General features: G+C 42.7%; 3 protein-coding genes and 1 long non-coding RNA gene across 10 annotated transcripts; all 4 read right to left on the bottom strand.

Annotated features, from left to right (window-relative positions):
* Positions 1–25,334: 25,334 nt before the first annotated feature.
* LOC134863834 (uncharacterized) lies at positions 25,335–26,093 on the bottom strand. The gene is made up of 2 exons (XR_010165722.1): positions 25,811–26,093; positions 25,335–25,524 (listed from the first exon to the last, which is right to left on the bottom strand). It is a non-coding gene; the product is annotated as an uncharacterized LOC134863834 (long non-coding RNA).
* A 566-nt stretch (positions 26,094–26,659) lies between these two features.
* Positions 26,660–42,677, bottom strand: LOC134863563 (retinoblastoma-like protein 2). Of its 6 annotated transcripts, none has more exons than XM_063882131.1 (12): positions 42,520–42,677; positions 33,256–33,372; positions 32,494–32,597; positions 32,190–32,293; positions 31,887–32,024; positions 31,281–31,445; positions 30,986–31,168; positions 30,353–30,529; positions 30,085–30,156; positions 29,871–29,931; positions 29,098–29,258; positions 26,660–27,947 (listed from the first exon to the last, which is right to left on the bottom strand). In XM_063882131.1, exons 2-12 carry the CDS (start codon positions 33,327–33,329, stop codon positions 27,717–27,719), a joined length of 1,470 nt encoding a protein of 489 aa, XP_063738201.1. In that variant the 5' UTR covers positions 33,330–33,372; positions 42,520–42,677; the 3' UTR covers positions 26,660–27,716. The 6 variants fall into 6 exon arrangements, with proteins under 6 accessions (XP_063738201.1, XP_063738203.1, XP_063738202.1 ...); XM_063882133.1 differs by having other exon boundaries at positions 32,948–33,372; positions 42,520–42,661; XM_063882132.1 differs by lacking the exon at positions 42,520–42,677 and adding an exon at positions 42,020–42,190.
* Positions 42,678–43,396: 719 nt separating this feature from the next.
* Positions 43,397–112,499, bottom strand: chd9 (chromodomain helicase DNA binding protein 9). Its single transcript, XM_063881053.1, is given in 40 exon segments — positions 43,397–47,025; positions 47,442–47,546; positions 47,745–47,782; positions 47,785–47,893; positions 48,706–48,936; positions 49,055–49,203; positions 49,531–49,708; positions 50,540–50,770; positions 50,901–51,070; positions 51,284–52,135; positions 52,948–53,153; positions 53,238–53,484; positions 54,259–54,307; positions 54,495–54,552; positions 54,668–54,785; positions 55,913–56,016; positions 56,638–56,727; positions 60,229–60,388; positions 60,498–60,697; positions 60,867–61,066; positions 61,208–61,318; positions 61,484–61,675; positions 62,806–62,988; positions 63,511–63,706; positions 65,452–65,662; positions 66,103–66,358; positions 67,548–67,691; positions 67,833–68,009; positions 70,106–70,349; positions 72,551–72,672; positions 73,562–73,699; positions 73,950–74,036; positions 74,446–74,563; positions 75,118–75,173; positions 75,282–75,350; positions 75,964–76,110; positions 79,273–79,378; positions 90,295–90,701; positions 107,249–108,858; positions 112,341–112,499. Coding segments are annotated over 40 exon segments (9,147 nt in total). The 5' UTR covers positions 112,492–112,499; the 3' UTR covers positions 43,397–46,098.
* A 1,834-nt stretch (positions 112,500–114,333) lies between these two features.
* Positions 114,334–121,221, bottom strand: aktip (akt interacting protein). Of its 2 annotated transcripts, none has more exons than XM_063882313.1 (10): positions 121,068–121,221; positions 119,728–119,872; positions 118,372–118,580; positions 118,096–118,160; positions 117,851–117,951; positions 117,467–117,555; positions 116,932–117,030; positions 116,437–116,544; positions 116,228–116,288; positions 114,334–115,763 (listed from the first exon to the last, which is right to left on the bottom strand). In XM_063882313.1, the coding sequence occupies exons 2-10, from the start codon at positions 119,773–119,775 to the stop codon at positions 115,656–115,658; spliced, it is 888 nt and encodes a 295-aa protein (XP_063738383.1). In that variant the 5' UTR covers positions 119,776–119,872; positions 121,068–121,221; the 3' UTR covers positions 114,334–115,655. The 2 variants fall into 2 exon arrangements, with proteins under 2 accessions (XP_063738383.1, XP_063738384.1); XM_063882314.1 differs by having other exon boundaries at positions 119,728–119,851; positions 121,068–121,214.
* Positions 121,222–121,896: the final 675 nt, after the last annotated feature.

The following is a 121,896-nucleotide window of genomic DNA, read 5'->3' on the forward strand; positions in this document are numbered from 1 at the left end:
CAGTGTTTCTTCAGTGTTTTCATTAGCAAGGTCCCCTCCTGTATTTGTCAACTGCAGTGAAAGGCCAGAGACACAACAGAATCTGGGTCACGCTTTTAATCGTTTTCATGCTATCTCTACTGCTCGCCGAGGTGTTTGTCTCCCATTAGCCGAGGAGAGACTTTCCCACACTGGGGGTTTCTGGAGCAGCTGGTACACCCCTGCAGTCCTGTGAGCGGAGGGGGAATGAAGCTGCAGGTTTCGTTTCCAAGCATTCCTCGTTTCCCACCTGCATATGGACGCAGCAGGATTTTATTTTTCTTGAGAAATCATAACAAGATCCAGATGAAGAGAGGTGCAAATTAATGTGCATAGAAAGAGTCAGGTGTCGTGCACAAACACACTCGGTGTCAGTAAACGTGCATACCTTGAATGCTAGGCTGCATAGTGATTTGAAATGTAATCTCAATCGCAATATGGGCTTGTGCAATACTCAAATCTGAGGAAGTCCAATGTTTGACACATGCAAAATGTGTGTAAATATTATTCTGAATTGTGGTGTTGCAGATTGTCTCTACTTCTACAGACTTAAGGAATTTCCTTTGTCTGCTACAGATCCTTTTAAGAAAGATCACCCCACGAACGCTCAATAATGACACAGATATGATGCATCCTTCAGGTATTATGGTCAATTGCAATATCAAATCGTGCAACCCTATAAAATATTAGTCAGTAGCAAAACTCAAGACGATAACAATTGTTAATAAAACTCTTTTATCGAAAGCAACTTACTTTCACTTCAATGCCGTAGACGTGCCTGCAGCACCATTTGGGGTTAAGTTTAGGGCTAGGGGCTATGACTTAAAAACTCATATCATGGTATCTTTCCAAATTGTAACGGTCTCACAGTATTTATTGATTTTTAAATGATTGCAAATGTGTTTACAATTATACTGTTTTGCCTCACAAAGAAACACCTGACTAGTGGTGGCACTCAGAATCAGAATGCATGAAATAACTGTAAAATGATAAACGTCTTACTGTGCAAACTTTGCATACAACATAACAACAAAAGCACGATTTGAAAATGCTACAAATCCCTCCTTCCCTGAAACTGAGTGTGCATATATAAATACTTATTTTTGATTCCTGATTGACCCTCAAACTTAAAGTCGAGGTACACTACACAAACAGTATTCCATCCATCCATCTTCTCCCGCTTTTCCGTCAGGGTCGCGGAGGTAACAGCTCCAGCAGAGAGCCCCAAACTTTCCTTTCCCTGGCCACATCAACCAGCTCTGACTGGGGGATTCCAAGACGCTCCCAGGCCAGCAAATAGATATAATCCCTCGCCCTGGTCCTAGGTCTACCCTGGAACACTTCCCTAGGGAGGCGCCCAGGTGGCATCCTCACTAGGTACCCGAACCACCTCAACTGGCTCCTTTCAACGCGAAGGAGCAGCGGTTCTACTCCGAGTCCCTCCCGGATGACTGAACTTCTCACCTTATCCCTAAGGGAGATGCCAGCCACCCTGCGGAGAAATCCCATTTCGGCCGCTTGTATCCGCGATCTCGTTCTTTCGGTCATGACCCAACAAACAATATTCAAGTATTCAAACTAATAAAACCAGTCTCATTTTCTTCAGTGTCCATCTTTACCTTCACCTTCACATCTTATGCTACTGCACTTGGCACCGTACCCCAGCATGCATTTGAGCGCCATTCGCCAGTTTTTCCAACAGTAAATTCATATCATACGGTATAAAGTTCACGGTATTCACAGGTCACCATCAGAAGTAAAATCGTAACGGAAACTACGCCGGTAAAATATGCCTGTAGAAAATGGGTTCTGCCACAATAGGATTGCAAAGTAGTGAAGATAGTCAGAGTAGCCTCGCTTGCTATGTTAACATCACCTGTCTAATGCCAGAGACACTTTCATAACAACGTTGTGATGCCATGTACTTACAGGCATTAGTAAAAGCCCTATTCCATTACACACATCCTGCTTTGTACCTTTATCAGCCTCCAATGCTCTCCCCTGCTCATCACAACACTGCAGATACGTCATCATCACAAATGGTGACCTCTAATTAAACTATGAAGAGTAACTTGGAGGAGGAACCGCCTCCCTCACTTCATCTGCGTGCTATAGAGAGAGAGAATTAAGTTACTGTCAGCAGTTTAATGAGCCTCTCACCTATTGTTTCCAGCGCTGTTCTGTGGAGCCGCATCTCCGCTCCTCGCTCTCCACAAAAATGACTGTAGATAGATACTGCTCTCAGCTTGTAAGTTGCAGTGATTAGCAGCTGTGATTTAAGCTCTTTTTTAATTAACCTTGTTCTTTAATTCCATCCCCCACTAATTTACGTGAGAGACAATGGAGTCTCTGCACCGAATCTTCATGGCAGTCTATTCTTAGACGGGCTGATAGAGATATGGTGCACCTCACAGTGTGCACATTAACCAAGTCAATATGAAATAAATGGGGAAGATCATCTTTAATCATTTATCTCACTAAATGGGAGTGAATCTATTGTCTCTTTACAGTTGATTTATATGCTGACACTGGGTTTCTCTTTACGCTGGGACTTTTTCCCTCTGTGTGCAGCATTAACAATAATATACAACTGTAGTTAGCTATGTTCATATAGAGACTACACCAGAAATGGGGCGAAGCCTGCGAGCTAGTTCAGGCAGTCAACTCGAGCACCAATGATACATTCGCTCATAACGCCCCTCGTCACTCTTGCAACCAACCAAACATAGTCTCCTAAATCTGGCGCTCTAGTTAAGCTGTTGGGTCCGCCTACCTCTGCCTCGCTAATGCTGCTGCCGCCACTAGTGTTTCCACGCTGCTAATGCATTCACCTTACTGCTGCGGCGTTCCCGCTGGTGATGCTCGCCTGCCCGACCACCACCCCAGCTTCAACCTGTAGTTATCTAATCATCGCTCAATGTTCTATGTTGTATGTGGAGTGATGAGGCTCGAGCCTAGACGCCAAACTCAAACTATATACTGCTTCTAATAAACATGTTAATGAAACACGTGAGTTGTCTGACTGAACTATCAAAGTATTTATTCTTTGTTTAAGAATGTTAAAACAACCTACTGCAAGAGGTCACATCTCGCCATCAGTCATGTCTCGTAGTATTGCTCCACTGTTCAATTGCCACGATAGATATTTTACAGCTGGAGTGTGTGACGTTGGGTTGTGATTTTCATTATTTTTCTACCAAACTTGCGCTTTCTTTTAAACCTGAAGGAAACGCTGCATTAATGCAATGTCTGCACTTAAAAAGAGCGGGAAAAATGTAGTTTTCTGAGAAGGGTTATGCAACTGTGTACTCAGAAAGTCCCAATAATTCATGAATAGGGTTGAATATAACGTCATAAACATAACACAATGTTGTGAATATAGAACTCAACAATAGAAGTCAATCAGGTTTATTGACATTTACTTAAGTGGTTTAGTAACGTGCAGTCTGTCAGTTAAAAAAAATCATATCTTTTGCTGCACCATTTGGTTGAAAGGCAGAAACATGGATGACGAGCTAAACACCAATACCATGCAGTCGCTATTTGTTCACGAGGAGCTGTGCTCAATGATAGTGGACTGCATAGCTAGAGGCAGGGCATCAGAATCAGGTCAGTGTGTTTACTGATCAGCCCTGATTCTCCACAGAGAGACAGGGGGCTAACAGTGCAGCAGTGTGGAGACTGTTGTAGAGAGACCTGTTGTCAGAAGCATCATTTCCAAATGCAATAAGTCAGAAAAGTTGCATTCATGAATAAAAGGGGCAATATTGTAAGTATTGATGATGTGCTTTAGTATGAGTTGTGCTCTATAGCTTTAGTGTTGGTGCTTTAGGCTACTAACCATCTGTCCGGTCCTTTACTAATCCTCTTGTCCACATGTAAATACATCACTCAAACATTATGCAGTGCAAACTACATGGTTATGCACTGTGGCTGCCCAGCCTGCTTCGCTTGATTGACTGTAAATATAGACAAAGTATAAGGAAATATATTGCATTTCTTGTCCTTATTCGCCCTGAGCCATCTTGTTACATATGGCACATGCTGGAGTTCTGTTATTTATCCTTAAATATACACTTACTGTACTCTTTCACATAATAAGAAACAGTAGGAAGCTCGTTTAAAGTATCAACAGTTTGATGCCTCTACAGTTCCCATAATAGCAGAGACACTAAATAAACATGTCATGTAAAATGTAATATCTGGATAACCAAACATCTGGTTGCAAATGAGTTAGTTAAACCCCGTCTTGTAACTCATGACTAAAGACAGATTTAAATGTTTTCAATTCAAATTCGTATTTTTTTTTTAGCACAGACTTCAATATGCATGTTGAAGACCACCTTTCTGAAGATTGATTCAGTCTTGCAGCAACACCCACCCGCCTTTCAGCCGCATTATTCACTCACTCTGATTGTTCCATGCTGGTCGTAAAGAGGTCCCTCCCTAACTGGATTTTAATGAGATCGGGGCGCAAATTCAAGGTCCTCATTGTGTGCGAAAATGCATTGTAGACTTTAGTAAAATCTTATAGGAGTCTTTGTCTGAGTGAGCCGAATGGAGTTTGTATTTTACGAATATTTCATTTCATGTGACTGTTCCCCCGTTGAATCTATACGTGGGAGAAGATTAAAGGGAATTTATTAACAGAGCATACAGATCTCACCTTTTTTTTATAGTTTCTCCCACAACAACAACAGTGGATTCTTCTTTCCATCCTCTTTCTTACATTGAAATTGCATGATGAAGAGACGGTTCTGTATCCAGAAAGGGAGCGATCACCGCACGCAATAACTGTTTAGTGCACATGTGGTAATAATATATTGCTTTGTATGATATATAATATGGTTAACAAGATAGACTTGGTAAGATCTTGAATTTATTTTATATTTGATTGTTTTGCACCATGAAAAAAGACACAAACACAACAGAGAACAAATGCTGAACAGTGCAGGAAGGAGCAAATAGTAATGGGTTTGCGGGCGCCTTTGCAATTCTGTCCATTTTTCAACTCAAGGATATTACAATAGCATTGCTGGGTTAACTATTGAATTTATTAGAGAGATTATTTTTTACTGCTTTAAATAATAATTGTTGTCAAACACCTGCTGTGTCACAAGAAGCATGTGTAGTGTGAAACACCAACGTAATCACTCCTCTAGGTGAGGAGAGGTGTGACACATCTGCAGGGTAACGGTTTAAAATTATACATTTTTCTTTAAGCTCCATTTAGGGATTAGTTTGCACTTTAACAGCCCTACCTGGTACAATAGTTTGCATAAACCTATTATCTGAAGGTGGTGTGTGTGTGTGTGTGTGTGTGTGTGTGTGAGAGTGTGTGAGAGAGTGCATCAGCTCTGCAAGAAGGTGCTGATTATTCCTATTAGAATCGTGTTGTGTTTCAGGCCCAGTAACAGCAGTGTCATCTGCCAATGTTATTTCATGCTCGGTTGGGTGTGAATCAATTTCATTCCGGGGAACAATTACTGAAGATTGCAGATTTCTTTTTTTTCTTCCATCCTTGGAAACATAACATTTGAATCAAATCACTGTGCGCTACTTAACATACAGTGCCAGGTTTAAAACGCATCATGCTGTAGAATATGACGTCCATGACAGACTGTTTTTTAGCAGAAAGCACTATCTTTAACTTGATTTAAAACCACATATTCCTCCTGGTTTTTGCTCCTCTTTTCTCCGGGTCGATAAATACCTCACATGCCCTCTGTGAACTTTGACTCAGAGCGTTTACATTGTTGGGGAAGGGTAGTCAAACACTACCCGGGATGGATGGGAGATAAAGCCACACACGCTCTCCCATTACTCACGTCAAAGAATGTCGGACAGCGATCCTGGATTTCAGGAGCCTATAGGTGGGCCGACACTGACAGTTATTTCTGGCCTCAGATTTGGACAGAGGCAGACTGGAAGTGGGGAGGGCTTTGCAGAGGAGGCCATGCTTCAACAGTTAAAGAGGCTGATCAGTTTGAGGTTGTGCAGCTTTCACTAACATGGAGGTGTCATTCAAGCCTGGCTAACTGGAGGAAAGGGTCCATCCATGGATCACTAAACAACACAGACAGACAGGCCCTCCCCAATTAGAACTGGCTGCACTGTATCCGCCCCGTCTTCCTCCGGCTTTTAGTTAGACATGGATGGGTACAGGCCTACTGTCAAGGGTTAAGGTGAAGGTGGATATCATAACACTGGCAAAGCTTTAAGGACAGGAAGTTATTTTTGAAGTAAGTTTGAGTAAAATGCTTTGTGAGACTTTTAAAGAATGGATTTTTTAAATGTTTTATGTATAATAAATGCTGCTTTATAATGGCATGGAGTAAAATGGTGTTACATTATACAGTTGTAAGGAGTTTATAATTGTTACTCTTCCCTAGAAAGATTATCTGTTGAAGCATCATGTGTTTTCACAGAGGAACACCTAGGAGTGCTCACAGCATGCACAGATTTCCTCCTTTCATGCCTTGCAAGCCACTCATCTCTTTCTTGTCCATCTCACACAGATTCACATATCCCTGCTTCAAAAAGCCGGGTTTTTTAACTCGGCTTTTTTGCAATATCAAATTGACAAAAAGCTTTTTCTGCAAAATGGCACAAGAGCATAAAAAGCACACAAATAGTTGAGGAACAAGAATCGATGGATTTGCTTTTTGCGGCGCATTGTACGGCACATCAACCTTCCACCCACACTTTGCAGATCTGAACAGACTCTAGCTTGTTGTTCTTCGTGTTGCCACAGCAATATTTCTATTTACCCTGTGAGACAGCTATACAAATAGATGAAGTGCAACAACATGACATTTTCTGTACTTCAATTACTTTGCGGGGCTGGGCCACGTGGGTTAAAAGCCAACAAACCATAACTTTCCCTGACATTTCCTCCCCCCACAGTGACCGTTGATGGATTCTCCCTGACAAAGCATTCATTATCGCGGAGAACAGAGAGTGCACTAAAATCTCTTCTCTTTTCTTCTCCCCTCCATCCTCTGCCTCCCTGTCCAAATCGAGATGAACTCAGGAGCAGAATGGGCTGCGCACTCACCGGCAGAAAGTGGGAAAAACCGTTTAAATCGCTGCAGGATATTCACTGGCAATCAGAAAGTATATCCTTATTGCAGGCCCGTCATTATGGTGCAGTGGGCAGAGGGGCATATCAAATGGAAACAACTGTTCTGTGCCAGCTCAGATTTGATCCTGCTACAATGAGAGGGGCTGCTATGGAAATGAGCTATGATGGCATGCCATTGAAGATTAGCTCCCTTTTATCATTTATCTCGGAATCCAATGCACTGAGGCTCAGCGGTGCAAGATGCATCGAGTCTGCATACGTGGCAGGCTAGCCCCAACTCACCAAACATATAATATACGAACAGTTCAATACCTGAAACAGTTTGAGCAAATAAGTGTTGAGATGCAAATATTAGCTCTGGGTCAAAACTAAAACATGCTATATGTTTGTTAACGGTAATTAATAGGCAAGAACGCATAAGTGAACAATTTACATGCCAGAGTTGGTGTCTTAATCACATCCCTCTTGCATGGATTCAAACACACGCACGCATGCACGCACACACACACACACACACGCAAGTCTTCCACCCACAGGCAGAGGACTGATTGTCTGATAGCATTAGCATTCCTGTCTAACCCTGATAGAAGCAACACAGGAGTCAGGCTCACTTCAAGAGGTTCACATCACAGACAGAAACACATCCATTCACCGTGGACAGCCTAATAAATAAAAGAGTAACCCTGTGGCAGTAACAAGCCTATAAAGTATAGCTATGTTTTACAAGTGAATGAGACGGACGGCCGAGGAAAGATGGTTACCTTGCGCGAGTCGGGCGCTCTGTACTTTACAAGGCTGAGAGGAGTGTGTGTGACTCTATCCCGCTGCTGCAGATTGACTCTGCTTCATCATGATATGAAAATCTCAGAGTGTCACAGCGTGAGTTATCGTGTTTACACCGTGGACATGATAAACTGCGCATCTCCTTTGGGGATATGCGTTTTACTCAATATGAATTGGAGTAGATGTACATCGCAGATTGATAAACACATTCAACACACACATATTTAGATGTTGTGTGAAGGGTGTAAAGCAATATGTTTTTTTATGGTCCCAGTGGATATACATTTGATTTCAAGTATTGGCTCCAATGGAGACCCAAAGCTACTAATGAAATGGTGATTTTTTTTTTGTGGATGCATAGGAGATTGGGTTGATTGTGTTTATTTTAGTCAATAAAATGTGAGAAAATAATGAAAAATATCCAACGAAATGTGTAATATTTAAGTTGCATCTTTAATTAGACCAACATATGTGTAGTTTACTTTCATAGAACATAACATCAGCAGGATTTAGCTAAACTCTAACCCCAAATTGATTGGCCAGGACCCCTTTTTAGTGTCATGTGACATTGTTGCCTGATTGGTTGCTGTTTGACGTGCAGTTTGAAGGGTTTAACAGGCTCTCAGACAACGGGAGGGATTTCAGGAAGGTCATAAATGTTATACGATTGTCTTAGTTTAAGCAGTTCAATGTTTGACTGTCCCACATGGTTGCTCTCAAATGATACATTAGAAACTGTAGTAACTTGATTCAACACTTCCTTTTTAATGTTGTTTATCAAACAGCGGTCTATAGACTGCTGTGGTATAAACAAAAGCTTGCAACTTTGCTGCAAAAAAAACTACGTGTGCATTTTCAAACCACAATCTGTTGCTTTTTCTTCTCAGTTTTCAAAGCTCTCCCTTCCTCCTTTTTGTGGAGAGCTCAGCAATGATCAGTGTGAGCAGCTACATTGTGGCTTGACAGTTAATCCATACAATGCGTGCTCAAAAGTTGCAGGTTTGTGCCACGCAGAAAACCTGATTAAGTCATGTAAACACCAATAATAACACACAGTAAAATGGTTCATTAAAATAAACGACAAAAAGATTAATTGGTTATCACAATTAAATACTTTTCCATATCTGTTAATTAACTAACGGATGCATTTACTAATTGTGCAAAACAGATCAGTCCCAGCCACATTGCTACATATCTCCTTTGTTTATTTGTTAAGAGAAGCATCTGTTGTAGAAAATGTGCTTTATATAAATATAGCATTTTCGTATTATATACCTCTAGCAGATCAGAGTATTTTATTGCCACAACAGAGACGTATGATGTGCACCCAGAGAATGACTAAAGAGAAGTGGACAGAGGACAGCAGAGATGCCACAGGGCTTCAGTCGGTCTGTCATTGCACATCCACGCCTGCTGGACAGAGTGCAGCTGAATAAAATGACCCCATGTCGGCTCCAACATATGCACGTCAAATACTGGATCAAAAACATGCCTGGTGGACACAGGCTTTTATATTTACACAGCATCTGTTTAACAAGGAGAAACCAAAGGCCAACCAATCAGAGTGAGCTAGCTCAGCGGCCTCAATTACAGGGAAGGTCTGAGCAGCCAAACAGCGGCCTCATCATGTCTGATGCGGTCCACAGAGACTGCAATCAGCAGCACAACACAAATATAAACACATTAGCTTTAATTAGATTGTGGCCTGCACTTTGACTCCATCAAATCTAATACATATTATACTGGATGTAATCCAGCTGGTTGCTATGGTAGTGTGGCCTCTGCAGTGGAGACTCTGTGCTGTGATTGCTTTAACAGGAGATCTAGATGAGGCTGAGCGAGTCTCCGGTCTGTGAGAGTGAGTGTGCATGTGCAGGTTGGTAACGGTGCATTTACCGTGGCTGTGCATGCATGCAAGGGCGGTCATTCACACAGGATATTTTAATAATGTTTCCTAAAGGGAAACTGCACCAATGTTAAGCCTTTTGAGAGCAGAATTAAGAGATAACAATGTCTCCTCTTGTAAACTATTTATGGTTAATCATTTTGTGCTCAAATAATTGAATCGTCAACACATTGGTTGTATAGATATACAAATACAATACCCTCTACTTACTCTTACCCACTTACTCCACACACAAACGTTCATACCAGGATCTCTTTCTTATATATATATAAAATGAGATATACTTTATTAATCCCATACTGGGACAATCATTTCATTGCAGCAGCATGTAAAACAAGTATTGCACATAATTACAAATTAAAATGACTAGAAAATAAACAATATAAACATCTCAAAATAGAAGATGAAACAGAAGTAAAAGAGTGAAAAAATATGTGAACTATCTGACCAATAAAATACTATGACCGGCTAACACAATATAAAAGTGGGATATTATTTACACGTAGTATTACAATGACATATTAAAATATAACTGTATATGCAAGCATTCTTCTTATTGTTTTTTTGATTTGCTTTATTGTTTAAAGTCTTACACAGTATTTGTATTACCATAACTAGACTGTAGCTACCGTGCATGTGACAATGAATTTCATTTACGTGTCGTAGATATGTGCATATATATTAGTTTGCATATCGCTTGGTCTTTATTCATTTTCTTGCAATCATTATTTTTCTGTTCACCACATGATTATGTCTTCAGAGAGGAAAGCAAGACAACCATATTACAGGGGATCTTATTTTTAATGGATTGTATGACGACAGAAAAGTCCCGCCTCCAAAGCCTGGTGACTGAGAAGGGGCCTTGGTTTTGAGTCGGGATGGGTGGGTTGCCGATATTACCGCAGAAACAAGGACAAAAGATGTTACTGGGAAACACTGCAAATATCTGTGAGAGTTTATTTCAAGGAGGGTTTACAGACTGACAGAATGTGTGTGTGGTTAGGGGGGGGGGGTTGCTGTTTGTATAATCGCACCGCCGTGCACAAATGTGTCAGTGTGACCGTGTGTCACAGGCAGCATATGCTCCCCAGCAGCCCTTCCTTTTGAGGGAGGCTGAGCCGTGGCACCCAGCAGGAGTCTCCCTGACATGATCCAGGAGGACAACATGGAGCGAGGTCCCGGGGGCCACTGAGCTCCGCCTGGGGCCTCCAGAAGGTTGCAGATCTGTTTGTTTCCTTATACTGTCTTGTTTGCTCAATGCCTGTGTGAGCATGCAGACAGGACTGCAACATATGAACGCACATATGGACACACGAGTGCATTCCTACAGATTAGTCGGTAATAAGCTGCAACAAATGTCAATGTTCGTTATTGAGTTAGCTGAAATTACAGAGGAAAGAGACCTGTCAGAGCTGGCCAGATCCCAAAGTGAGATACATCTTAAAAATGTCCAAAATGTAATAAAAAATAAAGAGAAAAAGCTTCATCTTGAGAGACTGACATCAGCATATGCCATGTCTACATAAAACATAACAGAAAGATCTAAATGATACTATAAACCCTGTTTATTCCTCATATGAGGAATTTACCTTGGTATATTGTTGTATATATTGTTTATATATACAAGGAACATGAATGTATAGTAAAGGCAAAATAGAAATATGAGAGAATAATGTGCAATAAACCTGAATGAAAAACCTTGAGGCTGTGATAATTAATAGTTTGGTGCAGAAATGTGCAACACTGTCAGAGCATGGTTCTCAGTACAAAGCATAAAAAGCAGATCCAATGTGGGGAGACAAAGCTCAAGAAATGTGAGTTAATGTTACGCACATTGACACCTAAGTAGATGTTGAGGTAGCTTGTTAAAGTGCAAGTGGGCGGACATCAAAGTACTTTTTCAAATACAGTTTTTTTCTTGGTTTTCTTTTGATTTGCTAAATTATATTCAGGTTAAGGTTAGCTCTAACATTATAATATATGGGTAATCTTATCTGATAACTCAGGCATTTAAAATAAATGACACGCACATAACAGACAGAAACATTGAACAGAGAGATAATATGTGAAATTGAACACAATGGTAGTCGGCCTTCTTCCCCATATCTTGCGTCCTCCATTGTTAACTTCTCATGACACCGGGCAGTCAGACGGCTCCAGATGTAGCTCTGCTGACACGGACCAGCGTCTCTGCAGTCCCCATTAAAACAGAAGAGCCCTGCAGACATCTCAGTCCCCTCTGTCCACAATTTATTAAGACACCTCGGGCCGCCCTGTCCAAAGCTCTGGTCATTTCTCTTATCCATAAGGACCTCAGGGAAAAATATGTGTCATTTTTTAAAGCTCCTAGTCTGTGACTGCATTATGAGGCCCTCGTAGTATCCACAACTCAGGATTGCTTACTTGGGGGTTTAATGCAATGAGGATTTAGTCCTTTCAATTCTTTCAAAAGAATTCAATGCTTTCATCAGACAAACCAGATTACGAGCTGTTTATACTGTCGAACAAGAGCTGTCCAATATGTAGAAGATTATATAGAGTATTTTTTATCTACATTTGTACGATTTTTAAAAAGCAATCATTGAAACGTTCACAAAACATGTACACAATGATGATTTTGATTAATCTAATCCGTTCTGTAAGGTTTGTTTATTTATATATTAACACACAATAAGAAGACAAAAGAAAGAAAAACTATAATTCAACAGATTCATAAAAACCATGCATAAAAAGAAGAGTTTTAAATCAACACTGTAAAGACACTAGGTGCTGCAAGAAGTGTACGGATAAAACAAGTGAAATGTAAAATAAGTGTTTTTAGCCTTGACTTAAAAGAACTCAGCGTTGGTGAAGTTTGTTCCATTTGTGCGGTGCGTAAAAACTATGGATTCATTATTAAGTGGACAAAGGTAAATAAAAGCCAAGCTTTAACAAGCGGGTAAATTCTGATATTACATCGTTTTACCATAATGCAGAATTAGAAACCTTTGAAGACACTATATAATATGACATCGGGAATCTATGCCAATATATATTCTCATAAATACAATATCATATCAGATTTTATCATTCTTATTTACAAATCTGAAAAGGTAAGACAACAAACTTATACCGGAGAAATATTCAATTTACACAAATGGTCTTCATAGATGTTACCGTCCTTTTGAAATAAATTACATTGATTGGATTTTTTAGCTGTTAACCGAACTGTTTCCCCATAGACTAGCTTTTCTTAAGTACAACTTGTTCCACAGGGAAGTTATAGCTTTTAAACTAGCTTCCCCAGCACTGCAAGGACTGAGCCGGCGCAGAGATCACCCTGAAATGTCCCGGCCGCAGCCTCAGCAGATCTCTGGCCAACGGACACTATGAATGACGTGCGGGGCCTTGCTGCTGTAATGTGCAAACATCACTGTTTAAACTGTTAGAGGCTTTGGCCGAGCACTATAGGCTCTCCGCCTCTCCAAACTTGGAGAGCAGCACCCAAAGCTGTGTGCAGTTACACGTTTCTAATCCTGTAATTACTGGCCCATCAGCGCCTAGTAAAACCATAATTGGAAGCAGCTGTCTATTTGTTTTGTCTTTTCCTCTCCCAATCTGCACCGTGACCAATTTGACATTTGCAAACGCATCTCTGGACCTCATATACGTTTTTGTTTTTTTTAACAAGTGGGGACAAATGTGGTCCAGATTACATTTGTCCAGAACCCCGAGCCAGGGAGGGAGTTAGCAGCGTGGCAACCGTGTCTCAAATATCCCATGATTCCACTGGGCTCAATGCTTGGCTAAGTATGAGTCAGAGATGAGGTCCAGCTGTACTGCGAGCCAAACAGACCTAGCTGTAAGAAAAAAAACAAAAAACTGAAATTGATGATCAGACAAACAGACGGGCTCACGGGCATGCTTTAAGGGAGATATAAAGGTCACTAAGAAAACAAACTGACAGTACACAACAAGACAGGAAAGTAAAAGAGAAGTCTGGCAGAGAGAGATTGGAGTTTATTTATGCAAACATTTCCCAGAGGCAGCGGCTCTCAAGGCAACGAGAAGCACATTGTTTACTCCCTGCCTTTACTGTTAGACTGCCTTCATTTAGTCTATGTTTTATTAACCAGTGCACGCCTGCAAACCCTCAACTATTGCAACCACAAAGACATCGCTGTAGTTTATTCATTTCTACGTTAGACATGTAACCCAACTCGACCTTTGCACTGTTTTTCAGTACATTTCTCAAATGTACGTTTATTATTTATGGCCTTTTGTTAATGCCTTGTAAATTAAACTAACTAAAATACCTAATCATTTGCGTGTTATTGCAGAAAATACTTATTAGTACCGCAAATGACACTGTGTGACTCCTTCCCTGGGCTTAGATAAGTGTTGTGTGTTTGATATTGCAGAAAATATGTTCCACACAGTCACATTTGCGTTGTGTTTCCCTCGTGAAGGTCATTGTTTGCGTTCCTCTCTCTCTGTATACATTACATTTCACAGTCTATCGCTTCATTCTCATCTAATGACTTGCAGGCTCCACTGTCTGATTTGCCAGAAATGAAAGCAGACATGACAGACTAAGTGACTTCAATTCTGCTCCAAAGCACAACTACATGCCGTTAGTGGAGAAACACACAGCAGATAAACAGCAAATAAAGAAGCAGGCAGAACTATCACAGAATACAATCATGATGCAATAAAGCTGCACAACAACAGAAAACGCATGATTAAAGTTGTTTATGGAATCTAAATAAAAGCAGTTATTGTGTTTTTTGAGAAGTGCTTTTATAAAATTGCATTTTCAAATGCATTTTGTGAAGGACTGTACATCATGAAAAAGCTGTGCAATGATACCTCTTCCAAATGAGCTTTGAATGCAAGTGTTTTCATTGAACTGTAGGAGAAAACACAATGCCACACGTTATGTTTGTAATGCTTTTCAATGCATCTGTGATAACCTTTGTGTTGAAAATATTATATGTAAGTGTTTACAGAAAGTGTCCTCATTACATTAACCTTTGATATCTGCAGAGACACCAAACTAATACATAGATAGATCATGATCAAATAGAAACAAATGTAAAACTGAGTTTCCTTGACACATTTCAGAGGTTTTTCTAGAAAAATACAGTATGAGGGCAATAGGTGAGAGCATTGCTGACGTCACTTCCGGCCCAAAGTATGGCCTCGCCCACTTTTCAGTGAAAATGATGCATTAGAGTGAAGCTGAAAACAATAGCGTCTTCATGTCGTAAAGCTGCTGAGTCATATATTGCACCTCAAACAACAAATACATCCAGAGTTCTTTTACTTCCTCTCCAGAAAAAAGGAGAGTAAAAGAAAGGATCTAATTCAGAAATCTCAATTTCAGTGTCAGCCTGCTGCCTGCCAGTCCTCCCCTGGCAGACCCACCGGACCTCCATCCCCTACTTATTCTCCATTTAAAAAAAAAAGCCTTGAACTTAAGCCATGATACGATAGTGTTGCGATTCTACAATATGCTCAGTATTGTGATGCGATATATTGTGATATGGCGCATTTCTGTATCGATTATTTCCCCCACCCCTAATAACCAGCAACATGAAGACAAAGAAACCAGCAGCAAAACAGAATGAAGAAGAACCTGAGGATGAAACCCTCTTTATTGTCACATACATGCACACATTTAACCCATCCTAGTACTAGGAGCAGTGGGCAGCTATTGTGCAGCGCCCGGGGAGCAATGGGGAGGGGGGATTGGAGGTGTCCGGTGCCTTGCTCAAGGGCACCACAGCAGGGCCCAGGAGGTGAACTGGGACCTCTCCAAGTAGCAGTCCACTTTCCACATTTCAAATCTGTTTGGAGACTTGAACCGGCGACCCTACGATTCCCAGTCCAAGCCCCTACTGACTGAGCCACTGCTGGAATAGATTACATGTTGTTGTTGTTGTTGTTGTTGTTGTTATTTGTCAGCTCAGTATCAGCAGTCCCCACATCTGTACACTGCAGCAGAAACTGTACGTAGGTTTTTAGTATATCCACATTTATTGTAAATAGTGTTGTATTTCTGAACATATCTCCTGTGTGCAACTGTGTCTGTAAAAAAATGTCAGAATTCTTAGAATTTCTGAACATTTCTGAAAATTCTAAATTTTAATAGAAGCAAAATATCCCAATACTATGCTGTATTGATCATTTCCCCCACCCTACTGCTTATGTGAAACACTGATGTAAGATAAGTGTATTACTTTATCATGCTATAGAGCTTGCAAGCTTTCCTAACGGTATTTCATACTGTACGTTTTCATTGCTTCAGGGATCATATTGGAAATGCTACAAATGTTGTAGCAACACAGGATAATTTAATAGGTTTCTGACTGCCAATCCCCAGGAGCCGCCATGAGACAGGGTAAAAGAAAAAAGGGCAGCAGCTATTCTAATGTGCGCTTGGCTCTCTTCCTTGACTCGGCTGCAACTAGCACTGATAGGAATGATGGTTTTTATATGTATCGCTCTCTGAGTGGCGGCAGATGTTCCGCATTCTCCGGCAGCACTCCGTTCCAGGGGGAAATCAGGGAAAACTACGGACTATAAAATTAAACCACTGACACTTCACCGGCCCTGAAACCAAATAGGGCCCGCAGCATCGGCAAGCTGGAGCGAATCCATCATTTCCCATTTTAAGAGGGTTCCATCTGTGCTAACTTTCATTAACACTGGCTGTGTCGACAGTGAACTGCTTTACGTATAATAGATAAACACGATGCTACTTATTCACCAGGGCCCGTTGTGTTTGATATCACAGGAAAACACACAGTGTGTAGGATGAAGAAAAACCCCATACGGGTTCAGAGCTGACATTTCATTGTGTACAGAGCAGGGATAATTATGTACTAGGTTTGCCACAGTTATCCATCAAAACATCTCTGTCCAAAATGATTGCGCTCCAGCTTGAATCAGATATTTCTGGCTCCTAATGGTACAGATGGATGAAATGATTTCCTACATGACTCATTTGAGTTGGATAATAAGCCCACGTCCCAGAAATGATTGTAGGTCTTTGTAACAGGATCCAAAAAAAGGTACCATGTTTGATCTTTGTTTTGCAGGTTTGGTTTGTGAAATGCAACAAAATAGACTCTAACATCATTTACCGTGTTGTAGAAATTCAAAAACAAATGCTCATCCACTGAACATGCGGAAGTTTACCTTCATTGCATGAAATCAATGATAAACTATAGTAAGCAAAACTAAGGATGCAAATGTTGTTGTTTTTCATAATGAGCTGTTTTTACATTTCAATAACTGTATCCACATCACTGCTTTGTGTTTTGAGTCCTCACATCAGTGAGCCTCCGCCAGTAGCCAGTGACACCCAGTTGAACCCGGATAAGGGGATTAAACCTCGGGCATTATTGAAATAGTAAAGATCAAAAGAGGACCAGCAATGGTCAGACTGTTCGCGCAGGTAGACCGGTGGAACAAAGCCTTTTTAATTACCCTTTTAATTGCCCCTTTAACAGTATGAATTACCATTTTAATGATGGGTGTGTAATTAGAGTGGAAAAGGCTATGAGAGCTGCAGGCTGCTAATAATGCCTCTCAGCTCAGAGATCACAGCAACAGGAGACAAGAGCAGCTGCACCTGAGCACCGACACACACTGCACCACTCAGCCAACAGATGCTACACATACACACAGGGACGTCCTGCACACACACACACACACACACACACACACACACACACACACACACACACACACACACACACACACACACACACAAAGATTTAGCAGTCACTGGAGTGAACAATTGGTGGACGTCCAGAAACCGAGACACCGTGACACAAACAATTTTCATACACAAATGCACATGCACAGCCAAGTCTGCTCAAAAAGCCTGATTATATCATTAAACTGGTCATTAACGCCATTAAGCATTAACATTAATGGGAGATAATATCATCAGTCACCGCTGTGTGTTGGAACTCAGACATGCTCATTTTCTTTGTTCACATAACTATGTTAGCAACAACATAAAAGTCCTTCTATAAATACAGATATACACATGCCAATGGAGAGCTTACACACACACACACACACACACACACACACACACACACAAACACCCTGTTATATTGTTCCAAGCACACAGCCTATCAGTGTCACAGCCTCACAGAGGATAGCGTTGAGGACCTTGGCAATTACACCATTTACAACAGGCTCCCTTAACAGCTCCCATGTAGAGATTGAAGGATGGTAAAGGATGAGAGTAGTTTGGCTAAAGGCTTTCCAGCTAATTAAAAGTCCAACGCAGCCGCCAAATGACCATTAGGATTCATTTTGCTTGTATGCAAAAAAGGCAGAGATGTATATCTCATCAGGAAATGGGCGCAAGATGAAAGCGGGCCACATGAAATGTGCCACTGCTGTGTGCCAATCACTAGATATCAGGAAAGCTTTACCTGCGTTTACATGCTAACAAAGTGTTCAACTACACATGCTACATCAAAGCTAATGTTCTCACGGGGCACGCACTTTGTTTTCATATGAATAGGTAATAACTTAAACAGGCCTGAAGCAGACACACTGCAGGCAGTAATTATGTGACTTAATGGAATATGAATATAGATGAAAAAAAAAACAGCAGCACACATCTCATTGTTATCCCGTAATGATATCTGCAGAGTAATAATGGAAATGTGTAACTATAAAACCTCATATATTATGAGTATCAAAGCACTTTTTTTGTACGTGATCGAATACCGATGTTCTCCTGAATCTGGTTTTAGTCTTTATGACTTGTCGTTCCCCAGCTTGTAGTATTTATTTATGATTGGACACTAATAGCACGCCGCAACATTGAGACAGATTCTTATGAGCTGAAAAGAGATCGAACCTGACATGCTTGTTTTCTGTGAAGCTTTAAATCAGCCGTTGCATTCAGAGTGAATGAAACGCCTCTCCTGGCTTATCTTACTCTAATTGCAGCTGCTCTTTGATTCGATTTATCACCAGCATTAAGATTATTTAAGCAGAGTCGAGACAGAAATATCAAGGCGGGGTTAGCGTTAAGAACAGAGGACCGTCTTTGTGCAGTGTTGCTTCAGGGAGAGACTGAAGGAGGAGGAAGGGAGGGGGGGGTGTGGGTCTCGGTATGCTCTGGACAGCCGTCCTAATTATTTTTCCCAGAGATGAGGTCACATTCTTCATGGATAGAGGAGAGCTTGTTATTAACAATCTGCAGACAAACAAACATGCTGGCTAAAAGGCACCCATTCAGCACCAGCCCTCGAGTGTTTTGCTTCAGTAATAACGACCAAATTCATAAAGTAAAGACACACAGTAAGGTAAACAAATGCAGCATAAAAACTTAATATTTAGGCCATCAGAGTTTAAAACAATAAAGCAGATTCTTCTCGTTTCCCTGGAGGCGTGCAGGACTATGGCATGATGACACAGCGGGCAATAATGCCATTAGCCGACTATTATTGTTATTTGATGTGCGTTAAGCAACCCCTCTACAGATGGCTTAGTAATGTTCAGGGGTATTAGGCTGTTGTCATGGTGAACACAAAGGCTCCAGCAAACTGGTGGAGGAAATTGTTGTAATAATAAGCCTTTCTTATCTTAATGGATTTGTTTCGAGTAATGTTAAATGATGAGCACACAAAGCGAGGAACAAAACCAACACAGGAAGTAAGCTACATAAATCCAAATGTACATATTTTGATGTCTGTTACCTATAAACAATATGAGGCTTTATGTAGTGCAAAGAAAGACATCTTTTCTTGTGACATTTGGGTGTTTTTTAACAACAATTTAGTCGATAGTAGACGGCATTTTTGAAGGGCGTTCTCAATGTCCAATCAGCAGGAAGCAAGTGGTAAACCCTGTCCACCATAACTACGCAGCCGATTGAAATTAAGCTAATAACTGTGGCAGATTTATCCATTTAAAATAGTCATATTAAAACAAACACATGTTCTTTACCGTTTGGCTGGAAATTAATGTAATTTTACTTCAGGACAGACACTTTAGTTACTGACTTTGATATATATTAGCATGTTTGTTCCAGTAGATGTTCCACCAATGCTTTTACTGCTAACGTAGCTGCTATGCTAGCTATCGGGCATGCTAGCTTTCAATGGAGCAGAACTATTGAATAGGTCAAAGATCTTCAAAAAAGATCACAACACGATCATTTTAAGATGTCGTTACACTGCTTGAGTAGGTCGACACATTTTAAGAATGAAGGGCTTGCCATTAACGTTGATAAACTGTCGAATCCAAACACTGTAATATGAAATGTAGACATGATCAGCCACAGGTTTCTGGAGAGCAGGTGTGAAGCTCAAAGTAAGTTCCTCCAATCACCGCCATCTTGGACTTGATGAAACTGAAAAACTCCTGTCTTCTCCTAAATTATGCCAGCGACCTGAAATGCCACTCACACTTAACTAAAAGCAGCAACCTCCTTTAGTTGTGCTAAACTTTAAACCTTCATTTAATTTATTGGGTGAGAAAAAACACTGGTGTTGAATGGGAAGATCATCTTTAGAGACCATCATGGTTTTTTTTAGCTGTCTGATGTAAAGCATGTTAACACAGGGGTCTGTAAAGCTTGTCCTGCTTTTTTGATCCAGCCTGAAGTGACCATTCGATTTTCCGTTTTATTTTGCCGTATCCGAGGTTGTCGCTTGATCGATACGAGCCTCCTTATGGTGATCCATCTACCGGTAACATGCTACCTGATCAAATGAAACATAATGTATAGTGTATGGATTTCCCCTGTATTCACAAAGGTTATCTATTAAAACAAAGCAACAGCTCCTATAAGAGACAAGAGATCTGGACTCGTGATGACCATACCGTGGCTACCATCACACGTTTGCTTTCACACCAATTCTTTTTCTTTTTCCTTATCAAATTTGATATTTTACACAGCTCTCTCGTCCACGCTCACAATAGGAGGAGCTGATTCTGCTGAAGGTCACCTCGACATCCGAGCTGAATGAATGACATTTAGAGTACAATTTCCCATTTTCCACCATTTTCTTTGAAAGGCTCTACATGCACACACACACGCAGACTCAAGGCTTTTGGCAAACTCTTGTGTTTTACTGCAGTGAGTTTTACATAGCGTAATGACTTGGCAGAGTCGCTCTCCTCTCTATTTGAAACACATTAGATACAGAAACATTGCAAACTGGATCAACTCCTCAAATGTTTATCTGTAATTTAAAGAAACGTTTGCACAGGAGTTTGGTTTACAGCATCATAATTCAGTGCTTTTTAAATGAATTCACTTATTTCTGTTTATTTTAAACCATTTATAGCTGGCACTTTTGCTCCTGTTATTATAAGATGGTATTTCTTGTAACCCCCGTCGCAAAAGGACATGTCTCTCTGTGCTCCCATCCAGGATAATCAAGTCATCCTCGTCCACATGCCTCCCTGTATCTCTCCTCCAGCGCCCTGACCTTTATCTTCAGCTAAATCTTATTTGCCTTCAGGACTTTATAGGGTTTTCCACTCATTTATAATCTATTTGCAGTGTCCTACAGAATTTTCATTGCTATGACATTTGACAAAAAACTTAATGGTAAGATATTTCAGTCTCTGCGTTCACTCGGGTCGACTTTGAGCGAAGCCTTTTTAGGAGCAGTGGTTGGATGGATGGTGAGCAGCTTTAAGCCGGGGACATTTTCCACATTGTTCAGAAAGATTACCTTTTTGGATGTGTGCTCCATTAAGCAGCGCCGGGAATCACAGAAATCCTCGAGTCCACAAAAACAACCTTTGTGCAGTCGCTGTTGTTTACTGGCCATTGAAAGGAGAGTCTAATTGATGACATTATATAATGATGAATCAGCAGTGCTTTCACTTTTAGACTCTTTCTCTTAAAATGACTCAAGCACAAAAAATACATTTCAAATGACATAAGATGAATTGTTGAATCATTCAGTTACTTCTCAATGATCTACTCCAGTGTCTTAATCTCCAGTTGCAATCAGGCTTTAGTAAACACAAATCAAAAATAGCTTGCTGGCTCAAACAGCCTGCTGTATGTTCTATTCATTTGGAAATACACCCTGCACATGCATCACAGATTTTATGCTTTTAAAAGCCATTATTTATTGCAAGGTTACCTATACTAACGTGGAACTAGTCGCACTACTTGACTTGTTTCTTCCTGTAGCTTTTAAATGCTAGGATCGAGGCTCATGAGTATTACTTTCCTTAGAAACCATCACCTAACCAGCTGGTTTTTGCTTGTCCATCAGGAAGATGATTTGTTAAATTAACCTTTCGTCCAACATGAGGTTCCACGAAATCCTAAAAAACAACCTTACAGATCCACATGAAAGTCCTGTATATGCAGTCATAAACTGTCAGGCGATAAAGTCTACTTTTACAATGACTGTAATGTTCAGGTTTTGGTTTTAAAACTAATAAGGGTTAATAATTCATGTTTTATAGTTATTAAACAGATTTCACTACTATAAGAACACTGTCCAGTACAGCACCACCCATACTCCCCTCAATAGAAAAACATACGCACTTGGAGCATGGATAAAGATAGCTGTGATGTTAGTGTTATGATCCGTATCTGTTTTCCTTGTTTGACTTTGTCTTGTTAAGATCTGTCATTGTCTTCCTGTTTTATTCTGAAAATACGTTATGTCTGATGTTACTTCCTGTCTCTGTGTTCCTGTTTGATTACCTGAATGTGTTCACCAGGTGCCCCCCTGTGTTTCTCTTCCCTCCCCACTCGTGTCTTGTGATTAGTCTTGTGTGCATTTCAGTTCTGGTTTGTCTTTCAGTTGTTGTCTTGAAGTTTGACGTTTATTTTCAGAGAGAGGTTATGTTTTTTGTTGTTTTGCCCAGCTACGTGAATTCGGGGTGAATCGCCAATGAAGGACTTTGATTTAAAGAAACTGTCTTCTGCATTTGGGTCCTACGTACTCTACTCTCCATCCAAGTCAGTTAGGTCTGATGTATTGCATAGCATTGTCAGTGTACCTTTGATAAACTTTACATACTGTAAAGATTAGAAAGCAACAGACGCTTTATTTCACATTATTCCCTTCTTCTCTTGAACCCTTCAGTGTTTGTTTAAATCACTGTGCTCTATCATTACTACGCGATTATGATCATATGACTTTGTGCTCATCATGCCTAGAATAGCATGTCATTATGCTGTTAGACGGCTGAGCATTTCCCTGGTTCATGGCTGAAGATAGTTAATCCTGCAGAACAACAAAAGGTCAAACGCAAATACAAAATCGTTCTGTTCCAGACATGAAAAACTAAATCATATCATGTAACTACTACGTACTAAAGCACCCAGTCTGCATTTTATCTTGCACCAGAGAGTGTGTGTGTACAAATTGCCCTGACATTGAAACCCAGTGTCTGCCAGAGGTCAACAACACATATTTTAAAGTGTGTGGCTCATTCTAGGAGCCTTTTTCCATTTGTGTTCAGTTAACTGTTCATAAACCAGTCCTAAATTACACTTTGGGACTGGATTTTATGAATATTTATATATCATTCTAACCCAATATAAAGCAACCGATGCCGCTCTAAACAGCCACAGATGCATTGCTGCACCGCAGTGTGAATATGATGGTGTCTGTAGCCTGCAGTTGTGGTGAGGGTGGGGGCGGAGGAGCGGGGGGTGGTGGTGGTGGTGGTGGTGGTTGGAATCAGTGACATTCTTCAAGGCCAGTGTAAGATTAAAGAGCGGGGCTGTCGTGCCTCTGATCATATATTCACAAAAGATACCCTGTGAAGAACACATTTCTAAAGAGAGGCTCGGTGAGAATAAGACGTGTGAATATTTGTAGCAGCCCATTATACATTTCATATAAACGGTCTATTACTGAGTAAGGAGATTACACCCCAGAGAGGTTTTTTAGTTACCCTTTTCATTTTCTGTTTGCCCTCTTTTTTTTTTTTTTTGGCACAGTCCTGTAAGCAGCTGCCTCCGGTGGCACGAGTTTGTCCTCTGTGATGTTTTATGTGAGGAAACGTCATGGATCGGGGTTTGGATTTAGCCGGAAGACCTGTGTTGTTTTTTTTTATCATACAGAATCACTGCACCATTATAGCATTGTGGCATTGAACTCAAAGAGCACTGATAAAGAAAGAAACAGCCTTGGGCATGATGTGCAACCAGGAGCATTTATGCAGAAATGAAAAATGTCAATAGTGCTTCCTCCATAATATCGCCTATTTTACTGGCACATAACACTGGCCTGTGACTCATGGACATAAATTCAGCATGCACAGTACAGTAAAGCGAATAATGATTAATATAACTTTCATCTCGGGTTTGCTTCACTTGGTGTAGCCTTGGGCCCTTTAATAGTCATGGCACAGGGGGAAGTAATAGCTTGCTACTCTGCATGTCCTTCAAATGAAATGTTTCTCATTGGTAGATATATTTTACATATATATTCATAAAAAAACTCCTGTAGATTGCAGCTCCTGGAGAGGCACAGAAACTGGCTAAGCTGCTGAGGCTATTAATATAATTATCAAGTGTTTCAGGTTGCTCTTAATTCAATTGTCCCTCTTAACACTTCCCAGCTATGTCAATCAATGCGCCTGCCTTGACTTTAAAGCAACAGAGGAGTTATCCGTTCCTGCGCCATTAAAACATCAATGTCTCATTCCTGCTAAATGGCAGAGGAAAGATAATTGGCATGTGTGCATGCATATTAATTAACTGATAATGAGACGATAAGGCCCCTCTCCTGCAGATGTGGAACCACTAATCAATTGGCAGTGAAATGGGCTAAAAATGTGCTTCTTTTATCCCACTACTGAAATTAAAAACCTATTTAGTACCACGTTTTTCCAACAAAGTGCTTTTCATTTATCTTCTCCAGCACATTATTCAATCACAATTTCCATTTGTATAATGGTAATATTTTCATGTAATTTCCCTCTGCCTCTCAGATGGGTATTTTTGATATGGCTTTGTGAAATGGCTATTCCATTCCAGTTCCATTCACTGGCTGGTAATAAACTTACAACCTATATTTCAGATTAAATGTCTTCAGCAAATGGAGCCGGCCTCAGATGTCTCACAGTGGCGTGCAAAGATCACTTCTGCTCCCTGGTGGCGGCTCAGGGAACTGCACCAGCGTTCGCCCATGCCGCCTGGTGGCTAACACCGTAAAATTCTTGAACCATTTTTTAAAACCCCAACTCTTGGCAGCATTTCCTCTTTTTTTTTCTGTGTAAAGCACTCCCTGTGTGTGACTCTGTGTCTGATAGGCATGCTATCTAGTTGGAGAGCTGCAAGGTACCCACAGCTGAAGCATTAAGCTGACTATCTTAAAGGGTTGCTGTTTTAGCCAGCAGCACAATTGGAAGCGTTTGAAAGAGTGTGTTGTAACTATCAGCTCTGACCAGAGGTGTGTGAGCGCATCAGAGGAGGATGAACATATATAACGGCTGCGGAAACAAACAAAGGAAGGAAAACACCCCAAGGGGCTGTAGAGATCTAAACAGAGGCTTGAAAAGAACATAAAGGCAACACAGGTACTGAACACAGTATTTCAATCGGTGTATTCAACACTCAATATCTTTCTCGAGTATAAACATAGCTTGATTTCTTCTGGTGTGTGTATTGGTGTGTGTTGCTGGCCCAGTTGACACACAGGTTGATGGACAGTAGTGCAGCGTCGCCTCCTCCTTCTCCTCCTCCTGCTGACAGGCCCTCCTTCACCCCGGACAGGACAATCTGTACACACAGCGACACAGACACACACAGCCCATCTCAGTCGCCACACAGCCCATTTGTCATGTCAAATAGCTTCAGAGAGACATGGCGGGTCAAGTTACAGAGGTGATAGTATCAAAGTGACCCCGATGCCATGCTCATAAATTGCTCTGTTTATGGCATGGCACCATAATCTCATTCCATTTATAGAATTGAAAAACAACGAGAGGTCGTCGGCTGATAAGCAAACTGAGAAAACATTTTTAATGTGAGATTCAATAAAAAGAAAGGAGTGAACCGTTCTTACTTTGAGTTTAGGGTGAGGTGTAAAGATGGCGATCAGCTTGCACCCTCGTTTCTTCATCCTTGTCCTTCTCTGTATTCCCATTAGTTTCCGTTGTGGGTTCCTCTTTGGTGGAAGTGGCTGTCTTTGGCCTCTCCTCTGGCTTTCCAGAAGGGTCCACCACTGTAGTGTCCCGGCTCGTGTTGCAACCCATGATTTGCCAAGAAAAAAGAAGTCTACGGTGTGTTGAGAAGTCCAAAATCGTGTTGGTCAAAACCTCAAGACCTGTGTGAGTGTTGTGGGCTAAGGTGCCTTTCTTCTCTATGGCAACCTCAAGACTTCCTGTTGAGTTTGACTGTCTTTGTGATTACCTCCCAGGCAACATTGTTTGAGAATTAACTTGGTGGCGTGCCAAAGCATGGTTACCGATAAACACTGAAAGGGTTTGTGTGTCGATCACAGGGCGGCCACGGTTACCAACAATGGATGAGCTTGGAGTTTCAGAGGAATTAATAATACTGCAGATTCTTATTTACGGGTCTAATGGGTCTCTGGAAACACAAACTGTATATCATTAGTCCGTACACAGAGCGTTGTATCAAGGTGGAGTGTGAGAAAGGCAACGGAAAATGCTATTTAATTTGCAAATGATAATTTAAATGATGTGAGAGTCCCTCGCTGTTTGCTCATTAGGGAGCAAAGACAGGTTTCCTGGTTGCTTCTCGTTAGCGTTGACACTGAGTATAAACCAGACAATAAAGACTAAAGTGGACATTTAACAGAATCCAGGCTCTGCTTGTTACTGTGTGACAATTTAAGAATAAATATAATGATGAATTCAACAAAACAGTGATAAAGAAACATACAAACATATTGTGGAAATACATTTCTGTTTATTGGTAGTACACTGATTGCTTTTCTAAAGAGTTTTTAATGCATGAAAATATAATAGATTAAGCAGACAAGACATAAACATTATTTGACAAATGAAATGATCAAGACAATTCATTGCCTCCTAATCCTAAATTCTCAGTACATGTGCACTTGAAAACTCAAATGTCTTTTATAGAAACTTGGACTGGCTGACAGTTATGGTTGAACTTATCTTTAAATCAAAAAGATATGCTATATACCATGATCGTTGAATAAAACAGAACATAACATTCATGAAGAATCAAGCCGGTTTAGAATCAAGCATTCAGTCAGGACATAGACTAGGGCTGCACACTAATACACATTTGTATCAAAATTGGACTAGTGCAATATCCAAATGCAGAAAATGCGATATGTGAAAATATCTGACTGAAGTCTCAGCCTACAAACGGCATGCATCTTTGGACATCATATAAAATCCTTATTTGGTAAGAAACCTCTTTAAAAATGATAAGGTGAATAAAGCCTTTATTCTGGAGCTAGGGTTACGGTTAGTGTTAGACAGACACACACTGTTAAGGCCCTGAGTTTAAATACAGCCTGGGACCAGTAGCCATGTGTCATCCCTCTGTCTCCCCCCTTTCAACTCCCTCAAATTTGTATTTTCTAATCCTGTAGCCTTACCGTAGACACTAGAAATGCTTTACATGATGCCCGTCCCCTTTTGAATGGAAAGATAAGTTAGTCCCACAGTTTTAACTACAGTTCGCATTCAGACGCCAAGGAAAGCAAACTAAGTACACTTTGGAGATAGTCCCTTCATACACCTCCACCAGGGAGCAGCGCAGGACAGCCGCACTCTTCTACTTTAGCCACTAAGCTGAGCGTTAAGTGCAAGGACAGAAAGTGCCCGACATAGTGCAGAGAAAAAGAGCAAAAACACTTAGAGCTCACAGCTTTGACCCAAAGGAAGTATTACTATATCCGTAAAGGAAGACAAGTGCTTTTCCTTTATGACGGCATCACAGTGAGACTCAGTGCAGGTGAGGGGGTATAACTATGTAGACGGTTGGTCCCGGTCTCCTCTTGCCACGCGACTATTCGCCACGTTCCTGAGTCGCCTCTGCCAGGCTGACTCGCCATTCACCCGAAGCCTCTGAGCAGGAGGACCATCTTCATCCTCCAATTCTTCCTTGTCTTCCTCTTCTCTGTTTGCAGGGGTCTCTGTGATGGGCGGTGGATTTGGGATGGGGAGACTGGGGTAAGGAGACAGAGGAGGAGTGTCTCCCTGTAGGAGAGAGAAATAGAGCAAAAATAATTATGGATCTCTGTGCAACATGGACTATTATTATATGACACAACTGTACTTTGTTTATTACCGTATTTTCCGGACTATAAGGCGCACTTAAAAGCCTTACATTTTCTCAAAAAACAACAGTGCGTCTTATAATCCAGTGCGCTTTATATATGGATTACGGTAATTCTGGTTGTGCTTACTGACCTCGAAGTGATTTTGTGTGGTACACAGCTCTCACGGCGCTCTGTCAAAATGTTTTAGTACGACTTTGGTAAACTACAAAGCCGCACCGCTTGCAGCATTACGGCTACCGTAGTCAGGAGCGTCGCGGAGTTGTACCAAATGGCACCGGTCAAGAGACACGCTTACGACGCGGACTTCAAACTCGAGGCTATCAGTCACGCAGTAGAACATGGGAATAGAGCAGCTGGGAGAGAATTCAACATTAATGAATCAATGATACGTATTTTACGCGTTATAACTGAACTTATTACTGACTTATCTGACTGTTTTGTTTCTGTTATATAATAATTATAATATGTATCCGTTTTACGGCATGTAGAAAAGGAGTGTGTAGGAGAGCGACATGCGGGGTGGGCGTGTGTGTGCGGAAGAAGTAGTTTTGGGAAAGTGAAGTTGTTGCCAGGTTGGCTGCATTGTCGGCGAAGACAATAAAAAAGGATTACTCCAGCTCCGCTGTTTCCCCCTCCTCTTTCCTCAGAGTGTCACATACCCAGCTGCTCTTCACTACGGTATAGAGCATAACAACGCTGGAGGTAACAACATTTCGCTTAATGCGCCTTATAGTCCGGTGCGCCTTATATATGAAAACATTTCGAAAATAGACCATTAATTGACAGTGCGCCTTATAATCCAGTGCGCCCTATAGTCCGGAAAATACGGTATACACTTTTCTGCTTATTTTATTGAAAATATTCTTCTATTTTTTTTATTTTTAATCAACCCTTTATTGCAGATTTACATTTAATCTTATTAAATGCCTCCTGGGGGTAAATAATAAATATTCTGACCATTTAAAGTGATTAAATGGATAAAGCATATACCAACATTGTATACTTCCATTGATGGGCTTTTCTTTGCCTAGTTTGTCAAATTCAGAGGCATCAAACGGTCCACTTACTCCAGAGGCTGGGTCAAACTGCTCAGCAAAGTGGTGCATCTTCTCGGTGTAGATCTGGTTGTAAAACAGGATCAGATTGCCCCTCTTCTCCTGACTGGGTCCGGGGTAATGTAACGATGGGGAGTCGGGGGTCGGGAAAAGGGCAACAGGGTCTCCGTTATCTGTAGACATTGGTATGAAGAAGAGTCACTGCGGTTAGTCGATGTGTTTAATGGTATTCAATAACTGAGTGCTGTAACGTAGCGGCGGCATCATTCTTGATTTAATATTGAAAGTGTTCAAGTTGCAAAGTCGAAGCATAATCTGATTTCATCGTACGGTGTATATTGTATACAACACAATGTATCATCATTTCCTTTTTCAACTTTACACACCATTTTCTCTCTGGGAAATGAGAGTTTTAACTACATTTTATTACTTACTTTTTCAATATTCATTCAAGATTCAAAGGTTCGAATGTCATACAGTATGCACATAAGCGACAGTGTAGTAATGGCAATGAGAATCTTAAGTCCTGTGCTCCTCCAACAATGCGACATTGATAAGAGATAAAAGAATCAAATAAATAATAGGAATAATAATAATTAAATAAATAAAATAGATAAATAAATGAAATAATGCAAGCAGAAGTCTATATACACGTAAATACAATATATACAAGAACAGAATGTACAGATTAATGTTGTACAGTAAGATGAAATGATGTACTGATTTTTACTTATTTTTCTGAATGCATGACTGAGTATTTTTTCTTTCTACAAAAGATCTCTTACTGTTGTTTCCGGTGAGAAGCATTTCTTCGTCTGTTCCGGAAATCAGCACATCTTTGCAGACCTGGGAAAGCAAAACATGTCTTCATGAGTCATAACACACAACTATCAAAAAAAACAAATGATCCTTATTTTAAGCGACTGATTGAAATGCTTTGCATATGCAAGCTTTTGTTCTTGGTAAAAGATGAATAACAGGAATTATTAGAAAACTTACAATTCTGCTTGCAAGAGGTTGAGACTTGTAGCAATTCATTATGTGTTTGAAGGGCATCTCCACGTTGGTGATCTGTAAGACGCAATCCCTGTAGTTAGTGACTGGTTTTGGTCGGCACAAATATCCAGACGCATTAAAAGTTAAAAATGTCAAACTAGGATAACCTTTTAAACACTTCAGGTCTTGACCTACAGTAAAGATACCCTGTGCATATACACCAGCATGCTAACAAAATCCCCAAATGACCAGAGGATGTTTCAAAGCCCACCTTGGACATGAGGTAGATGGCACACATGAGCAGCTGGTCCAGGTGTCGGTCCACCATGAGCTCGGTGTATTGAACCAGTGAGTGCTCAAAACACGTCCAGATCTTCAGACGCAGCTCCTCAGAAACACGCAGCGTGGAGCACAGCTCGCTCAGACGCTTCCCCATCAACATGTACACCTGAGCCAAAAACACACAGCACATGGTCACGGTTGATAACAATAAAGATTTAGTCAATTGTATTATTTGTGGACGATCCAAGCAGCTCAGATCTGGTCTGCACAATATATTGCATCTAAAAACAACAAAGGAAGCATGTGTTTCTTTATCTCGAGTGCAGCCCGAGCACAGCTGTAGTCTGTCACTATTTCCTTCCTTTACTATAACCGTTTTCCACTCATCATTTCTATAAACGATTGCTGCTTGTTGAAGCTATTTATCGTTTGTATCTAGAACATTTGAGTTAATTGACATAGTTTTCATGCTTTGGTTTTGGTGCTTTATTTATATTTACTGGTAGACAGGTGGAGGAGGGGTTGGGCTCTGGAAAGACACATGTTTTTTTTCCAGGGAAAGAGATGACATAAAGCCATTGTCGACTCCAGGAGAAAGTGGTGTTGTGGGAAGTTTCCTAACCTTGCGAGCGAACAGGTGGAGGGAGTTAGTCCTCTGCAGCCTCTCGGCTGATGGATGCTGCGGGTCAGTGCTGGAAGATGGTTCAGCTCCAAAACTAAACTCCACTGACATATCTTCAGGTCTGGTTCTGTCAGGTTGAACGTCTGTTGTGTTTGAACCTTCAAGCTTTTCAGGAGGCATCACCTGTTGAGTGAATGGAAACATAATTCATAATCATATCACCAGCATCACCTTGGAAGAAACCCGAGTATTACATCTGGAGAAACTCCTGGTGCCAGAGAGTGTTGTTGCCAACCTGTTGGCAGGTGGGCAGACTGCCCTCATTGGCTCTGATGGCTTCCCACAGCGGTGAGTCGCTGGTCCAGGCCAAACACTCCAGAACTTTCTCCTCTGATTGGGCGAGGTGTTTGACCACAGCGCGGGGCAGGCACTTCTCAGCCCGCAGAACCAGTTCGATCACCTGTCACGATATAGACAAACCAAAATGTAGTGTAAAGATTACTGGTATTGATCTTACACCGGCTCAATACATACCATTTTCTGGTCTTTATATGCAGTTTAGTTTGTGGTTTATTGAAGTATTTGTACCATTCTTTCCCCAATTCTCCATTTTCTTTCATCTATGCCCCCATATGTATTTCACTGTGCAGCTAATGACTGCCACCCAGTGTTCAGTAAAATACTGCACGATATATCTGAAAATATATATCTTGCAAACAATAAACATGAAGGGCTCCTACATGGGCGGTGGATGTATTCTCAAAGTATTTCAGTTTGCTTTGTTTGATGAGATGAGACAATGGAAAAAAAAATACAGTTATTAAATATCATGCTTTTGTTTTTACATGCAAAGGCAGGAAACACCCACTGTGAGCAGCATGAATCAAGCTTGGAAACACACCTTGATGAAGTGGTAGGGTGCCAGTGTTAAGACCTGAAGGAGCAGAGGGAATTCATATGGTAGACTTTTTGAGGAGATGGTAATCTCCAGGCAACAGGCCACCAGAGAGCGCTGAAACAGATCAAGCTCCAGGAACACCTGCAACACACACATCACAAGTGATTCAGTTTAAGACAAATGATCGGTTAAATATCCTTTTGGTTTTAAAGGCCATACACATGTAGTAAGGCTGTTAATGCAGTGGCCCTAGTGTGCGGTCAGAAAGCAGTTCCTCTTGTGGCCACAGGAGGGCGGTGCACTCACAGAGGTGTGTCTGAGGCCCAGCCTCCCTTTCTCCTGACTGAGGATGTTCTCCAGGATCCTGTAATACCAAATCGATGCTGCATAGCAGAACTTCACTGCTCCATCTGTGAACAACACCACAAGATCATATCAGACGATCAGTGGCAACAATACATATCCAAAAAGTAACCGAAGCTTGCAAATACCTGTAGTTGGGTAGAAAATACAATAACAAATCTACCCCCATATAGAATGAGAGCTTTCATTCTACATGTGTAACATTTACTATCCTAATATTTTAGGATCCTTAAATATGTTATATTACGGTTGTCGTCGTTTCCTGCCGTCTCCCTGTAGTGCTGCAGAAAAGTTTGCAGCATGAATCTCAGTCTGGTGTCAATCGCCTGGGTTGGATCTCTGGGGCAGGCCCTGAGCCAGAGAAACCATAGCAGTTAGAGAAGTAGTATGGTTCATTACACCTACATTTCATTTAGCTGACAGTGGTTGAATAAAGGGGAGTTGTTAGGAAAACATCTAAAAAGTAAATGAAAGGCCACAGAAGGTTTTTACAAGCCCCTTCCTACAATTGCCAATAATTGTAAGGGTGTAAAGAAGCCTTAACTTAAACAGTCCTTTATCTCAATGCAAACCAGCAGGCTGATATACCATCACATGACATGGAATACCGTGAGTAGCACTTGTTATATTAAGGGTTAATGTGTAAACTTAACATGATAGTAGGAGAATTGAAGCTGAGTTGAGTCAGGAGGGCTAGTTACATTTATTCACTCCTCAGATGCATCCAATCAGCTGATTACGGGTGTCCACTCTTAACCAATTATATTTTACCACGATCTCCAACAGCCAATCATCACACTGCAGTCGACATTTACATCTGTTCTCCTCTCTCCGGCCGTCGGTCATTTCAGGCGTAGATACATGCTTTCTGTCTGTGACACTGAGGGGTTATTTAAGATCGTTTGAGGTGGTATCAGTCGTAGTGTTTGTTTGGTTAGAAACCTCTCTCTGTATTTTAACCACAGTTTACATTGTTATTCGGAGATTCTATGAAAACAAAAAGTCAAACCTGAACTCTTCGATCAGTCGGTCACTCGGGCCAATCATCGATCGCCCCTGGTTACCCTGAGGCCTGTTTGCCATGGTGACCTTCACACTCTCACAGGACGAGAATCAGAGCAGGAAGCTGAAGGACATTAAAAACACTACGATTAGGAAACATAAAAACTACCAGTGAAGTACGATCAGATTGAGCACCTCAAGTCTGTCTACGTAGTCTTAAGAGTAGGCAAGTTTAATCATGTAACACATTTGAACGACAAAGGCAATTTAAAGTGCTTTACATACAAACTTTTGAGGCATTAGAAACTAAGAGCTAATATAAATAAATCAAAACAAGCTTAAAAAGAATACAACGAAATCATGAAGAAGATTGATTGTTTTTGCATTTCAAGAAAATAATGTTGAGAAAAAAAGCATTCAAAATTCTAAATCAATAATTGTTGTATCCTCTTTGTTTGCCCTATAATGCTCCTCTGTGTGTCGTGTTTATTTTAGTTTCCTAGCTTGTTCAGTCATTGTAGTTTTAAAAGAGGCTAGGCAAAAGGTTTCACCGTACAACGCCAAAACCACAAAGACACGTGAAGTCAAACAGCGCGTTCTAAAGCCAGCAAATCCGCCTACAAGCAACTCTTCATTTCACTAATTCAGACATCATTACGTTTCATTTAGCTGATGCATTTATCCAAAGAGACTTACAACAAGTGCGAAAAACATGGAAAATCAAACTCAGAACAACAAGGAAAGTGCAGACCTATTCACTTCAAGCAACTCATTCCATTGTAAGTGAATGAATACAACCTTGTAATGGTTGTTTCCCCCCCTTTAACAAAGTCCGTGGCCCGTCCAATGAATAGTTATATCACAGAACTTCCTGTGAGCAACTTTTACACGTGTATAAATAATATTTCCAAGATTTCAGAGGTGTGGGTATTCTGCCCCCGTTATAAGTGACTTTACAACTCAGCAGATAGCTAAACAGGTCTGAATACTGAATAAAAGTCGGAACCAAAGATGTGCAGTCTCCAGTGTTTTACTTCCATCCAGCAATCAGATTTACTTTGTGAAACTGTAATACAAGAAATACAATTCTAAATATATGTCTTAAACATGTACAAAATACAAACTTCGATGTATAAATCTAGCATGTAGCTGCTAACTGAGAAGATGAATGTACAGTAGCTAACCTGTCAAGGCATTTACATGAAGCTAAAGTAAATATTTCCTAAAACGTTTTTCTATTAACCATCTAACTAACACAAAGTACATTATTACTTACAGATGATGGTTTCTTGGACATTCAGAACACAAAGCAGAGTAAAATGTCTTCCTTTCACGACGTGTGGTTTTCTCCAACTAATCTGAACTCAAAATGGCGGAACCATGACAACCCTGGGCAGAACACATCTCTTGAATGGCCACTAGATGGCGCTGTTTACACAGACAAAGATAGGGCTACTAGCTCAGACATGACCCTCCCCGTCTGGTATTACTAAATACCACTACTAATAACTCATAATCAAACACATTATGCATAACTGAACACTCCAATTTACTGCTCAGTTTAATGACTTCAGAGATGGGCCTCAAGAAAGTCCTGATGTTTCCATGTTTAAGCGATCTGGAGGGAGGTCAGCCATCTTCTGCTCAGTGGCCTTCCCTCGAAGCTTCTGGCAGGTGATGCATTTGCGGATGACCTTGTTGATGCACCTTTTTGTGCCGATGATCCAGTACCCGGCACTCCTGATCGAACCTTCCGTGAACATACGGCCCTGATGTTTGACACGTTCGTGGAAGTGTCTCACAAGCAAGACGGCGACATGACTTTTCCCTGGTATGATGATAGGGTGCCTTTCATCGTTCTCCATGAGAGCATGGGTAAGTCTACCGCCTACTCTCAAGAGGCCCTCAGAGTCTAGTGTTGGGTCCAGCTTCCTCAACGCACTTGCACGAGGAACTTCTTTCCCTGAAGATAGGCACTGAATCTCATCTTCGTAGACGTCTTCTTGCACTGCTTTAACAACAACCTTTCTAGCCTTGGCAAGGTTTTCCTGAGGCCTTGTGCAGTGGTGCCAGCCGCGGCACTCATTCCGTTGATCGGCTGGAACTGTGCAAGTATCCACAATGTGAATGAGAAGCCCAATGACGCGAGTGAGAGACCTCCACTTTGAAAACCTTTCAAAGCGGCTTGAGGTGAGATGAGATTCTTGTGTCTGCGTCCTTAAGACTGTGCAGTCGGAGCGCACTTCTGTATCTGAATGGGGTTCAATTAAGTCAAAAGTCTCCAAGAATGTGGGAGCCTGTCCTTTGGGCTGCATAAGGAAAGCAGGACCGGTGATCCATGTGGAATGTTTCAATTCTGACACATGCATCGATCTTGTTCCATGGTCAGCGGGATTGTGATTGGTTTGAACGTAATGCCACTGCTCCGGCTTGGTTGACCTCCTAATCCTCTGTACACGATTACTGACGTACACATAGAAGCGTCTCTTCTGGTTGTGTATGTACCCCAGTACTACTTTGCTGTCAGAATAGAACTCAGTGGCTTGTAGGGTGACATCCATTTCACTGACGATGAACTCTGCTATCTCAACTGCCAAGACTGCTGCTCCTAACTCCAGTCGTGGGATTGTATGAGCGGCAATCGGAGCGAGCTTCGCTTTGCCTAAAACGAAGCTGATGTGGCATGTGCAACTAGAGTCCAAAACCTTCAGGTAGGCCACTGCTGCTATAGCTATAGTGGAGGCATCGGAAAAGACATGAAGCTCGAGTCTTTGTGCTGAGGCAAGTGAAGCTGGGCAGTATGTCCGAGGTATCTTGAACTCCACAACACCTTGCAGAGAGCTTTTCCATGAAGTCCACTCCGCCTCTCTTTCTGCAGGTAAGGCAGCGTCCCAATCGGTAGAGTCTGCGGTCAGTTCACGAAGCAGACACTTGCCTTGCAGAGTGACTGGAGCAAGAATGCCAAGTGGGTCGAATATACTGTTCACAGTTGACAACACGCCTCTGCGTGTATAGGGCTTGTCTTCCATGGATATGCTGTAAGTAATGACGTCATTCGTGAGGTCCCAACTCAGTCCTAGACTTCTCTGGATCGTGGGGGTGTCTGCCTCTAGATCCAGGTCTTTTAAGTTCTTTGCGTGATCTGTGGCAGGAAAGGCATTCATCACTGCCTGGTTGTTTGATGCAACTTTGTGCAACCTTAAGTTGAAGTTTGCAAGCATTCCTTGTGTCCTTTTCAACAGATCCACGGCTTCAGCTACCGTCGGTAGCGACTTTAGGCCATCGTCGACGTAAAAGTTGCGGTCGACAAAACCTCTGGCATCCATCCCAAACTCCGCCGCACCATCTTGGGCTGCTCGATGGAGTCCATAGATTGCGACAGCAGGTGACGGACTGTTCCCGAACACGTGGACTCGCATCCTGTATTCCACCATGGGCTTGGACAAGTCGTTGTCTGCATGCCAGAGAAATCTGAGGAAGTTGCGATGGTCTTCTCTGACGAGAAAGCTATGAAACATCTGTTCCACGTCGGCTGTAATCGCAACTGCTTCCTGTCTGAAGCGTATTAGCACACCTAGTAGGCTGTTGTTCAGGTCAGGCCCGGTAAGAAATGTTTGGTTCAATGAAACACCTCTGTATTGGGCGCTGGAATCAAAAACAACGCGTATTTGGCCTGGTTTACGAGGGTGGTACCAAACATAGGCAAGTACCACACCTCCTCGTTTTCCTTTACAGGCGGAGCCAGTTCTGCATGGCATCGGTCAAAAACTCCCTGCATGAATGAGATGAAGTGCTCGCGCATCTGTGGCTTTCTTTCCAGGGTCCGACTTAGAGACTTGAAGCGTGTCATTGCCTGCTCTCTGTTGTTGGGAAGCCGCTGGCGAGATGGGCGAAATGGGAGAGGTGCTGACAAACTGTTTGAGCTGTCGACGAACATCTCTCTGTCCATTAGCTCTAAGAACATTCTGTCTTCTATGGAAAGCGCAAGTCCGTCATCACTTTGTGTCCGCTGGAAGATGTCATTGCCAAACTCGTGCTCTGTGCTTGAATTTTCAAAGTGTCTGTGTGTGCTTTGAAGTGAGACAGTATGGGGCTTAGCGCTAATCTTCTCAGTGACTTGTATTTGATTTGGGCATGGCATGCAGAGACTTGGACGTCCATTCATGAGATTGCTCGTTCGAAAGGTACTGATGGTTGCAGGCTTATGCGCAGAACCCAGGCAGATGTCTCCAACTATCACCCAGCCGAAGTCAAGGCGTTGGGCATAAGGAGCGTTGTTGGGGCCGTTGCGCTGCTCTCGAACCTTGTGAGCACAGAGGACGTCTCTTCCTAACAGCAAAAGAATCTTGGCCTCAGGGTCAACAGCTGGAAGGTCACGTTCTAATGACTTCAGGTGAGGAAAGAAGCTGGCGGCCTCAGGAGAGGGTATCTCAGAACGATCATCAGGTATGTAATTGCATTCTATGAGTGTTGGAAGAGGAACCTGTGTCTTGCCGTCTAGTGACTGCGCTTGAAATCCTGTGGCACGTCTTCCAACTGTCTCAGTTACACCAGCGCAGGTGCGGAGTGTGTAGGGGTGTCCTTCACCTTTCACTTTGAAGTGGTCGAAAAACTCACTCTTTGCAAGGGACCGATTACTTTGTTCGTCTAGAACAACATACGTCTTGATGCCATGTTCTGGTTGGCCAGGAGGGTATACTTTAATTAAACAGATCTTTGAGCAAGACCTCGGGCCTACTCCTGCACCACATATTTCTGTGCACTTTGCTACGACTTCAGAGGTGGGTTGAGCGTCTTGCTCCCCGCCATGCTCGCCTGAAGGGGTCTCCTGCCGCCAGAGAGGTGGTCCTGGGTGGAGCACAGTTGCATGCCTGTCGCTCTCGCATTCATTACATTTGACTACGGCCTTGCAGTCTTTAGCTAGGTGCGTAGTAGAGGAGCAACAGCGATAGCAGACCCCGTTGTCTTTGAGGAAGGTCTTTCTCTCCTGCAGAGGCTTTGCCCTGAATCCTCGACATCGTGACAGTGGGTGAGGCTTGTTCTTGTGTAGGAGACACTGTTTGTTCACGTCAGCAGGAGGGTCGGAAGGACCTACAGTGGACGGATAATCAGCTGCTGAGGCGACTCCAGTCTTGTGAGCTGAAACAGTAAACTTTCTGGGTGGTGGTTTCTTCCAGACAGCGTCAGATTTGATCTGGCCTGTGCCAACACTGAAGTTGAAGCTGGGGGTCGTTTCGTGTTTGAACTTCTGTGCACACAAAGTTCGTGAAAAATGAAAAAGGTGGAAATGAAACTTGGTGATTTCTTTTATATTGTGAGCCTTGATTGATCCATCTTTCTTGTAAGTGAGGTGGCAATTTTTCGACGATAGGATTGACGCCTCTTGACGTATCTAAGTAAGAGAGGCCTGTCAAGTATCCTTCTAATTTAGCTGAGAGGACTTCTCGCAGTAAATCTCCCAGTTCACGTAGTTTTAGGGGATCTTGCTTTGTAATTTTTGGAAATGATTCTATCCTGTCAAGGAGAGCCTTTTCGATGACTTCAGGAGCACCGTATACTTCTTCTAGACGTTCCCAGGACATCTTCAATCCCGAATCTGGATATTTGATGTGTACAGCCCTCAACCTCTTCACATATTCAGAGGAAGTGGGGCCGAGCCACCTGATTAACAGGTCAAGCTCTTCGCTCGCCGCTAGAAACAGTCCTTGCTTTGCATTATCAAAGGAGGATTTCCACGCCCAGTAATTCTCTGGGCGATCGTCAAACTTTGTGAGACCACCATGAACGAGATCACGCCGTGCAAGAAATCTGGCTATGTCGCTCATGGCCTCTTCTCCATTGAAGGACGGTTGTGGGATGGTGTAGGCTGAGCGTTGTGGCAGAGGCGTAAACCCAGATGGGCTATTTAGCAGTGGGCTATGCTCGTTTTTCACGTGCGCTAAAGACTGATTTATGTTGGCAGGCTGCTGCCTTGTACCATCAGAGGGTGAGTATGGTAAGTGCTGACGTGAAGGCTGGTGTGGGTTGACTGGCTGCTGCCTTGCAGCATCGGACGGGAAGAACAGTTTGTTCTGAGGTGGGATGTAATAAGGTACGTTTGTGTTGGCATCAACGTGTATAGGCAGTTCAGGGCAATCTAAATAATCTCCTCTCTCTGTTGGGGGTGGAGGTGTTGGAGGTGATGGATGAGAATGGCGTTCAACAAACTCTCTAGTACGCTGTGCTGGGTCTGTGTCTGGGGCTAAACTCTGTTTTTCACTCAGAACGCCTTCATGGATAGACTCAGCAGCCTCTTCATACACTCTGGCTTCAGCCATAGCAGCTGCTGCTTCTTTTTCATGATTTAAAGCAGTTAGAGTGCCCTCCATACGTGCTTTCTCCATATTCATTTCCATTTCTCTCTGGGCAAAGCGTGCACGCGTACGCTCTGACTCTGCTCTAGCTCTTGCCTTGGCCGCCGCCATGTTGACTGATGAATTACTTGACCTAACTGAACGTGATCCTACTGGTTTTGTTTCAGTGTTCTTTTGCGTTTCCATTACTGTGTGATTGTGTAGATCTTACTTGATGATGAGAAGAAAGTAGCTGTAGTTTTCTTTTTCACCGTAGCAAGGTCGTCTGAGTGTCCACAGGTGGTCCGTCTTTTCACTATTGTGCCCCCGTTATAAGTGACTTTACAACTCAGCAGATAGCTAAACAGGTCTGAATACTGAATAAAAGTCGGTACCAAAGATGTGCAGTCTCCAGTGTTTTACTTCCATCCAGCAATCAGATTTACTTATATGTAATATATGTAATACAAGAAATACAATTCTAAATATATGTCTTAAACATGTACAAAATACAAACTTCGATGTATAAATCTAGCATGTAGCTGCTAACTGAGAAGATGAATGTACAGTAGCTAACCTGTCAAGGCATTTACATGAAGCTAAAGTAAATATTTCCTAAAACGTTTTTCTATTAACCATCTAACTAACATAAAGTACATTATTACTTACAGATGATGGTTTCTTAAAATGTCTTCCTTTCACGACGTGTGGTTTTCTCCAACTAATCTGAACTCAAAATGGCGGAACGATGACAACCCTGGGCAGAACACATCTCTTGAATGGCCACTAGATGGCGCTGTTTACACAGACAAAGATAGGGCTACTAGCTCAGACATGACAGTGGGTGTTTGGATTTATTCAACTTTGACTAGAGCTGTTTCTACCTGCTTCCAGTGTGCATGCTAAGCTTATCCAATCCCCTGCGTTATGTTTATCATACAGCCATGAGATAAATCTTATCAACATTTTACTGCGTCTCAGATAGGCTTCTTAGACACGGAGTACTGCTCCGTCCTCGCGAGGTACTTTAATGTGAAATCAAAATGTATTATAAAGTGTGTGTGATTATGGTGACTGTGACCGGCGTGTTGAGAGTGTAACCGGAAGATTTCAGACAGAAGTCGTGGCTTAAGATCATTTTACGCTAAACTGATGGTTTTGTTCTCAGTCAGCTTTTGTCTGAGGCTGAAATATGTGAAAAATGATCTCCATCACCTCCCCTCGGCTTGTTTCCGGGTCAAACCTACATGGTTGCAGGCCTGTTGGTACTTTTGGTTTGAATTTAATAAGAAAAGGTCTTCCAATGTACGTCCCACATTCAACTTCGTATCTGTTCCCTCTGTGTCAATGGAGAGTCTGTTTCACTCCCACGTGTGCTGGTTATCATTCAGAATCACACAGACTTCCGTGTACAGCCATGTAGAGATGCGTGTGTTTAGTGTGTGGCCTTTTTAAATGTACAAAACTGGTGGGGCACGAACAACTTAGATACTTCTATACAGGCTTTTTTTAACGTCAACAAATAGCTGTAGGCTATCCATGGTTCCGAGGCAACAGCTATCTGATCGTCACATACAGAGAGAGATGTAGAGAGAGAGAGATCAATTCAATACTGGCTGCATCTAAAAGAAAGTGACCCCCACTCCTACCATCACAAAGCCCTGAAATATCAAGAAAAAGAGTCACCTCTAACAGCTGGACCAGTCTGAGACCACAACTCAACCAAATTATAGCAAAACGCCAAAACAACGGCGTCACATATTGAAACACTAAATCCCTTACACAAAGTAAAACGCGATGCTATCCGGCCCTAAAAAGACAGGACACTGTGGCAACCTATTTAACCAGAGTGACTGATGTTAAACACTGAGGTTAACACACCTCTGGGCCATAGAAACAGGCAGGTATAAGGAAACATGGCTGCCAAAAGACTTGTTTTGATTCCCTTTAAAAAAAGAAGCTTCTTCATCAAAGTTCCCTTCAAGTATCGCAGCTGCTTCAAAGGAGTACCCAGTGTCCGGCCTGTCTGCAGAGTATTCAGTGTGGAGGCCTCAAACACTTTCTCTCTGAAGGAGCATTAACGTCTTCAGAGCTGCAGGTTAACGGACTAAAAAAAAACGTTCACCTAATTCACTTTAATCTCGAGCAACAATAACTTCTGTTTCTCAAATCCGGAGAGTAAGCCACATGTAATTATGTCACGTTATATCTGTCAAATAACATGACTTCCTACAGAAGTGTCACCAGCTACTCCAGAGAGAGCCTCCAGGCTGTTAATGCAAGTCCCTCGATTCACAAACACATTTTTGTTTATCCTCACTTGGCAATAGATGGGTTAATTTGCCATTACAAAAGAGACTGCCAGTGCCAAGAGTCCTGATAAAAACCCCACAGGAAACACATGTTGCATGCAGAAAACCGGACTGAAATAAACCTTACCTTGGCAGACATTAGCATCTTCCTCAAACTGTCTTTTGTCTGATGTAATATGTATCTTTTCCATGCAATACATGGGAATAACGTGTCCATAAAATAGCACCTAACACCATGATTGTGTTCTGTGTTTTATTTTTCACTAGAAAACACGAGAAAAGTGTAAGCAAGCGGGTTACACCCATTTCCTGCAGTGACAGAAGTTTCACCATAAGCCTGACTTTCACTTTCTGACACGTGATAGACATTTAAATGCTGCTTCAGTTAAGTACATTTTTATTATTAATACAGCACTATTGTTAGGGCAGGGCCTGACTGCATTAGAGCCATTTAAGAGTCAATTATTAACCTCCAGTCAGTCTGTGCTGCAGCTCTTAGTTATTACTCATGCAGAAGAACAGGGTGACAGTTATCAGCTGACTTCACCTGCAGTAAGTCATTTAATTTGAACGTTTGACTTTAGTACGATAAAAAATTAAATCATAAAGAGTTTCAAAGTCACTTACCAGTGTTGGTCACTCTGGGTCGTTATGGTTTAAAAAGCCACACTGGGTCCTGTGATCTGAGCTCTGTGTGTTTGTAATGTGTGTGTCCGATTGCAGCAGTGCTCAGTGACTACATGCTGCTCTGCCACACAGCCACAGTGAGGAAGTTCACATTATTGGTCCTTCAGACAAGCCCCGACTTGTCTCTGGAGTTGCTATGGGAAGCGGGAACAGCTGTAGAAATAACCTGAGCGCCATCAAGAGGAAGAGCAGAGAGGAAAACCTGAGAACTCTTTACTGTAATAAAGATGTTTATCTGTTCACGGCAGATCAAAACAACTATACACATGTGGTGAGGAGAACTTTGGAAAAGTTTTCTTTGAATTACTGGATTTATAACTTTATGTTTTGTGCAAACAAATACATATTTCTAGATGGATTCTGGATAAGGTGTATTAGGACGCATGCACTACTTCTTCACTAAATGCTGCATTACAACAGTTGAAATTAGCACTGGGATATCCTACCTTTTCTGCTACTTGCACTCAAAATTGATGCTATATTAGCAGCTGTTTCCTGAGTTGTAAATTATTCTGTGCAAATATCAACCATTTCAACTCTAAAAAGTATTAAGGAACACACCAAGTAAGGTTTTAGTTACTTACATTCAAGCAAGTACTGATGATTTGTCCATCAATGGTGAATTTCATGCATTTAAAAGCATTAAAAAGTGCTTTTATTGCAGTTTGTAACACACTCCTTTTTTGACTTCTCCCCTGCTGAGTGCAAATGAATAAATCACAGGAACAATAATACAGTGTACACATGTGAGGAGAGTTCCCATACTGTTCCTGATTTCTCAAAGAAGGCCCCCACACAAAGCAACAAGCACACTTAATTGATAGTCAGAAGAATATGTTTAATAAAAATAATTAAACCTCAATTTCCTCTATAGAACTTCATAGAAAGTAATCCAATAAATTACAAATGAATTTTAAGACGTGTTTTCCTGCACTACATAAAGAATTATTCTGAATACACAGACCAAAACTTGCAAATATTACAACTGTCCAATGAAAGAAAACAAAAAGACAAAAACTGACCAGAGTGACATTTAGGATATTATCAAGCTTGAAAGCAAAAATACAAAACCAACGATGCTAGTTTTGCCATTTCAGTGATTACATGTATGAAACAGAAATACCCCCCTGTACAGCAGTAGTGTGTTCTGTCATTCCTCTTGCATATTGGTCATTTTGTTACTCGTGTTTAACGCAGATTCTACGTTTGTCTCTAGCACTAGCAGTGCTTCGGGAGTCCTTGTACAGTACGACCTAAAAATAAAAACAAGCGAAAGGTCTAATCTTATGTCGACCACTTTTAGGTGTCCTAAACGGGCTCTGCACACTCCATTAAGCCATCACTGTGGGGCAACAGAAAGGAAATAGACCACCTACAGCAGAATAACAATGGCTGGGTGTTTGCATAAGGGCACTACGAGTTTAAAGAAAGCAGAGGTGCAGATTTACAAAATGACAGTGGCGTGTTTAAGTTCAGTTGCTCAGACATAGAAAAATACTGTACTGTTAGTAATAATATAAAAAAAAGAAATTGCATTGCAAGCAAAAACCCATGACGAGGTCTATATATATGTATATATATAACAGGCATACAAGGAAATCACTTGAAAGCAACATTAGAAATTAATACAAGTCTTGAGTCGAGGGGCAGCTTGTGGTTTCAGCCACTACAGAACTATGCTACAGCAATACTGAAGAGTGGAACAGACTGAGTTAATTCAGGGGGGCTCTGTTGTACCCAGGCCAAACAAAAGCCTCACTTCAGAAATGTTTTTGAAACTTGTGTCTAACAGTCCGCTGTGTAACAGCAGTCCTAGAGCAAGCAGAGGATTTACAAAAAGGTACTTCGGCTTTTGAGTGAACTCCAGTGTTTGTGTGTATCCTGGTTGAACGTGTGCAGGGACGATGGAGGAAACGAGCGTGGAGCACGGATGTGTTTGTCAGACGGTAGGTGAATGCGAGCGTGAGGTACAGGATAAGGGCACTTCTACATCTAGCTGAAGCTCCGTTCATCAGCAGAACACAATCTGAGACAAAGTGACACACACACGGAGAAGCTGCAGACTCCCAGCTGCTTTTACCGAGCCCTTCCTGAAGCGGACCCGTCTGGCACGCAAGGATAATACTCAATCTCAGAGAGGGGTTTTAGCCGTTTGTGCTTGTGCCTTGTACGTTTCGGTGCACAGAATCCAAGGTCTGTCCTCCAAATGTCTAATGTTAGAAGTGTTTCTACGGGTCATTAGCTTTGCAAGGCCCCTCCTTAATACACGACATTCAGACTGGAAGTGATGGAAGCGGGAGATACCGGGTGAGGAGTTAAACCACGGAAAACACAGTGGAAGCTCTCAGTAAAAAAACACAGCCTCTGACAAACACATTCCAGCAGAAACAAGGACATTATGTTCTCTACAGGGACAGCAACAACACACACCCATGCACATCTGCACAGTGAAGCCAGACCATTTGAACAGTTGAGGTAAGATGCAGCCAAATATGCCAGGGTGGTAGTAATAACCTCCTCGTCATTAATAATCCTGAATTCTTTCAAAAGAGAAACTAAATGAGGACCTCCGAGGGTCACAGGGCAGTTTTTGGCACACAGTAAAAGGTTGTTTTCCGTCCCACAGCTTTATCAGACTGACACTAAAGTCAAAATTAACGCGTGTGCGAGTGAGTGTGTGTGCACCTGCTGTCAGTAGCTAAAGTGCACCTTGGACATGTTTCTAAAATTAGATGAGAAAACTGAAATCTCGCTGAGTAATTACGATCCATTATGATAGATTTTTGCGGACTGCAAACATAATACTTCCGTAGATTTCCCCAAAGTGAAGCGCAAAGAGCGAGCTTCAGGTTTCCAAACAGGATGTGGACTAATACAGAAATGAAGTCGACGTGATATGAGTGACAGGTGAGTGATTTGTGCACTGGGTGGAACATGGCAGACAGAATCTACAGCTTCAGTGACATTCATTAGCTGCCCAAGTTATTGCTGACATATCCAACGTATGATCTGCAAAGCATAAGTGTCAACGAACCTGTAAAAGTACCGACTATTTACAAGAGAAAGTGTTTGTCAAGTCTCGTTCCCCCCGGCCCCAAACAATCAAAATATATTAATAGTACAGCTCAACGAGCATGTTGATGTAGTTTCACTTTTTTAATAAAATTAAATCCTGACATAATTACAATAATGCCGTTTTTTTGTTGCAATTGTACATAAGTGTGGTACAGGTTCACAGAGTTCAGAGATCTACTACAGTCTGACATGCAAAATGTCTCAAAACAAGACTGTACCTTGTGAACAAACACTGACATTTTATTTCAGTTCTTTTTAAGTCAGTTTTACTGTTTTTTTAAAAGGTTTTTGTGGTCTTTATTACACAACGTTTTTGTTAGTTCTTGTATTTACATGTAAAGAAATCGCAACATAAGTGCTGGAAAATCCATATATATGTGAATATATGTGTACATTTCTAGGCGATACATAAATAAATTTATAATTATATTCATAGGATCAGTCCTAATCACTGGAGTCTGAATCATCCGATGAAGAGGAGCTCCCAGACTCGGAGGAAGATGACTCAGCTTTCCCCGAACCGTCAGGACCACTGTTCTCCTTCTGTTCTGCTGAGTCATCTTCTTCTTCATCATCGTCTTCTAATGCCTCGTCATCGTCCTCTGCGTCCCTCTCTGCCGCTAGCTGAGCGATCTCCTGTGAAGAGCCTGCAGGAGGAAGAGGAGCAGGAGGGTGGGGGGGGTCAGAGTTGGAGCTCTGCGGCTGTGTGGGGGGGTTAAGGCCTGGAGTGAGAAGCATCCCTGGGTAAAGCATACTGGAGAGTAACAAGGGGTTGAGAGACAGTGAAGAGGCAGCTGAAGCACTTTGTGGGGCGGAGGAAGAGGAGCTGGAAGTGGAAGAAGGAGTCGAGTTTGAGCCCTCTGTCCTTTCTCCTTTGGGCTCTGAGGTGTGGGGGGGGGCTTTAGAGGCAGACGGCTCTCCTGCTGCACCGCTGCTGCTTCCCTTTGTCTTCTCCTCGAAGCCTCCCGCGCCCTCCTGAGCGGGCTTCCCCAGCAGGCTGCTCATGCCAATCAGGTTCGGCAATCCGGCCATACCAGAGAGCATCATGGGAAACATGGCTGCTAGGTTACTGGCGGCCAGGTTGCTGGCGTCGGACGGCAGCCCCATGAGGCCGGCGGTGAGCTGCAGAGACTGCAGGCTCTGCAGGTTCTGCTGGAAGGCCTGCAGGCTGCTCAGGTCCATCCCGGAGAGCAGGCCGTTGGCCAGCAAGGGGTTCAGACCCAGGGCGGAGGCTGCTGGGTTGGGGGCTGAAGCCGCCGCCGCTGCCGCCTTGGCCAGAGGGTTCTTGGGTCGACGTCCACGCCGGCTCACCTCCTCAGGAACGATGGGTCCCGTCAGGATCCTGTCAAACATGCTCTCTGGGAGGTAACCCTGGAGGAACAGGGAGGATATATGCAGGGTGAGCAGAGGTTCACAGCACAGCTGAAGAGGATGCTTCACTGCCATTTACAGTACATGTAATAACTGATGTGAGGACGCATATACATTGCTCACTTTCTAGCTCCACCTAGCTCAACTGAAGCAGTCTAAAACTACAGCCCTGCAACCATTTAGTTATATTTTTATTGTTGACACTGTAGCCTACCTTCATGCAGTTAAAATATTGGGAACACCATAAACTATAGCTTCCAGATCAATACTAGCATTAAATTACACCTTCTAAAGGATTTATTTCTGTGGAGTTATGATAATACTGAATGTTTAACTCCCCGCATTACAACAAACTGTTAAAAACACCTTCTCTGACAGATCAAAGTCCAGTGGAAGTTTGTGAGTGAGGAACTCACCGACTGTTTGACGACATCGGCCCATTCAGGTGGGACTCCGTACTCGGGGTTCTCCTGAAGGAACCGGCAGAGATCCTTCAGAGGAGGAGCAAAGGCTCCACCCACCTACAGAAGGAGCGATCACAGAAACACGAACACATGTTCACAATGGGCAAGATACATATTTGGACAAACAATATCTTTTACAGAGTTGTCAAAAAGGCCCAATCATTAGCAGAATCAGATTTTGTTATAGTGAGAAAATTCAATACTGAGAGGGGAAAACTTGTATGAGCTTTAACCCAAAAACAGTACCACACACACCTTGCGTGCATTCCTCCTGTTGATGATCTGGACCCTTCCTCTCCGGTCAGACTGTTCACATCGATCTTGTTTGGGTTCCTGCAGCGGTGCCTCTTCTGTTTGGGCCGACCGTCCTGGAAGTGGAACTGCATTGGCATCTTATTTACCCCCTGCACACGAGACACGAGACATGAGACATGAGACATGGAGACATGGTCATGGCCACAGCACATGTCTGACTGCAGTCACCTGTCTGCACAAGCTGACTGAGTGGACTTGGTAACTACATGTCTGAAAGCCATATTCTGTACAGCAATTGGTTCCTATTAGGGATGCACCGATTGCGAAAATGTCGGCCGATGCCGATGTTAAGAATAACAGTCTTGCCGATGTTTTACTATTTAAACTGTAATAGCATAAGGCAGCGTGTCCATTTAAGAGAGAGAGTGGGGGATACATGCATGCATAAGAGCGAGAGAGAGCTTTCTGGAAGTTAACGGGAGTAGCAGCAAAAAAAAAAGTCACAAATATAAATGACTGCCTCTCAAGAACAGAATGATGGATTTAATTTACCGATCCTGCAGACACCCGCTACAAGGGGCAGAAGTCCTGCAGCATGCAGTGGGCAGCAGCAGCTCCTCACAGAGGAGAGGAGACGACCCCCCCTCCGAATGACTTTAAAGTTACGGCAGACCTACAGTCACTGATATAATCCTTCAAAATGATGCCCTGATTTAAGATTTGGTCCGTCAGATTTTAAAATAACAACACTGATGCGACTTCTCCCGGTCACGTAGCAAAACATAAACATCGGCGACTGCCATCGGTGATGTCACCTTATTTGACCGATGTGCCGATTATGGTAAATAGGGCTAACATCGGCCGATGCATCCCTAGTTCCTATACATCCATTAAATTGGTTTCTCGTGTTTTTGTGTGAATAGATTCTTTATAAATATGTTATATGAGAAATTAAAATCACCGGGATGAAGGCTCCTGTGTCGGCCACAAAGCCAGGGTGCTCCATCAGCCACTGTTCCAGATCTTTCCTCCGGGGGGCGTCTTCCCCTGCCAGCCGGGTGCCATCTTTTAGGTTGATGACGGGCACCCTGGTGTCAGTGTCTGCGGGGGCCTGGCTGGAGCTCTGGCTGAAGCCCGGCAGTGGAGCCACAGCCATGCCCACCTGACCAATACCCCCCCATCCTGGAGGCAACTGGAGATACGAGAGCACAGAACAGAGTTGGAGCAGCACACTCTAGCTATCAATAACTATATTATACCATAAGCAACTATACATGTGTGGTGGCGTACAAGCTACTGAGACGGCTCACCTGATCTGGAACAGCAGGGACTCTGCTCCTGTTCATGAGGAGCAGGTCCATGCCCTCCACGTTCTTCCTCCTCCCCCTCCGCCTCTTCACCACCGGCTGGCCGTCCAGTGCTCCGTTCAGCCTCATCTGACCAGGCAGACATGGAGGAGCTGCAGGAGAGGAACCGTGTTAGCTGAGGACTACTGGGTCAAGTTCTGTGGTCAAACTGAAGTAATGAAGCTTTGAGTTGTCATTGGAAATTGTAGACACACATTCAGAAGTAAATGAACAGCTTTGGAAGACCATAACCTCAACGGTAAGATTCTTTGTATGAAAGTTTGAGATAAATATATTTGTGTAAACAGAACCAGTAGGTCTGCAGAAGACGGTGTATGTCTTTGCCGTCTCATTAATCTAAACTCTGCTGCCACCTATTGGTGTTACTGGGCAGGTAGAGTCAGCCCTGCCTCGACAATATGAATTTTGAATAAACGCACTGCTCTGGAAGCTGCACTGAGGCTTGGTGATGTCGGCCAGTCCGGTGTCCGAGGCGCTCTGCAGCTCTTGAAGCCGCGCCAGGTACTGCTGCTGGGCCTGGGGGCCCTCCTCCGACTCCAGGGGCCTCTTCAGAGGTAGACCTTGTTTCTGGAAGGTCAACTTCAGACCTCCTTCCTGCTGAACACACAGAGAATAGAAGGTGTTGGATAGGTCTAGGAAGATTTATAGTGACAGGGAAAACAAAGAGCGATATGCAAGGAGAAACTAGCTGTTCTCTGCCCGTGTGTCCAGTCATTTAAGGGGTTTATATCAAAGTCACTAGTTAGCTTTCCATTTCCATGTATGTGATTAATTATATAAATGATGAGAATTTCTTACAGCAAAGCACATGTTCGTCAGTTGTTTTTTGTTAGTAGTATTGACACACGCAGGGCAGTGTAAAGGCAGTAAAGTCTATTCATAGTTGGTACTGTAGTGGGAAGCCATGCCAAACAGAAAGCTGCCGTCAGCATTTACAGGTTTCGAAGGTAACAAGCAGCAGGGTCTGTGGAACATGTTGGAAAAAGACCCTGATCAAAAAGCAACACACAAGCAAGGAATAAGTGGAAGCATGTCAGGCCTGCAGAGTCAACAGCCACGTTGCCTGGAAGCGTATTAGAGCACACCCACAGCCACAGCCTCCATTTCAATAAGATTAGAAGCAAGACTCCTTCAGTCTAAAGAGGCTGCACACTCAACCTTGTTATATTCTCATGACTGACTGATTTGTGCTCGTGTAATCACAGCCCCAGAGCCCGATTCAAATTGAGTGTGTGGGAAAAGAGAGGAAGGCTGCTATTAAATTAATCTGTTATCCTGCCAGGCAGTAAAAACCACTAATCATACCCAAAGGAAAGAAGAAGAAAAGAAACCCAGAGAAACATGCTGAGTGCGGCCATGGCAGCGGCAGGGTCCTACGGTTAGGCGAAGCGGAGGGGAGGTGAGGGAGGAAGGGCGAAATCAACATACATCGTTGAGTTTTACTGAGAACTCCTTGTTTTCTGCAACATGCTTGGTCACCTTTGACCCCTGTGGTGAAGCGGAGGGGTCCTCGCACAGGCTGTTGGCATTGTCCAGCAGCTTGGTGGTGTAGAAGGAGGCCACGGCGCCTCCGGGCTCGTACACCCGGCGCGTTCCCGGCCATTTGCCCTTCAGCACCGCCTGGCAGATGCTGTCCAGGCGGTTGATGATGACACGATCCTGAATAAACATTAGCACGTTAAAAGTGTTGCATCACCAGGGCAATCACTTCCATCATTTCCCAGTTAACTCAACACTTGACCTGATGCTGTGTTGGTCATGCATTAGTAACTGGATTGCAGTGGTTCACCTTTGGCCAGTAGGATGCAGCGAGCATGTACCCTCCTCCCTGGAAGGGATGTGAGGAGTTGTTGGCGATGCCGTTCTCAGCTGTGTGAGTGTCCTGGGTTTCGTCCTGCATCGTGCTCAGTGACGCCACGCTGTCCTCGTCAAAGCCCTTCACGATGGCTGCTGCAGGCACTGAGGACACAGAGACAGACGTTAGACACACACCGTAAACATTTAAGTGTGCATGATTCTGTGCAGGTGTTATTTAAGACTGCCCTCACGTCCCAATGGGCCAAAGAACAAAACCAGATTCAGATTGTTTGTTTGTTTAATCTATCAGTTAAGTCATTTTGTGAAATATGTCTTTCCTCAAAACTAAATCTACAATACTCCTGGGTTCCTCACCTTTCTTCTTCCCTTCCTCTCCCTCACTGTCGCTGTCATCAGAAGACGACGAGGAGGAGGACGATGAAGACGAGGAGCCAGAGGAGCAGGACGACGAAGAGGACGAAGAGCTGGACCCGGAATGTGACGTGGAAGAAGAGGACGATGAGGAGGTGGAAGAGGAGTGCGACGAAGAGCTGGAGGAGGAGCCGTCTGAGTCGGACTCCGAGCCACGCTTGGCCTCCCTGCGGCTCTTCTTGGACTTCTTGGGTTTCCTCTCGGAAGAGTTGGGGGTGAGGGGTTTGGTGCGCGCCGCCTCCAGCTCACACAGCGGCTTCTCCTCCAGACCGGTGGGAGTAGCCGGTGCTCGAGTCGGGCTCCAACCCTCCCCCTGCTTTTCCTGGGCCTCCTCCCCCTCCGAGGCTGGCTCCACTTTGGGTACGACCCCACCGACCTCTGCATCTCTGTGGGTCGGAGGAGGCAGCGGGGAGCCCGTCAACGTGGAGCTGCTGGCCTGGCACTGAGGGTGTAGCAGCGGGGTGGGCGTGCGCGAGTGCTGCTGAGCAGTCTTTGTCTGGCTGTAGTTGCGCTGTGCGGCCATGAAGCTGAGCTCGGGGTCCCTCAGGATGTGGTAATCTGTGCGGCTGACTCCGTGCTTGGCGGCTCCGATGAGCAGGTCCCGGTCGTGGGTTCCAGCCTCCCACCAGACGGGCAGGTCGGAGCTCATCTGGCACAGCAGCAGGCGCTCGTAAAGCAGCTCGTGGCGAAGGACTTGTTCCCTCACCTGGCGCAGCAGCTCCACCCGGTAGAGGGTGCGGGACGCTCGCTCCTCTGTGATGGGCTGGATGTTCAGAGATGGCTCCACCGCAGCGTCTGGAAGAGTAGACGGAGGAGCAGATGTGAGTGTGTGAGAGGAAATGAAGGCTGCTCTACAGGTACAACCCACCGACCTGGAGTGAGTTTAAACATCACTCTGTTTGTTTTCCAGCTAATGATTAACCTTATCAGCCCCTCTGCTTTAGTACTGCTGAGCCAGCTTGTTAATAAGGTGCTACCGACCTCTCTCCAGAATTAAATCATTTACAGCCGGAGTGTGGGTCAGGCAGTACAAGTCACTCAGGGCATGGTACATTAGGTAGAAATACATAAAACACCCTAATATGTCTTTTCCACAGCAACCTGATTTTAAATACAGACATGAGGCAGATCATAACTTATCCAACGTTCAAAATAAGTAATTCATTAGTTTCTAAAATACACTTTGAGAAGTGGACTGAGCATTATTCAATAGATACAGCACAGTGTAGGGCTGAAACAACATTAATAATTCACTTTTAAATTCATTATTTTATGATTCATAAAGCCATTAGTCAATCCAGCTTCCTAAAAAGGTTCCTTCCTAAGGTCTTTAAATGTCTTGTTTTGTATGCATCTAAAACCCAAAGACATTAAGTATAATATGATATAAAACTGAGGGAAACAGGATGATCCCTTTTTTTTCTCAATCTACAAATAGATAAGTCCACTAATTGTTGCACCTCTAGCTCACGGTGACAGAACTTCTGTAGGGAACGTAAAAATGAAATGTGGTTGTCTAAATGTCCAGACTTCTAAACCCAAGCTGTGCAAAAAGACTAACAGTTTCTCAGTGTGTACATGTGTGAGTACTCAAGAGGACCCCTTACCTCCCTCTTTGGGTGGCAGGCGACACACCCTCCGGCACATGGCGGTAAAAGCACACAGGTATTTCTGCAGGCTCTCGTCAGTCTTCTTGTGCAGCCGAGCCATGGCTCTGAACTTGGTCCAGTCGAAGCGGCCGAGGCTCGGGTCGAAAACGACTCCGAAAGTTGAGACCACACGGTAGAAGTCGGCCTCTTCTCGCCTCGTCCATCTGGAGAGAGAAACATGTACCCTGTTAGGACACTCTGTACACAATGCATTTGATATCTCAATGAAACAGCGTCTCACTCCTGACCTTTGTTGCCGTTCGATCTTAGCGACCATCTTGGGGTTGAGGGTGTCGTTGAGTGTGGGGGGCAGCGGGCAGAGGGGAGCGGACAGCATCATGGTGGACGGAGACGGAATCTGCGTCTGGTGGATCTGGAGGATCTGCCGGCTCTTGGTGAAGCGCTGAGAGGCTGTGATGAGTCGCCTCAGCCTGGCAGTCAGCACTGAGGGCGAGGGCCAATAGGAAGTCTGACTCCCTGTCACTGGAACTGCATCTGATCAGAGGCAAAACAAATATTTAGAATTCCTTAGAAAATGTGCTTTTTTCTTGAATGTTTAACATACAAAGTACAGACTGCATCAGGAAATGGTTACACAAGTAAACTTGTTGTACCTTAGATACTTTCATTTATGTTTTTCCTGGACTTCATCTTCATTGGTAATAGTAACTTGTAGATAACAGGAGCTTACTGAATGTTTTGATAGGCATGCATGTTCTTCCTTCCTACCTAAGACTGCACTGTATTGAAAAACTACTGCATTTAATCATTTATATTACTAACTTTTCGAATCCAGCTACTGATTTTTCTACTCTTTTTATTTAATTAATTAAGATGCGTTTCCAATTTAAAATGTCTTATATTTTCCTTTTATCTGCACCGTCCCCTATGGTGTAACAATTAAAATGTACCTGCTATTGGACGAATAAAGGATTTATGATTCTGACTCCTTTTACTCTTAATCATTGAATCATATAATTTACAATGCACTGTAATTTGTATTCTTGTATTTTACAAAAGTCTTATTTTAGCTTGTTTTAATTACACATTTTTCAAATTGATTAAAAATGAAATTATAAAATGTTTCTTTTGCATTCTGAATACTTGCACTTGTTTTCCATGTTGACGAAACGTGCTTTATAAATAAACCTATCTTGCCTAACTTCAAATTTCACAACTTCCCAGATTCCCCCCGCTTGTGGGAAGCCAGTATTTATTTTCCCCACAGCAAAGATAATCCACTGTGGATTACAAGTATCTAATACTCACCTCCGGCACTGTCAGTGACAACGAGATCTCCAGGAGAAGAGGCGTCATCCTGCGTGAGAGGACGTTGTGATTACAGAAGGACAGAACGTACGCAAACAGTGTGTTACCTCACTGATGGATTATAATAATGAATCAAAATCAAGCTCAGACACACAGAGGTCCTAGTTTCCCTGACCGGTTAGCTTTGTATGCTTTATCAGAGGACCAGCATGCAGCTGTGGGTCACGTGACCTTACCTCCATGTCGTCCTTCAGCAGGGCAGGGGCAGGCTTGTACTCTGGGTCATCCACATCCCTACACACAGCACACACACACACAGATAAAGTCTGTCATTTTACAGCTGACACACTCTTTAAAATATCTAAAGACATGCACACTAAAGACAAGTCCACATAATGTTTGTGCCGACCCGTCCATGAAGTCGTTGCCTCTCTGTTCGGCAGCGATGGCCTTCTCATCCGGTCGTCCCACACGCTCTAGGTAGCACAGAGTGGGGTCCGCACGCAGAGTGTTGTACTTCTCATAACCTGGGAGACGAAGGGAGGGTAAGCAAATACAAAAAGGTTAGCAAAGGATAACGCATGGAAACTCTTAGGTTGCGGTCGAATAGGCTGTTTAGCTTAGGAAGGTTCCTAACGACCCGGAAGTACCTCAGTGGCCGCCATGATGAGAGCTGTTCGAATTCTCTAGATGATAGGAAAGGAGCTCTGAAACTTTCTTTATAACCTCCTTTAGCTTAGGAAACACTGGACCTTCCTTTACGAAAGGAAAGGACAAAATACGGTCCCACAATGCGGCCACTACTTTTACCGTGTCACAACATTCGGCCGTTCACGGAAACGACCGATCGTGACGAGGAATGCGTATCATGAAAGTCACGGTGCTTATTAAGCAATTTAAAACTTATACCGTGACTTGCCAAAGTGCTGTGTTTGGAACGTTCAGTTTTACATTCATCAAAAGGAGAAATATGAACGTTGCTTTTTAACTTGAGATGTTTACATAAAGTCCACATTTCACAGTATTTGTCAGAGGCCTCAGTTTTCACTTCCCTTTTTACAACCTAATATAGAACATGTGTCTCTCTGTTGTCCACGTTCATAGAGCATAAAACACCATCAGAGAGCCTGGTGTAAAGTAGGTGTGCTTTCAGTAGTCGTGTACAGAGAACTGTAGTTTCCCCACAGCAGACGCTCATTAATAACGTCCGCTGGAGCATCATAAACACGTCGGATATTGAGAGTGCAGTCTGATTCTCTTGAAGCCCAATTATTTCCTAAATCCTCTTGAATCCTCCTATCCACTATTCCTTAAACCTGTGAGGGGTCGAGGATAGAGCATAGGAAAAGAAACTTATATTGACAGTTTGACTGTACCCTTAGATAGGGAGCAGGCAACACACACAAGCTGCATGCTTTCCCACATTACCCTGCTATCAATGGAAAAATATAGACACTGAAAAGATGTGGCGCCAACATCAACAGTTGTATTAATAACTTAGTAGAGCTTTAAATACTGTGTTTTACATCAGACTATACCCCCCTCTGTAAAGACACTTCGGTAGAGGCTAGTCTGGCCCAATGTCCTATTAAGAGCACACGTTTCTAATTTCTAGATATTGAAATAAACAAACATAAGAGCTGAGGTTTCTCACCATGCTTATAGACACCCAGCAGCAGACACTTGTCAGCAATGGCGTCCCACCACAAGGCCGGCAGCTCTGAGTGGTCAGGGTCAGGCACCCAGATCTTTATCTCACTAAAGACGGGGGAGGGGGAAGAGATTCAAACAGATATTAGATGGTGGAATCTTTGTTGATTTAATCCAATTATCGTCTTGTGTAATAATGTGCCCTTCTGACTGTTCATGAGGTCAAATAAAACAGCTTCAAATGAAGGGCTTTTATTGTGAAAAACACAAACATGCAGCTTCCTTTAACTTTCTATGGTGATTTCTTATTTAAAGCAGTATTGATCAACTATTTTCCACAGTGCCGTGCAATAGAAGACCTGCCTGTCTTTCACCAGCAGGTGGAGCTCTACAACCTCCTTATTCATTTGGTTTCATTAGAGGATTCTTCCTTCAACAGGTTGATACCATATGCTAATGATCACACTCCACTCGAGGAGAAAAATCTACCAGGCAGCTAAATCACCTCGGTAGAAAATCTGCTAAATCAATCTGACCTTCTGTGGAAAGCATGTAATCAGCTTTTATATCATTTGAGCTGATCAGGGACTCTACAACCAAACTAGGTAAGTAAGTTTAAGATCATATTTATCGCATTATGTTGGTTTAATGTATCTTAAGCAGTTAGAAGTTGTAGTAAAAAAGCTATGAATGATAAAAACACACATCAGAAAGTGTTTGTCCGCTCACCTGGAGTCCTCGCCGTCTAAAACCCTCTGGGCCTGGCTTCCGATCACCTCCTGTTTCAGGTAGTAGAGCATTCTGACCCTGAGCAGCACCCTGCACACAGAAAACCCAGTGGTCACAACAAAGCCGGCACAAATGCTGAGCGAGCAGAACCCACACACACCCACCCACCCACCCACACAAATGTGTGACAATTCAGCTGGAATCCTAAATTTGTTCTGTGTCGTCATGTCGTTTCACACAAACTACTGCATTTTTGCAAATACGTCTGTCTGAGTTGAGGCTTTTCTTTGTGTGTACAGCTGTAACTCCTTAGAAAGAGCAAATAAACACATCATTAATTCATTTGATGTATTGTTTTTTTGCTCATAATGATGTATAGACCACACAGAGAGTGGGTGGCTCCACCGAAAGGCTCCGAGGACCCGAGTGAACAGACAGCCATCTCTCTCTCCGGTCGTCATGTGGTCGTGCTCTGGCAGCAGATGAAGGCTGGGAAGTGGAGGCTGACAAGGTAGCGAGAGGCTGACTCACCGGGGAGACATTAGCTCCGTGATGCATGATCACACATCACAGGCGGGCGGGCTTTGAAACGAAGACACAGCGAAGTGGTGGGAGCTGTGGCGTGCCAGGCCGTAACGTCTTTCGCTTAATGTATAAAGCCTGCCGTGTAATCATTTTGTCTAAACGCAGAATGATTTTTCAATCCCGTCTTGTAATTCTGGCAAAATGTGGAGGTTTTAAGGATTCCTGGCGTTAGAGCAAGCCTCTCTGTGGGGCATTGCTATAGCTGTGGAGTTATTATCTGTCCTACAATTACTCTTAACAGAATGGTTTCATCTCAGAGGAAATACAGTATTCTCCTCCGATCATGCCAGAGCGAGGGGAAATTGGCACATGTAGCTTTCCTGAATCAAGCCCTTACAACACCACAATTAAAAATGCTTAATCAAACCAGAGTAGATAAGCACAATTATGAATGTTCCCCATTAGTAGCACACCAGTGGAGCAGCACAACTGTTGCCAAACTTCTGATATCTCAAAAAGGTGAATGTATAATTAAGAAGGAAAACAACTCTCTTTACAGACTGCTTTTTTCTTTATCATCTCCAATACGATTCACAACATGCATCCACCAACTTATGTCTGTAATCTTTGGGGTCAAAACTACGAAAAAATCCTCTCTGAAGACGTACAATCTTTCCTTTTAAACACAAATGATCTCAAACCTGATGCCATTTTGTCAGACATTTTAATATTTCAGGCTGCTCCATATCCTGTCATTTACCAGAGGTCATAGATTCTCATCTACCTCCCACCTTCTGTAATATTTACCCCGCTCAGACACATTTGCTAAGCTTCTATATGCAGGATCCTGATCATATAATGCTAATCTGTGGCCTGTTTTTCTGCCCAGGCTGCTCTCCTGTGGACTTCCACCATGCCAGGCACCTCCATCTTTTTTAATGCAGTAATTTGGCTAAATATTGTTATAAATGAGCCCCAAATCCTTCCCTGACTCACTGACAGGACGGGAAAAGACCACAGGGCTCTGGGGTGTGTGAGTCTGCCAGAGTGATGGATGTTTGCGGTGACCAGTCTGGACTTGTAGCTCTGGTAAATCAAAGTGTTGAACTTCCTCCCCTTTTTTCCCCCCTCCTCCTCCACCCTCCATCCTCCAGCGCGGAGCCGCCCAGGAGCAGCCGCTGCTTCCTCCGCCTGTCAGCGCAGCCCTTCATCACTCTGCTTTGTTACTCACTGTGTGTGTGTGTGTGTGTGTGTGTGTGTGTGTATGTGTGTGATGTGGTTCCTTCAGAGAGTCAGTTCATACACTGTCATTCTGAAGCAAGTAAGCCAAGAATGCATGACACGATGTGTGGCATGAAAAGAATCCATCATGGTCTGTTCACAGGAAACCAGAGTCACAGAAGTTATACCGAATCAAAGCACATGAGATCTTAATGTGCCTTCTCAAGACTGTGACCTCCACTCCAAAACCACCAGACTGAGGGACAGTTTTATCCAACAGACCGTAAGAAGTTTGAGGTCCTGAGCTCAGTGAAGTGTCACCATTCAATTACTGTGTGTTCATCTGGCATCGGTTAATAGTCCTTATTTTTTATATTATTACAGTATAAAGTATGTCATTTACTAAACAGTACCTAGTTTTACATTTTATTTCCTCTTGTGCTTTTTAACATGTTGATATTTTCCTTTATCCAGCAACTAACTTGAATTATTTCACTAAATTCCGGCAGGTTTTTTATCCTTTATGTTAAGTATAGTGGATGTTTTATTGTAGGGGGAGCAAAACAAAGCTTTTGAGTGTTTGAATCCATGTTAAAAGCATATTTTCACATTTTAAATACAGTAACAAGTCAAAGATATGTGATATTTACACAGTGGAAAGCACAAAATGTGCTTTAAAACCAAGGAATTCAAAACATGATGATAAGACAAAATCGCGTTTGTCTTTTAAAACTTCTGGAAACTATCGGCCTCTTTTAGTGTCTCTTCCTGTGTAGGAGTCATTTACATTTACGGTCCCGTTAAGAAGGGCAGTGAACCCTAACACCCTCCCCTCGGAATCAGCCACATTCCAGGTCCTCAGAGTGAAAAACACACAAGTCAGCAAACCCTGCTGCCTGCGTGTCCCCGTTTGCCTGGCGTGTCACATATCAGACAATCCCTGGATTCAGCACAACTGGGCAGGGGAACAATGGAGAACTTTCTATGGACGCTGCAGCGCTCTGCGGACACAAGCGCCGCGGACACAAGCCCCTCTTTTAAAAACAAGCAGCCAGCTACTCGGCTTTACATCTCAGCGGCCCGTGTTTTGATAGAAGCCATCTTTTTTTCCCCCTGTAAATAAGAGAGATCTATGACGGCCATTAGAACGGCTGGAGTCTCATGAAGCATCGTATCAGTCAGCTGGTGGCAATGGGATGCATGTCCGTTAATGAATCTGTCGACTGTCGCCTCCAATAGTGCCTCAGAATCACTGTGGCTTGGAGGTGTCACAGTTCAGATTTGAGCCGTGTAGAAATTGTATCTTCAAACACGTCAGGCTCTTATTCAGCTAAAATTAAACTGAAACAATATGTACTAGAAGACAATAACGACCCATTGCCAGTTGCTATAACAGCATGTAGGGTTTAAAAACAGACACAGGAACACACACACACCCCCACAAGAGATAAATCAAACCAATCATAGAGCATTTATTCAACATGTGAGCAGGTTAAAAGCATTAAAATACGATATTTAAAGTGTGTCTGATATAATAACACTATTTTATAAAGTAGTGTTAGAGTTTTTATATTTTATAGATTGGAATATTGTATCATTTGGTTGTTGTCATACAGTTGGCAATGTAGTAATACAATTTCATTTGGTGCCATACTTGATGTTAACTGAACCGTAGGAAAGTTTCAGCTTCAAACATTTACTTAATTCTTAATATTGCTTTGCTTTATGTCAGATTTAGCTCGTAGCTCATTTTATCTAAAGTCCCTTAAGAGGTACACACACTTCATACCTTGTTCAAACAATAAACCAGCACATTTTTCTGTACAACAATAAGGAAACACCTACTTGTTGCAGTGGTGCTTGAGGTGCTTCTTGTAGCCGTCGTCCTGCAGCATGTGCTCTGGGTTGTGTTTCCTGAGCCACTCGGCTTTGTGGATGTCAAAAGAGCTGGACTGGATCTTCATCTTCTTCCCCTTCCTGCCCCGCGGGACTGGAGCAGACAGACCTAGAGGAACAAGAGGAGGCCTTTCCGTAATCCCGCTTAGTATAAATCTCTGCTATCTTTTGTGATGCCAGGGGTGGTTTAAATGTAGGCTGCAAGTCCTGAGACTCACCCAGGTGATTCTGCAGCTCCTTAGTGCGCCCGTCCTCGCTGGGGGCAATCAGGTCCCACATGAAGCTTTTGATTTTGTCATCTCCACGGTAATGGACCAGGCAGTAAGACAGCAGGGCCCTGCAAATGGACTCCACATCCCTCTCTGTCAGCTGCTTCTTAAAGCGACCGTGGTTGAGGATATCCTTCCACCTGCCCCACCTTGACAGCAAAATGTAAGACATGTGGGCTCAGATAAAAAAGCATCACTTCGTCAAGCTATGCTACTTGAGGACAATACCGGGAAACACGTATTGAAACGTAGCAGCTTTTTCAAAGGACAACATGAACACAGTCTCTATGATTGAATGTCTATTTGAATCCTGTTTACCCGTAAACCAGCAGGTTCTTCTCCACTCTGAAGCACTCTGTGCGCCCGTAGCTGTTGAGGCGGTCGTGGTTTCGCCTGAGTTTGGGTTTGGAGTCGTCGCTGTCGCTGTTGCCCTCCGAGAGCTCGGCCAGCTCATCCTTGGTGGCGCTGAACGGCCTCGTCTGCTTTCTGACGCGAGGGGTGTCGATCACCAGGCTGTTCTGTAGCGAGGGAAGGAAGGCCAAACAAAATATCAAGCAAAGCGCCATCAAGGAGGGCTGAGACTGTACTGGGTGTCCAGCTGTGTGAGATACAGCCTAATCATGCTCTGTATATTGTATAATTTACGGTGAAGTACATACTCTGCCGTTGGCCATTTCCATATCTACGTCAGCCTTTTTGGCCCATTTGTCCCAGAAGTTGGGGTCATCCAGAGAGATGTCTGTGCGGTTTCCAGACGCCACAAAACTAGCCTGAAAGCAGACATGAGAATCATATTAAACCATAATCATATTTGCCATTCCCCGTATGCATCAGCAGCTGCTCCTGCTGAACAGACTGTTAACTGCTAAATGTCCCCGTAATCAGCCAAGGAAGAACAGCTGATCAAGTTTACATTTTTATCCTTTTCCTCTCACCTTAGCAAAGGTGGATCCTCGGCCCTCAGACTCGATGGTGATGGTCTTTGTGCGGCGCTGGAGGATCTGATCGATGTCCTCCTCACAGAATTTGGCCCCTTCATCCTCCTCGTCCATGATGGCTCCGTAAGCACCCCGTCGCAGCAGATCCTCGATCTCCTTCTTAGACAGCTGCTGCTGCTGCTGAGGGGCCTGGGGTGGGGGGGGGCACAGAAGAGAGATATCCAGGGTCACAATCAGAATCAGAATCAGGTTTATTGCCAAGTAGGTTAAAACATACGAGGAATTTGACTTGGTGTTATGGTGCTTACATGTACATACATAACAAAAATTGATACTGTGATAAAAAACTATTATAATATAACTATAATAACAATTAAAATATACCAATATTTACACTGAAATATGGGTGTACCCGTAGAAATGCAATTAAAATTGGAATAAAATATGTGCATTTTTAATGTGCAAAATTCAGCACTTTTCTTTTCAACACTTTACAAACAAAGATTAAGGGCAAACTGAATATAGGAGGGACTTGAGGTTCAAAATTAAACAATATGAATGGAATATAATGCAACCAAACACCAGCAAAACCTCGTCATTTCTCAAGAACTTCTACAAAAGCTGTTTAATGCACAACACATGCTCAAACACACCGATAGCAGCCATGTATCCGACCTCAGCAGATGTTTTTTATGCAAATATGTGGCAGCCAGACCAGATGTGGAGACCTGCTAAAATCTCTCATAGGTTTAATAATTCTCAGAGGAAGCAAAATGTGGCAAAACATCCACCTACACACTTCAAACACGCTGACACACTCCCTCACAAAAGATTAGACTCTAATAGGATCAGTTACACCTCAAGTGGGTATTTTGAAGAATGTGCTTCAAGTTTTAGGGTTTGTAACGAGTGCTTTCTCTCTGCTCGGCATCTTGTTGTTATCTGCCATCTGTAGCAGTGATCCTCTGATGTCACTCGCGACTGTTATCATGATTGAAGAGACAATTAGAAGAAAGGCTTGGTCTCTTTTTGGCTATTTTTAGAAAACGGGGAGTTGCACATTTACATCTAAAAGTTGGTTAAATATTCATTGTGACATGAGGTATAGAAGAGGGACAGGATCATTAATAAGCTGTCACGAAACAAACCTTGTGTGAAAACGGCTCTATGATTAGCACCGTGCCTTTCTCCATCCCCGCTCGCGTGTGGAATCATTTGATAATGATTGTAAAAATCCACCACCCCCATAATTTACACAACTCCATGATTTAATTCCCTTATTTCTATTCCCAGACCATTTGGACGACTCTCAAACTCACCCCTCCCCCGGTGCCTCCTCCCAGGCTGTTATCGCGACCGCTCATGCTCTGCAGCACCGCTTTGTCCAGACCCAGCTTGAGGCTGGCGCGATCAAACATCTCCCGCTCGTACGAGTTCCTGGTGATCAGACGGTACACCTTCACCGCCTTGTTCTGACCGATCCGGTGGCAGCGAGCCTGGGCCTGAGAGGGACACAAACACACGAGTGAAATACACCACAGGTACAAGTAGGGGCTAAGTGTGGTGGTACCTGAGTTTGACTTAAATGTCGACTAATCCTAAATGATAATAACTTGGATTATTCAGGGATAATTGCAACTGTTCTTTGATTGGACACGTACTTTTCGTGTTGATGAGATTTGTTTGCAGGCGTTTACAGGGAATTGATGCGAAATGCACTACATGATTTTGTGTTAATACCTTGATTTTGACATAAATTGCACAAGAAATGCACGTGGAATTTGCACTTCCTCTTGATTGGACAAAGCGTAAAGCACTTGTGGTGGTGATGAGTCTCGTTGGCAGCCGTTTGCACAAGCAGATGTTAAGACAATAGATAACTTTTAGGGTGCCAGGATCCTCTATTTGTCGCACATTAATGCTAATCTACAGCAGCATGTTGCATCTGTGCTGCATTGAGTGAGTGAGTGAGTGAGTGAGTGAGTGAGTGAGTGAGTGAGTGAGTGAGTGAGTGAGTGTCGTACCTGCAGGTCGTTTTGCGGGTTCCAGTCTGAGTCAAAGATGATGCAGGTGTCTGCTGCCGTGAGGTTGATTCCCAGGCCACCGGCGCGTGTGCACAGAAGGAAAACGAAGCGCTCCGAGTCGGGCTTACTGAAGCGGTCGATAGCTGCCTGACGCATGTTTCCACGAACACGCCCGTCTATACGCTCGTACAAGTACCTGCAACACGGAGAAGAGATCTGTTAGGAATGTATAAAATACCTTACTGAATACTTATTTTTAACGAACGAAGAACGTTTTGGAATCCTGATGCAAGTGAATCCTCATAGAGCTAATGGACTTTAATTTGACCCAAAACAGTCTTTTACTCCCAGTCTACACCTCTGTAACTCTATCCCAGATTGACAGATAAGTCTTATTTCACAAGGATTGGTTATGCTCTTTCATCCTCCCCCCCCCACCTCACACACTACGACCCCCTGCCGCCCCCGCAGGGTAATCCACTTCCAGTCAGGAGCAGCCTCCCACAAACTCCTGCTCGTCTTGTGTAGAGAAGCCCTGAGGGTTTCTGCAACCTGCAGCTGAACCCTGTCTGAGGTCTGCGCAGCACCTCACAGCTGTACAATAGTTTAGAGGTTTGCCTCAGCTGCTAGTGGGAAGACAGATGAAAGAGGGAGAGAGAGAGAGAAGGGCAGAGACAGGAACATGAGAGCAACAACAGGATGTGAGGAGACAAAGATCAGAACTAAGAAAAATGAAATGGAAGAGACTGAGCAGACCCAGAAACTTGAGACGAAAAACAAAGAGAAACCCCAAATTATCAAATTCCTTATTGCCATTTAAATCCAGCTCTTATTGCAAGCTGTAAACCTTTCTCCCTGGTCGTCCTGCTAAATGTTCCTGACCACACACCCCCTTTCAGCGTTTTATTGGACCTCTGGGCATTACCTAAGATGCTGCTGACACACTGAAACAAGGCGAGAGCGCTTTGTTCTCAAGGTAATGATGCACTCTGGCAGGGCCTTAGGTTAGAACTTTATAGCCGGGATACAAACACAATCTCTTGTCCATCATCTTTATCAGCTGCCACTGTGCTCTGTGGGCGGGAAACGCTTCATTCACTCTAAATACCGGCCTAGAAATCATACAGTGCAATACGCATAGACAACAAACCTATTTTCATAACTGAATAAAACTATAAAAAAAACAACAACTCCTTATTAGACTGATATTACTTTATTAGGATTTACTTTTTATCTTGGCAAAATTGTGTGAAATGGCCACGTTGTATTTGTCCACTCAGAGCTACTGTTGGAGGAGATGAATAAAACACCACTCCCAATACTTCTCCTTGAGTCAATTTCCAATTAGAGCCAAACCAACTGGACAAAACTCATTACAGCAACACCTGTGGAAATTCCACAGGTTCCAGCCCCTGTTGGCCCCGAAACAGATGAATGGCCTGAGAAACGGATAGATAAATGTGTGTATGTGTGTGGTGTTTTGACTCATTAGATGTGATCAAACACGAAGCTCCTGCCAACTCCTCTCACTGGCATTTGGCTGTCATACATCACATGCTAAAACACACCATAATACACACAGTGTCCCTAACCATTTGAAGTCCTAGTATCCAGGTCACCCTCTACAAGGTGTGTAGGGGATGACTAAATCCTGCTGCCATGTGCACAAGATCCGGGGCTTCCTTGAAACCGTACCGAGTCTAATAGAGCAAGAGGATGAGAGTGCCTTTTCCAGACCTTATGTCATTATAGCATTTTATCTGCATGCTGTTTAATATGATATTAGCCAACTGGTTTGTGCTAACTTGTTATGGCTGATTTTTCTTAACCTCAATGCATGATATTTCATTAAATACCTTGGAATCTTAATTTCGAGAATTTTAAAGTCTGAACCATACTGGATATGAAAAGGAAAATCCTCCATCATCTTGTCCTCCGTACCTTCTCTGAATGAGGTAGTCTTCCAAGATGTCCAGGCAGCGCACCATCTGAGAGAAGATGAGCACCCTGTGGCCCCCGGCCTTCATCTTGGGCAGCAGTTTGTCGATGAGGACCAGCTTCCCGGCAGACTGTACCATCGCCTGCAGGTGGAAGTCCAAGGCATTGGGGTTGTGAACCTCCCGGAAGTCCTCCAGGATCTTCTCTTCTGCCCCTGAAGTAGCAAAGACACGGGGACATCAGCATAACTGTGTTTTTATTGCTTTTCTAACAAGATTTTAACAAGAGTAAATCAAACACAGCGGCTTTTTATATATCGCATTTATAGATGCTTGTGCAACCTATAAAGAATAAAATGCAATTGCAGGAATATTCACACAAAAATGACAATTACCTGCATGTTAAACTGGAACCATAACAAAAGAAACAGGACAGATCCAGTGCATATACTCAAAATATGTTGAAATGATCACAGCTTTCTTTCTGTCTGATGCAACAGCCTCTTGTGTAATCAAATTATAGTGAGCTGAACTAAAGGTAAGCAAAACACACCTCCCGAAGACTAAACAGGAAGCTGTAATTACAGACCTTCTGCCTGCCAAGATCGTGATTGTACATTTGAACTAAATGAACCTCTATTTGACGTCATCCTACCTTTGATGAGGTAGGGGTGGTTGCAGCACTTTCTCAGCTCCATCATGGTGTTCACTAGGTTGGGCATGTTAGCCTGGCCGGCTCCTTTAGCCAGGAAGGAGAAGTTCTTCTCGAGGATAGCGCGGTAGTATTTCTTCTGAATGTTGGTGAGCTCCACCTCGATGATGGTTTCCTCTTTAGGAGCAAGCTTCTTCTCCACGTCCTCCTTCAGCCGGCGTAGCATCATGGGCTTCAGGATGGCCTGCAGCTTCTGGACCTGTGGGCCCAGAGATCAAGAGAGTGTTATATCATATTCTGTAGCTGCTGGGAGATGTGAAATGTATGTTAATATTGAGGAATGATTTTGTATTTTGATGCTTTGGCATTGTTTCTTTTATCTTTCATGGCAATAAAGCCCCTCTGAATTGAACTCTGCAGAGGTGTTGGGTTACACATGCTGAGTCTTAGCTGAGTCATACATGTCTTCACAGAAACTGTGTGCATGCTCCAGTGACTTTTCCATTCCCAAGTGGAGAATAAATGTGTTGTTTTGATAATTGTATTCAACATTTTATCACAAGGCATAATCAGACTTCATCAGATATGCAAATGGTGTGTTAAATTACTGATGTATGCAGATGCAAAAAGCATTCCAATAACATCAAAACACATTAACTACATAACGAAGAGAAGAGATTTTATTTATATAGAGCTGTGGAGTTACGTATTAGAATGTCTTTTATTTTAAGGTAATACATTAATTTTTATAACCAGTGATTTTATTTTGCTTACAGTAGAACATCACAGCTCAGTAACTACTCGACCCCGATGAGTGGGCCAGCTTCCCTCTCTTTTTATGACACATCCAGGCCCTCGACGAACACGGTGTTTTGGAAAAATACCCGCTCCAGCAACGCTTACTATAAAAATGCTTTCCCATTTCCACGGGCACAAAGAGCTTCTATTTATCATCGCGTGTTGAGTACGAACTGTTCCAAATATTTGTACTTTCAGCCTGAGCGCAACACTTCAGTCATGATTGAATGCTTTCCTCGAGCATCTCTTCAGGGACTCTGCCTAAAAATGAAATGCCAAACATCGATGTGTAAAAAAGGACAGCTAAAAAGACCTTTATCTTGTGTCAAAACGTAGTCTGATAATCAGTAGCTAAATAACCCGTTTTATGTAACAGTTATCCAACATACGGTTTCACTGTGGCCTAGTTGGGTAATCCGCATATTGGGTGGTTCCATCTGTACCAATATGTCCTAGTCCATAGTCTTTAATACTGTGTGTAGTGGGGCTCTATAAGACAACAATGTGTGTTTTCAAACAACAACAACATAAAAAGGGAGACAACATCTGACCTGATCGAATGACATGTGGATTTCTGACTTGTGTAAGCAATAAGGAATATTTATAAAACATAAAAATGGGACATATTCTCGATGGATCCGTGGACTCACCTGCTCTTCAGTCTTGAGATCTCCAAACTCCTGCATGAAAGTGACTTCTGAGGGGAAGCGTGCCGGCTCCAGGAAGTGGAGCAGGCTGAAGAGTTCTTCCACAGTGTTCTGGAGAGGAGTTCCCGTCAGCAGGACCTTATGTTCCTGAAAGAGAACAAGACACACAAAGAGAATGTAACATTTGACGATTGGACAGTACAGAAAGTCCCGTATGAAAGAGGTGGATTTAGTTTTTAAACAACAGCTTTAACGAGGCATCTCTCTGTAAATGGACGGGTTGTGTACCAGGTTCATGAGCTTGAAGCCCTCTAGCAGCTTGCAGTTCTTGTTCTTGAGGCGGTGGGCTTCGTCGATGATGACACAGCGCCACTCTATGGCGTTGAGTATGGGACAGCCCCCCAGGATCATCTCGAACGTGGTGATCACCGCCTGGAACTTGTAGGCCCCTCGCATCACACGGCCCTTAACACGAGAAAAAAATTAAGTTAGAGAAGCAGGAAAACGTTTTCAAATGGGTTGATAAAGCATAATTATGTAGTACGAGTGGAAGATTGTAAAAGCACATTTCATTTGCGGAGTATTATAAATTTGAACGATGCAGAATCTGTACGGTCATTAAAAAAAGCTGTTTTCAGAGAGAATATAATGAGCATGTAACCGCAACAGTTGACATCGGATTCCTACTAATTTCACAGCAACCACATGGCTTACTGTACTGAAACTAAAAACACACCTCTTGATTGTGGATCTCCGATCTAACACGACATGAGGGCACACCTGCTTGTGAGTCTTTTTGCCGTTTGTTTTTTTTTGTCCTTCTGGGGAAGCTTTTCTTCACCCCGCCTCTCCATTTGTAACTATTGCCTTGACAACAGTCCTCGAGGGATACTCAGTTATCCAATAACGGCCTCCCACAGCCTGCCAGCCAGCAGCCTGCTGTAGAGCCACCTCTCTCCGCGATACGCCTGAGTGCCACTGACAGAGAGCTCCCCTCGAGGGCTGCTGTGACATCACAGGCTGCTGGGAGACAGCCTGGTGGCGGTTGCGCTGTCTTCTGCTCTCTTTTGCCTTAATTCCTCCTACGGCTCGTCTGAAAACACTAAGAGCCTCTCGCTGCCTGTTGTGACACATCACATGGCCTGCCAACCACAGAAAGCCTCTGCCCAAGGCTCACTAACTACCTAGCAGCCCCCTCACTGTCGGGAACGTGCCCTTTCTTTAACACTGCTTTATGGTTCGTTAGTACCGCTTAATTATGAAAATGTTCTCTTACTCAACATGGCCGGATATCATTGGCTACACTGAACTAGAGCTGCACAATTGAAGCTTTCTGAAACAGCAATATGGAAAATCTTCCCTCTCCTCCAGCTGCTGCCTGCTCTCCTCCTGCTACAGGTGATATTTGCCGGGGAAACGTTTTGGTAAGTGGGATTGTCGCATTCGTTACAGAGTCCCGGTGGTTTTTGGTTTTGTGTTACACATGGTAAAGACGTTCCACCCGGCTTTTCAATATACGACTCCTTTTGTTTTATACAGGCGTCCTGTTTCCAAACACATGATTAGATCACCCTCAGGACTTCACGCTGCTGACACAGTTCTGCTGTTTTCCAAAAAGCACTGTGATTATTTTAATCGAAGTGAATCACTGCTTTCCATTCGGAAGGTAAGCGCGGTGACGCTGCTTTTTTCGCTCGTCTGTCTTTAAAAAAAAGGAGAGATTAGGTATGTCAGGACAAAATAAAAGGCCCATCACTCTTCACAATTCTGTTTGTGTTAGGAAGGGCTGATTCATCCCAGGCTCCTTAAGGCCAACACAGCTAATGTGGAGCCAGAACACACAAACACTTTGAAGGAAAGCATCGTTCTTTCCTAAAACAGACCATTGAGATAGTTTGCAAACCTAAGATGCATTTTTTGTTAGAAAAGGTTGCACTTAACAAGAAATGTTTAGTGTATCATGTAATATGCTGTATGCACCGGAGAACAACCGTCTAACGTGTTTTTGATTCAGTTATGGTCCTACAACGTATTTATTAAAGAGGCCCTATTACACTGTTTAGGGGTTTCCCATTGTGTGTTATTTAGTTTCTGTGCATGTAAATGGTCTGCAAAGGCAAACATCTCAAAGTTTCCTCTCCCACACACTCCCCCCCTCGGCCTGAAACACCTTCTAACGTTTGTGACAGTGACATCACTACTCAACACTCACGCTTGTATTGGCTAGCGTTCCAACACATTGTACGTGATAGGCTAAGGGGCGGGACATCTCTAAGTGGTTCGCCAATCACATCAGAGCCGGTCAGCTAACCAATCAGAGCAGACTGGGACTGGACAGAGGGTGAAAAGGAAAGACCTTTTTGAACATTTAAGCATGAATAATAGAAATATGAACCTGAAAATGAGCATAATATTGCCCCCTTTAATGCAACTAATGTATTGTATTTGCTATTTTATCAGACTGTATATCAAACTTATGTAATAGCATCCATGCTCAGTGAATTTGTACGACCATAAGACTGTACGTAACAATAAAAAGTGCAAAAGATCCGTCCATTTACCTGTGCATCCCTGAAATACATTTCATACTGCTGCAGCATCTGCCTGCTGACCATGCTGCCGTGGTACACGATGACGTTGAGATAGGTCCAAGTGCGGAACTCGCGCTCCCAGTTGGCGATGGTGGAGAGCGGGGCGATGATGAGGAATGGCCCTTTGATGCCCACACGGTAGATCTCCTCCAGGAATGTGATGGACTGGATGGTCTTTCCCAGGCCCATCTCGTCTGCCAGGATGCAGTTACGTCTGACGGGGGGGGACGGGGTGGGGGGAGACAAAAGAAGCGTTAAGAGGAGAAAAAAGTGGTTCAGAGTACAACATGTGTGGAGTGTTTAAACTCTTGACTACACTGGCTCACATGTTTTGGACCTGTCCTAAATGAAGAGACTTTTGGTCATCTATTTGCAAAACTTTGAACGATGCATTTAATACCAAAGTGAAACCCTCTGCAGAAATGGCCATCTTTGGAGTATTTATTGATGAGAGCTGGCTGACCACTGATAAGAACAATGCTTTCGCTTTTGCCTCCTTGCTAGCCCGTAGAACAATAGTCTTACAGTGGAAATCTCCTGATCCTCCTATAGTGTCTGTCTGGCTCAGCGACCTAATGTTTTCCCTGAAATTAGAGAAAATTAAGTACTTCACCAAAGGATCAATACGAAGATTTCACAAAATATGGGACCCACTGATTTTGTATTTTGACAGGCTCAACACCCTCCCGTAGGACAGTTGGACCCTGAGGTGTTTTGTTTTGACCAAGCATAACTAAAGGCATGTAATAGAGTGCGGAATGCCCCCCCTCCTCCTCCTCGTCTTTTTTTTTCTTTAATTTATTTATATTTTTTATTATTATTATCATTTTTATTTTTATTTCTCTATTAATGTTATTATTCTGATGTATGTTCATTATGAGTATGTATTTTTTATTATTATTTATTTTATTCTTTTTACGGCAGTGTGTGGGTATTGTGGGTGGGCGGGATTTGTTTGACAAATAATGTAAAAAACAAATCAAGACATAGTATTTAAATACATCCTGTATTGTACTACCTTTCTTGAATAAGAAATATTGTTTTAAAAAAAAACTCTGTGACTACACTGCTGTGTGAGGTGTAAAACGTAGCATGTGTTCACTGACAGCCTCTCTGTTGTATGTTACTGTTCAAAAGGAAAGAAAATGTGTGGTGGGCTGAAGAAGGGGGGAAAAGAAGATGAAAAACTACAAGCAGAGGGAGAAAAAACGAGAGAAAACCCCATGATACTTATAGAATAAACAGGGTACAATGGGGGAGAAAAAGACATCATCAGCAGTAATAAGAGACCAAAGAGATGAGATCCAACATAATGCGCCTGCCTCTGCTGCGTGGTGTACTCCAGAAAACCATTTATTCAGCTGTCCAGTGGGTGGGGGTATTATGTCTTGATGCTAATTGCAACGTGCAGATATTCCCACTGGCCTCTTAAGCAGCTCTGTAAGTTTGATGAATCTCTCTGCGTAGGCACACACACAAACTCCAGCACGCTCACACACACAGAGTCATCTCCCTGGGTTAATGCAAGCACACTGACACTGCACACTCCAGATGTAGTGTGCAGCGCTTCTTTCTGCCACTGTGGGCGAGGGAAAGCAATTGTTGCAGCGCCTTGACAGGAAATCTGACTCTCCTCGCAGGCCTAACCAAATGTGAGTACAGTCAAATCACAGCGTGGAACAACAGGAGAACAGATTCATTATTCATTACCGGAGCCCCAGAGGATTCTTCTAGAAAAACCCTATAATGTACAATCTCTGGGTCAACACATGCACTGTAGATTTCCTTTAGAATACTATAATGATGTAATGACAGTCATGATGAGCACTGTAAAAATGTATTAAAACTAAACAAATAAAATAAACTTTAAATGGTTATGAGCAGGACCGACGACCTCAGGATTATTGTTTGTCTTTGACGATTTATTTTTCATTGTTTTGGTTTCCCTGGAAAGATATTTGGTTATTATTATTGATTTTTTTGATTTGTACAAAGAGATGAATTGATTTTATTAGCAATGTTTGCTAGAAGGGGTACGCCTACACAAGCTGTTATGCTTCTTCTTGCCCTTTTTGAACATGAACTTTATCATTCATACTTAAAAGATCTTTGTTAACACACAAAAAAAAAAGACTCAGATTACTGAAGGTTTTCATGCAAATACAGTTGTTCAGAGATGCCATTTTGTTTTAGGTGTGAAATACTAATAAATAACTCGAATATTTGTCCTTTTTCTGAGAACTGTGCTGATGCTACTGGAGCTAGCTTACCTATGCAAAGTGGCAGCATGCCCTGGGGTCAAGGCATTTGCTTGAAAGGCATAAAAGTGCATGACATTTAGATGTGAATGTGTCAGTGTGAACAGGTTGCAGCTGAGTGCATGACATGTATGCGTATACAATATTTAAAACTGACCTGTTGTACCAGTTGAAGAGGAGCCAGTTGACCCCCTCTAGCTGGTAGTCCCTGAGGCTGTTGCCATTCCTGTATTCCCTCGACTGATCCCTCTTCTTCCACAGATTGGCCGGGGGACGCTCCTACGTGACACATTCATATCGAGAGTTAAAAATACTTTTGAAGTTAACGCTATGGTTAAAGTACGTTAAGCCAGAGGTAAAGCAAGTAGGGAAACCCAGAAATCAGAGTTGAGGGGTATTTTTGTTCCGAATGGGTTAATCTGGATCCACTACAGTCATTTCAAACTGTTGAAAATGTTGTCCCACAGCGGGGAAACGTATCGTTAGGGTGCAGAAAAACTGCAAATATAAGATGAGTATTGTAAACTACTAAATAAAGAGGCAAGCCATGGTTAAAATAATCATATTCAAAGTGTACACATGCATGTTGACTCCCTAAAAGAAAGCAAGTGAACGTATGACAGTGAAGTAGCAGCTAGTAGTAACATTAATAAATTGCAAAGAGAAATGTGTGAGAAAAATAGAAAAAAGGAAAGAACATTTTACTCTTATATGTGTGAAGTCTGCTGACCTTACAATAAATACATAGGTATTCAAATCTAAAGGTTACAATTGATAGCATTGTTCTTTTTTTCTCACCACTTTAAATATTAGCTGAAAGTGAGAAATAACTTCTGATTAAAAGGTAGTGTTTTTACAGCAGAGACATCCTTCACTGCTTTTATATTGACTGGCAGCAGGGGATTGAAGTGCCATCAGTCCCTTTCTGCTAATGATGCCTTTTAATTTAACACTGCAGTACGTTTGGTGGCTTTTGAACACACTCAAAAGATTCCACTATAACAAAAACCTGTATCATTAAAAAAGAAACAGATTCAAATGTTGAGAGAGGAACTAATTAATAAGCACCAAGTAACAACGTGTAAATATATGATATTTAAAACAGGATAGAGTGATAGAGGAACATGGAAACATCGATAGGTGAGGGACGTCGACGGTCATGACTTACCATCCTGCGTGAGTCTGGCTTCACTGCCTGCAGCTGCTCAAACTCTTCAATCTTGCTCTGATCCACGTCGTCCTTGAGCTCCCAGGTGCTGTCTTCATAGGCCAGCGAGCTCCACTTCACCAGGTAGTACACCACCTCCTGCAGCAGGCGGAGAGGAATTAGCGCTGCAAAAGACTCTGCGCTCCGCTTTTATGGTATTAACAAAAGGCTGCGAGGGAGCCCGACAGCATGGCCTTGGGCCTGACTGAGAGACTATACAAAGACATCACTAGAGAGGAGCGTTTACAGAAAGGAACCAAAAAGCTGAAAGAGGTTAAAAAGGCACTAATAAAAACTGAAGTGCATCTCATGGATATGATTAACCAGCATGAAAGAGGATTCACTTTACCTCTCCTGTGTCTTTGTCCTCACAATACGACACCTCCAGCACTCTGTCTACCTCTACATAGTCAGGGTTAAAGGGGTCCTCTTCCATCTGAGCGACGCAGAGAGAAAGAAGGACAAGAGAACAAGAGAGAATAAATCTAAATGCCCACTCACCATCTGGTAGTGGAGATAAGTATCACTACTGCATCAAGTGAGCAGGCCAATGATTCTGATGTATGCACACAGATGTTCCCGCCCACATTGACAAAAAGGGAATCAAACATCCACACACACACACACAGAGAACATTCATAAACACACATTTCCTATGACAACAAATTGTGACACACACACACACACACACACACACACACACACACACACACACACACACACACACACACACACACACACACACACACACACACACACACACACACACACACACACACACACACACACACACACACACACACACACACACACACACACACACACACACACACACACAGCCTTACGTCTGCAAAGAAGAGGGCCCTCTGTGCTTGTTTCAGCTTGAAACGTTTGATCTTCTGCGGAATCCTCTTGTCCTTCTCCAGCTGCTGCTCTGTGGCCCACTCACAGTGTAGGTAGGAGCTGAGACACACACACACACACACATTCAGACTAAGGTGAGAAACCCTGAGAAAACACCTTTCAAACAACATCTGGGGCAGCAGCCAGCAGGTGTTTTGCTCCTCTATCAAAACATTTGGTGTCATCAAATTCATAGTGTGACATTTTTCAATCCTTTTCATCATTCGGCTGAAAACATAATGAATGTAATCTGGCTGATGATAGATTATCTTTCAAATTAAAGAAATGATGTCTCTGTAAAGGCGGTGGAAGTAAACCCATTGTACACCATCATCTTTAATAAGATTATGAAAGAGACATTTAAACCGCGTCGCATAGCGGTAATATTGATCCTAGGATGCTTGAGATTTCTGCATTCATGAGTAAAACACTTCCTAGTTAGCATCCTGTGTAACACTATTTATTGATCTAAGTGTACCTTTAAGTGCCGCAGAACTGTATGAAATGCTATATATAAACAGATCACATACTTGCTTAAACAGGGATGATCCTCACAGCTGTGAATATGTCTGCTATGGTTCATGGTGTAATTAATAAACTGTAAACAAACTTACTAGTTTTTGTATTTTACAAAAAACTCCTCGTCTTCAACCACCACTCCTGGAGAAACCTGAAGAAAGATGAAACATTTAAGATTACAAAGAAACTGCTAATTAAATGCGACTTGGCTAACAGCTGTTTTATTATGCTATATTGAAAAATAAAGTACGTTCACTACCTCCTTCTTGACGATACGAGAAGACATGATTTTGTCAACAACCGCAGCGTCCTCTTCACTGGGGTTCTCCTTAAAAATATGGCAAACACAACCATTTAATATCAAGTGTGACTTCCTATTCTCCCACAGCAGACATTTGCATGATCCTCAGGACACTTTGTAATACTCAAACTGACTTAAGGGGCTTCAGCTTGCTTCTTAAGAACTGTCTCTACCTGTGCAGAGCAACTGAGAAAGTATGAATGGTTGTAATGAGCGAAGCCATGGTGGAATTTGTGGACCACGTATTTCTAGACTTGTATATGTAAACAGAAGTGTTGTCGCAAAAATCCAATCCTGATTTATCTACTGTTGCCTCTGAATAACTATAAATGGGCACTGAAAATGCAGGCTAACTGCAGGGGTCCTGGTTTGTACGTCACTATGTGTAAAGAGGACAGGCTGTGCTGCACTGTACTGTTCCTCAAAGATACGTGTTCTAGCTTTTCAGTTCTCTTTAAATAAGCATGTGCATCAGTGCCACAAAAAAACCTTCTTTGCATGCCAACAAACTTAAATGAATAAATGTGAGAAAAATGAGTTTGACCTACACACTAGTGCCGTGTTTTCTAAAGAATGAATGAATGAAATCTCTTCTCCTTAGCTTCCAAGCGTCTTGGTCGTTGCAGGCAGAACTACTCACCACGAAGAGCTGAACAGCCGGCTGCTTGGAGCCTCCAGAGCTCGTTTTCTTGGCTTTGGCCATCATCTTGACCTCGTCATCTGACAGTCGGGCCTCCAGCTCTTCAGCGTACTTCTTTCTCTTCACCTGCCGATTTGATCGCCTTTTCTGGAAAAGCACAACGAGGGGGAAGAAGGACATTTACAAAAAGATATTCTACACATCTGGATCAATTTCACCACCTGAAAAATATAGAAAACCTATTTTAAAACCTGGCTCTAACCAGTACATTTTAAAAAGTTAAGGCAGGTTGGAGTTTCTTTTATAAAATGCGATTATTTTGACTGATTTATTTTGAAATATTGAGCCTTTACTAAATATGAATAATAGAAGTAACAATAATCATTTTTCCTAAAAACTCAACGACACTTTACAGAGGTAAAACTCATCAAAACATAATTAAAACAAGTCACTTAAAATATGTAAAACACAACATTAATTTACAGATTAAAAGCAGTTTTGAAAAGGTGAGTTTGATTTGATATTGTGCCTTTTAATAATTGCACTAGTCCATACCGCAAATTAAATACAACTTCCATTGTGCATATAAGCGCAGCTCCAGTCTGAGCAGATGTGAACACTGCTGGGACTTATGATCACCAATGATCATCTCACATCTGTACAATCATTTGTGCGGTCCCTTTAAGAAACAATCCATGGGCAATTATTTTTACCTTTTCGAAAGGTCTTATGCATTTGAAAACATATCTTTAAATAAACCACACGTGTTTATTTCCTGCATGAGTTTGCTTTTTAGCTAGTGCTAGTGTATAAAAGAAAAAGCATCAATGTTACTTTTCACACTGGTGTGTTACCACACAGCACACACTGGATCCTCAGTCATGAATCTTCCATTTGTGATAGTCACAGCTGTGAGTATGAAGCTACTCCTTCGTCAGCTAAACTAAACAATCTTGCCGTTTCACATTTTCCATGTGAATTAAAGTAATAGCAACAATGTTCAGACACTGGTTGTATTGATTTAACATGTACTGTAAGTTATTCAATCTCTGACTGTCTGACTCATGTTTGATAACATATATAACGTTGATCCAACTCTAGCTATTTATGTATTTAGAAAAAGACATCCCGTGTACAATATTTACTAATCTACGTCTATATCTCTGATTGAGTTACACAATCCCTTATTGAAAAGGCTAATTTGGGTTCTCCATCCTCCTATAACGCACGTTAAAAAACCAGCCCATGAATGACCTTGTTAAATTTTAACTCAACGGAGGAGTACATTCTGAAAAGCATTATGCCGAGTAACCTCCCACACATATCTCAAACACAAAAGTGTTTTAACATGCAGCTTCTTGCTATTCCTTCCTGTCAGGCCTTTGTAATTATCATAAGCGTGGGCCGCTGTATCCTGCATCAATACACCAACCCCTCCTAATGATAATATGTAGGTAATTAGGAATAAATGCCACAGAGCCAAAGTTAATTAGGTGTGGAGTATAATATCCCCATGGAGACTAAACCCTCACATCCCAAAACCCAAGCTGACCAGCAGCCGGGACGTGAAACCTGCCACGTGCCACCGCAAAACACCGTGAGGTGGACACGCTTTATTTCGAGCTGTCAGTCATGCTGCTTTGACTTCCACAGGATCGTCCTAAATGAGCCATCAGCTGACTGTTTTAATTAAAGCCAGGGGCCCCGCTTAACTAGCGTAATTATATCATAGGCAATTGTCCGGATGGGAGGCAGAGAGGAGGGAGAGAGGTGATGAGGCGAGGATGGGAGACACTTGTCATCCCCACTCGTTCACATGTCACTCTTAAAATAGAGGACCTTCATTGGTCATGATGCAATGGGCTAATGAGGATTGTGTTTGAATAAAATAATCTCACAGGTCTCACCTCAATTAATCAAACAGAAATAGCAATTGTAGTTATTTATTACATTACATTTCATCTAAAGGGGCTCTGTTATGCTTTTTGTGGGTTTCCCTTTCCTGTCCATATCACTACGCAACACAAGCACTCTTATTGGCTAGCGCTCCGACACATTGTACGTGATAGACTAGGGGGCGGGACATCTCTAAGCCGTTGGAAATTCACAACAGAACCGACCAGCTAACGAATCAGAGTAAACTGGGCTCTGGTTTCAGACAGAGGGTGAAAAGGGGTGCTGCAGTACAGGCAGTATGAGAAAAATAAAGAGCTTTTTGAAAATTAAAGCATGGAGACATGTCAACATTGGGGAAAATATAAATATGAACCTGAAATGAGCAGAATAGGGCCCCTTTGGATTAAAGCTTCAGTTAAAGTAACTGGCTACAGGGGAAATTTGGGGTTTAGGATCTTGCTAAAGGACAGTTAGACATGTTGACTTCACAGCCTAGGAATCAAACAACTGTCCCTCTGATTGGTGGATCGCCACTGAGCAACAGCCGCCCTCTTAGAACATTTCATTAGGATGTGTTGTCATCTTCCCCTTAGCACTTATTTTCTGTGCCTAATAATAATCTCAACCTCAGAGGATTTTCTAATTTTCCAGAGCTCAAAATAGAACCATTACATTACGGATTTGAAATAAAGAAAGTCATAATTAAATGTCGCTGTGTTGCGTTATCAAGCAAACATTCAATTCCTTCAAACACGATTTCCTCTTAAAGGAAAAACTGTTGAATGGATGAGTGTGTGTTAGTCCCGCCGTGGTAGTTAGTGTTAGCGGTGTGACACAGTGTTGTGCTTCCACCTATTCAGAAGCACAGAGGAGCAGGAGTCACATTTCACTCAGCACGGGACAGTTCACAGACCAGACAATGGTGGAGGAGAAACGCAGCCACCGATAAACTGCCAGTGTGTTCTTCTGTCCCAATTCGAAACCAGTGGGAAAATATGTTGTCCTCTGTGGTGCTTTGACCTAGATTACGCCTTGTTCAGAATATCTCCATCATCGAAATGAATAAGGATGTGTACTTGAGATCGCCACCCACTGGGTGAGCCCCACATGAACCACAAAGTCAATCCTCAAGCTGAAGCCTTGAAGCCTTCCCCCGGGCTCGGAAACAGTGTGAACAGTCAGACGGAGGACAGTGCACCACACGTGATAACTTCAACAACTCATCTCAATAAGGCGGGGAGCTAAAACACAGTCAGATGAAAGTGTGTTGTCTGGATTAATATTATTATTTGATAAAAGGGAGATGAAATACACCGCAAGTATTCCCACGCATCACAGACCCAGTCACACTAACAGTGGCTGGTATAGTAGGTTTATAGGTCAATGTGTGTGTGTGTGTGTGTGTGTTCTTACAGAGTCGTCATCTTTAGAAGTGTAACGAGAGGGAGGGTCATCGTCTGACTCCTCTGAAGACTCCTGCTTTCGTTTTTTCTTCTTCCCGATCTTGATGACAATTTTCCTGTGGGAGGGAAGAAGCACAGCATGAATAGGATGAGATGAAGGCTGGAGAAATGAAAACATGTTCCCGAGTACACGTGAACTGCATTTGGGGTTGATGGGAGTAATTTGTGTTGACAAATGCCTTAATGATACAGCCGTGATGTTACTGCTGATCATCTGAACGTTATTAAATCTCTGCCTGTCTCCGTGACATATTTAATACCATCTGTAATTCTGCAACAACAGATAACTACAGCCACTTGTATATTAGGAAATGACATTAGGATAATAGACTGACTACAAAATGTGCTCGATTGTCACCGTCTTAAACATATTTCCAGTCACACTAACGCAAATTTAAAAAAAGTGAATACAGTTTCTCCATCCCCGGTACGTTTTTAATAAATAGAAAGGACATTTTTTTAACAAGGACTTTATTTTGGTTTTTGGACCCTTATAAAAATCAGGGTTCTTTCCAGAAGAATATAGTATGAGGCCCTAACAAAATTACGACCCCGCCCACTTTCCAGTCAAAACCTGCATCCGAGCGAAGCTGAAAATAATAGTGTCTTCACGTCTTAAAGCTGCCGAGTCATATATTGCACCTCAAACAACAAATAAATCCAGAGCTCCAGATTCTTTACTTCCTCTACAGGAAAAAGGAGAGTCAAAGAAAGGTTGTAATTCAGAAATCTCAGTTTCAGTGTCAGCCTGCTGCCTGCCACTCGTCCACCGGCAGACCCACCGGACATCCATCCCCTATTTACTCTCTGTAAAGACAAAGCTGTCTCTGCCGTCTGCCCAGACATTTGACACCATCTTCATATTTCTGGAGTCATTATAGCATTTTTGACGAACAGGTATATTGTTTTCTGGCACCACTTTAAGGGGGGAAATCTGCATTTTGGTTTGACCTGTTAACCGGTTGAGACAAAACCCTCAGAAAGAAATGAATTCACATCTATAATCAAACTCTTTGTACATTTAACCCCAGTGTTTATATATACTGAATACATTACAAATGGTGTCCACATTCCTTTCAGAGGTTTTAAATAAATCTTGCAATGACAAAAATATCTTTAACTGCTCAGGTGGTGGCGTTATAAGAGTGTTGCATACAGAGGCTTACACTGCAGTGTTTGCAGCATGTTGGTTACAGGTTTTGTAAATATAAAACACTTTCATCATTCCTTATAAACTACACTGCAGGTTTGCACCAGTATGCAAGATGGAGTGAATCATGAGTTCATAGATTTGCATCTGCTGCACTGCACCTCATAAACATGTGTGTTTGCAGCAGCCGATGTCCTCTAAGAATTTCTCTCTGCACAGCTGTTAGCATGCAATGTTTGACCCCAACATAACACACAGCAGCAGCAGCAGCTAGGGGACCGGCTGAAGCAGGGTAGGAAATGCTTACACATATTAACATGCTCTCAATAGGAAGAAGAAGAGGAGGAGGAGGAGGAGGAGGAGGAGGTGAAAGGAATTCACCGCTTTGCTGAAGCCCCTGCCCAATTTTGATCATATTTGGCAGAAATTTTCCCTTTAAGCAAGTGCTGAAATTCTCACCATGGCCTAATGTACAATCGTAGTCCCCCGACAGACTGCCGAGATGATATCAGGAGCCCAGAAAGCAGCAGATTGCACAATGAATAGAGGCAGGCTTCTACTTTTCACCAGACCTTCATCCTCTCTTTCACACACAGTCGCATATTATTTCTGTGACCTTTACCACATATATTCTCTCTCTACATATGCACACACTTCCCGTCCCGCTACATGTACGATCTCTTGGAAGCCACAGGCGGGGAATCTCTGTCATGGTGTGATATTAATGGGGGGAAAAAATAAATAAGAAAAAGACACTGCTATCATTCGGCATTCTCACTCTCCAACGTGTTTGCATACACACAACAAACCCACAAAAGGCAGACACGCTCTGTGATCCACACACACCCAATCAAAGGCCTGTTTCGACAGACTGTTATGAGCAGGTACGTCTCTAGTGAGAAGGGTGTCCCTGCAGGGGTGGCTCACATGAGATTACATCACAGACGCGTATCGAGGGAGCGCTAACATTCCCATGCTTGCCAATAGAGCGCTACAGGGATGATGGCTGATCCACAAGTTAGCATCGTAATGGCTACAAAGAGCGAAAATCATTGGGATCTTTCAATTGGATTTTGCAATATGGCAGAAAATAAGCTGTGAGGTAGAACAGCGTTTATGATAATATGTTCGTCAGGATAATTTCAACATATTATGACCACTTTTATAACAAAATGCAATCACCAGAAGTAAATAGCCATGACTTCACGTTGCATGATGACGTTTAGTAGTCTTATTTAGTTCCTTATAAACAACCGCTGTATACAAGGCATGTTGAAGCTACAGACAGTCTCCTTTATTTATGTTAAATTGTAAGCTTGAATTAACGACAGATCATATTTCAGGCATTTAACCTCAAATTAATTTTAAAAAACTTAAACTTTTGAGACAAGGGGACGCAGAAGTGCTAAAATGCTAACTAGTTTCCGGGTTTAACAACTCATTCCCGCACCAATCTGTATCTGTCACTGTTAGCAAACATGGATGCAGTAGACAGGAGGTAAACCTGAAGAACAACATGCTAGAAACAGCAAGCTTTCCTGTTAAGACCGCATACTACTTTGTTGAACAAGTCTACCGTTTGAAAAGAAACTCATGAAACGCCTTTACAGCTCTGGAAAAACCCACCCCACACTTCTGAAATCTTTATCTCTACATGACTGTTGAATTCCAACACAGAGAAAATTGTCAGTAGTTTAGAGAACACAATAAAATATAGAAAATCATTTAACTCAAAGACATGTCTATAAAAATTAAACAAGAGAAACTAAACTGCTGATGTGGTCTCTTCATTTTTTCCACGGCTGTATTTTTCTAATCCCTTCCATACACGAGATGTTGTGTCTGTTCGTAGCTTTCTGGTGTTTCATCACACAGACGTCAACATATAGTGACAAACAGCAGTCCCTTCTTCCTGGTGTCCCTGCCCCCCTCCCCCTCGGGATATTACATTTCACAAATCCTCTTGACAATGACACTTTATGGTTGCCACGCAACGCGCCCTTGGGAGTGTATTCGGCCATGTGGGCCACAACGTTCATGGTGACATCACTTCCTGTGAAAAACAACACCAGCACATGTCCACTGACCCTATGAATGATCGTGAAGTCAGAATGACACAGTGGAGATAAAAATTAACCAGCTGTGACACCAGGGAGACTAGAAAAAGAATGTTAAAGCAGCTGAACGGAAAAAAACACACTGTTCCTTCCTCGACCAAATGAAAGTTGGCTGGGATTCGGGTCTAGCAGAATAGCAGTGTCACATCACCAGGCAGCAGCTCAGCAGCGTTTAACAAGGCTAAAGAACGCCATGATCCCCATATGGGAAAACCTGAACCGCTAACAGGATCGTTGGAGGGCTGTGAAATCAGATTGAGCCAACAGATCACACTGATGAGGAGGTAGTAGAGCCAGAGTGAATGTTATTATGACGTTTACAAGGGCTCAATACAATGAAAGGTACAGTATATAGTGTAAACACACACACCAATGTTTCAGTTAGCCAGTATTTAGAGGGAAAAACTATTACAAAAATGGGACAAATTTAAATGTCCAATGAAAATAAGCACAATTTGAAGATGATAAACGTCCTGAGTAGACGAGTCAGCAGGAGACCCTCTAACGATACATAACTCTTCTTTTTAAGGGGTGCCTACATAGCCTACTTTGCAATTAAATCTATATCCACATGCCTTCTTGATGATATCATTCTTCAAAGAGATTTCATTTCAATCGTTTTAAGCCCAATACTAATAAATGAGAGATAATATTGGACTGGAATTTTCTCCCATATGTCAAAGACAATGAAATCACCAACATTGACACAGAGAAACACCACAAAGCACAAGCCCAATCCTACTGATGGTTACTGCCTGTTCCACCCTGCTGTGGCTCAATCACAGGACCACCCAGAGGTTTACCAGCAGCAGCCACACACACACACACACACACACACAATAGATAGCCTGCAAGTAGAGCTATATTAACTCAAATGACAGGGAGGACTTTCAAATGAACCTCTTACTGAGGAATAAAAAGGGTCTGAAAGCAGTCTGTTACTCTCCAGGGTCACAATCAAGGCCCCCACTGATGTGAAAACCTTGTAATAGAAATGAATGGAATGCCTTAGAGACCATTTCAACTGACCTTGAATTATAAAGAGGAGCTGTCAAGTGTCTGAGAGTGAGAAGGCTAACACTTCAACAAGCACAACAACAAAAAAGAGACATCGACCAAATAACCACACAGGTTTCCTTCACAATATTTCCTGTACAGCAGGGAGGGGACTGCTGCCTCAAAATGAAATCAAACACTTCAGTCTGATTTCAAAAAATCTGTTTCCTTTGCGAAATATCTAAAAATCAACCCTGTGGCAAAGAAGTAAAAACCATGTTGGTAAGACACACATCCTGCTCAGTCTGAATGACTAAATCAATATAAAGATTGGTCAGAATTTATAGAAAAACAGCCTCAAATGTTGATAATATACATTTAAATACACAGGTTAACTTCAAACAGTTTCCAGTGGGATCTGCCCTGAGCAACAGTACAGGGTTTAGTGCTCTCAACAGGCTGGATATTTGACGCAAGCCTGCTTTAAAAACTGGCTCTTGGTACATCAACGCACATTAGTTAATGCCAAAGCGTTTGGCAGGGAGATCTGTAACAACTGCTATGTGCTTTTGGTTGAATTAAAAGAATACAAACGAACAGAAAATGAAACGGTTAAGCCTTTTTTGAGACAGTGTTAGAATAAAATCATGGCCTATGAATCTTTATATCAAAACATGTAAAAAAGGTATTTAAATTGTCTTTACGATTGTGTTCTTTTGCATTCTTTGGCTTCAGGAAGCAATTAAATGATTGCTTTTCTATAAATAGTGCCGTATACAAGAAGGAGACAGCTTAGGTGTGAGTGGGAAGCTGCTCCTTATTCAGGTTTAATCATGTTCATACCAGAAGTCAAACAAACTTAGAAATCCATGTTTCTGTTTATTTTCCTGAACTGTCAAATACTAAAATCAGAAGATCCATTTTAATAGAAAACACAAGAAACATTCATGAAAACCCTTCCTCCACCATCTTGGTTTACAGTTGAGATGTATTTCCATCTGCTCGGTGCTTGCTGCCTCAATGTTTTTTACATTAGTGAGGAAGGTGATTTATTTGCCTCCCCAGCAGGATATAAAGAGGCCATCCTCCAGACATAATCTTGCATTTCTAATTAGACCACAGCTGCCCCTGATTTGACATTACAGCGTGATCCCGGATGATGGGCTACAAGCTAGCTCCCTTTTTCCTCAGAGCGATGGGCTCGGTGCTGTTGGAGGCTTGGCTCCCGTCCTCCTATTGTGCCAAATAACCTCCATCCCTTGTCCCCCCAGTGTTGTCCTGCCCTACTTGGCATGCCGCCACTGGGACTGTATGTGCGAGGGTTTGATTTTAATAGAATAAAGATAGGAGAGCACTATGCAGGCCAAGACTGCAATGTGCTGCATGAGCGAGTGCTTCTTCCTCAGAAACTCTGATTGTGGGTGACAGAGTATCCTTCAAAAATGCTGTCTAGTGTGGTATGTGTGTGTGTGTGTGTGTGTGTGTGTGTGTGTGTGTGTGTGTGTGTGTGTGTGTGTGTCTGCTTCTCATCCTGGAGGCTTATTGAGACAGTAGTGCTGGTCCTTGTCAGGAAATCCCTCTTCTTATGAATGGAAGGCTATAATCTCACAGCCACACAGATCACAACTGGAAACAGTCGTAACACCACCTCCCTCTTTAAGACAAACACTGTATCAGCACCGTGCACACGGCAACACGGGGGATTTCTGCTTTATACAGCAAGCGCTTCAAAAACGGCCAGCGCAACACACACACACACACACAGACTCACTAGTATGTGTACATGACTTTCAACTCAAAGACAAGCAACGCGGACACATAAACATGTGTATATATCACACACAAACACACACGTGAACACGCACACATACTGCGAGGGATTAACTATGAAAACACTCAATTAAAAAAAACAGCTTCGGCTCTTCCTAATGAAATAGTGAGGGGAAAGAGATTAGACGGCTAGCAGGCGAGCCCTGAAATATGAACGGCTATACGCAGCTGCATATAAGCTAGACTTAAACCTCCATTTTCTATCATGTAATTGATCTCACAAGCACCATTTTGTTTGATATTTTGCTGCTACCCTGCTGCTTTGTAGTATCAGCATGTTTAGAGCATGCCCGCTCACATCGGATGCAAAGCATGCCGGAAAGACCACATTTATATTAGGGGGAGAAAAATGTAAAGGAGTAGGGGGAGGGAAGCAACAACAAAAAAGGGGATTGAGCGGCACGGAGCTTTCATCTGATGATTATATGAGCTTATTTTTCAGCAGGTAGGCTGCCTAGAAAAGCAAATTCCAGTCTGTAGAGAGCTGTGATCAGTGGAGCCTGGCCTGGGAAATAACCCCTGCATCACCTAAGGGCAGATTCTGTTGGTATATATAATACACAATGTTCTATAGAACTGTATTTCAGACCAAACCTACCATTTACTATTTTCATTTGTGAGACAAAAATGACATTTACAGCAATATCTCTGCGCTTAATTACATTCTCATCTCACAAAACGCGTTAAAATGTAAAAACCCCCGGGGTCGATCGGTAAAAAGCTCAGGTATTGTACTATCCCTTCATCCACAAAGACACATGATGAGCTCCGGTCTCCATTTCAATGAAAAGAGGCCATTAAATGTTTAATAGGAGAGTCAAATGAGACATGGAAAATAAAATGGACTCTTATTTTGGAGATGGAATAGAAAGGAGCCGTCGGAAATGGTAATAGTATCACCTTTACTTCGGAGTCAGTCAACATGGGTGGTAGGAAAAACACACATACTCTAGTTTAACCTGTTTTGTACATGCATGTAATGGGATATTAAGCCTGAACATGCATTAGCTACTCCTGAACAAGGGCACAGGACAGACATCTGCATACTTTACTGAGCAGATGATATTGTATGGTTTCCCCAGGGTTAGTCCCCCTTTTGTCAGCGATGCGTTGATACATTTTGATACGTCTGAAAGCTTTTGGATCCTCAGTCTATGTTGAAGCTACGATAAAAAGCTTCAGCGCTGCAGATTAAAGTCAATTGATGAATGTGATCAACAAAATAATGCACATTGAAACACACAATTCCAATTCCACAGTAGCTGACTTTAATCTAATCTATTAGAACATTAGCTGGGACTTTGGTAATGCTAATTTGTTATGTGGTTATTTTCCTCAAACACCCCCAGATCAGGAGCCCTGCTTGATATATAGCAATGAAGAAGATCACTGACAAATGCATAACATCTTTCTTTTTTTTCCCAATGTGTGTCATGTTGCTAGTCCACCTGTCACAGCGGCTGGTGCATCCATATTTGAATCAGCTGCTTCCATTTATGTTTCTCATCAGTAAACAGATTTTCCATACGATGATGTGACCCCTAACTCGCCGAACCAGCAGAGCAGCTGGTAGAGTAAACTAGAAAAGTAATGCATACTCCAAAAAATCGAAGTGAAGTGATGATTCAAGTAGAAAAGGGTGGTGGTATAGGAGGCGTAGTGGTCTCAGAGAAACAGATCCTAGAATTCAAAGACAATAGAGTGGTGCAGTGATGACGTGTTTTTGTAGGCCGACCCAGAAGTTAGCATTGCAAGGGCTTACAAAAGGTCATGGGATTTGACTATTTTGGACATAACATCTGTGGCCAACATGATACTTGCACATTGCATTCAGAAGGATCATCTGCACATAATAAGAGAACTTCAAAAAAGGTACCATAAATGTAATCACAGGGAGTAAAAAGCTAAAAACAAACTGCATCACAGTCATTACTTCACTCCACGTATGCTAAGCTAAAGGTGGCTAATGGTTGGTGTGATGATGTTTAAAAGTCTCATTTAGTCAGTTAACAACCGTTTTGGATATTCACCAGTGGGGTATGTACTGATGTTTTTAGAGCTAAATATGAACATCTCAAAAGTTTCCGTTAGCCACACATCTTAATTCAAGCATCTAAGGAGAAACACATTCAAAAAGCGACTGACTTTTGAGACCATCGAGCCCAGAAGTGTTACAAATACTAACTAATTTTGGTATTCCTGCACCACTCTATTGGGTTAATGGTTTTATCTCCTTGCTTCAAGAAGAGTCAGATGCCAGACACTGAACACCCACTGCACGCACACACACACACACACACACACACACACACCACAGAGCGGAGGCTGGAGTAATGACTTTAACGGAAGGTTAGGACCTCTGCAGCCATGAGGCATTAATATTTTATCGGGAGATCCTGGGTGGTGCATGAATAGGAGCAGGACTCTCATTCAGTATGAATCTCTCATGTGTGCAGGCTGTCTCCATCAACCCACATCAGTAAAAAGAGAATCTGTATAGAGCTTCTATACAGGCGGGAAAACACACCAGGTCTCACTGGTTTTGGAGGGGTTAAGTCAACGTAAATCAGGTGCAAACCCAAATGAGCACTCCCAGGCATCAGCAGTGAAGTCAGCAGTCAAATGCTAACTCAGCTCAAGTTTAAGACTCATCACTACACCTCTCAATAAGGTTAAGTTATATCTCCAGAGGTCAAAAATGTGGAAAATTGCAGCACACTCACAGCCTAGATGCATGTAAACAGGCTCAATATTTTTGGAGAATAAGAAAGTATTGTGTGAGGTGTCCTAAAGAGTTATTTTCTTATCTATTACCATATTTGGATAAACAATTGACACTTTAATCTGCCTCATTTTTTTCATTTTTGGAATAAAGTTTGATTAAATAGCAGCATAAAGAAGTCCAAAACGACGGAGTATAACCAGGTCATCAGGTGTGCATGCCAACAAGGTAGTATTTATGTTTTGTTCCCCATGTTCACATCACAGTGCTGTGACTGATTGTGCTTCTTATGATTCAACGCTTAGTCCAGTGTGAAACTGGACTTGTAGGAAACTGGATTTGTAGGATTTTATTATCAAATCGATTCTTAGCTGACAATCTATATTAGAAAAGGAAATGGAAAGTCCACTCCTGTAAGTACATGTTCATTGTTGATGCCTCAAGCTTGTAGAAAGCTCTTCAACTTATATCTATTACGCAGTTTTATAATGAATCTTTACACCTCAGACACAATCTTCACACACTCCTACAAGCATTTTCTTCATATACAGACACAATTGCCACATTTGCACCAAAGCTCCTTACATCCTAACTTGTTTTCTCAATTAAAAACAAAGAGAGCAGAACAAAGAGCGAAACGACCACCACCGCCACACATCCTGGAGACCGTGAAACGATTCTGCAGCACACATATGTAACCACTGATTTAAATAAATAGTGCAACGTGTTGTAAGATGTAAGATTTTACTATGCTTAAGGAAGTAGGACTCATTCAAACACCAAACACAGAAAGCATTTCTCTGTTATCAGACCGAAACAAAGCCATCACACGAGCATTAAAGGTCACTGTGTGTAGAAAAGTGTATGTAAGATTAAACCAGTGTCTCATGTGACCATACTGAAGAAGTGTAACATTCCTAAATATCTAAAACTCAGGGCTGCAATGAACACTTTAAAAAGGTTAACTGAGACAAAGTGAGGCTGCATAATCAGGCTGTGTTGCAAGCATGCTTTTTTCCTGCATGTAGGGTAAGTATGGTTACAGTGAAGAATAGAAATGGGTTAAACAGCTCATTACCTGGAATCTTTATCAGTGACACATTTGAATGACAGTCTTAAAAAGGGCAGCTGACAAACAGTCCGCATTCAAACAAGTCTCGGGATGCTTTTGATCAAAAACGCTGATGGTTTAATCAGCTTTGTCTCCACGTCTGCAGGGTGGTTAAATAGAGAGAAAAGGATCCGAGTGTGCAGAGTTAATCTACCAAAGTGTTTTGTCTCAGAGTTAAATTACCTTGATCAAACTGAGCTTTTATTCAATGATCAAAACTGAGCATGTTCAGTGATCTCCACCTGATCAGCAATCATCACGTTAACCAAACATAGGCGATGGAGGGACTGTATCATTATGACTGATTCCTCCATTATCTCAAACATCAGCACAACTTTCTCATTATCACACACACACACACACACACACACAGCTGAAATCCAACAACTGCACGTGTTCTCTACCTCCGCCAATCTCATCTAATTGTTAATCAACACCACCGCCAGCTTTTTGTTTGCCACTTCCAAGTCTACGACACATCACGGTTGAATGAAAAGCACAGCAGCACATTGTGACACATTCCCCTTTTCCTGCAGCAGCTGATGTTTCAATAGCTGGGTGTGGCTTATAGCAGGAAAACAGGGGGATGGGGGGAGGTGGATCACCGTATCTATACATCAGCTTGTATTCCCAATACACACCCCAGCACTGTCTCACATGTAAATGCAGCCTTTGTTTGCTCCTCCCATGTCTACGCTGATGACTGAGGCTGGTTTATGGCGTGCTGTAAAATCTGTTGGACTTTGAGCTTCCATCCAGGCAACCAAAGGCAGAAAACGTACACTAGTTATACAATGTGCCAGCAAAAATGGAACAAAAACAAGTGGGTTAAATCAGCAATAAGAGAACAAGCAGCGGAGCAAGAGATATATCCAAACGTGTTGAAATGTAGACATTGCTTGATCCTCTGAAATCCACAATACTGTTCTAATTTTCTGACTAAGATTCTCACCTTGAACTCAATAGACTTCAGCTTGGTCTCCAGCAGGATCATTTTAACATCCCAAAAGGTTTACAGAACAGTATTAATAGCGGTGACTACATACCCGATCTTGGCCTTCTGTTTGTTCTTGGACGAGGGTACGATGCGGGCCTTCCTACAGGCCTTCTCTTTAGCCCGCGCTTTGCCGTTTCCTTTGTGCTCGCGCTTGCGGTGCTTGTGCTGCGAGGACGAGCTGGGGAAGCTCTCAGGGCTCATAACTCTGGGAATGTTCTTCTCCCCGCGCTGCCGGGCCTTAGCGATAGCCTCCGATATTATCCTATTGGCCTTCTCCTGCTTGTCCAGCGTACCCAACTCCATCTGAGTGTGCGTCCTCCGTGACGTCCTCTTCTCCGACGAGGAGCTGGATGAGGACGAAGACGATGAGGAAGAGGAGGAGGACGACGAGCTGCTCTTCATTGGGGGACTGAGGACCCGTACCTGGCTGCTGGGACCATTAGCATTCTTTCGAGGCTGAGGAGAGAGGAAGAAGAGAGGTCTTTAACCGTATGAACCACTTTAAAGCCATTAAGACAGACATGATGTCATCTATTTATAAAGCCCGATGCTATATGTGCTATAGCAGGACCAAGTGACACTGACACCTATAAAGTTGACACCTAACCTTTGAAGAAGAGTGACTGAAGCTGAAGTCACAAGGCAAGCTTTAGCCGATTCACTCACAGAAAAATGTCAAACAAATCAGAGATTGCAGACAGAACTCACTTCCTAAAAGCAAATTAGACATGTTGTATTCAATCAGCTGCCACATGTACAGGTAACCACCTTCTCATTATGCATTGCACATATAGAGGAAACACAAACAGGTCAGTTTTCTTTATGTTGCCCAATATCACACATTTACTCAATTTACTCAAGTAATGATATCAGACTAAACCCTTAAGTTGTATTTTATGTCTGACGTGAATGCATGAGGTCACCACAGAGTCATACCGCTCAGTGAACAGGTGAGTAATACCAGTACAGCTTCACGGGAAACGCTGCATTTATCTGTCATTCAGAAAAACCCAACATCCTGGAGGCTGTGTGAAGCGCTCAGACAGCAGAGCTTGTTGCTGTCCCTGTCTCAGCTGCTGGGGGTGTGTGTGTGTGTGTGTGTGTGTGTGTGTGTGTGTGTGTGTGTGTGAGGAGAGGGGGGGGGGGGTTGGACCTGTCTCGCTCTACAAGATGCTCACTTCAACTCTCAGCGCCCCGTGTAATTCTACCAGCACACTTTCAGCTGTAAAAAGGCCATTCTTTTCCCTGAAGAATTCATTCGAAGGACACGGTGGGAACTCGCCACAAATTCAATTCTCTAAGAAGCTGTTCGAAAAGGCAGGGTAAACACTGGCTCCATGCAGCCGGTTACGATGAGTCTTTCAGTCATGAATTATCCAGCCTTCCTGATACATGATAATACCTGAATAATAGATGCTGTGACTGTAGTTATGCCTCCACCAGCGCTGCGTGGTGGGCCCAGCGGAGAGGGAACCCATAAATGGATGACCTAATCTAAAAATGTGTTGCCTACATGGCCCAGGCGCGGCCAGTTGCTCTTTTTTTTTTCCACACTGCTAGCTAGCCTAAATAAAGAGAATAAGCTTGAACCTTGCCAACAACGTGTGTGTGTGTGTGTGTGTGGGGGGGGGGGGGTGAGTTGAATAACTAGCAATTCATTTGGAAGGAAGGGGGGGAAACATACACACACACACACAACCTGCATTATGATGTTCACGTGTGCAACGCTGCTGAGGCTATTAGGGAGAAATGTATTGGATCATGCTGGAATGTTCTCATTCAAGTTAACGGTTAAAAAAGACGAGGGGGAGGGGTTGAAAGTAATGCTCAAGTGCAGAAGAACATGAGTACATGAAAGATTTTTTTTTTATGAAAACAGGCTTCAATCAGCAAGACGGAGAGAGAGAGGGGGAGAGAGAGAGGGAGTGAGAACAGATAAAATGCACCAACACTGGGAGCACTGCAGCTGTGTAATACATCTATAAATAACTGAAATTACAGTCTGCCAGCACTGCAGTGATTTCAATCTCTCCAACAGCACGTCGTCCCGTGAAAGCGCTGGGAACCATTACAGTCCGTGGAGAAAATAAAGGTAGAGCAAGCTTTATTTGGGTCGGATAGCTTTCCCCTCCCACTCTCACTTCCACATGTAGTGCTGACTGACAGCTCCAACTCATGGAGGGCAAACACACACACACACACACACATCAACACACTGTACATGAGCTACAGCCGGGTGGGAACGAGACGTAAGGAAAGAGTAGACAGTGGGGGGGGGGGGAAACAAGAGTAAATCTGGTGTGCCTTGATAGAGCTCTACAGTGAAGAGAGTGAGGAGGGGAGGAAAATAAAGCAGCAATGAGTTCAAGATGGCGGCAATGCAGCATGAGCCAGTAGCAGAGGAGGTTGTTCAGTTCCTGCCGGCCCCTCCTCCTCCTCCTCCCTCCTCCTCCTCCCCCCCCTCTTCCCTCCTCCCTCTCAGAGCAGCTCACTTACCCTTCCTCTTGGCCTCTTCACTGTAGACATGGTGGGGTTTTTTTCTTCCTCTTTCCTCCCCCTCTCCAACCGGCTAACAAAAGCCTTGCCCTTTCGCCGGGTTTTTTCCTCCCTCAGTTTGCTTGCTTGCTTTCCCCCCCTCACAAACACACACACTCTTTCCCTTTTTCAACAGTCGTTTTCTCTCACTCTTCCTTGAGCCGTGAGTCCCCCTCCCTCCCCTCCCTCTCACTCTCTCTCTCTGCTTGTTTTGCCTCCCCTCCTCCTCCCTCCCTCCCACGGTCAGCTCTTCTCCTCAAGCAGTCCGAGAGCGCCGGAGCCGTTCGTCTCCTCCTCCCCCAGCGGGCAGGGCTCAAGAGGAGCGCATGGGAGCTCTCTCTCTCGCTCTCTCCCTCACCCTCGTTTGTCTCTTCACAGGGTGATGAGGGAGCAGCGCTGTGGGCGGTAGAGGAGGTGCGTGGCAGTCCAGGAAGCTCTCATTTCTGCCGCTGCGTGCCGCCTCGCTGTCGTCCGGCTTCACCCGAGTCCCCCTCACTCTCTCTCTCGGTGTGTGTGTGTCAGAGTTACCGTCCCCTCTCCTCCCCTCTCATTGATTCCTCTTTCCGCCTGCCTTTCGTACGAGCTCTGAGCCCTCTCTCTCTGTATTTCTCTTGCTCTTTCCGCTTTGCCGTTTGCCTTTTTTTGCTCCTCTCCGCGTTGTCCTTCAGTGGCCAGGATAAGGTAGGTTACTCCTTTTGAATACACACACAAAAAGGCTGTTGGGTTTCGCTTGCTTGCTTAGTTTGCCCGGTTGTTTTCTCCTTCTTTTCCCCCCCACTTGTCCTTTCCTCGTTCCTCGCCCTGGCTGCCCTCCCCTCTCCCTGGCTGGGGCGTGTGTGGCGAGCTGAGCGGCGGAAAATGAAAGCACAAAGCAGCAAAATGCATCAGCATGAATATTAGAGATGTCGTTAAAACCCAGACTCGTTTTTCCCTCTCTCTCTCTCTCTCTCGCGCGCTCTCGCTCACTCACTTGCTGGCTCTCTCTCTCTCTCTTTGTAAGGAAGTAGGCCAGCAGATGGTGCTAGCAGTTATTACATTAACTTTCACAACTTAACCCCCAAAGTACTGGATTTCACACTCACAACAGATTGTCCATATCCTAAGCTCCCCCCCCCCCCTCCTTGTAGGTCACTGTCAATGACATGTGTGGAACAGAAAGCACCCAAAAACAGAAACAAATTCCCAAAGACTAAACAATGCATCCCTGATAAAGATCACCAAGTTGCAACCATTCAGAAACGAACACAGAATACAGCAGACTTCCTCCCTGACTGTCCCACATGCAGCCTCCTCTGCACTGAGTCTCCAGGGCAGAGGTCAAGGCCTGGTCACCCCTCAATGACTCTCGTACAAAAAAAAATTCCAAGAGAGGAAACTGGGATGTGTCCAAGCTCTTCCTGTGCGCCAGAGCAGATCCAGCAGGAGCGAGTCAGCAATTGGAGGGGGGACTCCTGACCTCCTGATGCAGAGGCCATGTGCACCGGCTGGCACATGCCACTGGAAGTGATGCAGGGACACAAAGCTGGTCTGAAGCCAGGGGCTGTGCACATGGCACCAGAGAGTCAGGCCAGAGTAACTGACAGTAACGACCTTTACATCTTTATTTAATGTGCAAAATCATCTGAACACTCTCATACAGCTGCACACCTTAGACTGTGAGCGCCCCAGTGTTACCACGACTACTGTCCAGACTGCATTTAGGGCTAGTCTCTGGCAGCGCATCTTTGAAGCACCATATGTCAAAACATCCTGCACTAAAGGGTAGTGGCATTAGGATCTTAAACGTATATATTTGGTTAAACGTTTAGTTCTGCTTAAGAGCCTAGTGTCCAGGTTAAAGGGAAATAGTGTCTTACGTAATGTTTTTCATAATTCATTTTGTATGACTTATCTTTTCCATTCTCAGCTCAAAGCAAGCTACACACTTTCACGGTGTGAAATATGTGGGTGGGCTTGTGTTGCTACAATATGGCTTTGCATTGCATGTTGAACTGACTAAATAAAGTTGTGTGATACTGGGACGGTGTAGACAGTCTTATTCAGTATATGTGAGCGAATGTGTGGCAGTGGATTTATCTCACTATGTCCATGGTTTGTGTTTTACATTTTACAGCCGTACTGTATATCTCCTCCATAGACAAACGACTGGTGTGTGTGTGTGTGTGTGAACAACAATGGCCATCCTCACATGGGATCCGCCCACCAGACCTTGGATATTGAACTTTCAAACAGACTACACGTTCACAGAGAGCTGGGCAACAGAATGTTCTAAACAGATCAACTGTCAGATAATGTTTGCAACGACACGCAGAACCTGGGCTTGAAATATCTCATAGAAGCACAGATGGACAGGATACTCTCCTCCAAAGTGTCCGTACTGTGTGCTTATGTGTGACCGATACAACTTGTTGCACTTGCAGCGGTTCATATGGGCCTCTCTGCTGTAAAGATGGGATATATTAGCCACTTAGCATCAAACTAAACCACTCTGCCATTCAAATAAATCATCATCTAAATAAATCTACGCCACAGCTAACAGATTGGGCCAAATCTGCAAGTCTGAATGTGATCTTCTGTAAAAATCACACAAACACATTCATCATCACACACATTTGACTGTGTATAAAACAATATAGTTTCTTCTTCTGTGTGTGTAAAATCAAAAGCAAAGGAAGAATGACAACTGAGAGAGTAGCAGTCATCACACACACACACGCTTCAACAGTCACATGAATGCATGAAGCCACTGCGGCCCGGCCACCAAACAGTTAATATGCAAACAAGCCTGGCAGCTCTGTACAAGGGGGAGTGGCCTTCATTGGGGACGGATGAGGGAGGGGAGAGGAAGAGGAGGAGAGTAGAGGAAGGGGAGGGGAGTAGTGGTGAAAGGAAGCAAGTGGGGGAAAGAAATGTGTGTGTGAGTAGAGAGCGAGGTATGGTGGCTGCAGAGGCACAGGTGTCCGTGTCTGAACACTCCATTACTTCCTCCTCATCAGAGGGCCAGCATTAGAGTGCCTTAGCTGTCATTTCTTGCCCGTCCCACCGCGAGAGTCTCCACTAACTCACCATTAGGGAAATAAGAGCTGAGAGCCAGCACTGCTCTGAAGTAAAAGGACAAGATGGCTACAGCTGCCTGCTCCTCTCCAACACAGGGAGGACATCCATAGGCTTTATAAAGAAAGGCCTTTGATCTACAGAAGACAATGCACATGTTCTGACTCATTCAGGTAAATGTTTGCAAATAGGGGGTAAAACCTAGCCTGGTGCATGAATTACTGTTTGCACTGGCAGTGTTGAATAAGCCTGCTGTGGTTTGGAGACATCAGATCCACACAAAAACATGGATACTGTTCTGTAGCTCGCCCTTTCACACATCACATATTTGTCTTCAGAAAAGATCAAATCCTGTAGACAACAGCACCCATTTATCTGGAATGGTCTGCAACATCTCAAAAACACACAATAAAAGGCAGGCAGCAGTTTAGCCAGTGACCTCAATGTACTTGATTCTTCGATCAGTAGCTAAAAGAAGATATAAAAAAGGGAAGCGTGAAGATCCAAAATGTACCATCAACTGCCTGAGAATTGGTGTTGGGCGTTATGGTGCCACATTAAATAAGTGGGGTCTTGCGGACAGGGCCTTCTGCAAACGGGGGGGGGGGGGGGAATCAATCACAGTAGAGGACATAATCACCAGCTGGCCTTGCATTTAAGTCCTAACCAACACAATCATTAAGCACTTTTATGGTCTGTCGTTTAAAAAAGGTCACCAGGCCCCGACCCAACCTTTTATTCCCCTCAGTTTCAGAACTTATCTGTGGTGGCTTGATGTCACACTTGACACAATTACTACTACTAACACTAGTACATTTCTGTATCTAAGATGTTGGGAGCCTATAAAAAAAATAAAGATCCTGCATGCATGATACATTCTGGGAGACAACTATACTATAAAATGTATAAGTAGTGAGTATTTTCAGCTCCCAGAATGTATCAAGCGATAAATAACAAACTTCTACCATGAATATAAATGACACAGAAGCATGAGTGCAGGATAAACAAAGTCTCTTCACCTTAAACCCTGGTTGAACTCCCTCAATCTTCACACCTGACTGAAAGTGTTTCTCAGTGTTGTTAACGGCTTCTCACAGAAATAAAAACATCACAGATGCCTCGCCTTCACCGATCCCAGACCTCATATCTATTGCTTTGTTAACATTCAGTTATCTGGGTGTGAAAACATTAGGCCTCGCTAATTAGGCCCGCGGCTAGAGGTCAGTTTGCAGCCACACCGAAGTGTGAGGCAGCGGCAGAGTTGATAAATTAAAGGAGACATGATGCCCAGCAATGCTTCCTCAACCAATTAAATACAGCAACATGCATTAATGATCCTTTCAGAGCCAAGAAACAGTGGCCAGGCAGAGTGTTATCTGGAGAAGCTGCTGAAAGACTAACGGCGCATTGTTACTACAGCCTGACTAACTCCACTCTGACCAGAAACACTTCCCAAGCCAGGGAGAAGAAGTACTGAGCAGGGAGAGACAGGATGGGAAAAGCTCAGAGTGCAAAAACCGTCACTTATGTTGCAATATAACTTTTTACTTTCTTTAGCTGTACCTCAGGATTTGTGTTTTTAAAGCATTTCTTTATTCATACAGCAACAAACGTTTGCACCAGGCTGCTGCCCTTCATTCTTTATAATTGGTCATCAACAGGGGGCAAGGGGTCAACAGCCCTGACACCCTGCTAATCGGCCCCGGGTCAGCGATGATTCTGTTGAGAGGCCTAACTACAGATCGAGCAATTGTGTAGTTTATTTGCTACAATACCCAATTTAAATGATCAATATCAAACTAGAAATACAAATTAAACTTCAAAATGTCGGTTATTAGGGAAAAACTCAAGAAATCTTAAATACTTTTTAATGTAACAGAGACATTCACTAAAAATCACTTTAATGTAATTTCTAAAATGATTTTGACACCGAGTACTGAGAGTATCAGTTATATATTATCCACCTCAATCTTCAAAACACAGAGTAGATAGTGTTGTTGCTCTACCTCAGGGATAACCATGCATTAGGCCATACATGTAAAAAGAAGAAGTAAGCATTGACCCCAGAAGGTACAGCTGCAGACAGTGAAAAATAAAAGCTTTAGGAACCATGATTACAATGACAGACACACAGAACACATGTATTCCTTTCACCAAACACACTCTGACACACAATAGTCTTTGGGGAAAGTTAATGATGATCAAATGCAGCAATTAGTGCACAGACTGATCCAGCAACAGCAGGCAGGGATGAAACTCTGATCCAAAAGGCTTCCACAAAGACAGCCTTTTAGCTCGCTATTATGCAGTCAGCTAAATGATGCCCTTATTCAAATTAAGGTCATCACCGACAGCCGTTCCTTTAGCTAATAAAAAAGGTTTACGAGTGCAAACAGATCCACGTCAAGTGTGCAGCTTGTTGCCTTGCTAGGACAGAAGTAACCACTAGGCGGCGACTGTGAGGAGAAAGGGCAGAGGATGCATTGTTGAAAAGAAAACACATCATGTTTATGTGGTTATATCCAAAAGAGTCCAGTTAAAACGTTTTTATTTATATTATTCTTATGTTAACGGCAGCTAAAGAGACATGTGATATCACTTGTATTGCCGTCTAACCACTGTTTTGGGTGTTGGTTTATTTTGGCTTCCTCATTATGCTTATTCTGACTGCTGTAGAATAACAGCTGTGCAATGGGTGTGTGGGTTTTGCAGAATAAAGTATGCGTGTCAATCAGACCGAATGAAAAGGCAGTGATTCTAACTAAGGCATCTGACCTTCTTGTATCTTTAAGAGCCAGCCTGAGAGGGCATTCACTCAGCAAGATTTAACATGATATTTCAGGGGCTAACACTGTGTGGATGCACTGGTGAGCATGAGCCAAAGTGAAAGCAAGAGGCCATCCACTGAGGGACAGCCATCACAATTATTAGAAGCTGACTCCTGAATTGTTACATGCCTGCAGCGCCTTTGTTGTTCCTCTCCTGTGCAAACATAACGCACAACTCTAGTGATAAATAAAATCTGTCACAGTCGGGTTATAGTATCCCCTGTAACTGTCACAGTTTCATTATGTCATTTCAAATAAACATTTATTGACAAAACATATGTCATTTTCTCACAGAAAGGGGTGCCTCACTGGGATTTCTGCTCAGGCCTTTAGTAAAAGGTTTGCAAACATTAAGTAAGGGGTAATGTGCAGCGAGGCAGTCATTATGGGGAAAAGAACACCCGGAAAAGAACACAGCGGAGGGATCTTGATCAGCTTGAACGGCCAGAAACTAAACAAACTAACGACTCGACTCGAAGATTATCGTATTTCCTCCGCTAAGAAAAACAAAGCTCTGTTCCACGGCGCACCAACGGATGGAACTGCGACAACAACAACTTTACGGCAGCACTGATCGAGGTTTTTCTGTAACTGTTCAAGCCTGTATACAGTTTCTGATCCACTAACAAGTCCTTAAACACTGCAGAGCCCAGACCGTGTTTCTGTTAGTGTTCACTTCCTGTTAGTGTTCACTTCTTGTTAGTGTTTACTTCCCGTCTGTCTTCTTCTGGGGATTTATCGGACGTCCAGTGCTTCGTATTTTAACATCTTTTCCTTTCTCTTTCTTGATCCTCCCTAGCAAAGGTCAATAAATCATTGACAGCGGTCTGTACCACCGGATTAACAACGTGTCACATGTTCTGAATTGACCAACCAGAAACGAGTATTCAACTAATCCATGTCATAAAGGATACTATTACAACTTGGACTTTATTTTGTACACAACAAAGTCAGAGTGGGATATTTTGAGGTAAAATAAAAGTGACTACATCAGCAATGGTCCCTAGTTGTACAGGAACACCTTATGTACAGAACCAAACTAAGGAGCATAGGAGAGGTCAAAGTTATAAACCGGGAAATCCGGCCTCAGCTATTTATTTACAGTGTAATCATAGCTAATGGAAACAGTGCCTGAACCTAATGAGAAATAAATAAGACTCATGTTCTATTAAACCAGAATAACACTTTGAAATACATTTGGGGTCTCTTCATTTAATAAACTGATGAAATGATAACTGACTCAGCCTTTGATCACTCCTTTGAAACAAAGACTCTTCTCCCAAGAACCAAAGACGTGGACTTGAAAGCATCACAGGTGGCCTTCAAAAGAAGTGACAATTTGTGCAGATGCTGCATGATTCACCCACCCCAGAGTTAAATGTGTTTTGCATATTAAACAGTTTAAGGTTCTTGTGTGCTCTTCACGATGCGTCACCCAAAAAAAATATGAACCTTGTTCTTTAAGGCTGGTTTTGAACCGCGGTTGCTCCGAGTAACGACGTGTTGCTCGGCACAGCAGGTCAAACAGCAGGCGGTGAAGTGAAGCTGAACCGAGCAAAACAAGCAAGCCGGATGATGCCATTCATTAATGGGAACATCGGTGCAAACTGAAGAGCGGAGCCGAGAGGAGGTCCCTTAGGATGCGAGAGGGAGAGGGAGTCAGACCGAGAGCGAGGGGAGGAAAGAGGGAGGGATGAGGAGGAGCGAGGGGCTTACTGCCAGACCTTTACAACTCCTTCATTATTGAAGCAGTGCAAAGGGAGAGCAAGGACACACACACACACACACACACACACACACACACACACACACACACACACACACACACACACACACACACACACACACACACACACACACACACACACACACACACACACACACACACACACACACACACACACACACACACACACACACACACACACACACACACACACACACACACACACACACACACACACACACACACACACACACACACACACACACACGATCTGCAGCCTTCAGGATATGATGAAGTAAGGATTTTTTTTTTCCCTCCCCCAGCTCTGATTTGCACCTGCAGGTGTCGGTGGAGTGAGTCTTCACTGGAAGGGACGAGCTCCCACGTTTTTCCCACAGAAACGGGAACATACCTAACAGGATCACCTCTACCTGTTCACATGAGCAGAATTGTGAAATGGAAAACCATGCAACAACTACAAACACACACACACACACACACAATTTACATCATACAAATATTTTTGAAGTGTATCTGAACACCGAGCATGAGCCGAGATGTGCAGTGCTGCACATATGTATACAAAATAATTGCAGGGAAATCACAAAGGTGAATTTGTTTGCAGGTCGGAAGCAAAAATATGACCTGGTATTTCAGTGATGATTATGAATTATGAGTCAGATGATTTGGTATTTGGTGATTAACTACAGACACTGTAGTCTATGGAAGTTGCTGTCAAATGGACAGTAAGCTTCAGGCGATGCATTTCATCCACTCATTTTAATATTCATAAAAACAACTTCCCAAATCACAGGGAAAGAGCAGCAGGTGATGAAGAAATGTGTGGATCTGTTGTCTTTTTTGTATAGCTTTGCCAGAAGGCTGTTGACATGAATGTGTTAAATGGATGAAAAACATTACAATTGTGTAGGCTTTTAATTTAGAAACATACCGTGAGTAATGTATCACTATCTTAAACTGAAAAAACTGCATGCCCTTTGAGCTGCAGATGTGTGTGCATGAAGGTAGCAGAGATAACACCAGTTTTGGTAAGTGGTGGTGTGTGGCACCACTAATGATAGGTGAAGCTGTCTCGCCACATTCTGTCCACTAAGCCGAGGAAACCTGCAAATTAACAGAAGGGCTCAACACACCTAAATGACTGCTGTATGATATATGTATGGTAAAAAGCCAACTAGAAGAAATGAAGCAATCACTTTTGATGAAATGTGTAAATTAAAACACAATATTAAGGGCTTTTTAAAAGAGATGCAGTCTATAAATGCCATTTCTGGCCCAGTGTCTCACCAGAAAGTGAACCTTTGTTTATCAGGCATTGGAGTCTGCCATGCATCAGTCAACAAAAACTGAGTTATGTAAAATACAAGCATGACACTCACAAAGACTTGACTTGCAACATAGGAACTAGCAAATTACTTTCTACTGAAACAAACCTATTCGCTCACAAATCAGTAACTACTGTAGTAAGCAGACTGCCGTATCTGTGGGCAATGTGACCGACAAATTTGTCAAAGTCAAACCACACGTCGAGTGGAACAGTAGGACAAGCTCGTTGCACACCTTTACTAGCTTTACTTTAGCTAGCTTTGTTTAAACTTTGACCTACTTATTAAGGTTTCTACTCAAATATTCCCTCAGACAATCCCTCCTTTCTACCACACAACCTCTGTGTCAGTTGTAAACACAAGGGCAAAGTGGCCATTCCCCCTTGCACGCCTTTTCTAATTTCCTCTCCTCCACACAACGCTGGGGCTAATTTAAAAGTGATTTTCATGCTCTCTTCCTCAAGAGAGTGTGTCCATACCCAGAGACACTGTGGTACTCTAACCACCCAGCTTTTCCTTCTCCGCTAGTCAAAGGTTAACGCGAGTTCAAGGAAGTCGCCTCACGTCACAAGCAATAAGCCTTGCATTCCAGTCACACACACACACACACACACCGAGAGAAAACACTCACTTGAGCACTGAGCAAACACTCACCACAGAAATATATTCAAAGACATTTAATCCCATGAGACAGAGGCAAGAGAGAGGAGGAAGTAGAGGAAAGCAGAATAAAGAGCATAGTTTAAATTCAGACCTACTGACAGTTTGAGCTGGCAGCGTTCCCACATGCTACTGACACACTCATTTCAAGTACAATTCCCTCCTCCCTCTCCCAGCTCCTCCCCCCTTCCTCCTCTTCCCCCGAGCCCTCCTCTTCCGACTACAGACAAGCCCGCCTCACTTCCTGTTTACCTCTGAACCCTAGTTATCCCCCGCCCTTGTCTGGCAGGCTTCCACAGACGGGCCTGAGGCCGGACGCACACAGTCACAGCACTTGACACGGAGAGGGGGGGGGTGTGAGAGAGAGAGAGAGACACACAGAGAGGGGGGGGGGGTGAGAGAGAGACACACACACAGAGAGGGGGGGTGAGAGTGAGAGAGAGACACAGAGAGAGAGAGACACAGAGAGTGGGTGTGAGAGAGAGAGAGACACACAGAGAGGGGGGGGAGAGAGAAAGAGAGAGAGAGAGAGAGAGAGAGAGAATGGACGCTGGGGGAGGTGATCAGGGAAAGTGTGTGAATGACACAGCCTATCACCATGTGGCCACAGTGCCAGCAGGTTTCCCAGGGGTGTGTGAGTGTGCAAACTGTGAGTGTGTGTGGCGCATGTGGGTGGTGGGGTGAGGCGTGGTGTCAAGTTTCAGGACTGATTACGGCACTGCCGGCCCGGTCTGGTTAGCCAGGAGTTATATAAACCCGAGAGAGGTCAGGAGGCGACAGAGCTAGCATATCACACACATAAGTGCGCCACCAACAGCGGTTGTGAAACCACACAGATATCCTAAATTGCTCACTCGCGCTGCAGCAGGGAGGCCAAGGCAGGGGAGAGAGGGTCAGATAATAGATCTAAAGCAGCACAGCAGGCGGGCAGGGGGAGGCACCTGCTCAGTGTCACTGCCGGGGGCCTGTGGTGGCTACAGAAGACAGGCCATCAGTATCCATCAGCCTCCACTTCCATCTCTGTTTATTTTACATTTCAGCAAAAGGAGCCACTTCTAGGTTTTTAAAATGTGATATATTGGGGCAAAACAATCAGCAATCATTAAAAATATATACTGGAATGTACCAGTCAAATGCTGTAAGGCAGATATGCAATGACATAGGAAACATCTGGCTCTACAAGAGAAAACACGGCTCAACAACAACAAAAACACACGTAAAACTAGAGACGCAAAAATAGGAGTTTATATTTATTTACCTGCAGCATCGAATCATCACAATCGATTAAAATAGAGCAATCTAATTTCTGAGATTTCACACAGATTTGTTTTTATTGCAGTCGTCTCTCTAACCTTGTTTCTGTTGTGGGAATGAACGGCAGTGGCCCATGTGAGCGAGATGTTTTAATGAGGGCTATTTGGTTGCAAAAAGGTGGGGCTGATACTGGGGCGTCTAACATCCTCTCTGCTACTGTTGCCCCACAAATCTCCCAAACCAGTTTCCTCTTTTGCCTTTGGGGGCAAGTTTAATTTGTACCCATATTTAGCTCCATCCAATCCAAATGAAGACACTTTAAGATTGTGATCAAGAATACAAAACGAGTCAGGAATTTAAGAAGGACACAAATCTCCAATTGGAAATAAACCACAACTGAACCAAACAACGAATTAAGACAGTAATCAAACTCTACAACAACATTCCCTTAGGAAATTTAACTATTTGACATATTACAACGAGACATTTCGACAGAGCTTAACAAAAGGAGTTCTGAGTACCCCTGCATGCTCGCTCTAAATGTACTACTCAACTCTCCGTTTGAGTGTGCTGTGAGTTTAGCTAGCTGTGTTTGCCCAACCTTGTTGAACTGCTGCGTTAATGTTTGGTTATCCTGTCAGAAAGATGCTTCAGATCCTGAAAGTCTTCCCCCACACACAGGGAAGCAAACATGAGAAGCTTTGGACCAAATTTGAGAGAATTCATTTCTAGAAGTGCTACGGTTCACATCAACAACCTGCGGCTGGTAAACACCGGGTTGTTACAACGTTTTTCTTGGAAGATAATTGACATCATTTGCGGTGACAACAGTTGCTATCTTCCACATAATGATTAATACCGTCTGTGCACAACGAGAAAATGACGAGTAACAGTAACAAGTCAAATAGCAGTGGGGCAAAAGGCAATCGGCCCCACTTGGCATCGAAGCCGTGCCACCTGCTTTATTGGGCACTGAGCATGTTTTCCCCCACTGTCACTTTGCGAGGGGCTACCTTCACAGTAGCCACCATCTTAAAACTATATGACCCAGCTCCTGACTCTAGATTGTATAATAATGATCAACAGAGCAGCATGTTGGGCATTATCCAGACTCTAAATCCCCACTTTTTTCTATCTCCAGCAGGTGGATCTTTTCCAAATACACCCCAGATGACCTTTCACTCTGGAAAAGCCGAGACAAAAAAATAATAATTGTTTGACTTATCCATACTGAATTAACTATTTAAAACCATACAGCGACCAGGCAGAGAAACATGACACCTTCGACCCTTTCAATCCAATACTGCCACTACAGTCCCAGTGACTGGTTTGCCCACACTGGTATATTTCACCACTCTTCACATGCACAGAGATCAAAGAGGCGTCAGTTTTGAGGTCCTGACTCCACCCAGCGTTATGACTGTCTGCTGAGTCACATAGAAAGTAAGCAAGTAAGTAATTACAATCAGGAAGTCAGCTCAGAGGCGTCTCACTGGAGCACTTGCTGCCCTTAAGTTTAAATTGCTTCCACGGAGAAAGCCCCCCCTCAAATGATGCTACAATGATCCATGGGACAAGCTTGATATTCCACACACACACACACACACACACACACACACACACACACACACACACACACACACACACACACACACACACACACACACACACACACACACACACACACACACACACACACACACACACACACACACACACACACACACACACACACACACACACACATCTGTTCATTTGAATTTAGATTCTTCGCCACAAAACATTCTCTTAACTCTATTTAACTTTTGAATGTTGAGCCACATGGGACGACTATTCCATCTTGAAACCTGGGAGCCCATCACAGCTGCGGCTGACCATTACAACCAGTGGAAATCCTAATTAGCCGCATTCTCTGCGGGGGAGTGAAGAGCGGGCAGCTAGCCCCTGATGCCTTGCCTGTTCAGCAAACACACTATCAGCAGGCTCTTCACACATCGGTGCACATGAATAGCACAGTCAGCCTGTAAGCATCAACACGGGGCTGGATGTTGACACAGACAGGGAGAGGCTCATTCGCATGGCTCTGGTTCATGGCCCCATTTGAATTGAGGGCCTTTGCTGATGGACAAATGGTCTGACTAACTGGAGCTCATACTCACAAGCCACAAGTTTCGTTGTCACCTGCCGCCTGTGGGGGAAGAGCAGCAGGACTCATTGGTCGTGTTTTGGCTCATGGGCATAGGTTTCGTTTCAGAAGGAGGCCACTGTTTGGAGAGCTTTAAATGAGTCACTGAATCTGTCACTGCAAAATGGTAATCATTCATGTGTTCACTACGCAAGGGAACATTCAGTGAGGCTACAGAAAAGGTCGGGTTGGGAAAAAAAAAATAGCAACAACACGTCTGTGATGGCATTGGAAATTAGAAAGACTGAACCCTGTCAGTAGTGTGTCATGGAAAACCAAAGTGCTTCTGAATTTCCCCATTACATGATTCTAGATGATCTGTTTCTGCTCACTCAACTAAATGTGCTTGATTGTTGGTATAACATCTTGACATACATGGACGTTGAAATGCATGTCCTTTTCATGTGAAGTATGCAAACAATGATGAAATGTCTTGCTTATGCTACTGGTCATGTGTCACCCGGAGGCCAGGAGACCGTGTGGATGCTGCTACGTTACCAGCCGACTGAGGGCCAGGAACCGCCTGCAGCCTGTTACAGCCAGCTAATGCTTTCTCCCAACCTCCCCCTCTGCTTGTCTTTCCCCTCTCAGGCTCTTCCTCGCTGTCTCTGTCCCTTTCTTTCTTTCATAACCTCTCCTTTTTCCATGAACTAGTGCTCTCTCCATCTCTGAAACCCCCTCCCCCTCCCTCAAGTGCTAACCACTCTCCTCCACCACACTCTTTCTGCACACTCTCTTACATGTTCTCACACACACACACACACACACACACACACACACACACACACACACACACACAAACTGTGGCTGCTACCACAACAGTGTGCAGCTTCCCCCACACTCCAGCAAGGCAGTATGCAAGTGCCTCTGGCCTGCCCTGACCCACATCTTGATATAGCCCTAAGTATGCTTACAGCTAAGTCCTGAAGACACTCCTGCCACTCTTAGCCTAATCAGGCCTGACCTGCTGTCGCCGCACTGGGCAGACAGACAGGCCGCGCTGGACGGAACATTATCATTTTGAGAGAAGGCTTTCAGATGGCCTGAGGTACCGCCTCTTCACCTTCCCCCTCTGCACCACTGATTGCAGGTCTCCAACCAAACGTGCACATGTTGTTTCTGGGACAGTTAGTTAAACATTACACACAAGCGACTAGATTCAACGCCACGCTACACCGGGAAGACAACATACATTCTCTTAATATAAGTAAAGCAGATATCAGATGCTATTCATTTTAACTTTACTCTCATCAATCTACACTGAGAAGAAATCAGGGTAAAGGACAGCCTGCAGCAGACTCAGGCACAAACAGAATTACACCAAGAGGGATCCTCTTTTAATGTCTGGCTGAATTATACGTGCTTAAAAACCAAGCAATATGCTTAAAAAGAACCATACAACAACGAGGGATTACCTTTTCTTCCTTGTACTCAACAAGTGGTTTCTTGTGCTCCCGGCCCGTCTCATGACTGGAATCGACCCAGGAATGGTTGGATTCATGCTGTTGGCTGAGAGCTGCCTCCAGCTGGGGCAGTAGGTCAGGCAGCAGGTCAGGAGGCTCAAGGCCCTCCAAGTCTCCATCCTGAGCCTGTGGTGGGAGGAGGTTGTCACCCAAGGCTTGATATCCATTAGTGTTGATGGCCCCGCAGCTCTGGGGCTGCTCAGAGGGCAGTTGGCTGGCCAGGCTAGGGTAGCAGATCATAGACTCGCCAAACATCTCAGATGACTTGCAGTTTCCTTGGGTTTCTCCAGAGCAACGTAAGGCCCGGAAAGGACATTCTTCTGCCAGGCTAACTGGGGTCCTCATCACTGCAGTTGATGGAAATGGACATAATGTCCCTGAGAGCTCAGGCACTGTAGTAGAGAGGGAGGCAGTGGGGGTGGAGGGCATAGACACTGAGTCTGTGGTCAAAGACTGCTGACTGAGACTGGGTATTTCTGGCTCTCCAGGGTATGCAGGGTACTGAGCAGCCTGGTAAGCCGCGGTCAGGGAGTGAACCCTGGATGATGAATGCATAGGGAATGGCAGGTTAGGGTCTTCCGGTCCTCCGCCTCCCCTTGTAAATTGATAGCTTCCCTGCTGCTGCTGAGGTTGCAAACAAGTCCCACTCAGAGAAGCTGTTTGACCATCCATATAAGACTTACTTGGCATAGCCGTTGAATGAAACCTTGGTCCTCCGACAGCGAGTTGGTGCTGAGCCTGCTGCTGAGAATGGTGACCTTGCTGTTGACTTTGAGATTGACCTCCTTGGTGAAAAGAAAAGTGTTGCTGCTGTAGGGACATTGCATGGGTGCTAATTTGTCGGTGCTGGTTCAACAGCTGTTGCTGATGGCTTTGCTGCATTCTGTGCTGCTGTTGCTCCTGTTGTTGATGACACGGGTGGTGTTGCTGCTGTGTTTGTTGTCGTCTGACATGGAGTTGCTGGTTGTGCTGCTGCTGCTGCTGCTGCTGCTGCTGCTGACGACAAAGCTGTTGTTGCTCATGAGATAACGGGTGGTAAATGTTTCCATTCTGGTCCTGGTTGCCCCACATGGGACTACTGCTGCTACAGAACAGCCCATTAGACTGAGGTACTTGGCTTCTGGCAGCATTATGGTACTGGACATGTTGGTCTGTAATCATGCCACCTCCTCCGCTACCTGTGGCCCCAGAACCAGAAAATGCTTGACTCATAGGATTCTGTGCCTTAATGCCAATGTAATGACCCATCTGCTGACTGTACGCGGGCATGGCTTGTTGGGTAGTTACTGGTGGCATCATGTCCTGGTGCTTCCCTGGGTCTAGAGGCTCCACTTGGAGGGGCTCAAAGTCAGCAGTGAGATTTAGCTCATCCACAAGTGAGGGTGCTGAAGGGAAGCCATCCTCTTCCAGCCCTTCCAAACCTCCAACAAAGAGGCTTGGGTCATTAAAGAAGTCCATGGCAAAGCCCGGAGGATAACGGGAACCTTTGGAAACTCCACTGGATCCAAGCTGGTTCCAATGAGCCTCACTGTGAGCTACAGCATGTCCGTTAAATAGTGTACCTGTCCAAAAACAGAGAGGAGAAAAAATGTAATACTGACACAAATTAACAATGATCAGTCTGAGATGACATGACAGTATTTTCCTGCAGCAAATCTCCTTCTATCATCCATTCCAGCATCACTGATACATGCAGTAGAGTGAATGCCCCTAGTGTCACAAAACCTACTTGAAAAAGCAGCTAATAGCTAGGTCAGAAATGTCTGGGGATATTTTGGTACCATTAATTACCCATCAGCACCTTTCATGTATGCAGCGAAGCAGCTGGCGCAAAGCAACCGCCAGTCACCAGCAGGTGCCTCTTCCTGTTCCACCTCCCATTTCACACACACATACTTACCTCAACCCCCCCCCCCCCCCCCACCACCTCCACTACCAATGAAGCTGCCTTTTACTGCTACTGCAGAGCATGTGGGAGGTGCAGACAGCTGATAGAATTTCACCAGCTATGGACAGACGAGGTTCCTTGAGTGTGTGTTCTGCAACCACAGACCAGCGGAAGATGACAGAAGCTTACCCAGGTCAGTCATTATATGCTGACTTGACATGCACACAGAAGCACAAAGCTATTTCTTCAGAGGCCTAACTCGTTGAGATACTTTGGTTTTGATGCATTTCAAATGACAGGCTCAAAAGTGGCTGAGCGCAAGAGGATATAATTCTACTGCAGTACTCTTTAAAATAAACTGGGTGTCGGTTATAGTTTATTCTACCCATAAATATGTCACTCTGAACTACTTAAAGTGTGACATGTAATCAAAGCTCCAATAAATCACTTTTAAAATATCTTTGTTGAAAGCAACAAATGATCACGTAACTATCATTGCATGGGTGGACAGTGTGCACATACTTGCAATGGGATATTCAGAAGTGGCAACACTTCCCAATACACAACCTCTGGCAACAGACAACAGTGATGTAATCGTACAATCTGCGAGCAAGTTCGAAAATGCTAATGTTGTCAGGATTCTCAAATTTGACAAAAAGAAGAAACATGCCTGAGTTAATACAGTAAATTGTGATGTGTGTCAAGTCATTAGAAGGTGAAATTGCCTGTGTGTGAAGTCATCTAACATTGGTTAATATATGTGCAATGCAAGGTTAATTATTCCAGCAATCCATGTAGAGTGTATTACTGAAACCCACACCTGAAGTCAAAACCAATCAGAAGTGCTTCCAGTGCTTCCAGCTTCGTCTACAGTGTGGTTTCTATCACTTTACCCACCAACCACTTCAAAGGTCCCTATACAAATCAAAAAGACATGAGGCCTGTATTATCAATGCGGGTTGCCCGTCAACATTTCCACATTATCATGTTTTCAGAGAATCTTGTGACTGTGCTTGAATCAGACATTTCTGCACGGTACATTTTTCAAGCTCCTGTGGATTCCTTTCTCTTAATAGGCATCATACTGAGGATTTGTCTCACGCTGTAAGCGGAAGCCATGTGAAATCACTGTCTGGGTTGAGAGACAATACTGAAGACTTCAGAGAGGAAAATGTGTAATTTTCACATCCTAACAATGAAAGCACAACAGAAAACTTTCCCCAGTTACACTAAGTGATTAATAAACCACGTCCAACCCTTTTAAAATAATTGGAAAAATTGCTTCGATATATTTAGGAAACGCTTATCAAATCAAGGAATCAAATTCTATTAATGAAGCCCAATATCAATATTTAAGTAAGTAGTTAATTTACGCTGGATTTACAGCAGAAACGATTTACAGCAGAAACTCTAGGTAAAGCGGTACGTACAATATAAAAACTGTAGTGAAACGGGTTAAAGAAAGTCCAGGTTTGCTAATCTTTCCCATCTGCAAAGAATCAAGGCAGAATATTCCAGGGGCTGCTAAACAAAACAGAGCTAACCTTAAAACACCCTCAATCTGACCCTATGACCTGTCACTTCCAAAACTTTGCCTTCCAGCTGTTTCCTTCACAATCTTGACCTTGTAAGCATCATAGAGGCACGTGCAACTCATGCCTAATATCAACAAGAACTGTGCATATAACTGTCTCTAGGTCACTAATAAATCATGAAAGTGCAAATGTAAACGTACCGCAGTTATTCATTGGATCATTACGTACACTTCTGACAATAAAAGTCATTGATGTATATTGCTGATGAATTAAATATGAATGTTTCAGTAGGAGGTCAGGCATTCTAACAATGCAGAAGCTTATAACAGTATAGAGCAAATCTATTTCTGGGGTAAAATGGTGGCTGTGTGTCACTCAAAATGCAGTGGTTTGAAATGTGTGTAGGTAGCATATTTGAAAAGAAAATGTAAAACTCACAATGTTTAAATTGTTACAGTAGTCTTCAAAATGGACGTATTTTGTTTGCTCCTTTCTTTAAAATAAACCTAGTCTTCTTTGTGTCTGTACATTTACAACAGAGCAAATCCCACATGTGTACGTACACCTACTTGGTAATAAAACCGATTTTGATTTGAAGAGGATGGGAATTTAACTAAGAAGTTGTAAATTACATATACGTTGATTATTGTGAACAACCTTAAAATGGCGACAACGTTATCCAAACATACCATGTTAGTGATGTTGGGAAGAAAGTGACTGAAGACGAAAGTAGTTTGTGTAGGCCTAAGACCCTTTTAAACAATTCCATTGGTACAATGGTACCATGTAACACTCCGCAACACTTTGTCGTGTTTTAAAATCATTGCTAAGTTTGATAAAGAGTCTGTTTCATCCAACAGACTCCGGGCCCACATCTGAAACCTCCTCACCTTCTTCATCCTCTTCAGCCCAGCAATGGCTCCAGCTCTGGCGGTGTTTGATAAGCCAGCGAGTCGGCAATGTGTTGCTCTTCTTTGAGCCAAAACTGCTAAATGAAAACTGCTAATTGTGACTTTTTTTTTCTAAATTGGTCGCCGGCGGGCTGTTGAGTTGAACGCACGTGGTGCTAGCCAAACCTCCACTTTAGAAAAGCACAGCATTCAAAAAAGGTGTCGTGACGCTCCCACACTGAGGAAGAGGAGGGGGAGGAAGGAGGAGATGGATGGAGAGGTCGACCGTGATGGTGTCCATGATAAATCAACTAGTTTTATATGCTTAAATATCTTTCTTTTTCATTTATAAGTGGACATATCGACGTATTGAAACTGGTAATAGTCCACATATACGTGGTCGCTGTCAGTTCAGGACCACCATGACCAAAAGGAACCCCGGAGGACTACTTTACAGCGACGCGCATTAACACCTACTCTGTGTAAACTACGAGAAAGTACCATGACATGTGCTGTTTTACATTAAAACTAACAGTCAACTAAGTGTTTGGCAAGTAATGGAGTTATTATTACCGGGAAAATACACACTCACACACAAGGCGGTGTGTCATCAGACAGCTGAGGCGAGGCACTGACTGTCAGCTATTTGACAGCTTCTTTACTGAATGAAACGGAACCCTTCGAGTAAGAAACCTCTCTGAAAAATCACACGAACAAGTGTTGTTTCTTACCTGAAATTGACCCCAAAAAGCAACTCCAGCCGCCACCGCAGAGAGTGTGTTTTCGGCCAACTTGTGACTGTGTTGTTAGTTGTACTCCTGCTGGCGAACACGGCGCAGCGGCTCTCCACCTCTGCTGCTGCTGACGTGCCTGTGATAACATGCATTTGCATATAAGTAATCTCCTCTCTGATTGGTCCACAGACCGTTTGGCACTTTTTCACCTTTCTGTTTGGAATTAAAAACCGGTTCCAGCACCACTCACGTTTTGGTAGGGTGTAACCTCAAATCAGCAACAGAAAGTGTTTGATTAAATAATGGCTTCACGCGTAAAGTCCCTATGTTGACAGAGTGCATAAGATGGCCGCGTCCAAGCCAGAGCCAATCAGGAGAGGTTTTACTTTGGCACATGCACCGGAGTGTCTCCTCAACGCAATCATGACAGGGTGGGTGAGCTGCTTTCCATTGTAGGCCAATACCTACCTCTAGTGGCTGAATGAGAGACATGCTGCACTATAAAAAGTCATTCTAATTTGAACCAGTGTTGTAAACATCTAACAATTCAGAGGTGAAAAGTGTACTTTTACTCCACTACGGTTTTTTGTAATATAGTTAGTCAAAGTAATAATGTGAAATATACTTAAAAACGTACATAAGATTTGAGTTACACCTCAAGTTTGTTCCTAAAAAATCTGACATCTTTTCAGATTTCAGATTTTTTTTCTAAAATTTCTGATTTCTTTTAAAAATGTCCCACTATTTTCTCATTATTTTTACTCCTTTATGTGGCCCTAATCATCTTCTTTTAAAAATTCACACGTTTTAGTCCCCTAATTTTTTTCCTACTGGGTGACTAATATCAATTGTCACCCAGGGATTTCACTCTTGCTGATGCTGCTTATGACACCTGAATTTATAAAGGTTTGGCTCATCTTTTCTTATCTTATCTCAATGAAGGATTTCCGATTCTGAGGGAATATAATACAACAAATACTTTAATGCCCTGACTTTGTCGGTGACCTATAGTCATTCTGCAATGACTTCTCTGTAGATCAATTCAATATTGCTATAGTTAACAATACATGGAAAACGGATCTTGTGCCTGTGCCAATGCAAGGCAAGGCTAGTTTATAAGGCAATTCAAAGTGTTTTACAAAAATTAAAGACAGTGGTAGCATTAGAAATCGTATTTAAATTCAATAAAATAAATATAAAACAGGGTGATAAAGAATAACACAGAGATGATAAACATGAATACAAATGAAAGTGCAGTGTGAGATATGAATAGTTCAATTAAAAGCAGCGGCAAACCAAAGTCTTGAGCTTGGATTTAAAAGTAATACGAGTTGCAGCGGACCTACAGGGTTCTGGTCATTTGTTCCAAATATATGGAGCATAATAACTGAATGCTGCTCCTCCATGTTTAGTTCTGACTCTGGGGAAAGCAGACCTGTCCCAGAAGACCTGAGAGTTCTGGATGGTTCGTAATTTAGCAGCAGGGCAGAAATGAATTTACGCCTTAAACCATTTAATACTTTATAGACCATCAGCAGTATTTTTAAATCAACTATTTGACAGACGAGAGCCCTCAGAACTGGAGTGATATGTAGTGACCCATCTGCTTACATAGCTTGTTGGCTAACTGGCGGTCTCATGTCCTGGTGCTTCCCGAAATATATGAACCTTTATACAGTTTTTATAAATAACTGAGATATGTTTGAATATGATTATATGTGACAGAATGGACTCAAACTGTTTTTAGATGGAGTATGTACTAATGTACCTTAAATTGATATTTTATTTTTTCTACTTAGCCCCCCCCCCCCCAATGATTAGAGCATGTTTGAGTCAATTGCATATGAATAGCATCTGATGTAATGTTCGTCACAAATGTAGGGGAAAAGGAACTTTCCAGAGGGTTATTTCAAGATATCTCTGTAAGAAATATGTGCTCTGCATCACCTTCAGATAAGTAAACCCTTTAGAACAACAATCCAAAACAAGATTTAGTTTTTGACAAATTTATTGATTTCAGAGAAAAGCATTTAAACCCCATCTATGCAGTGATGTGTTTTACAAACTGGAGCAGGAATGGGTCCATATTGAACACATTAAACCCACACGTTTGAAGATGCCGTCAGCCAAAATGTCAGTGTGTGGAGTTCACTGACATTTGGTGACACCCTGGCCTTACGCAGAAGCTATAAATAGCTCAGTTTCAGCACCATGTCTGCTTGTCTTGTATAGTCACTTCATCCTCCTTGTGTTTCCACAAATGTTTCACACTCAAAGTTTGTTATTATTTGCATATTGAAAGGAACTAAATAAATGAAAAAGCCAAAGCCCTCTTGAAGACATTAAATAAGACACAACATTAGCCTGACAACAGAAACAGTGTTTTCTTGTAGCTGGACAAAATACCAATATATATTTATTATATTCCTTCAGACTTATTTGGGAATCTGGTGGGACACAGTAACTTATTTTGACTTATAACCAAACGATCTGTTAGGAAACTTAAAATTTGCAAAGAAAACCCCCAAAACCCAAGCAGAATAAAAGGAGAATGGTCTCTAAAATGCTCAGCACAGCATCCAATATTTACACATCAAACTTTTAATAACCAACAGCCAAAAAGGTACGTAAAACATTCAAAATGATTTAAAAATCAGACAAAATAAAATACACCGAGCATATCTAGCATTTCATTTAAAACCCATACGTGCCTGCTCTGCTTTATATATTAGGAAACTGTGAGAGACAATTGTTTACACAATGGGATTAACAACAAATCATTGTCCAATAAGAAACAAATAGATTTTTCTAATTGGGTGACAGGAGGTGCGGTAATTAGGGCATTTCATTCACACAGCTGTGACTGACAACAATCCAAGTCTGACAAATAAACAGTCCTGAGCCAGTGGCAGAGATCACGTAGTCCACCATACTTACCGTATGAACGCTTTACTCGTACTTTTCAGCTCCTTTTTGGGAAAGTATGTTGAATCAGCTAGCCCAACATGTGCATGGATCTGAACATCTAAAGATGAGAAAGCTCTTTGATTGCATCGCAGCCTAAATGATGTTGCCGAGACATCCATTTGCCATCGTCGATTTACATATAATACACACTTTGTTTCCTTATTCTAAAGCTGTTTGAGGAGATGCCTACGAAGCTTTTAAAGCTGAGCAATAACGTGGAGGTTTAACAGGAAATTCTCCCAACTGTTGCCAGGATCCAGTTCCCATGAACAGCAGAGGTAAGCCGGTGGTGTGGCGTCTCATACATGTGGCTCCCTCTGGTGGCTGCTGCAGCGCGGTGCAGGTTCAGCTCTGAGGAGGGCCGTCGTCTTTGCTGAAGGGCTGCGTGGAGCCGGGCTTCACCCAGGACAGTCCCGACACCTGCGCTCCCTTGTGGTGATCATCAGGCCGTCGCTACAAGGACAAAGACAAATAAGCAGTCAAGGAACAGCTCGAGTTATAATTTGTAAAGTAATAGTTACATTTGTTAAATAGCTTTTATAAGAGTACTTTTTTTTGCTACGCATCCTTATTTCTGTGTCTTTGTATGCACCATTTATACCAAAGCAAATTCCTGTATGTGAAACCTTACTTAAACAATTCTGAAAATACTTACAGACTGCACTCTCCTGATCATACACTATCAAAAGACAAACAGAAAGCTCTAAGACCTTCCTGAATCCTTCCTGCTTTTCCAGAATTCATTTAATAACATTTTATTTGTATACCTTTGTGCCTCTTGCAGAATCTACTGTTACTTCAATGTTGATTTATAACCATCTACTCTCATCTTTCATGAATTTCCTTTTGTTTTTTGTCTTAAATTATTCTGTAAACCCCTTTATAAATAAATAAACAAACCCAATAGAAATACTTACTTTATGTGTGAACATCCGCTCTTTTGCTTCCTCGTGAACAGCTGGGTTCCATGGAGAAAAGCTAAATAAACGAGAGGCAAAGTGAGTGTGAGAGCATTTTTCCCCTTTCAGAGTTTCATCACACACACAAACACACACAGGATTACAGGGTGTGTTTTCTTATAGTGGTGAGAGTCGTGGGATGTTCAAAATGAGCACAGTTTACCGACCTTATTGCGTAGGGATCATCTATCTTGGGCTGGTCGAAAAGATGACTGTTGCATAGTTTTACACTATCCACCACTTTGCTTTTGAATAACTGCACATCCTTTTCATATCTGAAACAAAAGAACAATAACAGTTGTACTTTTGACTTCTTTGAGACATTTGTATAACTAAAATCTAAAGTAAATCCAAAGCTTTTTTTTTAAAAAGCTGTTCTTCAGGACCATCCAAAAACAAACCATATACACCTAGATGTATTAAGATGATGGAAAGAAAAATAAATTGGAACAATTAAAACTGTGGAGTGCCTGGTCCCTTATTAGGATTAAAGATGATGACCGTATTCAATGTTTGTAAAAAGAGAAAGACATGGGAATAAGTGTGCACATAATATTAATCATATTTCTGGTTCATTTCCCATTTCTTTCTTTGTACAATATTTGACTATTCTTAGTAAACACAAAGCAGCACTAGAAAATTAAAGAAGGGTGGACACTCACAGCACAGCAGCCTCTGGGTTTAGGGGTTCTGTGATGTTGATTTTGTAGAAAACTGTACGTGCGTACATCAAGACTTGCCAGATGTGGTTGTGATTCCGTCTAGGAGAAAAAATAAATACAAATCATTAAACATCAACATTAATTAACCTTTTCGCCAGGACATACAAGTGCATAAAAAACACATTTTCAGTGAGATGAAACCAAGAAGAAATGTGAACACTTCGCTATTACAGAACAACTCATTTGAAATCATGTTCCGATTGAATATTCAAAGAGATTTCTTTTAGTAATTCTGTTTGGTCCAAAGGACGACATTTCAGGCAATGTGCAGCTAATTAACTTTTAGCCTATGCCTAAGTTAATTGCCCAAAAGATGCACTGAGCAAGCCTGACTGTCTGCGGGGGGTTGAGGTGGTGTGTGAGGGGGGGGTCGGTATTTAGCAGAACAGAATGAATCATTTATTTTCACTTAAACATTTATGTATGAAAAAGAAAGGTGAGTTAATTGCATAAGCAGAAAGAGGACAGAGCGTACCTCCATTTGGTAAAAGTTCTCCTGACGTCGAGCTCTCCAGACACGGGGTCTACGAGAGGATGGAAGACTGGGATGTCAAAAACTAATTTCTGGAACAAAACAAGGAAGAGATGGTTAGGGTTAGCCTTTTTAAAAACAGAATTGTATGCCTATTCTGCAACACTAAGATCATAGGTCAGCCGTCATTGGTCAGTTATGATTTCTGTTGTATCCATAACATTGTAACACATTTTCATATGACAGGTCGAAATTTTCACCAAATGCAAATGATCATGTGATCGGAGGCACAAAAGGAACCTTTCCTGCCTGAAATTTAACTCACTTTCAAACTTTTTTTGACGTGTTAACAGCTGAAAACAAATAAGATGAGTACAGTTAACTTACAGGACAATCTCCATCTGGATAGTTATCTGGAATATACACAGTGAATTTGAAGACTCCATCCTGGTACAAGCCATGTCTGATGAAGATGACCCCAAACCACACTAAACAGGAAGAGGCAATTTTATTTTTAGTTACACTTAATTATTTGTTTAATTGCAAAGTAGGTATTAAACATTCATAAATAACTCCAAAAACATCCACATTAATGTAAATATAACACACATCGAGTCCAAAGGGGGTCTTACTCAGTGCTGATTTGTAGGATGGCTGGACATAAATACCAGGGAGTTTCTGCTTAATCACTAGTGTGCTGCAGATCACATGGCAGGAAGTCAGAATGAAAAAGAGAGAGCGAGAGAGAAAGGTCCATAAACTTAATTGTACAAAACTATAAAGGATACTTTGAACCCAATTCAGTACAGACAATGTTTCAAAACCTAGTGTTGTCAGCAAATTTTGATAATGAACTCATAATATACACAAACACAAACTTTTCATTTTAAAAGTGGTCCATTACTTACAACTCAGCCAGCAGAGAGTACTCCAAATAAAATGGGCCATAGGAGGCATGAGTGCCATTGGCTGACTGGGTGGGGGTGACTGTTGAAACAGGTTTTGTGATGGGGGCTGCATTCTTAGGGATGGGCGGAAGCTGTTTTTTGCCAAAGGGCAGCCGGGCTGGGCTGGATCTCTGCTCTGCGTGCCCGCTGTGGTCCTCACTGTCAGCTCTCTGTTGTTGAGAAAATATGTGAAAAATATGAGGGGAATCTTCACAAAAAAATCATAATAAAACTATAGCTATGTGAAAAAGAAAGAGAAAGAGAGCCTGATTAAAGAAGGCTACTGTTTATGAGCCATTATGCAATCTGAAGAGCAGGCCTAGGGTAGTAACCGTGTACTGTGACCAACCTGTAAAGGCTACACTGCCCATCTGCTGTGCAGCTTATCAGGAAGCAGTGTCTAGACAAGGGCCAGCACGTTGAAGAACAGACCTATCCTTGTATCTTACTGATTCGGATAAGACCAGGTACAGTATTATTGTAGACATTGAGGTCACAGCAGCACGATGCCAGAAATGCATCAGGAAGCCACGCTGCTGATGACTTACACAAGTATGTCAGGAATGTTTGCAGTGACTTGCAACAGATTTAGCCTGCACACTCCCTGAAGTCCGACTTGACTACATAATGTACAAATGCTGCTCTGACTAGGCTAAAACAAATGGACTCACCCATGCTCAAAGGTACATAGTTTGCCTCCTCCCTACCTGAGCCGGGTTACACCAGCATGCTAAAATGTACCTTTCCTATCCTTTGTTTGTGGTTATTCAGTCTAGGGCTAGGTAACTGTAAAACTGGACCAATAAACGCTTACTGTAACTACACACGCCAAAGGTGGATTCTGGTACAGTTTTCAGTTTAAACTTGATTCGGAAATGTTTTCAAAGGGGATTAATGTCTTTTCAAAAACAAGTATGAGTCTAGTCTAGTTGAAGACCACACCCTCTACTGAATTATTAAGGAATCCAGTTAACTGAGAAACAGAAAACATGTGGAAACAGGTGCAGGAATGAAGATCTCTGTTGCAGAAAAACTGTATGGAATTAAAAAGATTAGCCAATTTCTTAAAACTGGAAAAATAACTGTAACTGAAGAGTAGAGCCTCATATTCTTCCTATGTTGAAAGTGTTACTGACACCAATATTCAGATTTATTGGGGAGAGAAATTCACAACTCTACGGTATAAAATCCATCAATTTCAACATACAAGCTACAGCTGATGGAATAAAACCTTTAAAGACTCCACAAACCAAGACAGCAGCCATATAATCAACCTAAGATCAATACATGTTATTATATACACATTATAGACTTTACCTTACGACTTGTATTGGCAGACATGCTCCAGAAGGGGTTTAGGTTCATTACTCATTCAGAGGTTCGGATTGGTGTCCCTCTTCTAAGTAGGCCCAACGACAGGTGCTGTCTGGGCCATCCGCTGCTGTGATGATCAAGTGAAACACTATAGGATAAGACAGGATGACTAACAGTCACATCACATCATTTTTAACCACTGAATGATTGATTTTGGAAAGACAAACAAATAACTTTTTTTTTTAAACTGATGAAAACTGGCTTAATACTTCGTTTAATCAAAGCAGTATTTACTATGCTTGAACCTTGGTTAGTCTGGTTTTCAAACAGAACATTTTTTAGAGACCTCATATCACATTAGTCCTAAAGTGATTTTAAATATCTGCAACTTCTCCAGTTAGTTTCTACACATCATGTTTTAATTTAAAATGGAGCTTTTCTTGTGCAAGATGGAAACTATTGACTATTTCTTCCTGTTTATGTCCTGACACACAATAATTGATTTCATTTAAAATGTATGAATATAAAATTCATTTTGGACAACTTGGAAGCTGAAAAGTTAAGATACTTCTAACCTTGGCATTATTCATTATCCCCCTTTCACTGTGTTCATTCATAACTTTGCCATATGGGTTAAGTGGCTGAAACCTACCTAATAAAATAGTAAGGCTAAATAATATAGTACTGTCACTGTACTATTTTAATGTTGTCGTTTTCTCTTGATTTTCCTCATGATGTTCACTTTACTGTTTTTTTTTGGTGCTAATTTACAAACAATCTAATGTCATCCATTGTCAACAATGTTTTAAAGTTAGGTAGTGAAATATTTCAAACTGAGAAATGTTTACAGCTAACAAAGTTAAGATGTGAAATGAGGGATTGTTTGGGATATAGCTTAGCTTCATGCTAACTGGGTATGCTAACAGCTGTATCGGTGTCGACGTTCAGAAAGTATACCCTGTAAATATTTTAGGCTGGCAACAGTACAGAATCGTGGTTTAACTGCAATAAAACACGGTTATCAATTAATTACGTGGCATTTCTGACAGGATATCGTGTAACTAGCTACATTAATGCTAACGTTCGCAAACGTAAGGACTTACGGTGGGCATTTAAACTAAATAACCAGCCAACTGACAACTGGGAATCTGACTAAAGAGTCCTTTAAAGCGTAAGACTGGTTACTGTTAAAGTCCACACACTGACACGGTCTCACATGCTTTCCTTTACTCACTTAAGGTTATATATAACATTAGCTTAAATGCTACATTTGGCAACAACAACTTGACTATCCCTGTAATTTTCACTCATTGTAACTATGAAAGCTTAGTGATGTAACTTACCGTTGTTGCTAGAAAACTGTAAACGTCCCTTTAACAAAGATGTTAAAGTGTGTCCTGGTATAAATTTCGCCAAAACTGCTCAGAAGCTAATGTTAGCTAAATAATTTGACAGACACAGAAACCGGAGTTCAATCTAACATAAGAAGGGCGTTTCGGTGCATGAGTACGGAATCTCATTGGCTAACACGATAATCATTCTCGCATTGGATTGGGTAATATTTCTGTCACGTGACGTGAAAGCATGTTTTGTTGAGAAAAACAGCTGATGGAATGGAACTATTGCTGTCAATCAAACGGTAAGAACAATTGTTTGTTTTGTGTTATAGAAAGATAGAAAGTCATAGCAGGAAAAATGGCAGATGAAACTAACATCACTATGAATTGCATTGTTAGCCTACTAAGTGATTTTTATTGATTACACCTCTGCTCTTTTACCTACTCTAACATGTCACAATGCCTGCTTTCAAACACCTACTCTATCGTCGTGTTGACAATGTTTTAATTTATTTGCTAAGAAAAATCCAATGTAATTTAAATTCAGTGTCGACTTGCATCTAGCTAGCTGATCAATTTCACCTCATTTGAATTGACCAGTTTCTTTAAAAAAATGAAGTCCTACCTTGATATTTCCCTGGGATGAACCACCAATCAAAATAGTTTACTTTATCTTAGAGTCCGAAGTATGATATCTGAGCTTTCTAAGCATTGTTGTTTTTTGTTGAATATTGTATTTTTATAGTATTATTTTGTCTTCCAGATCATGTGCTTTTCAAATGTTAAAAACAAAAAAAAGAGTCAGTCTTTCTGGTGCAAAATGTTTGGTTTATTT

The sequence above is a fragment of the Eleginops maclovinus genome, chromosome 4 (assembly GCF_036324505.1).
Source record: "Eleginops maclovinus isolate JMC-PN-2008 ecotype Puerto Natales chromosome 4, JC_Emac_rtc_rv5, whole genome shotgun sequence".
Taxonomy (NCBI): domain Eukaryota; kingdom Metazoa; phylum Chordata; class Actinopteri; order Perciformes; family Eleginopidae; genus Eleginops; species Eleginops maclovinus.

What these genes read in the sequence shown, in the direction of transcription:
- LOC134863563 (XM_063882131.1), bottom strand. Translation starts at nt 33,329, where the DNA reads ATGGCAAACAGGCCTCAGGGTAACCAGGGGCGATCGATGATTGGCCCG. An exon ending in CGACTGATCGAAGAGTTCAG is followed by an intron (nt 32,598 to 33,255) that starts GTTTGACTTTTT and finishes TCTCTGGCTCAG; the next exon opens with GGCCTGCCCCAGAGATCCAA. An exon ending in TGGGCCTCAGACACACCTCT is followed by an intron (nt 32,025 to 32,189) that starts GTGAGTGCACCG and finishes TGTGTGTTGCAG; the next exon opens with GTGTTCCTGGAGCTTGATCT.
- aktip (XM_063882313.1), bottom strand. Translation starts at nt 119,775, where the DNA reads ATGAACCTAAACCCCTTCTGGAGCATGTCTGCCAATACAAGTCGTAAG. An exon ending in ATCCTACAAATCAGCACTGA is followed by an intron (nt 117,952 to 118,095) that starts GTAAGACCCCCT and finishes CTTCCTGTTTAG; the next exon opens with TGTGGTTTGGGGTCATCTTC. An exon ending in GATGATCCCTACGCAATAAG is followed by an intron (nt 116,289 to 116,436) that starts GTCGGTAAACTG and finishes TCGTTTATTTAG; the next exon opens with CTTTTCTCCATGGAACCCAG.